The sequence below is a fragment of the Macaca mulatta genome, chromosome 7 (genome assembly GCF_049350105.2).
Source record: "Macaca mulatta isolate MMU2019108-1 chromosome 7, T2T-MMU8v2.0, whole genome shotgun sequence".
In the NCBI taxonomy this organism is placed as follows: Eukaryota; Metazoa; Chordata; class Mammalia; order Primates; family Cercopithecidae; genus Macaca; species Macaca mulatta.
The window spans coordinates 93,642,141-93,760,680 of NC_133412.1; the positions used below are offsets into that span (position 1 = coordinate 93,642,141).

At 43.3% G+C, this 118,540-nt stretch overlaps 3 protein-coding genes and 2 long non-coding RNA genes across 8 annotated transcripts; 3 read left to right on the forward strand and 2 right to left on the reverse strand.

The window, feature by feature from the left end:
- Positions 1 to 9,757: 9,757 nt before the first annotated feature.
- RNASE1 (ribonuclease A family member 1, pancreatic) lies at positions 9,758 to 11,240 on the reverse strand. Of its 4 annotated transcripts, none has more exons than XM_015143101.3 (3): positions 11,189 to 11,240; positions 10,641 to 10,711; positions 9,758 to 10,485 (listed from the first exon to the last, which is right to left on the reverse strand). In XM_015143101.3, exon 3 carries the CDS (start codon positions 10,458 to 10,460, stop codon positions 10,002 to 10,004), a length of 459 nt encoding a protein of 152 aa, XP_014998587.1. In that variant the 5' UTR covers positions 10,461 to 10,485; positions 10,641 to 10,711; positions 11,189 to 11,240; the 3' UTR covers positions 9,758 to 10,001. The 4 variants fall into 4 exon arrangements, with proteins under 4 accessions (XP_014998587.1, XP_014998588.1, XP_014998586.1 ...); XM_015143102.3 differs by having other exon boundaries at positions 10,641 to 10,723; XM_015143100.3 differs by lacking the exon at positions 10,641 to 10,711 and having other exon boundaries at positions 11,189 to 11,236.
- A 12,208-nt stretch (positions 11,241 to 23,448) lies between these two features.
- Positions 23,449 to 53,047, reverse strand: LOC106999317 (uncharacterized). Its single transcript, XR_001446126.3, has 8 exons — positions 52,724 to 53,047; positions 47,534 to 47,594; positions 45,864 to 45,921; positions 42,935 to 43,073; positions 40,074 to 40,935; positions 28,731 to 28,885; positions 26,997 to 27,093; positions 23,449 to 23,853 (listed from the first exon to the last, which is right to left on the reverse strand). It is a non-coding gene; the product is annotated as an uncharacterized LOC106999317 (long non-coding RNA).
- Positions 40,419 to 63,986, forward strand: LOC114679525 (uncharacterized). Its single transcript, XR_003731510.2, has 3 exons — positions 40,419 to 40,435; positions 52,484 to 52,554; positions 63,924 to 63,986. It is a non-coding gene; the product is annotated as an uncharacterized LOC114679525 (long non-coding RNA).
- Positions 63,987 to 91,966: 27,980 nt separating this feature from the next.
- LOC100425237 (eosinophil cationic protein) lies at positions 91,967 to 93,272 on the forward strand. Its single transcript, XM_002804975.4, has 2 exons — positions 91,967 to 92,358; positions 92,590 to 93,272. Exon 2 carries the CDS (start codon positions 92,595 to 92,597, stop codon positions 93,075 to 93,077), a length of 483 nt encoding a protein of 160 aa, XP_002805021.2. The 5' UTR covers positions 91,967 to 92,358; positions 92,590 to 92,594; the 3' UTR covers positions 93,078 to 93,272.
- Positions 93,273 to 105,565: 12,293 nt separating this feature from the next.
- RNASE3 (ribonuclease, RNase A family, 3) lies at positions 105,566 to 106,244 on the forward strand. The gene has a single exon (XM_002804976.4). The coding sequence runs from the start codon at positions 105,566 to 105,568 to the stop codon at positions 106,046 to 106,048; it is 483 nt and encodes a 160-aa protein (XP_002805022.3). The 3' UTR covers positions 106,049 to 106,244.
- The last annotated feature ends 12,296 nt before the right edge of the window (positions 106,245 to 118,540 follow it).

Here is a 118,540-nt window from a genome sequence, read left to right on the forward strand (position 1 = left end):
CTCTGAATGTCATCTTCACCACAGGACTTCTAATTAAGTGTTATGAATATTTCTATTTTGCAGAAGTCCAACAGACACTTGGAGTTGTTATCCTGTCTCAGGTTTTTTAAATCCAGGCTAGACCCATAAAAAATAAGCCAGTCTTTGTAACCACTGCACTCCCTCCAACCTCCATTCATTCACTCCTTCTGTCACGAATGCTAGAAAGATGTGCCTTTGACTTAAGAATGTGTATGTCCAGACATTCCCTGGATTTTAAAAGGGCAGATTTTTTTTTTTTTTTTTTTTTGTAGAATAGTATATCCGTCCCTCTATGTTCATTAATAGTGCATTGAGAATTTCTGAATTGAATCATATTCCAAGAGTATAACTGAGAACATGAACACTCATCAATTGAGAACATGAACTGAGAACGTGAAAGCTCAGCTGATGGCAGAGGAGAAGTTGCAGAGGAAGCACGAGGACTATTGCACACTAACTAGCTGGCGGTACACAACCGACCAAGCATGCACGAAGGCTGCCTCACTTCACATCTTGCCAAGGGCTTTCATGCCCCTACTTTATATTTCCCCTTACAGCAGCCTCAGAAGGGAGGCAGAGCCAGTTCCCTAAGACCTGTTAACAGTTTCTAAAGTCCCCCCACTCCATCCAGCTGTCCCAGGAAGGAGTAGATGTTCATTTGTCCCCACAGACACTTCTATTCACCCCACAGCCACCCCATCCCCACGACTGTGGCATCTAATTTAGACCAGTCCACCATAGGGATGTGTCAGGGTGGCTACAGATGCAATCCAAGAGAAGTGGAAGAATTGGTTAGAGGGTGTATTCATTTGCTAGGGCTTCCATAACAAAGTGGATGGCTCAAATGATAGACATTTATTTATTTATTTATTAAAATTTTGAGACAGGGTCTCATTGTTGCCCAGGCTGGAGTGCAGCCTTGACCCCCCAGGCTCAAGTGATCCTCCATCTCAGCCTCCCGAGTAGCTGGGACTACAGGTGTTTGCAACCTTGCCTGGCTAATTTTTAAATATTTTTTGTAGAGACGGGGGTCTAACTATGTTGCCCAGGCTGTTCTTGAACTCCCGAGCTCAAGCAATCCTCCTGCCTCAGCCTCCCAAAGTGCTGGGATTACAGGCGTGAGGCAGCATGCCCAGCCAGAAATTTATTTTCTCTGTGGAGGCCAGAAGTTCAAGAACAAGGTGTGGCAGGTTTGGTTTCTCTGTGTCCTCTTTCCTTGTCCTGCAGTCAGCAGGTCTAAGCGAACGTACCCCCAAGGGCTGAGGGAGATGAGAGGCCAAAGAGAGGGCTTGACTGAAGTGGGAAATTAAGAAAATAACAGAACAAGAGCATAAGTAATAATAGTAAGAGAAAGAACAGCAGCTCATAGAATGAATTGCTGTATTAACCAAGGCTGAAAAGAATTTAAGTAGCCCCCCTGAAGTTAAAGTTAGAAGAGAGTATTAACTGTCTGTGCCCAGAAACATTAACCATATCTATCCTCCCCAGATTTTGTAGGCTCTGTAAACTCCTGTTTCTTTCTTCCCTGCACAGCTTCAAGGTCACGACACAGATGAGCATAAGCTGCAAACCAAGTTCTCACAGAGATGTAAGACGTGTTGCATTTTGTGCAAGAAAAAAAAAACCCAGCAGCCTTTTGTTCTCGCTTCTGTAAGCCTGCTTCACGTAGTTCCCGTCTCTAAATGCCTAAAAGTGACTCATTTTCTTTGTTCTGGGCTCAGCCTTTAGGACACATGTCTGCTGGGCCTTAAAATAAACACCCTCCTGCACTCCGTCCGGTCTCTCTGGTTCCTTAAATCCCACTTCATGACAAGTTCAGTTTCTCAAAAAGAAACATTTAATTGGTACCTACAAATAGATGCCATGTCTCAGGCAGCCACAAGACAGCGGATCTCCGCACAGGCCCTGCAGAAAGTATTCTTTATATGGCAAGCTTCCCCGGCCCAGGCACCCCACCCCACCCCGTGAGGTGGAGTCTTGCTCTGTCACTCAGGCTGGAATGCAGTGGCACGATGTCAGCTCCCCGCAACCTCCGCCTCCCGGGTTCAAGCAATTCTCCTGTCTCAGCCTCCCGAGTAGCTGGGATTACAGGCACCTGCCACCTCACCGGCTAATTTTTGTATTTTTAGTAGAGATGGGGTTTCACCGTGTTGGCCAGGCTGGTCTCAAACTCCTGACCTCATGATCTGCCCGCCTCGGCCTTCCAAAGTGCTGGGATTATAGGCATGAGCCATAGCGCCTGGCTTATATGGCAAACTTTTAGGGAAAAATATGTGCTACTGGTAACACCTTAGACTTTCTTGTGAAGTGACTACTAGAGAGATTAGATAAACATCTTTATGAGTAATTATCTTGCTATGGGAACACTTTGATGTACAGAGGTCAAACAAGTTTTGCTGGGTCAAACAGTGATGATGTGGCATTAGTCACTCTTGCCAGGCCATAGGCTCCTTTCCTTCGCTCCTTGACTTGCAGATGGCTGCCTGCGCCGTGTGTCTTCACATGGTCTGTTCTCCATGCACACATCATGGAACCTCTCTGTGTGTCCACGTTTTCTCTTCTTATAAGAACACCAGTCAGATTGGTTAAGGATCCATCCCAACAGACTCATTTTAACTCAGTTAGCCTTTTAAGGCTGCATCTCCAAATACAGTCACATTCTGAGGTACTGGAGGTTCTTCAGCATATGAATTTGGAGGAAGTGCAACTATGCCCATAGAGAGGGTATAAAGAGAAGCTTCATAAGAGCCCCAACCATCCAAGTAATGTGATGAGACAGCCATATGCAGTATTTACATCTCTGTCACTGCAGTTTGGCTACTTTTCTGAGGTAAGAATACAGTGAGGGCCAGGCACAGAGGCTCACGCTTGTAATCCCAGCAATTTGGGAGGCTGAGGCGAGTAGATCACTTGAGGGCAGGGGTTCTAGATCAGCCTGGCCAACATGGTGAAACCCCGCCTGTACTAAAAATACAAAAATTAGCTGAGTGTAGTGGCAGGCACCTCTAATCCCAACTACCTGAGAGGCTGAGGAAGGTGAATCGCTTAAACCCAGGAGGCGGAGGTTACATGAGCCGAGCTCACGTCTCTGTACTTCAACCTGGGCAACAGAGCAAGACTCCATCTTAAAAAAAAAAAAAAAAAGATAAAATGGGTAACGTTAACCAGCACCCTGATCTAATGACAACTGTTTATTTGGTACCCACCAATGGAGTTGGGTATTTCACAGACAGCTACATAAGGAAACATTTTGAGGAAAGAATTGACAGTTTAACACCTCCCATTATCTTTGCTGACTGAAGGAATTGCAAAGTGCATGGAAGCTGCAAAAACTGTAAGTGCTAGACAACACACCATTGAGCTTAGGTAACGTATTAATGCTTGCCATAAAGCAGGCCCACCATCCCCGAAAGCCCAAGAAAAGAAAGTGGGATTCTGGAAAAGTTGAGATGCATTTTTTTTTTCTAATTTTTAAATTTTAATTAAAGACTGTTTTAGAGACAGGGTCTCACTCTGTTGTCCAGGCTGGAGTGCACTGGCATGGTCATAGCTCACTGCAGCCTCAAATTCCTGTGCTCAAAAGATCCAGCCTCCCAAAGTGCTGGGAGTACAGGCATAACCCACCATGCCTGGTCATGGAGTTACATTTTCCGCGAGAAAAAAAGTGGATTCTCCTTTTACTTCAGAGTGACCTAATTGATTATATCCTTCCAGGCCAAGCAGTTAACAGAACCAAGAGAATTAGGCACCCAGCTACACTGTCCTTTCTTATCTTGTTTTATCATCCCTTTGTACTTCAAGTCCATCCATACTTACTCCTTAAAGCCATATCCAAATTTCTCTCTACCTTCTTTCTTCTAATCTCCTCTGCCTTCTTCATTGTTTGCCCCACCCCAACCTTAAGGCTCCCCACTTACTCAAGCTGTGGCTTAGAACAGATCCAGCTGATGGATCTGGGACTCAGAAGCATTTCATAGACCTCTCCACCAGTATAGAGTTGCTGATATGGGACAGGAAGGTGAATATTTAAGGTCTGGAAGTTTTCGGGACAGGGGAGGGGCTTGGCATGTGGATATTCTTTTTCTTTCTTTAGACAGAGTCTTGCTCTGCTGCTCAGGCTGGAGTGCAGTGGCACAATCTCGGCTCACTGCAACCTCTGCCTCCCAGGTTCAAGCAATTCTCATGTCTCAGCCTCAGCCTCTTGAGTAGATGGGATTACAGGCACATACCACCATGCCTGGCTAATTTTTGTATTTTTAGTAGAGACGTGGTTTCGCCATGTTGTCCGGGCTGGTCTCAAAATCTTGGCCTCAAGTGATCTGCCCACCTCGGCCTCCCAAAGTGTTGGGATTACAGGCGTAAGACATTGTGCCCAGCTGGCATATGGATGTTCAATTGCTTCAATGTCATTTGTTGAAAAGACTATTCTTTCATTCTTGAATTGCTTGGCACCTTTGTTAAAAATCAATTGGCCATATTTGTGTGGGTCTCTTTCTGGACTCTCTATGCTGTTCCATTGATCTGTGTGTCTATTCTTCCACCAATTCACACAAAAACCTGTACACAGATATTTAAAGCAGCTCTCTTCATAGTCACCCAAACTGGAAACAGCTCAAATGGTTCTTTAATTGGTAAATGGATAAGTAAACTCTGGCTTCCTTAAGTGGTAAGTAAAAGAAAGAAAAATCTGTGGAACATTCATATGATGATGTACTACTACTCAACAATAAAAAGGAACGACCTGTTGCTACATGCAACAATTTGGATGACTCAAAGGCATTATGGTGAGTAAAACATGCCGGTCTTGGAAGGTTACTTATTAGGCAATTCTATCTGTAAGATAGTTTGCAAATACAAAACTATAGTGAAGGAGAACAAACTGGTGGTTGCCACATGTTAGGGTTGGAGAAGAGAATTACTGTAAAGGGATAGATAGCGAGGAGAGTTTTGGGGTGAGGAAATGTTCTGTGTTTGGGGGCGGTTTTTTTAGGAGCGGAGATTTAATAAGCAAAAGAAAGAGAGAAAAAGGAAAAGGAAAACAGCTCTCTCTCGTGAGAGACAGGGGACTTCCGAGAGGGAAAGACCCTTGTTCTGTGTTTTGATTGTGGTATTGGTTATGCAAATATATACCTGTGTTAAAATTCATATAATTGTGTACCAAAAGGTCAATTTTACTGTATGACAATTAAAAAATATATATATTTAAACAGAGAAAATTTGGAGATAGGGCATAAAAGCACACACTCTGGGAATCAACAGACCTGGGTTTCTTTATTCCATTCTTGATTTCATGCCTATGTTTGTTTATCTCTGAGATGAAGGTTTTGGAGTCAGATCACAAAAGGCCCTTCTTGTCCTTCCTACCCTGATGTTCCTTAATTCCACAGATCTCCAGACATGATCACATGTACATCTACTCATGAGCATACACACTCATGTCCCCGTGCAAACAGATTTTTCTCTATGCTACCATGGCCCCAGCTCCCCTTATCTCAGAATCCTTCCCTTAAATAATTATTTGATGGTGTTTGCTGGAGAGTAATGGGAAGTGAGGAAGAAAGGCCATCAGACATGCTGTCCTGAGGTGTTGCCTAGTCCTCCACCTTCATTAGGCGTGCTTCCAGTAAAGCCAGGGAAATGCCTGACCCCACTCCTCCATTCTCTGCTGCTGCCCTGGTTTCACATCCACATCAGCCTCTCCCATCCATGAGCTCTGAGCCAAGCCAAAAATCCTCATGAGCTCCCAGGGCCCATAAGTCCAATGAGCCCTGGAGGGGTCTACCGGCCAGCTTTGAGTCTCAGAGGCTGTCTAAAGAGCCTGAGTCCTAGAAGGGTGTCTGACGTCTTCCAGGGTGATCCATACCTCTAAATGTGGCTTTGTGTTGAGAGGGTAGCTCTGAAATAAATCAGATCTCAATGACAAAACTTTTCTAAAAATGCCTGCTCCTACCTAGCCAGAAACTGCATTCTGCTGCCCAGTACTGCAAGAAAGAGTGTGGACACTCATCAAGAAAGCCGTAAGTGTAAGGGGACTTTGTGATGATCAAGTCTTTCCCCCTGGTTTTATGGATTAGGAAACTGTGGTCCAGAGAGGGATACAGATTTGCCTCAGGGACACAGGGAGCTGACCGTAGAGTTAGGACTAAACAAGGCACCCTGGCCGACTGTCCACCCTGATGCATTCTTAGGTGGAAAGGGAAGGAAGGTGACCCTGAGTATAGGCCCTTCCCAAACTTGTTTCTAAGAAGAAACTAGAGAATGGCATATGGGAGTAATGAGCTTTGAAATGCCACCACCATGCTCTCTAGTAAAGCATGCCCTGTGACTAGCCATTCAGATCAACAACTCCTTCTTTATTGTTACTTAAGAACACAATTGTTACTGTAAGCCTAAAACTGCTGTAAAAAATAAAGTCAATTTCAAAAAAGAAGATGATGGCAGCAACAGTGGTAGCAGCAACAATAAGGGCATGGGAAGGAAGACGCTCATGGAGGGAGGATGCTGAGAAGACACCTTCCTACCTATGCTTACTGAAAACCACAAGAAAAAAAAGACATGCAAATTATTGAATGCTTTGCAGAGGTACTATGCAATTTGTTCCCCAGAAAGTGGCTACTGGGAAACTGTTCTGATATGCTTCCAGGTGTGCCAGTGGCTAGTCTCCGGGAGGCACACTCATTCTGTACCTTCTATTTAAGGCTCCATCATGCATCATGAATCATGCATGTGGAGGGCTGGGACACCTTCATGATGGATTCCAAAAGCAGTATTAAAGTCTGCTTCCCATGATGGGCGTTGAGATTCAGAGCTCACCTACAGTTCATTCCCACGTGCTCCATGAGGTCTGAATCAGTCTAAAGAGGCAAGAGTGGGAGCTGGGAGCCACCTTTCCTTTCCCAAGTCTAGAGAAAGTTCAGGGTGAGAATACTGATTGAGGAGTAAGAAAGAACCTTATGCAATGATCAGTTACTCTTTTAACTGAACTCATTTCAGGTGTAGACGACTGACCTGTTTTGATGTGTGGTAGCGCTGGGAGGAGGGGGGCTATCTGCTACTAGAATTGAAGGAGGAATTTACCATAGAGAGAGGCTGGAGTGGAGGGAGGACCAGCAGGTCAGAGAGGCAGAAGGTCCTCTAATTTTCTGAGTACACTTTCAGCTGCCAGGGTAAGAAGGAGCTGGTCTGGGCCAGGCGCAGTGGCTCACGCCTGTAATCCCAGCACTTTGGGAGGCCAAGATGGGTGGATCGCAAGGTCAGGAGTTCGAGACCAGCCTGACCAATATGGTGAAACCCCGTCTCTACTAAAAATACAAAAATTAGCCGGGTGTGGTGGCATCCACCTGCAATCCCAGCTACTCGGGAGGCTGAGGTAGAAGAATCATTTGAACCCGGGAGGCGGAGGTTACAGTGAGCCAAGATCACGCCATTGCACTCCAGCCTGGGGACAGAGCGAGACTCCGTCTCAAAAAAAAAAAAAAAAAGAAGAAGAAGAAGCTGATCTGCTGGAGTATATTTACCTCTCCACTGAGAATGCAGAATTTCTTAAGCTTATTTGAAGAATCTTTTGAAAATTAATAGTATCCTTTTCAGAAAAATGACTGGATGTGATCATTTCTGCCTTTATGCAGAGATCCATCTTCATATGTCAGCACCTCGATTTTAAGATTCACCTGCTGGAGTTCATCTCCTAGAAAGTGTTAGCACTACTTTATTTAGGGGGTAACAGTGGCGTCCCCCACAGGTCAGAGATGTCTTATTTGTCCCCAGGTGGCTGTGGTGCTTCTCTCCTTCATTGTGTCTGGTCCTCTCCGAGACCTGGCTTGGTTTCTTCCCCCTCTGCCCCCCTATTCAGGGCTCTGTGCCTCCCCAGAGCCTTCCTGGCTATGCAGGGGTGCACCTGGACACTTCATCTTCACTTACTGCTTTATACCCCAGATGGGGGGCCCCAGGAGTCCTGTGGCAGGGAAGGTGAGAGGAGCCGGAAGCCAGAGCTGGTGAATGTGCAGATATGGAGGAGGCAAAACTCCAAGTGAGTGTTTGTAAAAGCTTCACTAAAGTGTTCTCGTAAGATTAGCAGGAGGAAAAATGAGAAGCTTTGGGGCTAGGAACAAGGGTGAGATAACCTTAAGAAAAAAAATGGATTAAGGAAGACATATTTAGAAACTCGAAGTTTCCTCTTTTTTTGTCCCCCATTCTCACTGCTAATAAGGAATGAGATCCCCATTGCCACAGAAGTGTGGGAATGGACCTTCTCACCTGTAGGTTTCCTTCCTTATGCAGAGCCCCCAGGGCTGAGGATTTACTCTACGTTAGAAAATCACAGCCTCTACCAACATTTATAGATGTAGTATACAACGACAAGGACAGAACTAGTCATGTTGGTTGAAAATAGGGCCTTTCTCTAGTTCTGTGACCTTGTCTGGAGCCAGATGTCACTGTAAACAGGGGATCAAATGTAATGATTAAGTGTCGACAGATGCAAAGGTAGTCTTTCAGTGGCTGTCAGGAAGGGTTGCCAAGAATGGAGTGGACTCACAGGCTAAGTACACTGGGAGCCTGTGAGAGCCCAGCAGCAAGCTCTGGGAGAGAGCCACCGCTCCACAGCACTTAGTGAGGAGGGGAGCTTTCTTCCTGAGTTAGAACAATGGCTTGGAAGTCAGGAAACCTAGGGTCTACTTCCAGCTGAACCACTAACTAGCAACAAGCCATGTGCAAGTCACTGGAAAGGCAGGGGTTACATTTGGTCAGGGATGGCAAATGTGTGGCACACACACCCTTCCCCGTCTTGTGCCTTCATTAGAGGCTCTTGTTCAACCATATCACTGTCCAGAATTTTTTTTCTACAGCATTTTGGGTAGGCACTTCTTTTTTTTTTTTTTTTTTTTTTTTTGAGACAGAGTTTCACTTTTATTGCCCAGGCTGGAGTGAAGCAGCACCATCTCAACTCACTGCAACCTCCGCCTCCCAGGTTCAAGTGATTCTCCTGCCTCAGCCTCCCTAGTAGCTGGATTACAGGCACCCACCACCATGCCCCACTAATTTTTGTATTTTTAGTAGAGATGGGGTTTCACCATGCTGCCCAGGCTGGTCTCGAACTCCTGACCTCAGGTGATCCACCCGCCTCAGCCTCCCAAAATGCTGGGATTACAGGTGTAAGCCACCATGCCCGACCGGCACTTCCAATTAGAGTTGGTACACAAACTGAAATCTACTTGCTATCCCTCAATTCCATGCTCTCCAAAGTCACTTCTAGCTCTAAAATGTAAGATTCTGACTTTCCAACTAAGAGGTGCCCATTTTTCTGATTTAGTAATAGCTTACTCAAAAAAAAAAAAAAAAAAAAGGAGAATGGAAATTTAGGATCATCATTTCATTGACTCCTCTTCCTCATCCTGAGGCTAAGCAGGGTCTTCCTGAGGTTGCACTCACCTTCCTTCTGTGCCACAGAATGACTGTATTTGAGCTTCACCCCTCTGTCAGTTCACCCTGCATGGCAGTGTCCCAGGCTGTTGCTCCCTTTTGTCTAGAACAGCCCACACTTAATAGTTTTAGGTTTGGCATCAAGGAATCTACAAGGAAAGGAATTTTCTCAAGCCACTAAAATCCAAGTCAGAAGGGAAAGCATTTAATTACTTCATTCACCGTTCTCCAAAGCGAATCAGATTTACAGTTCTTGCCCCTTGCTGGAAGCCAATGCCAGAAACAGTACCTAGACAGAACCGCTTCAGAAATCAAGTGCTTGCAACTGTGTTTTATTGAAAGAAAGAGTGGAGGGGTTAACATGGGGCCCACCTCACAACCCACTCTTCACCCCCAAAATCACGCAGGGGTGGGACTCAGGAAAAGGAAGCATGAGTGTGTTGACTAGGAGCCCTAACTGGAGTTACTTCTTTCATAGCAGGGAAGGAAGAGGGAAGAGGGAAGAGGCAGCTGTAGAAAGGATGAGGCTGAGGGAGGTGGGGTATCTCGCTGCTCTGACCTTAGGTTGAGTCCTCCACAGAAGCATCGAAGTGGACTGGCACATGTGGGCTCCCTTCACAGGCCACAATGATGTGTCTCTCCTTCGGGCTGGTCCGGTATGCACAGTTGGGGTACCTGGAGCCGTTTGTCAGGCGGCAGTCTGTGATGTGCATGCTGGACTTGCTCTTGAAGCAGTTGGTCTGCCCGTTCTTGCAGGTGACCTTTTCCTGGAAGCAGACATTCTGGACATCTACCAGGGGCTCATGCACAAAGGTGTTCACTGGTTTGCACCGCCCGTGCGTCATACTCCGGCGCTTCATCATTTGGTTGCAGTAGGTGGAGTTGCTGCTGGGGGAACTGCCTGAGTCCATGTGCTGCCGCTGGAATTTCTTGGCCCGGGATTCCCTGCCCAGGCAGCCCAGCACCAGCAGCACCAGGACAAGCAGAGGGAGCAGGATGACAGACTTATCCAGAGCCATGGGGGCCTCACTTTCCCGGAAAAGCCTAATTGAGAAAAGGAGACAGAAGGAAAAGAGCCCTCTTAGAAAAAGAACTCCACCTCCCACCTATGGCTTCCCTGGCTTACAGTTTCTGTCTCAGGTCAACCAGAAAGATGTCCGTCCCACTTCCTGAGGTTTTTTGTGTAATGAGACACTCACGTGTATCCTTCTCCACAAGCGTTTTATTGCCACTCTCCAAAGCGAGGTCTTTTTCCCGTTTAGGTGGTGACCTACGAAGTGACCTAAAATCCTGTCAGTTTCTATCTTTGAATACTGGTGTTTCTTTGATCCAAAATACATTTGTATCCAGTGCTCAAATGGCTCATCGAAACATCAGTTTGAATAAATCATGAACCAAATTGTATCCCCAACATCTAGGACCATGGGTGACAGAGTCTTGTTGTCTTACAGCATAAGGGAACTCAGGCCAGTGCCTGACACTGGCCTCATAAAGGATTCCGTTGTATTCCAAAGAGAAATGCTGGCTTCCCCCAACTTGAGGGCTCCTTCTTTTCCAGTTCCATGGATGCTCTGCAGCCTGCACGTTCCACCCCGACCCCTCTGCCTCCAGCTGATGTTTGCCTGGACCACATTTTTTCAGCGCTAGCATCATCCAAGCTTTCTCAGTGCTGTGGACTGGCCCTAGCTTCTTCCTCTCCAACCCTGAAGCAGAAGCGGCACCTGAGAACACCTCTTGGACTGCTTACCTGGATCTGCAGCTTGGTGTCTGAGAGAGATGGAAGGCCAGTTTCTGCAGTCACTAAGCTCCTGGGGTATGGACCTTATACAGATTACAAAGGGGTTTGGCTTCCAAGAGGAAAAGGGTGGGAGGAGCATATCGAACTCAGTTGAAATAAAATCAAGGACGTGAGGAAGGAGTGGTGAATCTCCCAGGCCACCATCTTTCCAGGGCTGCTGAAGAAAGAGCAAATCTTTGCCTACATTAGTCTTTCCTCCTATGTAAACCACATCTGTCTGCTGATGCACAAGGAGCAGCAGAGAAAGCCACTACAGCACTGGTGCCCAAACCTGACACACTAGGGACAAAGTCCTTGTTACTTCTTCGTGGGCCGTTTTCACCAAGTAGACTTGGAGGTTAACAAAGGACGCAAAAGGTGATCACGGGAAAGGGAGGCCCTCTCCTCAGGAGAGGTACTGATGGGAGATGTGGAATTCTGGCCAAGGCTATTCCAGGGCTCCTAGGGAGCAAAACCCAAGTCTCTTTTTAGGAGGGTATTCTCCCAACAGTACCTCTCCCGGGGGTGGAAGGTGGGGTCGGGGGGAATGGAGGCGGTCCTGCTGCCCCCAGCTGGAAGGCTTCCCAGATCTGGAGAAGAAACGGGGAGTAACTGAATAGGGAGGAGGAGGAGGCTTCTAGGGTGAGCTCACCCAGTTCTGGTCACTTCCCGCCCACCCTCCTCCCCCTGCTCTGGGGGCATCAAGAGGATGGAGCTGTTCTTATCTACTGATCAGAACCACTGGTAGGTGGGAATTGAGTAGAGAAACTGAAGATAAACTTAAATCCCAAATCTCAAATTCTTTTTGGGTAAAAAATACAAAGCATATCATATTTGTTAGCAGCAGAATGCACTCCTAGAAAGAGACCTGTCCTTTTGCTGAGTAACAATTTGGATACCTGTGGAGTAAGAATTATCAAAATATCCCTTCGTGCTCTGTATTCAGACTGTTTCAGCCTTTCTGTGTAAAAAGTGGCCATGGTGAAATTATCTGACCTACGTTGTGTGGTTGTAGGTCATAAGATCCTCATTCCAAAGGAGGTCCTGCCCCCCATACCCAGAAAAAAGAACGAATGCTCAGGGAGGCCAAGAAGAATCTAGACAGGGAGGCCTTGCTGGGTTTCCCCACTCAGTCTATTTTCATTAGATCTCACCCCTGTTGTCCAATCACATTTCTACACAGCTGTTCATACTTTGTTGATACCTAAGTGTAAAAATGCCCACTTTCCCCTCTATCTTTGGGTCTTCTGAAGGCCCCCGTGTTGTGTTAAGGAAGGAGACCACTACTACTCCTGCTGCCCTCCTCCCCCCACCTTGCCTAGTTCACAAGACAGGAAGAAACAGACAAAGAAACAAAAGAAAGATAAACAGCCAGACAACCTTGGCACCACCACCCGACCCTAGGAGTTAAAAAAAGTAATAATAATAACATCAACCCCTGACCTAAACTGCTTGTGTTATCTGTAAATTCCAGACACTGTATGAAAAAAGCATTGTAAAACTTTTTGTTCTGTTAGCTGATGCATGTAGCCCCCAGTCACGTTTCCCACGCTTGCTCAGTTTATCACGACCCTTTCACGTGGACTCCTTAAGGTTGTAAGCCTTTAAAAAGGCCAAGTATTTCTTTTTCGGGGAGCTCAGCTCTTAAGATGCAAGTCTGCTGATGCTCCCGGCCGAATAAAAAACCTCTTCCTTCTTTAATCCCGTGTCTGAGGAGTTTTGTCTGCGGTTCGTCCTGCTACAGTGTAAAACTCTGATAAATAAAATTGTATGCAGTTTTCCCTATTAAACTGTCTTTTGTCAGTTGATTTTCAGCGAAACTTCGGAGGGTGAAAGGGGAATTTTTTCTTGGCTCCTATAGTTTGCTTACTCCCCCAGCCCCTACCTATATTTTATTTTTCTGAGTCTTAAATAATACTTTCATTATCTTGAATAGTCAAGTTAGAATGTGTTCATTCATTCATTCAACTGTGGGATACAGACATAGATAAGGCACAGGACTTACCCGAAAGGCGCCTGGTGGGATGATTTGGGTTAGTCAGGTGGACCCCACTAAGGCACTGGGCGTGGCTGCACAAAAGTGGCCTCCACCCAGCAAGATGATTGCAGAACCACGGTTCAGATGTGAACAGATCTTCTGTAACTATAATAAGGCTCTTCAACAGCCCCTGGCCCTAGGAATCCTGAAACTACAGGAAGCCATTTTGTCTATTTATGCATAGCAATCTAGACAAGCCCGTGGAGTTTTAACTGCACTTCATAGGGAACCATCAAAAGCCCTTACTGCAGCATTATCCTTGACCCAGTTGCAAAGGCATAGCCCCGCTTGTCTTAGGGCAGTAGATGCCACCCCACATTTGTTGTTGCTTCTGCTGAACTTGTTCTAGGCTCCCTGCTTGACCTCCTGGTTCTCATGCAGCACAGGCATTACACCTGACTGAGAACTCACTGCACATTTCAGGCAGCTGATTAACCTCTTATAAGATTCTATCGCTCTCTCCCTCTCACATTACTACTCATCTCTGCAGCAGACTGAATTCTGCCACTGTCTGTCCCTACTGGAAGGGGAGCCTCTTGATTGTCTTACCTCAGCAGGGAACATTCGGCATGTCAGTCAGATTTATTAACAACTCCTATTGAGAACCCGGACCTAATATGATTTACTGATGGATCATACCACAAAATTGACACTTGAGGTTAGTACACTGAGGGAAGAAAAATCAATTCTTCCTTTACCCTCCTAGAGTCTAGGGCTGGGGGCTCTGTAAATTAAAATGACAAAAGACAGATTTAACAGGAGAAAAGGCATAAAAATTTAATTTAATATTAATATTCGACATGAATATGGAAGTCTTCATAAAAAAAGAAGTGAAGACTCAAAGAAGCAATTAAACCTGAGAGTTTCTAGGCCATTTTGACAAAGAAAATTGTGCAGAAGTGATAAGACAGTGTTCCATGAAAGGGCCACATATGTGAAGTGGCCCCAAATGCTGAAGGAGCCTAGAAACTAAAGAATGAGGCAGACAAATTCAATTTGTCAGTAAAGAGTGTTTTATTCTACTGGGGAACTTATAGACGGAAGCGTCGTCTTGGGCAGCAGCAAGACAGGTAAATCTCAGCACTGCTATTCCCCAGACCCACAGCTTATATACCACAGGGAAAAGGGGTATATAAAGTGCTGTATAGAGACAATGAAAGGCAACCCTTCAGAACAGGCAAGAATGCTGTATTTGTCATAGCCCATAATTTGCATGATAACATCAAGGTTGTTTTGATCTCAAGGCAGGATTTATAGTGAATGCATTCAAGATGGAGTCACTTTTGTCTCTGCACATAGGAAAGGGGTTTTGAGCTTCAGGGGAGGTTGCGACAAGTGGACTAGGAAGTGTACAGTATATAAGGGTTGTTTAGTAAAGTTCGTTACGCAAATTCAAGTTGGTTGCCTTCTCCATTGATAAGTCCTCCGTGATTAAGTCCTCCTCTTCCTGGCACAGGAAAGGGAGACATCTGTACAAATGGGAATATACATGGAAATTTATCTTACAAAAGGGAATCTTGGCTAGGCGTGGTAGCTCACGCCTGTAATCCCAGTCCTTTGAGAGACCAAGGCAGGCAGACTGCTTGAGTTTAGGAGTTTGAGACCAGTCTGGGCAACATGCGAAACCATTTTTCTACAAAATATACAAAACTAGCCAGGCATGGTGGCACACTCCTATAGCCTCAGCTTCTCAGGGGGCTGAGGTGGGAGAACGTTGGAGGTGGAGGCTGCAGTGAGTCATGATTATACCACTGTACTCCAGCCTGGGTGATGGAGAGAGACTCTGTTTCAAAGAAAAAAAAAGGAAATTTATAGTTCTTTCACAGCAGGGAAGGAAGAGGGGAGAGGCAGCTGTGGAAATGATGAGCCCTGTTTTTTGAGTTTTTCCTGCATTTACTGTTTTTCAAAATAATCAGCTCAAAATTATTGAGCTGGCATATTCTGGTTCCCTATGTTATTAGTAGGCTATGCTATCCCTATTTTAAACTCTCCTTAAGAAAAAGTCTATTACCTGTAGTAAAATCAGCCCAGATAGCAAAATGTATTGCATTTACTAGAATTTGTCAACTAAACAAAGACCAGAGAGCAAACATATGTACAGACTGCAGGTATGCTTTTGGAATAGCATATGATTTTGAGATGCTTTGAAAAGAGGCATTAGAAGGCTGGGTGTGGTAGCTCATGCCTGTAATCTCAGCACTTTGGGAGGCCGAGGTGGGTAGATCACCTGAGGTTGGGAGTTCGAGACCAGCCTGACCAGCATAGAGAAACCCTGTCTGTACTAAACACACAAAATTAGCCGGGCGTGGTGGCGCATGCCTGTAATCCCAGCTACTCAGGAAGGCTGAGGCAGGAGAATCACTTGAACCCGGGAGGCAGAGGTTGTGGTGAGCTGAGATCGCACCATTGCACTCCAGCCTGGGCAACACGAGCAAAATCTCTGTCTCAAAAAAAAAAAAAAAAGAAAAAAGAAAGAAAATAGGCATTAGAAATGGACAGCAAGTTAAGTAACTTTCAGATGCACCCCCACTTTCTAGAGAGGTGGCTATTATATAGGTAGAGGTCCACATAAAAAGAGACAATATGAAAACTAAAGGAAATTCTCTAGCCGATCATTATGCCAAAGAAGCTACTTTAACCAAGCTTGTGACTCTATCTATGCCTTTAAAGGATAAATCTCTGGGGGATTCAAAGAGGCCATTATAAAGTGTTGACTGATTTTGAAAAAGAATGGAAAACATCTGGTTGTACTCTTCACTCAGATGATTCCTGATGCTGCTTGGTGACACCCAGATAATCTCAAGTAGATATTACTAAATGAGTTCAAAACATACCACCCCAAAATATGCCATTCTGGCATATGGATTATTTTGAATTAAAAGCCCTTGAAAAACAGCAGATGCAAGAACAGCAGGTGACGCATGGCCCAAAAGTAAGCTCAGTGAAGGAAGACATTCTTATCACCAGAAATGGGGCAGCTGAGGTTGACAGAAAACGGCAAATAAACCTTGTTAAACTAGCCCTTATCTCCCTAGCCACTTCTCCATAATTAACAACCCTAGCCCATATCCCTTTGACTTGTTTTCACAATTTACTGCTCTTTGTTTAACTTAGTATATAAGCATCTACCCAAACTGGTTCATTTCCAGATGGCTTCCATGCCATATAAAACGTAGATTAAATAAACGTGTATGCTTTTCACTTTTTAATCTGCCTTCTCTTACAGAGCCCTGCCTTAGAAGTTAAGACAGATAAGAAAGATATTTCCTCCCCTACATTATCGGGATTTCTCCATGAATGCCACCCATTGTGGCATAGACAAATTGGTTACTGTCTTAAGTAAACATTGGTAGGAAAACTGAAAAGATAACTGAGCTTACTTTTGGGCCATGTGTCACCTGTCAAAAATATAACTCTGGAAAAACTGTAAAGTTGGGACATGGCCAGAAAACAAAGTGTCTTTGGACACCTTCAGACTGTTACATGGAATAAAACCTTAGACGAGGGTACATTTTAGCTGAGTTTATTTGAGCAAAGAAAAGCAGAACAAAACAGAGCAAACAAAGCAAAAACGAAACAAAACAAAAACAGTTCAAAAATCAGGCACAATTTGGAACCAGAGGAAATTCAGAGAACTCCAACCGATGACGTAATCTGATAGCATTTATAGGAGACAAAAGAAGCATGGTGCAGAGGCAGCTTCATTAGTTACAGCTTAATTGGTTAATTGGTTACAGAGTCTCCTGCAATTAGTTAAAGCTCAGCTACAACATATTGTACGCCTGTAAACAACTAAGCCTAACAGATCAAACAACATACCATATTTGTTTGATCTGTTAGGCTTAGTGCAGGAGCCCAGTCCAAATCAATCGCCTTGCATAAATTTTATTTCACAAGACACTTAACAGGCTTTCACTCTTCATAGGATTTGAATATGTTTTAGATATTGTATTTCTGCTTTCAGGATGAGTTGAAGAATTTCTTTGCCAAAAAGCTACAGCCCTTACAGCTGTGAACAAGCCACTTGATTTTGTGTTTTCCACCTGGGGCATCCCACCTTTTATATCAAGTGACTGAGGCACACACTTTAAGGCGACCTTTATAAAAGAACTCTTACTCAAAAATGACACCATCCTTACCACCCACAATTTCCTGGAAAGGCTAAAAGGACCCATGGCATCCTTCAACTAAAATAAGCAAAAATTTCAGAAACTCTTGAGCTCCCTTGCCCAAAAGTATATCCACTATCCTTTATGGATATACAGGCCACTCTCTTGGAGACACATAGGTTATCCCCCTATGAATTGATACCTGTAAGGTCCATACATTTAGAGATTTCACCTCCAATACTAGAGTCTGTCCTACTCCATGCAGACATGACAAGACACTACAGGGGACTCATGTAATGTACCCGGTCCTATCACCAACAGATTAAGGCCCTCTTCCTACAAAATCTTCCCAAACAACCTCTCCGTGATCCTCAACTAGTGGATTTGTCTACTGGAAGAAAAATCAGAGAATAACTGCTTTTGAACTTCATTCAAAAGGAAGAGACCTTATCAGATACTGTTAACAATAGATACAGCAGTGAAACTCCAAGGAACCAACCTTTGGGTTCATGTTTCACAACTGAAGAAGAGATTCAAAATTTCACACAATTGGAAGGCCACTTCAATTTTGTCTGCACCATTGCCAACGCTTCTTGTGATACTTAGGTCGAGGACACAGGCAAGGTTAAGAAAAAAAAAAAAGACTATATATTGCTTCAAAAAAAAAAAACCTATTAATATATGGATCTCTAAGGTCCTCACGGCCTATGGGATTTGTTTTCTTGGCCTAGGTTAAGCAATTGGATTTCCTGGTTCCAAAGCATCTCAGAGAGACTATCAATTGTTCTTGTTTTTGTGACAGTGGTTATGATGCTAGTTTGTTCCATTTTATCCAGAGTTTTAAATGCTTCTATGCAGCCACTCTCTCATCAGATGATTGCCATAATGATACAATAGAAAGATCAGAAGATCTCACAATCCAGGTCACTATGAAGATACTGAACAATTTACGATTGGTGAAGATCTGAAATTCTAACTTTCCCTGAGTTGGTCAATTTCTGAGAAGTCAGAGAATGACCAAAAGCCAGGGCGGGGGGACTGAAGACTGATCATACAAATGAAAAATGGCCAGGCCATATATAAAGATGGAACTCTGACCTGTAGTCTCCAGCAATAAGGATGAGAAGCCAGTCCACAGCAAACAATCCAGGAAGCCAAAGAACTCCTATAGCAATTGGTCCCAAATAGCTGGGACTTGATTATTCCTATTTTATTTTTTAATTTTTTCCTTGCCTGAAAGTCTCTCTTTATGGACTTGATTAATAACTGAAAAGTTTCCTAATATTTATTTCCACTTCTCCAAATTACGACTAATCAGAGAAAGCCAATATGCATCCCTAATCCGTCACATAGGATGCCCTGCTTCCAGTAGCCCACTCACAGCTTCCCCGTGCTGCAGTCTGCAACCAGAACATCCCTGAAGCCTTCCCTGTTTTCCATTGTAAAGATTCCCACTCTCCTGCCTGCTGTGAGTGTCTGCCAAATGCAAGTGATGGTGGTTGCCTGCCATCTGTGGCCAACTCTGAATAAACAGCCTTTACTTACTCTCATTTGGGTGGCTGTGTTCATTTCCACAAGATCTTTAGAAGAAAAAGGAAGTGGATATGTACAGGGTAAGGACGTTTTTACAAGAAGAGCTCAGATAATCTGAAGGATGTCCTATCATTAGGCTGGCTCCAAAAGCTCAGCACAGCCCCCCAAATACACATGTACGAGCACACACACACCCTACATGCACATGCATACAATATGCACACACATACAATAGATGGTACTCTGGGATTCCTTTTGAACCCCAGAAAGTAAGAAGGCAAAGGAAAATTAGAACAGGAAAAGATGGGAAAGTGGGGGCAGACAAAGGGACGGGAATGGCATTTGAAAGGGGAAGGAAGTGAGGAGAAAGGATGGAAGAAGCAGCCAAAAGAGATCCGAAGCCCGTGCTGTCCCACACCTCTCACCCATTCCCTACAACCCAGATGCCCGTGAAGATAAAGTAGGGTAACAGCCAAGATGACATCCCTCAACTCATTCCCTTTATTTTTTATTTATTTTATTTTATTTATTTTATTTTATTTTGAGACAGCTGTTGCCCATCTCAGCTCACTGCAACCTCCGCCTCCTGGATTAAAACAATTCTCCTACCTCAGCCTCCTGAGTAGCTGAGATTACAGGCACCTGCCACCATGCTCGGCTTTTTTTTTTTTTTAAGTAGAGATGGGGTTTCGCCACGTTGGCCAGGCTCGTCTTGAACTCCTGTCCACAAGCGATCCGCCCGCCTCGGCCTCCCAAAGCACTGGGACTACAGGTGTGAGCCATCGCACCCGGCCAACTCTTCCTCTTTTGTAGGAAGTTCATTTCTGGCCTGCAGAGTCCTGTTCCCTGAATCGTGTGCACTTAGGCCACTTACGGTCTAATGCTGACCTATGACAGATCACGGAGCGGAACTGGGCAAGAGACTACAGTGGAAGTGGCAGAGTCAGAGACCTCCATCTTAAGTTCCCTCCGTCTGGGGACTCTTTCTCTCTTCTCTCTCTCAGTGGCCTCAGACATTAAAGAATTTGGGACAGATACATTTAAAAGTTCATTCTCAGTCATGTCTGAGGAAGTATATCTGAGTCCGAGGGCGTTTGAAGGCATGTGAGGGGCAGGAGGGCATGTGAGGGGCAGGAGGGCATGTGAGGGGCAGGAATGCAGCTTCAGAAAAGCTGTGCTTCGTCTTCAGGTCTCAGTCTCTCCTTCCTGAGCTCCTTCCCTGTCTCGCTTCTTCTACACATCTATACAGAAACTGTCTGTCCGTCTCCCTTTTCTTAAGAATCCAGAATCATTTAGAACCCTGTCAGGGCCGGGTGTGGTGGCTCACACCTGTAATCACAGCACTATGGGAGGCTGAGGTGGGCAGATCATGAGGTCAGGAGCTCAAGACCAGCCTGACCAACTTGGTGAAACCCCGTTTCTACCAAAAATACAAAAATTAGCCAGGCATAGTGGTGCACGCCTGTAATCGCAGCTACTCAGGAGGCTGAGGCAGGAGAATCACTTGAACCCAGGAGGCGGAGGTTGCAGTGAGCCGAGATCATACCACTGCACTCCAACCTGGGCAACAGAGAGACACTCTGTCTTTAAAAAAAAAAAAAAAAAAAAAAAAAAATATATATATATATATATATATATATGGCTACTATTTAAAAGGACTTCTCTCAATGAGGGTGGATATAGCTGAATCATTTTCTTGGGAGGAGCATCTCCTGGCTCCCCAAAATCTCTCCGCAGAAACTTGTGATAAGCCTGAGTGTGAAGGAATGGTGTGAGGGGGGGAATCATCCAATTGCAGGAAGGTGAGAAACAAGGAGATGGAGTCTGATGGGCTCCAGAAGGTATGAGTGCAACTGGCCTACTTCAAGTCCTTGGGAGCCCGAGTCTGTCCTCCTTAGACAGTGACTCTGCAGTGAAGACATCAGATTTCTTAGTGCTTTTCCCAAAATGCCATCTTCTCTGTGACTGAACATGGCTGGGCTATCCAGGTCCCAAGTTTGAATTTTTGAAGGGAGGACAAACTTGAGAGTTCAGGGCAGTCTCCCCAGACCACAGTCACATCAGGAAACCACACCAGTAACTGACCTGCTCCCAGGCTTTGATGGGGAGATGAAGGGAAGTACATTTTTGCCCTTTTCACAGAGTGCCTGGAAATTAATCCCTGAAATCCTCCTAAAGCCAAAGGTAGCCCTAGGAGGTTAGAACTATATCTTAGAAACAGATGTGGGAAGACCCACCTCTCCCATGTTCTCTCAAGTAACACATCTGCCCCCATCCCAATCTACACAATTTTGCTGACTGCAGCAAAGGTCAATTTGAATTGCAGGAACTTGGAAGATTTTATGATCCTATGGGCAAAAGAGTCTCTTAGGAGACAGTATAGCCCCTCAAGCCCAATCCAAAACTAAGCATTTATAGGCCTCAACTGAGACACCTCCTCCCCAGTGAAACATTATGCATTCTTTTCCTACTTTGTGTCTCCTGTCCACACTGCAACGTTTTGCTTCATGTGACAAACCAACTACTGAAGGGGAAAATGCAACCATGGCTGTGCTGGCTGTCATTCTTGTGTTTATTCCCCTTTTATAAGACTCTCCACCTCTCTGTCCATTAGGCTCCCACCCCCACCCCCACCCCCACCTCCACTCCACAGCATGAACTGGGGTAGAAAGAGGTTCTGATGCTTGAGCCCTTGACTGAGGCCCAGCAGGCACAGTTTCTACTTTCCCAGACAGTAGCCCTGACTGGCCTGTGAGCCCACTAGGTGTAGTCAACAGTCTGGTCTCCAGAACACACAGGGGGCCTCCACCTCCCCTGGCGCCACCATCCCAGCCTCCTGACACTATCAGTTTTCCTCACTCTCCTTATGTCCCTTCCCACCCCCACAGACCAGCCCTGGTCTTGTAAAATGGAAATCAGATGTTGCCAGGGTGTCTAAAGAAAGATAGAGACTTCGTTAACTGTGGTTCCTGATTACAGAAGACCTGATTCCCTTTCAGCCTGGGTTGTTCAGTGATCTCTTGACTTCATCCATTTTCCGAGAACTTTTCCTATCCCTGACTCAACCCACCAACACCACCATTCCCCTCTACAGCAGGCACCAGTGCCTCCCATCCCTTCCCTAAGGGACAGCCCACCTGCCCCAGTCCCTCTAAGAGCTTATTGCTGAGGTCGTTAAAGTATGAACTTTTGACCAGGACTCCCACATGAAAGAAAATACAGATATTTACCTTTGAACTCAAGGAACAAAAAGACCCAAGCAATGTAACTTCCTCCCATTGTACTTCCAACCAAGTAACTTCCTCCCATTGTACACAGGAGGAGACTGAGGGCCAGGGCAGACCAAGGTCAGACAGCACCTTGGCAGCAGAGGTGGAAAGCATCCTCGGCCCTGGCTTCCCCACTCTGTGTGGCAGCATTCTCACTATACCGTGCTGGCAGGTACGCTTCAAGTGGGGAGACTGCCTCCAGGATGTGCACCCAAAGGGCTGCACTTACGGTGAAACTGATCTCTTCTTCTAGGTCTGGATTTCCCCTAGAGTCCTCCCACATCTCTTCCTGCTGGGAATTGTGGTGGGAGAAAACAGACGGCTTTGCTGCTGACCCCTTCCGAGGAGTTGCAGCATTGGGGACTCCTACTGAGGTCTCATTAGGGACCCTTCACTGGGGCAGCTGGAGTGTGGGTGAGCAGGTCAGGCCTCCCGCTCTTCAGTCCGTGGGGGCATTTGTTGATTCCACAGCGACACTGGAGGAAGGGAAGCCTTCTTAGGGGGACGAGGCCTCTAGGAGGACAGCTCCTCCAAGCAGTAGCCTCCCTCTCTTTGAAGAGGTCTCACACGCTGGCTTCATCAAGGAAGCAAGGTCTGGAGGAAAATAATTGCTTAGAAATGTTTCTGGTTGGGTGCAGTGATGCATGCCTGTAATCCCAGCACTTTGGGAGGCCCAGGTGGGCAGATCACTTGAGGTCAGGAGTTCGAGACCAGCCTGGCCAACATGATGAAACCCCGTCTCTACTAAAAATACAAAAATTAGCCAGGTGTGGTAGCACGTGTCTGTAATCCAAGCTTCTAGGGAGGCCGAGGCAGGAGAATTGCTTGAACCCAGGGGGTGGAGGTTGCAGTGAGCCGAGATCATGACACTGCACTCCAGCCTGGGTGACAGAGTGATACTCTATCTCAAAAAAAAAAAAAAAAAAACAATGTTTCCTATCACATCTTCCATCTCCTGCCTCCTCCTTCTGTTAATCTTGAGGACTGTCACAATGGCATGACAGTGCCTCTTTTTCCATAGGAGGACATGTTGCCAAGGGACAAAGCACATGGATGGGGGAGCCTATCAGGCCTATCAAGGTGAAGAGAGGCCAGTGTTATCTCATTTAGAGAACAAGACTCACATTTGCTTAAATGGAGCCTGTTATCTGTCACTAAATTCAGTCTTCTGACCCATTGTCTGACCTGCTTCCCTCACTCCAATCCAATCTGGCTGAGTTCCTGCCCACTGAACATGGTTCTTGTCACACGTGTCCATGTGAAGAGAGTCCACCAACAGGCTTTGTGTGAGCAACAAAGCTGTTTATTTCACCTGGGTGCAGGCGGGCTGAGTCTGAAAAAGGAGTCAGCAAAGGCTGGTGGGATTATCATTAGTTCTTATAGGTTTTGGGATAGGCGGTAGAGTTAGGAGCTATGTTTTGTGGGCAGGGGGTGGATCTCACAAAGTGCATTCTCAAGGGTGGGGAGAATTACAAAGAACCTTCTGAAGGGTAGGGGAGATTACAAAGTACATTGATCAGTTAGGGTGGGTCAGAAACAAATCACAATGATGAAATGTCATCAGTTAAGGCTGCTTTCACTTCTTTTGTGGATCTTCAGTTGCTTCAGGCCATCTGGATGTATATGTGCAGGTCACAGGGGATATGATGGCTTAGCTTGGGCTCAGAGGCCTGACATTCCTGTCTTCTTATATTAATAAGAAAAACAAAACAAAATAGAGGTGAAGTGTTGGGGTGGTGAAAATGTTGGGGGGGGTGGTATGGAGAGATAATGTGCAACGTTTCTCAGGGCTGCTTCGAGTGGGATCAGGGGTGGTGTGGGAACCTACAGTGGGAGAGATTCAACTGAAGAAAGATTTTGGGGTAAGGGGTGATATTGTGGGGTTGTTAGAAGGAGCATTTGTCATATAGAATTATTGGTGATGGCCTGGATGTGGTTTTGTATGAATTGAGAAACCAAAGACACAAGGTCTGAATAAGAGAAGAAGAAAAGCAGGTATTAAAGAACTAAGAGGCCGGGCGCGGTGGCTCAAGCCTGTAATCCCAGCACTTTGGGAGGCCGAGACGGGCGAATCACGAGTTCAGGAGATCGAGACCATCCTGGCTAACACGGTGAAACCCCGTCTCTACTAAAATACAAAAAAAAATTAGCCGGGCGAGGTGGCGGGCGCCTGTACTCCCAGCTACTCGGGAGGCTGAGGCAGGAGAATGGCGTGAACCCGGGAGGCGGGGCTTGCAGTGAGCTGAGATCCGGCCACTGCACTCCAGCCTGGGCAACAGAGCCAGACTCTGTCTCAAAAAAAAAAAAAAGAACTAAGAATTGGGAAGACCCAGGACATCCAATTAGAGAGTGTCCAAGAGGGTTCAGTGTGATTACTTGCTTGGTTGTTGAGTTTTTGGGCTCTATTCTTGACAGAGTCCTTTTTGTTAAGTTGGAGGCTGAGCTTGGTGAGGTGTGTTTTTAAAAGACCATCAGTCTGTTCTACCTTTCCTGAAGACTGAGGACGGTAAGGGGTATGAAGTTTCCACTGAATATCAAGAGCCTGAGAAACTGCTTGGGTGATGTGACTAATAAAGGCCAGTCCATTATCGAACTGTATAGAGGTAGGAATGTCAAACCGAGGAATTATGTATGACAGAAGGGAAGAAATGACTGTGATGGCCTTCTCAGACCCTGTGGGAAAGGCCTCTACCCATCCAGTGAAAGTGGTTTTTTAGTTTCCTGACTCAGGGCATTTGAGTAAAGTCAATTTGCCAGTCCTGGGTGGGGGCAAATCCCCAAGCTTGATGTGTAGGGAAGGGAGGGGGCCTGAACAATCCCTGAGGAGTAGTAGAATAGCAGATGGAACACTGAGAAGTGATTTCCTTGAGGATAGATTTCCATAATGGAAAGGAAATGAGAGGTTCTAAGAGGTAGGCTAGCAGCTTGTAACCTACTTGGAAGAGATTATGAAATGACGATAGAATAGAATGGGCCTGTGAGGCTGGAAGGAGATATTTTCCTTGGTCCAAGAACCATTTGCCTTGTGTGAGAAGAGATTGATAGGTGGAACTTTCAGTAGGAAAGTAGGTGGGAGTAACCAATAAGGAGAAAAGCTGGCTGTGAGGGACGGAAGTTTGAATGCTAGCTGCTTCTTTAGCTACCTTGTCAGCATAAGCATTGCTTTGAGCGATGGGATCTGATGCCTTTGGTGGCCCTTGCAGTGTATGACTCCAGCTTCCTTTGGAAGTAAAGTGGCCTTGAGAAGAGTTGTTTTTTTTTTTTTTTAAGAGACATTAATGATGGAGGACCCTTGCATAGTGAGAAAATCTCTTTCAGCCCATATAACAGCAAGGTGGTGCAGGATATGGAAGGCATATTTACAGTCAGTATAAATATTGACACACAATTCCTTTGCAAGAGTGAGGGCTCGAGTTAAGGCAATGAGTTTGGCTTGCTGAGAAGTAGTGGAGGACGGCAGAGCAGTAGCCTCAATGATAGATATGGAAGATATTACAGCATAGCCTGCCTAATAGCCTGTGTGGCAATTAGGCCTGGTGGAACTGCCATCAATAAACCAGGTATGAACAGGGTGAGGAACAGGAAAGAAGGAAATATGCGGAAATGGAGTGAATGCCAGGTGTATCAGAGAGATACATTCATGGGGGTCAGGTGTGGTATCAGAAATAATGTGGGAGGCCAGATTGAAGTCCGGGCCAGGAACAATAGTAACTGTGGGAGACTCAACAGAGAGTGAGTACAGCTGAAGGAGCTGGGGAGCAGAAAGTATGTGTGTCAGGTGTGAGGAAGAAAATAGATTTTGGAAGTTATGAGAACTGTAGAGAGTGAGTTGAGCATAGTTTGTGAGTTTTGACAGCCTCTAAAAGTTTTAAAGAAGTGGCAGCCACCACATGCAGACATGAGGGCTATGCTAAAACAGTAAGGTCAAGTTGTTTGGACAGAAATGCTACAGGGCATAGTCCCAGTTCTTGTGTAAGAATTCTGACCGCACAGCCCTGTACTTCGGCTGTGTGTAATGAAAAGAGTTGGGATGAGTTAGGGAGAGATAGTGTGGGAGCAGATTTTAGGGCTGCTTTTTAAGGAACGGAAAGGGGAGTGGAGAAAGGATTTAGGATTTATGGGGTCAGCTAGGTTTACCTAGAACAGAATGTGTTGTGGAGGGAGGTACCGAGGATAGGAGAGTATGTGGGTTAGGCACCATGGGGTGGATAAGCAAGACAATTTGGTTGATAAGGCACAGATCCTGAACTAACCTGTAAGACTTGTCTGGTTTTTGAACAGGTAAAATGAGGGAATTGTAAGGAGAGTTTATAGGCTTTAAAAGGCCATGCTGTAACAGGAAAGTGACAACAGGCTTTAATCCTTATAAAGCGTGCTGTGGGATGGGATATTGGTGTTAAGTGGGGTAGGGTGATTAGGTTTTAATGGGATGGTAAGGAGTGCATGATTGGTTGCCAAGGAGGGAGTAGAGGTATCCCATACTTGTGGATTAAGGTGGGGAGATACAAGGGGAGGATGCAAAGGAGGCTTTGAACTGGGGAAAAGGGCAGCAATGAGGTGTGACTGTAGCCCAGGAATAGTCAGGGAAACACATAATTTAGTTAAAATGTCTTGACCTCATAAGGGAGCTGGGCAGGTGGGGATAGCTTAAAAGGAGTGCATAAAAGAATGTTGTCCAAGTTGGCACCAGAGTTGGGAAGTTTTAAGAGGTTTAGTAGCCTGGCTGTCAATATCCACAATGGTTATGGAGGCAAGGGAAACAGGCCCTTGAAAAGAAAATAATGTGGAGTGGGTGGCCTCCATATTGATTAAGAAGGGGACAGACTTACCCTCCACTGTAAGAGTTACCCAAAGCGTCCATGAAGGTCCAGGAGGCTTCTGAGGCGATCAGGCAGCGTCAGTCTTCAGCTGCTAAGCCAAGAACATCTGGGAAGGAGTCAGTCAGGTAGCCTTAAGCCAGAGTTCCAGGGGCTCTGGGAGTGGCTGCCAGGGGGGTTGTCCGGTTTCCAGTGGGGTCCCACACACATGGGACACAGCTTAGGAGGAATCCCAGGCTGCAGGCATTCCTTGGCCCAGTGGCCAGATTTCTAGCACCTGAAGCAAGATCCTTGGGGAGGTGGTCCTGGAGGAACGCCTGGCCACTGTGGTTCAGACGTATTAAAGTTCTTGTGTTCTGGAGATATGGCTGGGGTTTCTCTCACAATGGAGGCAAGTAATTGCAACTCAGAAATACGTTGCTACTTGGCTGCCTCTACTCCATTATTGTACACCTTGAAGGCGAGATTAATTAGGTCCCGTTGTGGGGTTTGAGGGCCGGAATCTAATTTTTGGAGCTTTTTCTAATGTCGGGAGTGGATTAGGTGATAAAATGCATATTGAGAATAATACAGCCTTCCTCTGGGGTCTAGGACAGTAAAATGCCTAAGGGTTGTTGCCAAACGGGCCATGAACTGGGCTGGGTTTTTATATTTGATGAAAAAGAGCCCAAATGCTAACTGATTTGGGAAAAATCAGATAAAGAAAAAGGAGCATTAACCTTGGCTATGCCTTCAGCTCCAGCAACCTTTTTAATAGGAAATTGTTGGGCAGGTGGGGGAGGGCTAGTCAGGGAACGAAACTGCAAGCCAGACCGGGTGTGAGGAGGGGAGGTGATAAAAGAATTATAGGGTGGGGGAGCCGAGGCTGAGGAAAAATTGGGACCTGGCTTGGCCTGGCTGGTGAGCAGCAGCCTGGGGAGGAGAGGTCAGATGGGTCCGTAGAAAAGGAGGATTCAAAGGACTCAGAGATTGGGGTGGAGACTGAAGGAACAGATAGGAGACAAAGAAGAAAGATTTGGGCTGAGTCACATTGGGAGCAGAGACTAGGGAGGGACCAATGTGTAAAAGAATGCCTGGACGTCAGGCACCTCACACCATTTGCCCATTTTTTGACAAAAAGTATCTAGATCTTTTAGGATAGACAAATCGAAAGTGCCATTCTCTGGCCACTTGGAACTACTGTTGAGTTTGTATTAGGGCCAAGCAGTGTTGCAGAAGAAAATAAGGGATTCAAGTTTTAGGTCAGGGGTGAGTTAAAGAGGTTTTAAGTTCTTGAGAACACAGGCTAAGGGAGAAGAACGGGGAATGGAGGGCGGAAGGTTGCCCATAGTGAACGAGGTAAGTTTAAAGAGAAAGGTAGAGACATGGAGAAGGGGGTGGTGCGATGAGCAGCCCTGGGCTGTAATGTGGATGAGCAGCCAAAGCAGGCATCCCCACAATTGATTTGCCACCAAGGGAATGTGGGTAAATGACCAAGGCAGGTGTCCCCATGGTGATCAGACACCAATGGAGTGTGGGTGAATAATCAGGCAGGCGTCCCCGCAGTGATTAAACACCAAGGGAAGACTTCCCGGGTCTGTAACCAGCGCTGGAGTTTTGGGTCCACGGATAAAATGTATCTCCTTTGTCTCTACTAGAGATGAAAAAGAACTGGAATTGGAAGGACAGGGAGATTGAAAGGTGGAGAGAGAGGGAGATTGAAGGGTAGCAAGAGAGGCTGTAGAAGAGAATGAAAAGACCGCTTACCTGATTTGAAGTTGGTGAGATGTTCCTTGGGCTGGTTGGTCTGAGGACCCGTGGTCGTAGGTGAATCTCTTCACAGAGTGAGGGTGAGGACAGGGGACTGCTCTCCTGAAGGAGTCCCTCTGACTCGGATCTTTGGTACCAAATGTCACATGCATCTGTGTGAAGAGACCACCAAACAGGCTTTGTGTGAGCAACAAGGCTGTTTATTTCACCTGGGTGCAGGTGGGCTGCATCCAAAAAGAGAGTCAGCAAAGGGTGGTGGGATTATCACTAGTTCTTAGAGGTTTTGGGATAGGCAGTAGAGTTAGGAGCAATGGTTTGTGGGGCAGGGGGTGGATCTCACAAAGTACATTCTCAAGGGTGGGGAGAATTACAAAGAACCTTCTTAAGGGTGGTGGAGATTACAAAGTACATTGATCCATTAGGGTGGGGCAGAAACAAATCATAATGGTGGAATGTCATCCGTTAAGGCTATTTTCACTTCTTTTGTGGCTCTTCAGTTGCTTCAGGCCATCTGGATGTATACATGCAGGTCACAGGGGATATGATGGCTTAGCTTGGGCTCAGAGGCCTGACAGTTCTCACTTCTCCAGAACAGCTAAGGGTTTTTTTTGTTTTTTTTTTTTTGAGAGCGAGACACAGAGGGATAGAGACAGACACACACACACACACACACAGAGAAAGAAGTCCAAACAGAAAAAAGGAGAGCAGCTTCTTGTGAGCGAGAGAGAGAGACAGAGAGAGAGAGACAGACAGAAACACACACACACACACACACACACACATGCACAGAGGTCCAAACAGAAGAAAAGAGAGAGGAGAGCAGCTCCTTGTGAGAGAGAGACAGAGAGAGAGACAGAGAGAGAGAAAGAGCCAGAAAGAGAGACAGGGAGAGACACAGAGAGACAGAGAGAGAAGGAGAGAGAGATGAGAGACATCCCAAAAAAGGGAGAAAGGCAGATCTTTAACCTCTCTCTGCCTTTCTGGTTCTGCCCCAAACTCCACTCTACTTCCTCTTCTTTCTTTTTCTTTTAGCTATTTGTATCTCTCATAGAGGAGCTGAAAAACAGACCTCAGCAGAGCTATGGTTGTTTTATGTGAGCAGAAGCGGGTATCCTACTTAGCACATACACATGTGAGGAAAAGTGTGGGTATCTGTGTTTCTGCACTAAGGTGTGGGGTTTGTTTTCTACAATCCAGCCCCCTCCACAAGTTGGGCCCAGGTGTTTGAGACCAGCCTGGTCAACACAGGGAGACCTCGTCCCTACTGAAAATTTAAAAAATTAGCCAAGCATGGTGGCTTGCATCTGTGGTCCCAACATTTTGGGAGACAGAAGCAAGTGGATTGCTGGAGCCCAGGAGTACGAGACCAGCCTGGCCAACACAGGGAGACCTCGTCCCTACTAAAAATTTAAAAAATTAGCCAGGCATGGTGGCTCGCACCTGTGGTCCCAGCTACTCAAGACCAGCCTGCACAGTCCAGTGAGACCTTGTCTCTACCAAAAAAAAAAATTAAATTAGCTGGGCGTGGTGGTACATGCCTCTAGTCCCAACTACTCAGAAGGCTGAGGTAGGAGGATGGCTTGAGCCCAAAAGAGTGAAGCTGCAGTGAGCCACGATCAAACCGCTGCATTCCAGCCTGGGTAACAGAATGAGACCTTGTCTCAAAAAAAAAAAAAAAAAATTAAAATAAATAAATAAATAAATAAATAATCCGTCCTATATATTCCAAGTCAACATATATCCATATTACTCTCAATGGCTCCATAGTATTTCATGTTATGGATATATCATAATTTTTTAAACAAATTCTGTATTTGGGGACATTTATAAGATTTACAACATTTTACATGTACAATGCCTTCCATAAAAACTCTTCTATGTTTGCTTTTTATACTCTTGTTCATAGGGCAGATTCTCTACGAAAATAAACACTGAGATTAAGATGTGCTTTGAAGATGTTTACTGCAGGACTGGCCCAGGGCTCATGCCTGTAATCCCAGCACTTTGGGAGGCTGAGGCTGGAGAATCACCAGGTCGGGAGATGGAGACCATCCTGGCTAACACGGTGAAACCCCGTCTCTACTAAAAATACAAAAAAATTAGCTGGGCGTGGTGGCGGATGCCTGTAGTCCCAGCTACTCAGCCTGAGACAGGAGGGAGAATGACTTGAACCCGGGAGGCGGAGCTTGCAGTGAGCCGACGTTGCGCCACTGCACTCCAGCCTGGGTGACAGAGCAAGACTCTGTCTTTAAAAAAAAAAAAAAAAAAAGAAAATGTTTACTGCAGAGCAATCTTGGGGCAATACCTGCAGAGGGAGTGAAGGAAGCATGATCGGGCAGAAGGAGAGGTAGAATTGAAAGGACACAAAGATACAAAAATGCGTACCCTCCCTTCCCCCCCCCCATGTTGCTAAACTCTTTGTTCTGCTTTCTAATCTTTGCACATACCAGAGATTTCATAAGTTCTGTGAGTACCTGTTTTTCTGCACGTACCAGAGATTTTGTAAGTTCTGAGGCAAGGTCACAAGACGTGTTTAAGTAAGATAAACTCTTGCTGCCATAAACCTGCTCTCCCGCCTCAAAGGTTGAACCGAAATATCAGAAATGGCGGGAACCAATCATAGTTAGCCAAATCGCCTTGTTCAAACACTAGCCAATCATATATCTGATTTGTATAATAACTCTATGCCCACTTTTCTTAGACTATATAACACTGCTCGGAGCTCAGTGGGGGAGCTCTCCTGCCCGTCTCGTTTCGCGAGCGAGTGAGAGTTCCAGGTTCGAACCTGTAATAAAGATCCTTGCTGCTTAGCTTTGACTCTGGACTCTGGTAGTCTTCTTCGAGGAATAAACGGTCTAGGCATAACAGAATTTTGATGCAGTCACAACAAAGGCCTTGGCCAATCCCATAGGTATTCTAGCTTTCTTTAGAGCTTGATTGACCAAGCCTCTATATCCCCTTACTATTTATTAGATGTTGACTGTCGCTGGGGAGGAGGCCTTACTTTCTGCAGACTGGTTCTCTGTCACTGTTACAGTCTTGCCAATGCACCACAATGTAGCAGTCTCTCGCTGCCCAAGGTATCATCCTAAGTTCTTTGTCTCACGACCAAGAAAGTTAAGGATGCTGGACACCAAGGGTGAGTTTGGAATGAAAGTTTAATAAGTGAAAGAAGAAAGGACCCAGAAGAGGATTGTTGTTTTTACAGTTGAATGCAAAGGCTTTTATAGGAAACCCATGAGGGCTACGAGCCTCCTTTGCATAAAAGGTGAATTTATCATAGCCCCACCCTGTCTTCCTAATGCGCATGTGGGCCCCTTATTGCACATGTGTCAGGGGACAGAATTTTCCATTGCAGGCATATATGAGCAAGTCACCTGTGTAGCCCTTCTTATGTCTGTGGTCATGTCTTAGGTAAGCCCCTGTGCAAATTCCCTTATCTGTGCCTGCAGGTTGTTGTTTTGTTTGAAAGGATTAAACCAAGGACCCACCCTAACTGCCTGCCTGATCAGGCTTTTTCTTTTCTCCTCTGTCACTACAAAGGCTATTTATTCCCAGAGAGAGACTCAGCTGAGAGCTAGCTGTTCATCACCATCACTAGTCAGTGGAGGGAATGAGTGCCGTGTTCCTGAAGTGGGGGAACCGGGACATGCACCACTGCATCTACTACACCTTGCCCAGTTACTTCCTTGGCATACATTCCTAGATGTGTTTAGAGAACATGGACTTTTGATAAGGCTTTAGATATTATCAGTTGCCTTCTATAAAAGTGGTATTTTGGTGGGGTTGCTCACGCCTGTAATCCCGGCATTCTGAGAGGCCGAGGTGGGCACATCACGAGGTCAGGAATTTGAGACCAGCCTGGCCAATACGGCAAAACCCCGTCTCTACTAAAAACACAAAAATTAGCCAGGTGTGGTGGCGGGAGCCTGTAATCCTGGCTACTGGGGAGGCTGAGGCAGGAGAATCGCTTGAAACAGGGAGTCAGAGGTTGCAGTGAGCCGAGATCATGCCATTGCACTCCAGCCTGGGCAACAAGAGCAAGACTCTGTCTCAAAAAAAAAAAAAAAGTGATATTTCACTTCTAATAGGAGAGCAAGAGACCATTTTTTCTTCTCTGTCAAACAATAACATGCCCTTGCCTGCTCTTTTATCTGTGATTCCACAGCATTTCACACATTCTCTATTATACCGTCTCACATTCAGCGGGAATTCTTTCTTCTTGGTCTCCTAAAATACACTGTTTTCGAGAACAGAAAGGGTGTTTTATTCACACTTATATCTCCTGATCATGTACCATGTATACAGTCAGTCTCTAATTAATACATGTTAAGTAAATTAATGTCTCATTGTAGAAGACTAGGGAGTCACAGAAGATTAACTAACTAGAAACAACGAAAATACTATACAAAAAAAATTAGACATGGTGCAGAATCAAAAGATGGTTGTGGAAGAAATGGAATGTGTTTTTCATGAAGGAGGAATGTAACTACCCAATGGGTTCACCTTGCCCACAGCCTACACAGAGCCAATTTATCAAGACAGGGGAATTGCAATGGAGGAAGAGTAATTCACACAGAGCCGGCTGTGTGGGAGACTAGAGTTTAATTATTACTCAAATCAGTCTCCCCAAGCATTAGGGAAAGCAGAGTTTTTACGGACAACATGGTGGGTGAGGGGAAGCCGGTGAGACATGAATGCTGACTGGTCAGTTAGGAAACAAAATCCTAGGGAACTGAAGCTGTCGTCTTGTACTGAGTCAGTTCCTGGGTGGGGGCCACAAGATCACATGAGCCAGTTTATCAATCTGGGTGGTGCCAGCTGATCCATCAAGTGCAGGGTCAGCAAAATATCTCAAGCACTGATCTTAGGAGGAGTTGAGGGAGGGTCAGAATCTTGTAGCCTCCAGCTGCATGACTCCTACACCATAATTTCTAATATTGTGGCTAATGTTAGTCCTACAAAGGGAATCTAGTTCCCAGGCAAGAAGGAGGTCTGCTTTGGGAAAGGGTTGTTATTGTCTTTGTTTTAAATGACTAACTATAAACCAAGTTTCTCCCAAAGTTAGTTCAACCTACCCCAGGAATGAATAAGGACAGTTTAAAGCTTAAAAGTGAGATAGAGTCAGTTAGGTTAGATCTCTTTCACTGTCTCAGTCATACTTTTGCAAAGATGGTTTCAGGAAAGTGTCATGATGTGTACAATATCATCTGAAAAAGAATAAATGAGAAGCCTAGCTCTTCAATAAAGAGGCAACAATTAATGAAGGGTGAATTATCAAAAACAGAGAAGTGGTGTAATAAATATAGCTCAGGTAATATAACAGGTCAGGGACAAAAGTGTGTTTTTTTCCCCAGCTCTGCTACTTATAACTTGATGAGACTTTTTGATAAATCTTTTTGGAAGCTCTTAAAAACTACCAATGCCAGCCAGGTACAGTGGCTCATACATGTTAATCCCAGCACTTTGGGAGGCCAAAGCAGGCAGAACACTTGAAGTCAGGAGTTCGAGACCAGCCTGGCCAACATGGCGAAACCTCTTGTTTAATAAATAAAGTTTTGGCGTCACAAAAGAAATAGTACCGAACATAAAATTTTCTTTTTAATTCTCAGCAAGGCAATGTACTTCTACAGAAGGATGTGCCCTTACAGATGGAGCAATGGTGAGTGCACACTTGGACAAGGGAGGGGAAGGGGTTCTTATCCCTGACGCACATGGCCCCTGCTGCTGTGTCTTTCCCCTATTGGCTAGGGTTAGACCACACAGACTAAACTAATTCAGATTGGCTAATTTAAAGAGAGTGATGGGGTGAGTGGTTTCGTGGGAAAAATGGTTATGGCAGAGCAGGTAATCGGAAGGAGCCAGGGTAGAGCAGGTAATCAGAATGAGTCAGAGTGGAGCAGGTAATCGAAAAAGGTTGCTTTACAAGGAAGTTAAGTTTAAAAGTAGAAGGCAAAGAATTGAACGTACTGACATACTGATTCTTTGAAGAGAAATTTAGAACTCATATCTAACAACTTCTCCTCTTGTATTTCCTTACATTTTTTTCTCTTCACATTTCTTTAACATGTCTTGGCTTTGTTGTTTTGCTTGATTTTCCAAAAGAAGAAGCTTCTCTGGATAAGGTGGAGGATAGTTAAGGGAGGTTTTAGTAAGTGCCATTTTTATGAGCCTCTGCACCAACCCACAGATGCATGGTGTGACACAGCACCCAACAAGAATAAGTACACCCATTACGGCAGTGAGGGAAGTAAGAATTGAGGCTATTATTCTTCTCCATTTACTGAACCACTTTTCTAGCCATCCTGTAAAGGAGTCATTTACCCCTGAGTTGTTGGCTAACTCATTGGACAGAGCAGTCAGATCTTGCAATGCCTTTGTTGTACTTCCATCAGAGGCAGTGTTGTTTGGGATGAAAGTACAACATTGAATTTTATTCATGACGCAAATTCCTCTTCTTTCTGCTAATATGTCTAAGGCTATCCTATTTTCCCAAGCCATCTGGCTAGTAGCCCCCAATTGCTCAGTTATTCCTTTAACAGCATCTCTAGTGTAGTCAATAAATCGCTGTTGGTTGTAGTAGATGTAGTTTATCCAGTCTACATTTGTATTAATTGTCACTCACCAAAATATTGACTCAAATCCTGCAGCTATTTGATTTCGGGCTTTAAATTGATCTGGCATTCCCCATGGGACTCCAGTTGTGTTTAAATAGATGTTAGAGTCGAAAGACCCGTATGTGGCTTCTCTTGCTTTACAATGCCTTATTTTTCCTTCCTCTGGTTGATGAAATGCCAGGGTGAAAGGGATAGCCCATTGTACTAAAGCACAAGTGCCACTCCAGTTATTTGGCAGAGTTTCCGGTAAAGGTCCACAATACCACCACACATCTGCTCAGGGATGAAAAAGGGCTGACTGATTGGTAAGCTCTTGGAAAGTATTAAGTTCACTGCATCCCTTCAGGTCTCCAAGGAACACTAAGTTTCCTCCTTGTCACGAGAGACAAGAAGTGAACTTAATGTTGGGAGATGGAAGCTGGATGGCCCTTGGGGGCTGACCCACAGGGTGCCGGACTTCGGGATATAGCAGAGAGAGAGCTTGGCGTGACTTGTTACTCCAGGCTGTAGAATTCTGGAAAAGAGCTACCATGCAACCCATGCCTGGTCGACTGGAGGACCACCCTAGTGGAAAGGGGACAATCTGGGCCTCTGGCCTGCCGTGCACACAGCATAACAATTGCTTTTGTTTAACGTGCACACAGAATATTTGATCCATTCCAACCAGGCATTTGCACTTTGGTATCCTGTCTTAATTGCCAAAGTTTGTTTTAAGTCTTTAACTTCTATGATAACTATCTTGGTCTTGTCATTAGATGGAGGAGGAGCAATTGTTCCGTTGTGAAAGGTTTTGGAAGAAGCCTTAGAAGAAGGTGCAGGCGGTAGGGGATCAAAGAAACACATTGCAAAGAATCCAATAGGGTCTGTCCCTGAAACCTCAGCCCCCATACCATAAAACCAACTTAAAGAAGGGAACTAGCTTAGAAAAGGGGAAGAACTTTGAGGGTTCGAGATCATAACCTGTATAGGATGGCACTGGTTTAGCTGACAGTTGGGTGGCGGGGCTGTTCCTCTAGTAAAACAAATGTATGGTTTTAGGAAATTACAAAAACGGGTTGGGGCAGTCCATCCTTGCTCTTTAGTGGTTCACAGAATGCTGGACCAACTACGGCATAAAAGCTCTAAATAGCGGGACAAGACTCCTGGTTGACACTGGGGTCTTTATCAAAATCTCCCCACATTAATTGGTCCCAATTCACTAATGCCCAGTCTGAAGAGAGTCAGGAGGGACAGAGGTACTTTTCTGAAGTAGAGAGCTGTCTTTGACTTGGCAAATCCCCACAGGGTATAACAAGGCAAGCATCAAATGCAATAGTTTGAGGTGAAATTGACTTGGTTATGTTAATAACTAGATGGTCAGCAATAGAGTGAGGAAAGAAGAAAGAGTAATAGAATAGATGAAGGAGAGTTAAATTTTTCTTAGCTTTAGTTAGTAGGGTTTTCCTCTGGGACAATGGCCCAAACACTGGAGGGGGTGGTGCTTTCTTGACTTGGGTTTGATGAGTCCATCCCCTTTCCACTGTACGAATGGCAGTCTCAGTGGTTAGCAGCACAAGGTGGGATCCTTCCCAGGCTGGCTCAAGTTTTCCTTCTTTCCACCCTTTGATGAGAACATGATCCTCAGGCTGGTGCTGGTTTACTGGAAATTCTAGGGGTGGTACCTGTGCTAAAAGACTTAGTTTTGAGGGAAAGGAAAGTGGAAGATAAACCAAGTATAAAATTTCTAAGAAATTGATCTTCTGTTTTAAATGTGGGGACATCAGCAGTGGACTTTATAGTCCTTGGTGCCTTCTTACTTAAAGGAGAAATTTCCTTTAGCACCTATTTTTATTGGTTTTTATACCAAAGAAAGCCAAATACCATTTTATATTTGACAATGCTTCCTGTATGATTTTATACCAGATAAGCTAAATTTCACCTTTATATTAGTGTCTTATTAATGTTAAACTTAATTTTAATAAAATCTTGTAGACATACTTATCTAATTTTTAATGTCTGACCGTAATGTAAGATTTTTATAGACTCTTTTTAACCTTTTATAATTTTGATTAAAGAGTAGGTTAGTGCTTTAAGAAAAACCTGTTGTGCTTTTATTTAAATGTCTAGTTCACAGAAAAACTAGATTATACCCCTTTAATTTTAGCCAATATGCTTACACACAGAATTTCCTTTACAATTAAGGTTTCAGAACTTGCTTAAACCTTTAAAACCAGATATATATATTTAACCTTTTAATGTAGGTAAAATCCACATTCTTATGCCTCCTTATAATCCTTTTACCAAAGGTATATTTTACTTTCCTTACACATCTTGTACATAAACTGTTTCTTCAATAGGGAGGCCTAATTACTTTTAAATTATACAACATTTCTTGCATAAATTCCCTTTTATAACTTTTTTTCATGACTTTCACAGACAATTCTTCAACATGTCCCAACTTTTTGACTTGTTGCAATCATCCCTTTCTTTAAACAACTGTTGGAACCGAACTGTCGATTCCTTCCTGGGCAGGGGTCGCCGCGAAGGATCACCGACACGAGATTCACAGCAGAGAGTTATTTATTACTAGCGCGCTAGGGTCCCAAGCTCTAAGTTGGTCCTGGGACCCCGACTGCTTGTTATAGGCTGTTTATATAGGCAAACACAAGTTCAAACACAGCTTAGGGCGCGAAATTCAAACAAAGCTTTAGGCGCGTGGTAATTGGGTCTGTCTATGGCCTGAGCAAGGTGTCTTGTTCTAATTGGTTAGAGCAGGACCTTATGAGGTTTTTTTCTTGGAGTTGTTGATTCCGGGAACTTTGAGGCAGGGTGGGACCCCCGGAATTGGCAGGGTGGGACCCCATGAGGTTGTTTCCCGGAATTAGCAGGGTGGGACCCTATCAGGGTGGGACCCTATCAGGGTGGGACCTTATCCAGAGCCACCTGGTGTTAATTTTTTTTTAAGTTCTTTTTTTATGAGGCCTAGTTTCTAAGTTTTATGCGGCCTAGTTTCACAACCAGTTAATTTATTTTAGGACAAGAATTTACCATATAACATTCCTTTTTACATAAATTCTCCCCCCTCCTCCTTTTTTTCCTCAAAGATAATATCCATTCTTTTCCAAAGTGAACTTCCTTCATGTCTGTGGACTAGACTGTCTAAGGCCACAAGATTAGAAGTTAGAATAATACTGTTACACTGTTAACTTTTAGCAAACTTTACTTTTGTTGAAAACCTTGTAAGTTTGGGATTTCAAGTATTCTTTGCTATTAATAAGACCTCGTTCAGTTCATATTAACTTAGAAATTGTATAGATGGCTCCTTCCTGATTTGTAAGTACTTTAAGGCTTGGCTGAGTGCAAACAGCTTGCATGTTTGAACAGACCAATTATTAGGTAATTTTCCTAACTCTGCTTCTACAAAGAGTTTCCTTGTCACTTAACTGAATACCCATTGTGTCTTTGTCCCTCAATCACCCAGGAGGAACCATCTGTTGTCCTGTCCTGAAGGGAGTTTCTCCTAGGTCTAATCAGACCTTTGTATGGTAATTAAGATTTAGATCCCCTGTTAGGAAACCTGCTGGGTTAAGGGAATTTTCAGTGGTTAATGTGAAATCATCTTTTTCTAACAGAATAGCCTCATACCTTAAGGTTCTTGAGTCAGTAAGCTACCTTTTTGCCTTTTTTTTTGGACTTAGGATAGTTCTGACCTGATGGGGTATGCTCACAATGAGGTTTCCTCTAAAAGTTATTTTTCTGCTTTCCTCTGTTAGCAAAGTAGTTGCCACTACAGATTGAATGCATTTAGGCCATCCACAGTTTACTGGGTTAAGGATTTTTGACTAGGAAGGCTACTGATTGTCAGTGGCTTTAGTGCTTTCCAGCTATGCCGTTGTTTACATTGACAACAAGGTGGTATTGGAGCGTTATAGGGTCACGGAGAAGACCTTTAATTATTAGTTACAGGTTTTAAATTTACCCTGGCTTTTAAAGGAAGAGAATATACTCTTTTCTCTTTGTTACTTCTATCTCTGTTTCTCTCTCTCTCTTTCTTTGACTCTGTCTCTCTCTTTCTTTGACTCTGTCTCTCTCTTTCTTTGACTCCCTCTTTTTCTTTCTCTGTCTCTCTCTCTCTCTCTTTGACTCTCTGTCTCTTTCTCTCTGACTTCCTCTCCCAGTTTCTCTTTCCTCTTTGCTAGTCTTTCCCTGCCTCTGCCAGCTGCTTATGCTGCTGTTCTCCCCTCTCCTTCCCCTTCCCCTCGGGGAGGGACTGGCAGGAGTGGAGCTACTCTTTCTTCCCCCAAGAAAAAAGGAAAGGGGAGTTCTGAATATTTTTTTACTACCGGAGGTTTGTGTGAGGTTCAACCCCCTGAAATTTGCAGAAGGCTCAACCCCTCAAACCAGGGATATCTGGCCTTGCTGCTCTGGAAGGTTGACCTGTTTCCTCCCTTTCCCCCTCTGAAGTTCCCTTGCACACTTCCCACGCATGTTGTCCTCTCTGGCTGCTCCCTCAAAGGAGAATTAGGCCCCTCTTAGTGTTGGCATACAAGTATAAATCCTACAGCAGGATCTGCCCTAACCATAGGAGGTAGCTACAGAACCGCAGAGAGGACCCACTCACTCCATCCAGCAGTAGGACTTGTCACCATCCACACAAACAACACCGCAACTAGGGCTGTTTGTGATCATTCACACACACACACATTTAGCCCTCCAGAATCTGACCACCAAGGAAGTACTTTACCGGCTCCTACGGCTTCTCCTTCCCTAGTCTCTGCACAGTCATCGCCACAGTATGTGAGAATCCTTTAGTCATGCTGCAGTCCTGTCTCTTTCTGCCTTGCTGAGAGCGCCAGTTATTCCTCACACTGGGTGGGTCCTGATTTCTCACCCCTGAGGCTGCCACAAAGGGGTGGGGCGCGCCTCCACACAAGAGAGAACCAGAGCCGCCCCCCAGAGGGGAATGTAATCACAGGCGAGCCCCCAAATTGTTTTAAGGTTTCAGTGCCGCAAAAGAAATAGCACTCCAATGTAAAATTTTCTTTTTAATTCTCAGCAAGGCAATGTACTTCTATAGGAGGGTGCACCCTTACAGATGGAGCAATGGTGAGTGCTCACCTGGACAAGGGAGGGGAAAGGGTTCTTGTCCCAGACGCAGGTGGCCCCTGCTGCTGTGTCCTTCCCCTATTGGCTAGAGTTAGACGGCACAGGCTAAACTAATTCTGATTGGCTAATTTAAAGAATGATGGGGTGAGGGGTTTGGCGGGAAAAATGATTAAGGCAGAGCAGGAAATTGGAATGAGTCCGGGTGGAGAATGAGCAGGTAATCTGAATGAGTGAGGGTGGAGCAGGTAATCGAAAAAGGTTGCTTTACGAGGAAGTTTAAAAGTAGAAGGCAAAGAATTGAACATACTGACATATTGATTCTTTGAAGATAAATTTAGAACTCATATCTAACACACTCTCTACTAAAAATACAAAACATTAGCCAGGCATGGTGGTGGGCACCTGTAATCCCAGCTACTCTGGAGGCTGAGGCAGGAGAATCGCTTGAATCCAGGAGGCAGAGGTTTCAGTGAGCTAAGATTGCACCATTGCACTCCAGCCTGGGTGACAAGAGTGAGGAAAAAATAAATAAATAAAAATAATAAATAAATAAATTTGTTTTTAAAAAGTCAAATAAACTAATGATGCCTGGATCCTACCACCAGAGATTCCTGAGATAGTGTGGGGTAGACCTGCTAATCATTATGTTCAGATCTCTCCTAGTAATTTAGATGTTCAGCCAGGGTTGAAATTTACTTTCACGGGCCAGGCACAGTGGCTTATGCCTATAATCCCAGCACTTTGGAAGGCCAAGGCAGGTGGATCACCTGAGGTTAGGAGTTCAAGACCAGCCTGGCCAACATGGTGAAACCCCGTCTCTACTAAAAATACAAAAATTAGCCAGACATGATGGTGGGTTCCTGTAATCCCAGCTACTCAGGAGGCTGAGACAGGAGAATCTCTTGAACCCGGGAGGCAGAGGTTGCATTGAACCAAGATCACACCACTGCACTTCAGCCTGGGCAACAGGGTGAGACTCTGTCTCAAAAAAACCCAGAAATTTACTTTCACCAATTTACTTTATCTCATGTGTAAAATAAAAGAGGGAATAAAAAGATTTTAAAATGAGGCTGTTAGTACAGATTATCTCTAAATTCTCTTAAAATTAATTTGTTCCATAATTCTCTGAACTCAAGTGAGAAAGACAAGCAAATCCCCCAAATCCATAGGGCTGCTTGGGTGCTGTGTTTGGGGAAAAAGATCTGACCAAGGTTCTAGCTACAAAGAGTTCTCTACTGAGGGAAAGGTGAGCTCATTTCTTTCGTGTGTCCTCTCACAGCAGAACAGGTTCTGAATGTCTTCCCAGAATCATGCAGTACTCTGTGATACTAGAAGTAGAAGCTGCAATGCTTAATGGGAGAAAGACTGAAAATAGGTTTCAGATACACAAACATTTTACATAATGAATGATTCCTGGCCGGTGAGAACAAGACAATATAAATGTATTCTAGTGCATCTTTCTTATCTTGGTGGGGGCTCTTACTGGGCATAATCTCTTGAATTGAAAATAAATTTTTACCTTACTTGACATATAACTAATTGCATTGCAGTGAACATAAGAATTGAGTCTTACACTTACCAATGAACACAAGCATTGAGTCTTACACTTACCTATGTACTTCTCACATAAATCAAATATAGTTCTAGGAACAGAGTGGGTAAACACATTTTTCTTAAATTAAATTGAAGTTTACCTGTTAGTGCAACAGTATAGATCTGAAGTCCAAGGTAAATGATGAATCAGACAGTTATGGCAATAGCCATAGTTAGATCAGCCTAGATTTTCATTGTCTTTCTGTTTGGGGATAATAGCTTAGTAATGGTGTCTGAAATTGTATTCTGGGTCAGACTAGAATGTAGTGATGATACTTTGTGTGAGTTACATTTTCTGGGGTACCTTCTTTGATAAAAATACTACAAGTAACACCAAATTAACAGATTTTATTTACCAATTGTTATCTTTTTTAAGAGACAGGGTCTCACTATGTAGCCCAGGTTGGTCTCAAACTCCTGGGCTCAAGCAATACTCCTGCCTCAGCCTCCCAAGTAGCTGCAATTCCAGGCACATGCCACCATGTGCAGTGTATTTTCTAGTTCTTTAAAGTGATTAGGGAGTCCCAGGAACATATTATCCTCAGAAAAAGGCTAACTCATCTTAAGGTTCTACATGTGGTCCTGATTTGTGTAAAAATCCCTCCTCTCAAAATGTGCAACAGGAGAAAGGTTTTTAATGTATCCTTTTCTGGGACTTTATCTTACTGTTTATCCTTTATTTCATAGCCATTGCTTATTGAAGTTTCTTGTATCGGTTCAAAACCTTAGAATGCGCCAACAGACAACATGAGGTGGTGTGGAGCAACATACTGTTTTAATGAGCGCCTGGGTGCAGGTGGACTGAGGCCTAAAATGGTGTCAGCACCAAAATGAGGATGGGGCAGGGGTTTTATGGTCTCCAGTAAACAGGAAGTGTCCCAGTTTGATGTGACTGCTACGTAGTACCTGGATGGCCTCTTTCTCGATCTTCAGGGGTAAATGTCTTCCCGCCAGGGTACATGTCTTCCAGCCGGCGCTCTTCCTGCTTCTGCTATCTTGCTGGCACACACTGCTGTTTCAGGTAGCCTTGTGCCTTGGGACAGGTCTGAGAAAGGAGGAGTTACTCACCCCTTCAAGCTTTCAGGCCTCAGGGACAATCTTACAGTTTATATCATGGACAGGTGGAACTCTAGATGTTTCTAATTCAGACCCAGAGTTCTGGAATGAGTTTGGCATCTCACTTTGAAGACCTGGGGATACTTAACTCCCAAATACCAGGAGGCTCCAAGTTTCCACTAGAGGGCCTCACATACTTTGAGACAAGAAAGAGGTTGGCAAATATCACAGGAATTCTAAAGCAATAAGCTGCAAAAAGTAGGGGGAGGAGAAATGTTTTTATGCAGAGCCTTGTGAGAATGAGCTGCTGCTGGGAAGTTGGTGGGAGGGTGCACATAGCAGCAGCTGTGACTAAAACCACCACCACCTCCATCTTAGTTTTTTTCCTTTGTTGGGGAAGAGTCAAACTTTGTAACGTATTTGAACAGGTTTGTTCTGAGCCAAATGTGAGTGACCAATGGCCCATGAAACAGCCCTCAAGAGATCCTGAGAACATGTGCCCAAGGTGGTCAGGCTTCAACATGGTTTTCTATATTTTAGGGAAACATAAGCCATCAGTCAATACATGTAAGATGTACACTGGTTCAGTTCAGAAAGGCAGGAAAACTGAAAGCGGTCAGCTTCCAGGTCATAGGCAGATTCAAACGTTTTCTGATTGACAATTGGTTGAAATAGCTATTATCGGCTGGGCATAGTGGCTCATGCCTGTAATCCCAGCACTTTGGGAGGCCGAGGCGGGTAGATCACTTGAGGTCAGGAGTTGGAGACCAGCCTGGGAAACATGATGAAACCCCGTCTGTACCAAAAAATACAAAAATTAGGCAGGCGTGATGAGGTGCACCTGTAGTCCCAGCTACTTGGGAGGCTGAGGTGGGAGAATCACTGGAACCCAGGAAGTAGAGGTTGCAGTGAGCCAAGATGGCATCATTGCACTCCAGCCTGGATAACAGAGACTGTGTCTCAAAGAAAAAAAAAAAACTGTTATCTAAAGACCTTGACCAGGCACGGTGGCTCATGCCTATAATCCCAGCACTTTGGGAGGCTGAGGTGGGTGGATCACCTGAGGTCAGGAGTTTGAGACCAGCCTGGACAACATAGTGAAACCCCCTTCTCTACTAAAAATACAAAAATTAGCTGGGTGTGGTGGCAAACACCTGTAGTCTTATCTACTCGGGAGGCTAAGGCAGGAGGATCGCTTGAACCTGGGAGGTGGAGGTTGCAGTGAGCCAAGATCGCACCACTGCACTCCAGCCTGGACAAGTGAGACTCCATCTGAAAATAAATAAGTAAAATAAAGACCTGGAATCAATACAAAGGAATGTCTGGGTTGTGATAAGGAGTTGTAGAGACCAAGATTTTATCATGCAGATGAAGTGTCCAGTAGCAGACTTCAGAGACAATAGATTGTAAATGTTTCTTATCAGACTTAAGGAGTCTGTCGTATTAGTCTTAAAGTCTGTGTTGATGTTAAGGCTGGTCAGCTGAGCCTGAATTCCAAAAGGGAGGAGGGTATAATGAGGCATGTCCAACTCCCTCTTCCCATGATGGCCTGAACTAATTTTTCAGGTTAACTTTAGAATGCTTTTGCCTGAGAGGAGGGGTCCATTCAGATGGTTGGGGGGTTTAGAATTTTATTTTTGGTTTATACCTTCTCGAGAAAAGAAAGAGCAAAACCCAGAAATACAGACAGTCTTGATAATCAGAAGTACTTGGAAATCGCAATCACTTCAAGAGACTTTATTTAAAACAAATGACTTGATAAGATTGAAGAAGTATGTTGCATGTTGATTGATTGATTGATTGATTTTTTGAGACAGAGTTTTGCTCTTGTTGCCCAGGCTGGAGTACAGTGGCACAATCTCGGCTCACTGCAACCTCCGGCTTCCGAGTTCAAGCTATTCTCCTGCCTCAGCCTCCCAAGTAGCTGGGATTACAGGCCTGCACCACCACGCCTGGCTAATTTTGTATTTTTTTAGTAGAGATGGGGTTTCTTCATGTTGGTCAGGCTGGTCGCGAACTGTCAGCCTCAGGTGATCCGCCCCACCTCGCTCTCCCAAAGTACTGGGATTACAGGCGTGAGCCACCACACCCGGCCATGTGTGTTGATCTTTTAAAGGAATAGAAAAAACGTTTCCTTACTATACTAAGGGTATTTAGATCCGCATGACTAGTGGGTTTCATTTAACGAGCCAAATCTAGTCAGTCAGGCAGTTACCCTTAGGGTTTTGTAATCAATTAGCCAAGCTGACCACAAAAAAGTCAGAAAGAGTATCTAGGACTTACCAGCATTTATCTACCTAGACGTATCCTCCTAAAATTAGAATCAGAAAATGATACCAGTAATATTTATTATTATTTGATATTGTTTTGGAAGTCCTGGCCAAATCAATAAGATATGAGAAAAAATGGTGGTTAGAGAATTTGAAAAGAAAGAAACTACTATAGCATTTTCTGTAAGTAATTAAGTAGGAGAAAAAAACCAAAGATCATTTTTAAGCTTCTAGAGTTATAGCAAGAGTATAGAAATGACCAGATACAAAGGCACATATATGATTATCTTTTTGAAAATAGTTCTATATTTGAAGTAGTTATATATCAATTAGACAATTGTGCTCTGAAGAAAAGGAGGATAAAGACACACACACGTAAACTAAATGTGACCTATGTTATAAAAATATTTTATTTGGAAATTGTTAATGTTTGAAAGCAGACAAAATAAGGATAGCAACACAAAATGTCTTCTGACTTAGTGTAATACTATTCGCAATATAGCATTTACCTGGTGAATTATTCATCACATATCATGGTGCCCAGGTTTGTTGGCTCAAGTTGTGATGCTGTTTTTAGAAAAAAAAAAAAAAAAAGTGAATTTAACCAAACTCATAGATTACTCAGATATAACCTAGAATGATACTTTTTACTATGTAAAGAATAACTGTCACACTTCCTGAAATACAGATGTTGGGATGACCAATGCAATCTAAGATTTTAATTAGAAGGTTGCTTGGTAAGCCTAGAATTAAAGAGAAGGGAGATGACTGAATAGTTGAAATGTTTTTTGGCCTCAGGCATTTCAGGTGAAGGTACAGCATTCAACAAACCCACAGCCAAGTCTACCTCTTTAGTTCCTTGTTTTCATGTTTTATTACTGGCTATCCTTGCCATACCTCATCTGATTCACACATGTTTTATTTATGGAACAAAGGTTTTTAAAAATGTATAGGTTAAAATTAGGCAGTGTGGTGAAGGGGAAGCCTTTTTTTTTTTTTCTGAAATCTTATGAGTTCTTAGTTGGAGAGGAGCCCTGAAACCAAAGACAGATTAAAAAGAGAAAAACAAACTTAAATTTATTTACTTGTGTATTTCATATATACATGGGAGACACCCAAGGAATGAGTAATTCTTAAGGAGGTGGTTTTGTTTTTGTTTTGTTTTGCTTTGTTTTTGTTGTTGTTGTTGCTGTTGAGACAGTCTTATTCAGTCACCCAAGCTGGAGTGCAGTGGCATGATCTTGGCTCACCACAACCTCTGCCTCCTAGGTTCAAGTGATTCTCCTGTCTCAGCCTCCCGAGTAGCTGAGGTTACAGGTATATGCCACCAGACCTGGCTAATTTTGTATTTTTAGTAGAGACGGGGTTTCTCCATGTTGGTCAGGCTGGTCTCAAACTCCCAATCTCAGGTGATCCGCCCGCCTCGGCCTCCCAAAGTGCTGGGATTACAGGCGTGAGCCACCGTGCCCGGCCCTAAACCCACTTCTTTTGTCTGAATTCTTGATTTCCTTGACGCAAGACAATGAACCTCGGGTATTTACCCCAGACAAATGACACCACTTCACAAGTATGTCGCAAAGTATTCAAAACCAGAGACATGAGGATGAGCACAAGAATGACTGGGACAAAAAGACATGAATGGGATATTCCTGAGAGATCCCCTAAGATACTTATAAAGACAAGACTGGATATGATACCTGGGTGCTCTGGCCTGTTAAAGGGCCAGAGGAAGTGGAAACAAATGGGAAGTAGGTGGAACCAGAAACAATCCACCAATTCCAGGAAACATTCCAGGCAAGTCTATTAAAAATCATGATTTACCATTTGGATTCGAAGTGAACATGATAATAAATAACAGCATAGATTCACATGGAAATCATGTTAGACTAATCTAACCTCTTGCCTTAGGTAGAATTAAGAAAGGTGGAGAATATTTTGCATCTTTACTTCTGCAAAGCACTCAATAAAGTCTCTCAATACAATGACTACCTTCCTAACTGGTTAAACCAGATCATGTGATGATGTGACACAGAGCTGTCTCCACAGGCCTGTCTTGTTCATCATATTTTCAGGTGACTTGGATGAAGATGTAAAATCTCATCACAATGATAGACGACATGATACTCAGTCAGGGAGAGCAAATCACATGGATGATGGAATCAAGATCCAAAGTTCTTACCAGTCTGAAGCAGCAGATTATATCCAGTAACATGAAATTTCACAAGTATAAATTTTGTCCCCTGAAACAGAAAATCAGTTGCATAATATGGGTCAGGACTTGGGTGCTAATAGTTTATCATCAGTACCTTTACTTATCCAACATTAATTGAGGGCTTCCCCAGTGTGAGGCTGTGTTAGGAACTAGGAATACAAGAGTGAGTGAGATACACTTCCTACCTTCAGTGATTTTGCAGTCTATTGAGGAATATAAACAAATAAACAGGAATATATAATGTTACATGAGAGACTCCTAGAGGTAGGGCAGGCTCAGTGGCTCCTGCCTGTAATCCCAGCACTTTGCAGGGCTGAGGCGGGGGAATAACCTGAGGTCAGGAGTTCGAGACCAGCCTGACCAACATGGAGAAACCCTGTCTCTACTAAAAATACAAAATTAGCCGGGCATGGTGGCACATGCCTGTAATCCCAGCTACTCAGGAGGCTGAGGCAGGAGAATCACTTGAACCCGGGAGGCGGAGATTGCAGTAAGCTGAGATTGCGCTATTGCACCCCAGCCTGGGCAGCAAGAGCAAAACTCTGAAAAAAAAAAAAAAAAGGAAAAGAAAAAGAAAGAAAGAGAGAGAGAGAGAAAGAGAGAAAGAAAAAGGGGAGGGAGGGAGGGAGAGAGGGAGGGAAGGGGACTAAAGACTCCTGGTGCTAAAGAGCCCAAAGGAGCACTTTACCCTACTCTGATGGGTTTAGGAAATTTTTCCTACAGCAACTCACAGCTGAGTGCGTTCCCAATGATGAGTAGGAGTTAAGTAATGTTGAGGGAACGAACTTTCCTAACAAATCCAGTAGCACATCAATGGCCTGTAAACAAGGAGGACCTGGCTCACTGGGCCCTGAAAGCCCTGGATTGCTTGTGTGGCTGAAGTAGAAGGCTATAGGGGCTGGAGAAGGGAGCAAGGAAGGACCAGACCAAGGAGAGGGGTGAACTGGAATTTAATCCTGAGGAATAAAGGCATTTAAATAGGGTGTCAGATTTATTATTTAAAAAGATCACTCCAGCAGTAGAGAATGGATTAAAGTGGAGACCACCCTGGGAGCAGAGAGATTATCAAAGAGGCAATTACAGTAAATGATCTAGGAGAAATGTAGATGGCCTGAAATAAGCCATGGGAGTGAAAAGCAGTGGAAGTTAAAGATATGAAAGAGAGAAAAATCTATAGAACTTGGTGATTGATTGGTTTAGGGCAATGAGAGAAAGGAGGAAGTCGAATAGAACACAGGATTACATTGTCTTGTGTAGCAATTTAATTTTTCTTTGAACACTCCCAATAACACTAAGAGAGAGATGCTAGTATTATGTCTGCTTTACACTTGAGCAAGCTTGGAGAAGTTCACTAACTCGTTTACATTCAGGCTAGAAAGTACTATATTCGATATTCAAACCCAGACAAACTAAAATATGATAGACTGAGCTTTTATTTTCATATATCAAGTATAAGATATAAGAAATAATAATTTTTAAAATATCAATTCCTGTTTAACCTCAAAAGTTTTATGACTGTATCCTATTTTCTGAGTTTCAAGACTTTGTCCATAAATGTTCATGGATACCCAAAAGTGTTGACATTTGAATCCCAGGTTATAGCAAAGAGGACAATAAACGACTTGCAGGATCTTCCTTTGTTACTAACGGAATGTCCAACAGCAGAAGAAGTGCTAAAGTCCTGGGAAGTGATGACCCTAGGGATTCTGCTTAGGCAACTCATTTATAAAAACAAGGGTTACAACAGGAATATTCAGTACAATAAGAAAGATAAACTCCAAGGTTTTTAAGATTACTTTCAATTAAATGACAGACTGATTTCTGACTTCTCAAGAGACTAGGTAAACCAGAAAACAGTAACTATTATATTTAAACTACTGGCTGGGTGCAGTGGCTCATGCCTGTAATCCCAGCACTTTGGGAAGCCAAGGCCGGTGCATCACTTGGAGTCAGGAGTTTGAGACCAGCCTGGCCAACGTGGTGAAACACTGTCTCTACTAAAAATACAAAAATTAGCCAGGTGTGGTGGCGGGCGCCTGTGGTCCCAGCTACTCGGGAGGCTGAGGCAGGAGAATGGCTTGAACCCAGGAGGCAGAGGTTGCAGTGAGCCAAGATCATACCACTGCATTCCCACTTGGGAGACAGAGTGAGACTATGTCTCAAAAAATAAAATAAATAAACTACTGAAAGAAAAGCACAGCCAACTTAAAATTATCTAACCTGCAAAAATGTCACTTTAAAATGAGACAAACAAAAAACAAAACCTAATAGAGTTTATAACTAGTAGACTTTCACTAAAGGAAATTTCAAAGGATATATTTCAGGCTGAAGAGAAAAGCTACCTGATGGAAATCTGAAGTTCAGGAAAGAATGAAACACAGAAAGCATGATAGAGCTGGGCGTGGTGGTATGTGTCTGTAATCCCAGCTTCTCAAGAGGCCAAAGTGGGAGGATTGCTTGAGCTCAGGAGTTCAAATCCAACCGGGGAAATTAGCAAGACCCTGTCTGTCTCCTAAGGAAACAAAAACTAAACAACAACAACAACAAACAAAAACAAAAACAAAACCAAAGCGTGAGAAATAAATATGTGAGCAGCTGGGCACAGTGGCTCATGCCTGTAATCCCAGCACTTTGGGAGGCTGAGGTGGGTGAATCACTTGAGATCAGGAGTTTGAGATCAGCCTGGCCAACATGGTGAAACCCCATCTTTACTAAAAAATACAAAAAATTAGCCTGGCGTGGTGGTGCACACCTGTAATCCCAGCTACTTGGGGGGCTGAGGCAGGAGAATCACTTGAACCCAGGAGTCAGAGGTGGCAGTGAGCTGAGATTGCACCACTGCACTCCAGCCTGGATGACAGAGTGAAACTACATCTAAAAAAATTAAAAAATAAAAATAAAAACAAATAAATATGTGAGCAAATATAAATTGTTTGACTCCATAAAGCAGTAATGTCTTGTAGAATTAAAAACATAAAACATACAGCAGTGGTAACAATTTGAGAATGTTATAAATTGAGTCAAGTGGGCCAGGTGCAATGGCTTATACTACAGTCCCAGCACTTTGGGAGGCCAAGGCAGGAGTATCACTTGAGCCCTGGAATTAGAGGCTGCAGTGAGCCATGATCTTCTTCATGCACTTCATTGCATTCCAGCCTAGGTGACAGAGTAAGATCCTGTCTCTAAAAAAAAAAAAAAGAAAGAAAGAAAAAAAATTGAGTCAAGTAGAAGAGATGACTTAAAATATTAATTAACTTTAGATTTTTATATGTTTAGTATGCATGTTGAAATTTCTAGGATAAACAATGAAAGGAATAGAGACACCGTGTATACATTCCGAACTAGCAGAGAGAATAAGTGAAATGTGAATTAGTTAGAATAGGCTTAGTTGTGCTGCAGTAACAAACAACCTCAAAATGTCAGTGGCATAAGATTTATTACTCATTTCTCCTACATGTCCATCATGGTCCAGCAAGGGGTTCTCCCTACCATAGTCACTTGGGAACACAGGCTGACACAGGCTTCATCCTGACACACAATTCCACAATAACAGAGGCAAAAGGAAGAAAGCATGGCAACCTGCAGGCCAGCTCTTGATCCTGCTGCAAGAAGGGACCTACATGACTTCTACTCACACATCATTGACCAGAGAAAGTCATGTAGTCACATCTAAGTACAAGGGACAAAGAAGTGGGATCCTTCTAAGTGCCTGGAACAAGAGAACTAAACATCTGTGATTAGCCTTAATGGCTTTTATAAAGTGATATACAAATACACAACTAATCCAAAAGAAAGGAAAACAGGAGAGGAAAAAGAAATACCAGACAAATAAGACAAACAGAAAAGACTAAATAGATGATAGATATACACTGAGGAAGATGAAGATGAATAATTGCAATAAATATAAATGGACCAGTTAAAACACAACACTGATGGAGGAAAATCTAACTCTATGTTGTTTACAAGAGATACTTCAAAAACATAAGAATTCAGAAAACTGGAGAATGAAAACATAGAAATGATAAAAATTGCAGCATATCTATGCTTTAGAATCCTTTAGAGCAATAAAATTGAACAAAATATATCCACTTGTAGCACCATAAATGGATTGAATAAACATAAGGTAGTTCAGTCACAAAAAATACATACAATGAGATTCTATTTATCTAACATTCAAGAACAGGTGAAATTAAACTGTAATGTTTAGAGATGGATACATAAGTGATATAATTATAAAAAGAAGAAAGGAAATTGTTATCTCAAGCATAATTTTTTTTTTTTTTTTTTTTCTGGAAGAAAGAAAGTGCTGTGGTCAGGAAAGAGTGCACGGTTGAGAGCTTCAGAAACACTGCCATTGTTCTGTTTCTGACCTTAGCAGAAGTCAAAAGGGTGTCTCATTGATATTCTTTTTTTTTTTTTTTTTTTTTTTTTGAGACGGAGTCTCGCTCTGTCGCCCAGGCTGGAGTGCAGTGGCCGGATCTCAGCTCACTGCAAGCTCCGCCTCCCGGGTTCGGGCCATTCTCCTGTCTCAGCCTCCTGAGTAGCTGGGACTACAGGCGCCCGCCACCTCGCCCGGCTAGTTTTTTGTATTTTTTAGTAGAGACGGGGTTTCACCGTGTTAGCCAGGATGGTCTCGATCTCCTGACCTAGTGATCCGCCCGTCTCGGCCTCCCAAAGTGCTGGGATTACAGGCTTGAGCCACCGCGCCCGGCCTCTCATTGATATTCTTTAAACTTTGTCTACATGTATGGTTTTGGTACTCTGATATGTGTGTGTGTGACTGTGTGTGTTATATAAGGTACCTTACAATTTTTAAAAAATGCTTAAGAAGTAAAGGTTTTATTAGATGATTAGATGTGAAAATCAGGAGGTCACTGGATTCTTTGCTAGAGTAGTTTCACAGTGTCCTTTTTCCAGTTGAAGAGAATATTGGAGCTAAAGAAACAGAGTCAACAAGGAGCTTGGCAATGAAGAGAAGGAGCCAACTGGTAAGTAGCTTGGGAAGGCTGAGTAGAAGGTAACATGAAATTGTCCGTATCCTAAGGAGTCAATACAGAAAAAGACACTGGAAATGCAGGACAGAGATACAGCACAGTCTCAGGAGCTGGGCAAAGATGGGATCCAGCTCACAAGCAAAAGTATAGGAGAATGTCTTACCTGTAAGAATGGTGGAGGCCGGGCACAGTGGCTCACGCCTGTAATCCCAGCAGTTTGGGAGAGCCAGGTGGGCAGATCGCCTGAGGTCAGGAGTTTAAGATCAGCCTGGCCAACACGGTGAAACCCCGTTTCTACTAAAAATACAAAAATTAGCCCGGTGTGGTGGCAGGCACCTGTAATTCCAGCTACTCGGGAGGTGAGGCAGGAGAATTGCTTGAACCCGGGAGGTGAAGTTTGCAGTGAACTGAGATCGTGCCGCTGCATTCCAGCCTGGGCGACAGAGTGAGACTCTGTCTCTTTAAAAAGAAAAAAGAAAAAAAAGAATGGTGGAAAGGAAGGGAAGTAGGTACCAAAATGGAAAGGGATGCAGCCAAGAAACAAGGAAGTTGACCAAGAATATGAACAGAAAAGGAAGGTCCTTTCCACAATGGAACCTACCTCTACAACCGGGACTTCTGAAACAGCGTTCTGAGAATGTGCGCATCACCTCTGTTGTCTGGATTATTGGGGAAAAATAACTGGTATGGAATGACCTGTGACCTGTTACTGAGAGGGCTCACTTCCTGTGCATTAAATTACAGCTACTATATTTAGATTCATTACACATATTAAAATGTGACATTCATCTCTCAGAATATTTCTTAAGTAATTCAACATGTATCACAACTGTAATTTCTCTTTTTTTCTTTTCTTTTCTTTTTTTTTTTTGAGACGGAGCTTCACTCTATCACCCAGGCTTGAGTGCAGTGGCGTGATCTTGGCTCTCTGCAACCTCTGCCTCCCGGGTTCAAGTAATTCTCCTGCCTCAGCCTCCTGAGTAGCTGGGGCTACAGGCGTACGTTGCCACGCCGGACTGATTTTTTGTATTTTAGTAGAGACAGGGTTTCACCGTGTTGCCCAGGCTGGTCTCAAACTCCTGAGCTCAAGCAATCCACCCACCTTGGCCTCCCAAAGTGCTGGGATTAAAGGCATGAGCCACCACACCTGGCCCCAGCTCCATGATCTGTAAAACAGACAGGCTGGATAACTCACAAAACAATAATAAAGAATAACTAAAATGTATATGTATATTGGGGGTGGATTTAAAGAGGGATGTGGAGTTGGTTCACCTTTTTAATCACTCCTGTAATATTGACTGATATTTTTCTGAATGAGTACAGATTTACACACAAAATTCCTGATTTAGTATTTTAAAGATAAATGATTTTTGATCTTCTGTAATTTGTTTCCTTATCTGTAAATTAAAGCACCTTGCTCAAAGGGTTACTGCGGGAACTAAATAAAATTATCCAGGTAAAGCATCTAGAACAATTCAACCAGCTCAGTGACCAGAGTTGCAGCCTTATTTGCCTGAATAATGAAATCATTATTGATTTAAGTTCCCAGCTATGAAACCATATGTCCCAGTTTGCCTAGGACCTTCCCTATGTATGCTGCTGTCCTGGATTAATTACTAGTAGTATTCCTTCTCACTCTCAAAAGTATCACAATTCAGACAGTAGATTAGATGGGTACCCTATTCAGAGCACATAGTAAACCCTCCATGGATATCAGTATATTGTTATTATTACCAGTTTAATATGTCTTCCGAAAAAGTCACAATTAACAGTTAAGTTTGGCTGGCATGGTGGCTTATGCCTGTAATCCCAGCACTTTGGGAGGCCAACGCGGGTGGATCACCTAAGGTCAGGAGTTCAAGACCAGCCTAGCCAACATAGTGAAACCTTATCTCCACTAAAAATACAAAAATTAACTGGGTGTGGGATGTGCACCTGTAATCCCAGCTACTCAGGAGGCTGAGACAGGAGAATTGCTTGAACCTGGGAGGCAGAGTTTGCGATAAGCCAAGATCGAGTCACTGCACTCCAGCCTGAGTGACAGAGCAAGACTCTGTCTCAACAAAACAAAACAAAACAAAAAACCCAGTTAAGTTTACATTCTGAATTAGTAGGAGTGACAATGATTGAAGATTTTGGTTGGGCAGGAAGGATAGACTGACAGTTCTCTCATTTTATCTTTATATGCAACTGGAGAGCTGCACGGAAGGAGGGAAACATGTCAAGGAATACCAGGCGGGCAGAGCCTGCTTTGAGGCATCTGCCAAAGGTTATGAGTCACTGCAGACACACTGAGAGTCACACTGGGGGAAGGCGCAGCAGACAGGGAGAAGTTCAAAGTGGTGCTTCTGAGAGACTTGGGACACTGTACACAATTAATCATCTCTCCACAGGGTGACTGTGGGAGCCACAGCAGTGCCTGAGTCTTCCAGGGGAAAAATTGAACACGGAAATTTGTGGAAAGGAAACAAAGGAGGTGGATGAAAGCTGGAGGAACAAGTGTTTAAACAATGCAGCTTTTCTTGCCCTGGAAGGTTGCCTTTGGGTACTAACCTTCTGTTAGTACAGAGGGCAGCCAGGGAGAGGAAGGAAACTATCAAGAGAGAGCAGTAGCAGTCTTGTCTGTGCTCCCCTGTGGTGCTCCTTCTTTTGAGCTCTTTCTCGAACCCTTAATCCCTGTCAGGCTCCTGGAGGAGCCTCACTGGGCAGCCTCAGATCTCCCCAGTTTGCCCTGTCCGCAGAAAAACAGACCATTGAAATTGCTATTTCAGAGCTGGAAGCTGGTCAGCCAGCTCAGATGACCGGAGTTGCAGCTCTTATTTGCCTGAATAATAAAATCATTATTGACTTAAGTTCTCAGCAAACAGTGGGGTATTTGTTTAACATTTCTGAGCTGCTGCTCAAGTTCCAAAAAATGTCCCCTTCCAAAGAAAAGTATTTAAAATTGGATTGAGAGCGAAGAGTAGGTGGAATAGTGCTATTGTGGGGGAAGTCTTGGGTTTGCAGTGAACTTTCACTGACCTTTCAGCTCCTTAGGACATGCTCCTTGTCATCTGTCCATCATGCCCAATGGCCAGCCTAAGGGGAGAAAATGAAGTGCCCTCTCCATGATGGCCAAAACTACCTGCCTGGCTGGCTGCCTGTCCGTTATCATCTCAGTCTCTAAACCACCCACTGCTGCTCCTGATTTCTATGCCCACTTAACTTGTCAACTGTGACTTTGTGGAACATGATACAATGAAAAAAGGCATGGGCTTTAGGGAAATTGGCCCCAATTTAGGCATGAATTTGATCCCCAGTGCCACTGCATAACCTAAAGCTAATAACATCATTTTGGTTATCTGTTATTGCATAACACACACTTACTAAACGGTCCCTTTTTTTTTTTTTTTTTTTTTTTTTAGATGGAGTCTCCGTTTGTCACCCAGGCTAGAGTGCAGTGGCATGATCTCAGCTCACTGCAATCTCTGCCTCCTAGGTTCAAGCTATTCTCCTGCCTCAGCCTCCCAAGTAGCTGGGAGTACAGGGGCACACTTATCATGCCCAGCTAATTTTGGTATTTTTAGTACCAAATATGTCTTCCAAAAAAGTCATACAGGGTTTTGCTATGTTAGCTAGGCTGGTCTCGAGCTCCTGATCTCAAGTGATCCACCTGCCTCAGCTTCCCAAAGTGCTGGGATTACAGGCGTGAGCCACCTCACCCGGCCTTACTAAACAATACTTTTATTAGTTCTCCTGATTTTATTATTTAGGTATAAACCTTCAGTCTTAACCAGGGTGAGTGGGGTGGGGGTGGAAAAAACGTTCATATCTTGAACCTTTTTTTTAGCAATCTTGTTTATTATAGTGGTATGAGCAAAGCATTCTCAAACTGCTTTTGATTTATTATAAGAGTGAGCAAATAAGTACAAGGGTTAATGTTGTTAATCACACTGTGGAAGAAAGGAAATACAATTATGGAAGGGAGGAAGGCAAGGAAGAACCCTGTGGGGATGGACTGAATTAAAAGTATCTCTGTAAACTAATAATTTTTAAAATATGTATATGTACATATGCATACATATTCATGTATGTGTACATTCATTTGTGGACATATGCATATATGCAGGCATATATTTCTTAACTCTGTTCACTAAAAATCTTCGAAACAAAGACACTTCAGCAGCAAAGAACACACCTGCCGAGATCTTGGTCTCTAACACCATCCCCCACTAAAAAATCAGGGCACCTTAGGAAAATGACGGGTGGAGCAGGTGCAAGATGAGGCTGGAACATATTGTTACGCCAAAAGAATAATGAAGTCCTGAGAAAGCAGGAAGGAGAGCACATCACAGAAACACAGAAGGCAGCTTGAAAGGGATCTCAGTGGCCAATACTGGGACTATTTGGGCACCAAAATACTAACTACAATAATGAATTATAAGCCATTGAAAAAATAAAAATCTGTGAGTCCTGCTGGTAATAAATATAAACACAGATAAACCAGTGTGAAGAAGATAGGGTTTTGCTTACAGTAGAATGCTGAAAGCCAGCTGTTAAATGTGGCATGCAGAAACTTAAAAATTATTTTTGTCATTACCATAACAAAAAGTGAAATAAGCAAGAATTATCAATGGACGCTAAATCTAGGGGAATTTTTTTTTTTTTTTTTTTTTTTTTTTTTGAGACGGAGTCTCGCTCTGTCGCCCAGGCTGGAGTGCAGTGGCTGGATCTCAGCTCACTGGAAGCTCCACCTCCTGGGTTCATGCCATTCTCCTACCTCAGCCTCCTGAGTAGCTGGGACTACAGGCACCCGCCACCACGCCCGGCTAGTTTTTTGTATTTTTTAGTAGAGACGGGGTTTCACCGTGTTAGCCAGGATGGTCTTGATCTCCTTACCTCGTGATCCGCCCGTCTCGGCCTCCCAAAGTGCTGGGATTACCGGCTTGAGCCACCGCGCCCAGCCTTTTTTTTTTTTTTTTTAAGATGCAGTCTTCTCTGTCACCCAGGCTGGAACACAGTGGCGCAATCTCGGCTCAGTGCAACCTCCACCTTCCAGGTTCAAGAGTTTCTCCTGCCTCAAGCCTCCCAAGTAGCTGAGACTACAGACATGTGCCACCACACCCAAAAACGTAATTTTTGCATTTTTTAGTAGAGACGGGGTTTCACTGTGTTGGCCAGGCTGGTCTCAAACTCCTGACCTCAAGGTATCTGCAAACCTCGGCCTCCCACAGTGTGGGGATAACAGGCATGAACCACTGCGCCCAGCCAATCTAGGGGAAATTTTGAAAAGAAACAGGATGTTTGCAAGACCTTAATGTATCCCCCCAACAAACTGTTTATTAGTAGAAATGGAGAAAAAAATAGCAATTATATAATGAAGATAACTGACAGCATCTTCCCTGGGTCATCACAATTGACATCATCATTGCAGGACAGATGGATGTTTCACGCCTCCAGGCGTATTGCCCTGAGGACAAAACATCACCTATGCAATATTCTGAAATAGAATGCATAACCTGAATTTAATCCTAAGGAAACATCGGACAAACCCAAAATGAAGAATATCAAAAAGGGAGGTGTCTCATAAAACTAAACACACTCAGGCCAGGCGCGGCGGCTCACGCCTGTAATCCCAGTACTTTGGAAGGCTGAGGCAGGTGGATCACCTGAGGTCAGGAGTTCAAGACCAGCCCGACCAACATGGTGAAACCCTGTCTCTATTAAATACAAAAAATTAGCTGGGCATGGTGGCACATGCCTGTAATCCCAGCTACTTGGGAGACTGAGGCAGGAGAATCTCTTGAACTCAGGAGGCAGAGGTTGCAGTGAGCCGAGAATGTGCCATTACACCCCAGCCTGGGCAACGAGAGCAAAACTCCATCTCAAAAAAAACTTAAAAAAAAAATAACTAAACACACTCTTAACACATAATCCAGCTGTCACTTTCTTTGGTGTTTACACAAATGAGTTGAAAACTTATGTCCACACAAAAACCTGCACATGGCTGTTCATAATAGCTTTATGCATAATTGTCAAAATTTAGAAGCAAGCAAGGTGTCCCTCAGGAGCGGAATAGATACATTACTGTGGTACATCCAAATAATGGAATATTATTCAGCACTAAAATGAAATGAGCTCTCAAGTCATGACAAGACATAGAGGAACATTAAATGAATATTATTAAGTGAAAGAAGCTATTCTAAAAAGGCTACTACTGTATGTAGCTACTACTACATACTGTATGTACTGTATGATTCCAACTATATGACATTCTGGAAAAGGCAAAACTATGCAAACCATAAATAGATCAGTAGTTGCCAGAGGTTAAGGGGGAAGAGAGAGACAAATAGGCAAAGCACAGAAAATTTTTGAGCGGTGAAACTATTCTGCATATCATAATGGTGGATGCATGTTATTATACATTTGCCAAAACCCACAGATGTATATGACCAAGAGTGAACCCTAATGTAGACTACAGACTTTGGGTGATAATACTGTGTCAATGTAGGCTTCTCAGTTGTAACAACTGTATCACTCTGGTGGGGGGATACTGATAATGGCAGACGCTGTGCTTGTTGGGGGGCTGTGAACCTAAAACTACTCTAAAAGATAAAATCTATCAAAAAGGTGGGGTAAAAAGGTCTTCTCTTTTGTAATTTCTTTAAAAATGTTGAAGACCAAAAAGACACCGAAAGGCTGTGGAAACGATTCAGGTTAAAGGTGGACGGCAGTTAACTGCATCCTGACGCTAGCCTGGAGCCTGCACTGGAGGGAGAAAGTATACTATAAAAAAGATTGGGGGTCAACTGACAAATTTGAACACAAACAGTACATTTGATAAAATTATTGCATCAATGTTCAATGTAATGCTCTAGCCAAATTTGTCTATTTACCATCGTCTGAATTTTTCTTTTGAATCACATTTGCCATTCCCACCACCTGGGGTGACTTTTCCCACCTATGCAAGTCCTATCCACCTCCAAATTTCACCTAACCACTCATGACTACCCAGAAGACTTGCCCAAACATTTCAGCCCTGGGTGATCTAGTCCTTCTCTGAACTCACAGAACCTGTTTCTACACTGTTGACTTTGTGCTTTTACAGCCTTGCACTCTCCGTTGTCTCTCTATAAACATATCATATCTCTCCACCTAAACCGAAAGCAAACTGGTAAAGGGAATGTTGCTTTATGCTTCCTTTTACCTTGTAGACCTTCCTACGATAGATGTTCACTATAATTCATTTATCTGACAGTTATTTATTAAGCACCTACAACGTACTGTCAATATACAAAGATAAATAAGATGTGGTCCCTGTCCTCAAGGGACTTACAGTTCTATGTGGGGAACCAAACTATAAATAACAAGTTTTAAATGTGCAAGGAACATAAAAGAAAGAATAGGAATTATTCCAAGGTAGACTCCATGGAGTAGTTGATACTTAAATTCGGACTTGAAATATGAGTAGGCATTCACCAGGTGACAGAGATCTGTTGGCAAGGTCCTAATATGGTACACGACTGAGAGAAAGTAGGTGTCAGAAGAAAGACTTCTGCAGGTCTGTCCTTGTCTGTACCTGTGGGCTTTTTGCATGAGAGCCACACGCCTTGCCCTATCCCATGTTTGTGACCGGAATGTACATTAAAGGGAGGTAGTCTGCGTGACCTCAGGAGATTAAAGCCATTGCTGTAGACAAGAAGCGTTAGAGTGAGGTAGGGGCAGTTCCAGGGTTCTCCAAGGGTGGAGAACTGAGAAGAAAGCTTTGCTACTAATTAGGGACATGTGCACAGTCTGTGAGATTGAGAGGGTTCAGTCAGCCCATCTGGAGAACAAGCTTTCACATGGTTAGGCAGCCTTCACACGGTGCCCATGCACCCCAAGAGGACAGACTGTGTGCTCTCGATGTGAACAGACTGCTCAGGTCATGATCGAGGACAGAAAGACTCAATTCAGACTCTTCCCATTGTTCCGAAATCTCTCTCTCGGAAGAAGCGTAAAGGCCTTTATCGGAAGAAGTAATCAACTTTCACGCTTATCTGAGTGAAAGAGAACTAGAAGAATTTTTCATGCTGCTTTTGGCCGGGCACAGTGGCTCACACTTATAATCCCAGCACTCAGGGAGGCTGAGGTGGGAGAATCACTTGAGTCCAGGAGTTCAAGAGCAGCCTGGGCAACATAGGGAAACCCCATCTCCACTAAAAATACAAAAATTAGCAGGTGTGGTGGTGCACACCTGTAGTCCCAGCTACTTGAGATGCTGAAGTGAGAGGATCCCTAGGGCCCAAGAGGTGGAGGTTGCAGTGAGCCAAGATCGGACCACTGCATCAGTCTGGATGACAGAGTGAGGCCCTGTCTCAAAAAAAAAAAAAAAAAAAAAAGAAAAGAAAAGAAAAAAAAATTTTCCTGTTATCTTTGTGGGTGTTTGTGCTGTGAAAGGAAAGTAAACAGTACCAGCTTTCCATTGGCATTTGAAAGCTTTCAGCTGTCATGGTTCTCATGACATACTGGCATCATAAATTCTATTCAGAACCGTGTGTAATGTTCAGGTTCACTACCTAGTGTGACACCAAGATTACACTGGACGGAAGAGCAAACATGAGGAGGTAAAGAATTGCAGCCTCCAAAGGGGATCACGAAATATTTCAAGAGCATCTCCCAAAGTTTATCAGGAGTTATAGGGAAAGGTCTTCCGGGGCCTAAACGTTTGTAAAAAAAGAAAAAAGTTAACATAAATAGAATTTATTACAGAGCTTTTCATGTTCTAAGATGCATTGTAAATATCTAAGAACCAACTACGGGCAGCAGATTTTCTAAATTTATTTGAAGGGGTCCTATGGAAGAATCACTCTTTCTCCTCAACAGAGCATCCGGTAGGATCAGTGTTCCTGTAGTACCTGCCCTCTAGGATACAAGAGGATTAGAGACCCTTGAAAATCACTATCAGGAGAACAAAATGGAAATGAAATGAAGGCCACGGGGAGATGGCTTTATTTACTTTCACCTCCTTGGAATGGTTTTAGTGACTATTTTGGTTATTCTTTTTAAAGCTTCATAAGGTGGTAACTATTGACTAACGTTAATCAGTAAACTTACTTGACCCCTTTCTCCCCCTTTACAACACCTTGCAGGATTAGGGATCCTGCAACTTTGGTCTTCTAAAGTAAAGAGGAATGAAAAAACTTTGAAATTCACTATTCAGGAGAGGAAAAGCAGCACACACCAAGTGAGAGAAATGGCTCCATTTTAACTCTCTTAGATGGTCCTAGTGACTTTTCATATTGCCCTTTGTAAAGGCATGGTAACTATCGTAGCTGTACATTAGTGTGAATTGGAATCAAACATTCCATCACACCACCAATTTCCAGAGGATTCATTAGGATACTGAAGATACAAATGCATCTTCCAACCCTCCCTCCGTGATGCCCCTGCGTGACTCTTGGTCACATGGAAACCCCTGAGATAGGTCACTGAGTAAAGGAAGAAGCCAGTTCTTGGCAGGATTGAATGAACTGGCTAAAGAGCTCATTCCCAAGGTGGATGGTCAGCAGTCCAAAGTAAAAAGCCCAGTTGATTCAGGCTAATATCAGAATTCTAGAAGAACCAACCCAGTGGGGGAGTAGGTTTCAAACACGGGCTAACGCTATAAGTCATGTGGGAGCCAGGGTAATGTTTCAGTGAGCAGTCCATTGACAGAAGTTCTGAAGGGTATGGGAAACAGGACCCAGCCCTCAGCAGGAGAGCACTGGTGAGAGATTTGAATCTCTAGGGTCTGGTCATGGTGTCAGTCCCAGAGGACATCTAGTGTTCAAAGTGGGAAATTCAGACAGATCATCACTGAGACATAGAACAGAGGGTAGTATAACATACAATTGGTAGAACATTCTAATTTACACATTTAATGACTTTTTGCAAACTCAGCATGCTAATGTATTACCTGTCTCTCCATTCATCAGTGAAACACTTTCTGAGCATAGACTCTGTGCCAGGCAGACCACTAGGCACTGGAGATGCAAAACACATAACCTAGTCCCAGGGAGCTTCTAGTCCAGTGGACTCACTAGACAGGCCTTTCATCTTCCTCCACGCAGAGCCAGATCCCAGGCATTAGGGAAGGACGAGAGTATCTGCCACACCGGAAACTTCATCTTCTCATGGAGTTATTGTTTGTATCCCCTTATATTCTTCTTTCCTCCTTTACTTTTCTTGGCTCCTTTTCTTCCTTTCAGATATTTCATATCCCCTAATCTATTTTGGTTTTTTTTGAAACAGAGTCTCGCTCTGTCGCCCAGGCTAGAGTTCAGGGGCGTGATCTCGGCTCACTGCAACCTTCGCCTCCCATGTTTAAGCGATTCTCCTGCCTCAGCCTCCCGAGTAGCTGGGATTACAGGCATGCACCACCACACCTGGCTAATTTTTTGTATTTTTAGTAGAGATGGGGTTTTGCCATATTGGCCAGGCTGGCCCCTAATCTATTGTATTACATGGTTCACATTTTATTGTAGCACAAGTGTGTTTCTGTCTTCAACAATGTGTACTGATTTGGACATCCCAGGGTCAATAATCTGGAGATACTCTGGCTTGGGTATTATTAGTAGTAGGCCTCACATATTTTTGTGCTTTTACCTAACAAACTTTCAGCTTATTAGAGAATGCTAATCCAGGAGATCCTGGTTTATGTTAGAGTTTGTAGCCCTCTACTTCAGAAAAATCAGGAGTGTTTGCGAATTCATGATCATACATAGTAGTGAAAGCAAAAAGACACAGTCTAAGGGCATTTGTTTTTTAAATGATTCTAATAGAAATATTCCACATTTTTATAGAATTATCTTGTTTCCCAACTAACAAAAATCTGTACAACAATAACTCCTAACTTTTGGCAATGAGTAGAAAGGGTGGTTCTCAGGAACGCTACCACACAGTGGAAACTTCCCCCTCCCCACCGACACTGAGGAGGACATAATCATCAAGCAAACCAGCCCCTTTCCCAGTTAAGGTTCTCTCTCTCTCTCTCTCTCTCTCTCTCTCACACACACACACACACACACACACACACACACACACGCCACACACAGACTTCAAAGCCCTTCTTTAAGTTAGGCCAGGAAAGAGCAACGGAGGCATCCAACATACAGACCCCTTTACCTTTTCAGAGACTGTCTTTGCAAGTCAAGATCTATACTGGGGTTCAAGGTAAATTTGATATTACACCCACATGGATATAATTTCGTATTCTCCCTATTCTGGACCCTGAGATGGAAAGAGCATAGAGACAGGGCCCAGAGGTTTTCCAGCAAGAAAATTAAAGAATATATGTGAGGCAGGATAGTTTGCTGAGATACTACTTTTTCTTTCTTCTCTTTGTATTTTCCTCATGCCTCTAGTTCCAAGCAAGGAGCCAGACCTTTTTGTAATTCCTTGGGATATCTGCAGAATGTAAAGGAGGAAGTGTATGAAGCCAAACTTAATCTTACTGTGTTTTGAGAACCCTGAAATTTGGTGAAAATAAATTGCTTCTTGAAAAGTGTGGCAAAGTTAAGATTGGAGAGAGACTGAGGGCGAAGTTGGAGGGGAGGCAAAATGCAGAGGAGAAGCAGCATGGTGAACCTAGGCTGACTCCAGGCACAGATGATCCGGACCGCCATGAAAACCCCCACGCCCTCAAGAATGAAACAGAAGCAGCTCAGTTAAGGTTTCTGGGAACCTTCTAAATCGAGGAAGGGGAGCCAGGTCAATCAGGCTCAGAGGTAGAAATGCCTAGCTCACTGAATGCCAGCAGGGGGCACTCTCCTATGATTGTATTTTCTTTTTTGAGGACATTAAGACTCAGTGTGCAAAAATTCTCATCATAGATACAAATTCAAACGTGGTTGCTTTTGTAAAAATACCCATCTTCACCACCACAGACTACTCCTCAACTCCTGCTTGCTGGAGGCTCCACCCTCTGCATTCTCTTCATTACTTCAGGTTTCTTTGACTTGTCTCTTGTAAGGATGAAGGCTTCACCAGCATCGGCACACATCTGCTGCCTGACCTGGCCATACGAACCACTGTCCATCCCTCAGAGGCAAATTCCTCCCACAACACCTGACTTACACCAGCCTTTTCTATCCAGAGACCTTGGTACCAGGATTAAAAAAGCAAGTACCTCCTTTATTTGCCTCTATTTGGTGGCCGGATGCTAACAGAATATGATTTTTCACCTTTTCTCCCTTCTCTTAACTCTCCCATTTAGCTACACAGGTTTGAGATTAAGTCTAGGATATAGTTATATACATTAATTATTATTTTACTTGACATCAAGTAGACTTCTCAGGATATCATTTTAGACTACTTTATTGGGATGTTTACTGTGACTCAGAGATGAAAGGTCTTCAATGACACAGTCCACCTTCCACCTCCAAGGGATACAAAGAATCAGAAGAGTAAAGAGAGAGGTGTTTTTTGCCCCTTTTGTCAAGTCTAGAGACAGCAGATTCCCTGGAAACTTCCTAGGTTTATCTAAGCCTCCCTAGTTTACATTCATCTCTTCTCCTTTAGTCTATAATGAAGATGGAGATCTCTTGATCTAAATAACATGTTCAAAAACTATCTGTCCCTGTCTTAAAGATTTATTCTTGTTCATTATATCATATTCTACAATCACCATTATAAGCATGGTAAGTATGATTTGAAGTCTTCACTTACTTTCTGAGCTTCAGACTAAATAATTCAGTTTCTTTCCTCATTTTTCCATAAGCATGGACTTACAAATAAATCAATTCATTTTCTCCATTTTCTCCATCATCATGAACTTACTTAAATCCAGATGTCCACTGTCCTGGGTAAGGATGACTGACCAATAAGTATCTTTCCTGTGGGCACTCAGTTCATTGTGTTTGTGTGTGTATGTGTGTGTGTGTGTACATGTGGTTTGTGAGTGATAGATCTTGTTTTACACACAGAGGTAAAACCTGCTTTCTAGTTGGATAGGAAGATGGGGAATAATAAACACAGAAGCCCACCTCATGTCAAATGCAGATCCAGGTGCTAGGGAAACATGGATGAACATGTGTATATCTTTCTCCTGGTGATCTCTTAATTAAAGCTAAGACTCTGGACACAGCAAACCTAAAGAGGAAATATTCTCCATAGAATAATGGGCATACTCTGTAGTTACCTCTCTCTATCCTCTAATACTGTAGAAAAGAAAGTTCATTTTTTTATATGCATCAAAGGGTGAAAATGCATCAGGTCTGGCAATAAGTTTAGCCTTGTTACCTAAAAAGCTAATGTCATGCTAGCTTTTTCACAGCTATAGTGTTATCTCCATCACACAATGTGATTTTGTATATGTGGCTTTATTTCCCATATAGTCATGGAACTAGTTGGTCAGAGCATCCTGGGTTGGGTTTTTGTTCTGTCATTTGCTTGCAGTGGCAGCTTAACAAATTCCTTTGCCTTTTCTAGTACTGACTACCTTATTTTTTTTTTTTTTTTTTTTTTTTTTGAGACGGAGTCTGGCTCTGTCACCCAGGCTGGAGTGCAGTGGCCGGATCTCAGCTCACTGCAAGCTCTGCCTCCCAGGTTCACGCCATTCTCCTGCCTCAGCCTCGCAAGTAGCTGGGACTACAGGCGCCCGCCACCTCGCCCGGCTAGTTTTTTGTATTTTTTAGTAGAGACAGGGTTTCACCCTGCTAGCCAGGATGGTCTCGATCTCCTGACCTCGTGATCCACCCGTCTCGGCCTCCCAAAGTGCTGGGATTACAGGCTTGAGCCACCGCGCCCGGCCTGACTACCTTATTTTTAAGGGCCTTTCTGAGGCTAATACAGGCCATGGTATTGCTTCCTAGTGGCTCAGATGGGACAGGCACCTTGCTTAGGTCCCACAGGACTTTTAATGATATCTGTATCTGTTTTCAGACAACACCCAAGCTTTCCTACTGAAACCTAGCTTTGTCTTCTTAAGAAAGAATGACAGAAGACAAAGGGAAGAGTCAATGACTATAATTCTTGGAGAAAAATATTGTTTCAAAAGTAGTGGTTTCCTGACTAGTGTGTGTTACCAAGCAGCCTTCTGAAAGACAACAAAGAGGAAATTCTAGTTATCCCGCGGGTGAAGCATTTTTCTTGAGGCGGATGCTCTGGGAGAAAGAAGTAGATTCGCCCCAGAAAAATTAGCCAAGAGTTCTCTGAGCAAATCCTGGAATTCCAAATATTCCTCTATTAGTATCACCTACTACTCAGAAGAGGAGCCCAAAATTCTAAGGGAACGTGCCACCTCCACTGTAGTAAGAAGAGGGGATTTGCAGGGCTGGGGAGGACCTCAGAATGTCTGATTTAAGGAGTCAATATTTTAAATAACACTTTAAATTTTTTTCTGATTAGAGAAGTAACACATTTCAAATACAGAAATGTTAGGAAATTTAGAGGGGAGGTTCCAAGATGGCCGAATAGGAATCGCTCCAGTCTACAGTTCCCAGTGTGAGCGATGCAGAAGACGGGAGATTTCTGCATTTCCAACTGAGGTACGGGGTCTATCTCACTGGGGCTTGTCAGACAGTGGGTGCAGGACCTGGGTGCAGCCCACGGATGGTGAGCCGAAGCAGGGAGAGGCATCGCCTCACCCAGGAAGCACAAGGGGTCGGGGAATTCCCTTTCCTAGCCAAGGGAAGTGGTGACAGAGGGCACCTGTGTGTCTGGAATTGGTGGGTTCTTGGTTTCACTGACTTCAAGAATGAAGCCACACACCCTCGGGTGAGTATTACAGTTCTTAAAGATGGTGTGTCGGGAGTTTGTTCCTTCAGATGTGTCCGCAGTTTCCTCCTTCTGGTGGGTTCGTGGTGTCGCTGACTTCAGGAGTGAAGCTGCAGACCTTCACTGTGAGTGTTATAGCTTTTAAAGGCGGTGTTGATCCAAAGAGTGAGCAACAGCAAGATTTATCGTAAAGAACAAAAGAACAAAGCCTCCACATTGTGGAAGGGGACCCAAACAGGTTACCACTGCTGGCTCAGGCAGCCTGCTTTTATTCCCTTATCTGACCCCACCCACATCCTGCCGATTGGTCCATTTTACAGAGAGCTGACTGATCTATTTTACAGAGAGCTGTTTGGTCCATTTTACCGAGAGCTGATTGGCCCATTTTGACGGAGTGCTGATTGGTGCATTTACAATCCTTGAGCTAGACACAGAGTGCTGATTGGTGCCTTTACAATCCTTTAGCTAGACACAGAGTGCTGGACAGAAAAGTTCTCCAAGTCCCCACCGGGTCAGCTGGATACAGAGTACTGACTGGTGTATCCACAAACCTTGGGCTAGACACAGAGTACTGATGGGTGCATCCACAATCCCTTAGCCAGACATAAAGGTTCTCCAAGTCCCCACTAGACCCAGGAGCCCAGCTGGCTTCACCCAGTGGATCCCGCACCAGGGCTGCAGGTGGAGCTGCCCACAAGTCCCGCTCCGCGCACCCACACTCCTCAACCCTTGGGCGGTCGATGGTGCCATGGCGCAGGAGTTGGCACTCGTTGGGGAGGCTCGGGTGTGCAGGAGCCCACAGCAGGGGGGAGGCTTGGACATGGCAGGCTACAGGTCCCGAGCCCTGCCCCGCGGGGATGCAGCTGAGGTCCTGCGAGAATGTGAGCACAACACCCGCAGGCTGGCACTGCTGGGGGACCCAGCACACCCTCTGCAGCTGCTGGTCTGGGTGCTAAGCCCCTCATTGCCCTGGGCCAGTGGCACCAGCCAGATGCTCTGAGTGCAGGGCCCGCTGAGCCCATGCCCACCCAGAACTCGTGCTGGCCCACGAGCGCCACATGCACCCCCAGTTCCTGCCCACGCCTCTCCCTCCACACCTCCCTGCAAGCAGAGGGAGCCAGGTCTGGCCTCGGCCAGCCCAGAGAGGGGCTCCCACAGTGCAGTGGCAGGCTGAAGGGCTCCTCAAGCGCGACCAGAGTGGGTGCTGAGGCCAAGGAGGTGCCGAGAATGATCAAGGGCTGCGAGGACTGCCAGCACGCAGTCACCTCTCACCTGGAAAATCGGGTCACTCCCACCCTAATACTGCACTTTTCCAATGGTCTTAGCAAATGGCAAATCAGGAGATTATATCCCACACCTGGCTCAGAAGGTCCCATGCCCATGGAGCCTTGCTCCCTGCTAGCACAGCAGTCTGAGACTGAACTGCAAGGCGTCAGCGAGGCTGGGGGAGGGGCGCCCACCATTGCTGAGGCTTGAGTAGGTAAACAAAGCAGCCAGGAAGCTCAAACTGAGTAGAGCCCACTGCAGCTCAAGGAGGCCTGCCTGCGTCTATAGACTTCACCTCTGGGGGAAGGACATAGCAGAATAAAAGGCAGCAGAAACTTCTGCAGACTTAAACGTCCCTGTCTGACAGCTTTGAAGAGAGTAGTGGATCTCACAGCATGGAGTTTGAGATCTGAGAGTGGACAGACTGCCTCCTCAAGTGGGTTCCTGACCCCCTGAGTAGCCTAACTGGGAGACACCTCCCAGTAGGGGCCGACTGACACCTCATATGGCTGGGTGCTCCTCTGAGACGGAGCTTCCAGAGGAACGATCAGGCAGCTACATTTGCCGTTCTGCAATGTTTGCAGTTCTGGAGCCTCCGCTGGTGATACCCAGGCAAACAGGGTCTGGAGTGGACCTCCAGCAAACTCCAACAGATCTGCAGCTGAGGGTCCTGAATGTTAGAAGGAAAACTAGCAAACAGAAAGGACATCCACACCTAAACCCCATCTGTACATCACCATCATCAAAGACCAAAGGTAGTTAAAACCAGAAAAACCAGAGTTGAAAAGGTGAAAATTCTAAAAATCAGAGCGCCTCTTCTCCTCCAAAGGAACGCAGCTCCTCACGAGCAACGGAACAAAGCTGGATGGAGAATGACTTTGACGAGTTGAGAGAAGAAGGCGTCAGATGATCGGTAATAACAAACTTCTCTGAGTTAAAGAAGGATGTTTGAACCCATCACAAAGAAGCTAAAAAACTTGAAAAAAGATTAGACAAATGGCTAACTAGAATAACCAGTGTAGAGAAGACCTTAAATGACCTGATGGAGCTGAAAACCATGGCACAAGAACTACATGATGCATGCACAAGCTTCAGTAGCTGATTCAATCAAGTGGAAGAAAGGGTATCAGTGATTGAAGATGAAATAAATGAAATGAAGCAAGAAGAGAAGTTTAGAGAAAAAAGGGTAAAAAGAAATGAACAAAGCTTCTAAGAAATGTGGGACTACATGAAAGGACCAAATCTACGTCTGATTGGTGTATCTGAAAGTGATGGGGAGAATGGAACCAAGTTGGAAAACACTCTGCAGGGTATTATCCAGGAGAACTTCCCCAACATAGCAAGGCAGGCCAACATTCAAATGCAGGAAATACAGAGAATGTCACAAAGATACTCCTTGAGAAGAGCAACTCCAAGACACATAATTGTCAGATTCACTAAAGTTGAAATGAAGGAAAAAATGTTAAGGGTAGCCAGAGAGAAAGGTCGGGTTACCCACAAAGGGAAGCCCATCAGACTAACGGTGGATCTCTTGGCAGAAACTCTACAAGCCAGAATAGAGTGGGGGCCAATATTCAACATTCTTAAAGAAAAGAATTTTCAACCCGGAATTTCATATCCAGCCAAACTAAGCTTCCCAAGTGAAGGAGAAAGAAAATCCTTTACAGACAAGCAAATGCTGAGAGATTTTGTCACCACCAGGCCTGCCTTACAAGAGCTCCTGAAAGAAGCACTAAACATGGAAAGGAACAACCAGTACCAGCCATTGCAAAAACATGCCAAAATGTAAAGACCATCAATGCTAGGAAGAAACTGCGTCAACTAATGAGCAAAATAACCAGCTAACATCATAATGACAGGATCATATTCACACGTAACAATATTAACCTTAAATGTAAACGGGCTAAATACTCCAATTAAAAGACACAGACTGGCAAATTGGATAAAGAGTCAAGAACCATCAGTGTGCTATATTCAGGAGACCCATCTCACGTGCAGAGACACACATAGGCTCAAAATAAAGGGATGGAGGAAGATCTGCCAAGCAAATGGAAAACAAAAAAAAGTAGGGGTTGCAATCCTTGTGGGGAGGGAGGAGGGATAGCATTAGGAGATATACCTAATGTAAATGACAAGTTAATGGGTGCAGCACACCAACATGGCACATGTATATGTATGTAATAAACCTGCACATTGTGCACATGTACCCTAGAACTTAAAGTATAATAATAATAAATTTTAAAAAAGAAAAAGAAAAAAATGTTAGGAAATTTGGAAAAGTCACAAATCTAAAAGCAAAATTAAAAAAATAGGAGTCAGCTATAATCTCACCAACCAAAGATAAACACTCTTCATATTTACAAGTTTCCAGCCAGGTTTTTTGCTGATTATATTAAAAAATAAAACGTGGGTACTATTTTACGGTTGCTCTCTCTCTCTTTTTTTTCTCTCTTTGTTTTCTTTTTTTTTTTTTTTTTTTTTGCTTAACAATATAAAGGGAATGTTTTCCCATTTCCATACGTATTCTCCTAGAGTGCGTTTATAATGGCAGCATAGTTTTGCATCCTAGAGATGTGCCATCACCTGTTTGGCTTTTCTCTTATGGCTAAGTATTTCAGTTATTTTTCCTACTCAAGAAAGCAGCCTGGGAGCTGATTTAACTGTTTGCAATTTTGCCCTCTGTGGTAGTGGCCTCTTCCAAAGAGCTGTTTTGAGTGCATGTGATTACCAGGGTGGGAACTTGTTCTTGTTGAAGTTCTTGTTCTCTTTTTCAGTTTAGAGTGTTAAAAACATAGGTCACTGCTGGCAAAAGGAAAATACGTGCAATTTGAACCAAAGAACCTCATTTATTAACCCACTGAAACCCATCTACATCAGCCTACATGGCTATTGACATTCTATAGATGAAGAAGTCAAAGTGTAGGACGAAGCAAGAACAATCTCAGACCTATGGTGTGCTTGCTTGACTTCAGATACTTATAATTTTGTTCTCCTACAAATCTTCTCCAGGTGAGCATAAAAAAAAAATGGATGTATTGTTCCAGAATTTTCCTTTACCTACTTTATGAAAATAGTCGTTTCACCTTCCTCCAGATTTCAAAAATGCCAGTGAAGCTTAACTTGGGAAGTGGTGCCCTCTGGTGTAGAGATGTTGCAGGCCCTCTTGGAAGAGAATATTCTTTGTGCTCTTCTCCTGTCAGTGAGGCACTGCTCTAAGTCATTCACACTCCTTCACCTCGGTTTAGGCTGATGGCAGGGAGTGAGAAATGGAAACTCAGTTCCCTCGAAGGAATCTGGCCAGCTCAGGCTGTGGGCCTCAGTTATGGGGAAGATTGAATTATGACGGGAGATTCCTTATAGTTCTAAGACATGTGGAGATAAATTAGAGGGAAGCTAACCAACTAATATTGCACAGATATTGTGCTGTATATGATTCATTTACGTATTTATAAAGGATGCCTCATTCCCCACTAAAGTGCATTTGTTTTCACACAGCATTTTCACTTCACTTGGTGAAATTACAAATATGTTGTTATTAAGAAATTTCATAACTATGTTTCCGTAAAATGTGGTTTTAAGTGTTGTTTTTGAGAGAATTTATTTAAAAGTCAAAAACACGCTTATATAGGAAAAATGAGTAATATAAACATGTTTCTTGTTTTTGAGAGAAAGTCTGGAAGAACTAATGAGAATCTAGGCTAAGGCTCCTATAAACTTCAATCCTTAGTGAGAGTTTTAGCATAAAGTTCAGCCAGCTGTGCTGTCACTGAACATTGAGCATCAGTATCCCTGTATCTCTAAAGGGAATGCTAAGCTGAGTTTTCTGCAGACCGTGACCACCAGCTTTTGAGGTAACTTTAGCCTCCTTATGCAGAAATAAGGAAGAAAAGCTTGCAGGTGGGGGTCACTGAGGGACTAGCTGGGCATCAGTGGCAACTTGACAGTAAGACACTGGTTGTTCCTCTTAAGTTGGTGTATGTCTGTCCCTATTACCCTACACATTAGCTTGCTCCCGCTAGCTTATTGACAGAAACAAATGTAAATGTTGCATTAATCAAGTGTATATGTGTCATAAATATTTTCTTAAGAGGTATGGCCCATACTTTAAAATCTTGAACCTAAGGGTTTTTGGTTTAACCTTGGGTTATCATTCAAAATGAAACACATATGTTTTCTTGTAGATCTTCCTAAGCTTCCTAAGTGAAGGAGAAAGACAATCCTTTACAGCCAAGCAAATGCTGAGAGATTTTGTCACCACCAGGCCTGACTTACGAGAGCTCCTGAAGGAAGCACTAAACATGGAAAGGAACAACCAGTACCAGCCACTGCAAAAACATGCCAAATTGTAAATGTTTTCATGCAGATGCATATGTTTTCATGCAGAATGGCCTGCTGAATCCTTGAAAGCCATAAGAGAAATGTATAGCAATCTATTCTAAATCAACTTGTTCAATCTAGCAATTCTCTGTCACTCTAAGAGAATTTTCTCAGCCTCATACTCCTTTCTTGGACAACCACTACTTTAAGACCAGGATCATGTTCAATGGCATTCTGGCAATACATGTCCATTAAGTAGAAATGCACAATGTCTACTTGTTGAATACCTAGTTGTTCTCCAAATTTACTAATAGGATCTACTATCTTGAAAGGTAAAACAATTCCTATTTTGAAATATATATATATTTTTTTCTTTTTGAGAATATATATATGTATATATATATTCTTTTTGAGATGAAGGTTTGCTCTGTTGCCCAGGCTGGAGTGCAGTGGCACAATCTCAGGTCACTGCAACCCCCACCTCCTGGGTTGAAGCGATTCTCCTGCCTCAGCCTCCCAAGTAGCTGGGATTACAGGCACCTGCCACCATGCCTGGCTTATTTTTGTATTTTTAGTACAGATGGGGTTTCACCATGTAAGCCAGGCTGGTCTCAAACTCCTGACCTCAAATGATCCACCCACCTCAGCCTCCTAAAGTGCTGGGATTAGAGGCATGAGCCACTGTGCCTGGCCATATATGTACTTTTATAACTCCTTCTTTCCACATTGTAGAAAGTACACATTACAAAGCTCAGTCAAATGCCAGGAACTTAAACATCCACATATTAGAATAAGTTCTTAAAAAATTTCTCAAAAAAAGGGAAAAAATACATCTCACTTGAATTCCAAAGAATCAACCTAAAATATACCGAGATTCCCAAACTGAACATTAAAACACAAGACATAGAATCAAAAGTCAAAGAACAAAGGGAACATTCTTCGGCACGAGATAGGAAGCTGGTTTTAGAAACAGGTGGAGATCACAGAGTCCCAGCATAAGCAAAAGCAACACAAAAACCTAGGCTTTTGAAAAATGTCTAAAATACAACAAAAGAGAAGGCATTCTGAATGTTTTTATGTAGTAATAGCAGGCCACTAATACAGGAATATAGACGACTATATTAATCCACAACATTTCAATGAAATAATAAAAACAACTCTTTGGACACCCGGAAACAAAGGATGTTTTATCTAGTTACCTTTTTTTTTTTTTTTTTTTTTTTTTTGAGACAGAGTCTGGCTCTGTCTCCCAAGCTGGAGTGCAGCGGCCCAACCTCGGCTCACTGCAACCTCCACCTCCTAGGCTCAAGCAATCCTCCCACCTTAGCCTCCTGAGTAGTCGGGACTACAGGCATGTGCCCACCACGCCCGGCTAATTTTTGTATTTTTCTGTAGAGATGGGGTTTCACCATGTTGCTCAGACTGGTCCCAAATTCCTGGACTTAAGTGATCCACTCGCCTTATCCTCCCAAAATGCTGGGATTACAGGCGTGAGCCACCGCACCTGGCCAACTTTTTATTCATATGTGAAGACAATAGAAAGACATTCTTCTATCACTAATATTTATTTAATTAATATTTCTGAGTGCCTTTGATATGACAAGCACTATGCTAACTGCCATATAGGGAGAGGTGAACAAACAGATGGGTGCTTGCATCCTAGAAAATTTTGCCTCTGCACACCTTGCTTGTGATAATAATTATAGGGCATATGCCAAACACTGAGCTATAAATCTATGAAGGAAGGATGTTGCTTACTTATCACAAGTGATAACCAGTGATACCAATATCTATGAGCCATAGAAATAAAGATTGGCTATTTCCCTGACTAGATCAGAGGGATACAGCTTAATTCAGAAGATAAAGTCTTTTCTTTTTTTTTCCTTTGAGATGGAGTCTCGCTCTGTCACCAGGTTGGAGTGCAGTGGCACGGTCTCGGCTCACTGCAACCTCCACTTCCCAGGTTCAAGCGATTCTCCTGCCTCAGCCTCCTGAGTAGCTGGGACAACAGGTGCACACCACCACACCCAGCTAATTTTTGTATTTTTAGTAGAGACAAAGTTTCACCATGTTGGCCAGGATGGTCTTGATCTCTTGACCTCATGATCTGCCTGTCTGGGCCTCCCAAAGTGTTGGGATTACAGGCGTAAGCCACCGCGCCCGGCCGAGAAAACCCTTTCTTTATTGCAGCATTAGGCACCCCCAATAAGAGCCCATTCACATCACCATGATAAACAGAAACACTGCAGGGGAAGAAATGATCTTGCCTTTGGGCACCAGGACATTGGGACCTCCATGTAGTCTGCATCAGTAGATCATGAGGACAAACCATCTATCAAATCTGGGAAACACAAAAGGCAAACATAAGATTGAAAAGTAATGCAGTTCTTCACCAGATGGCTCTGCTGCTTAATAAGTAAAATCACGATCACAGAAGGTGATAACCAAGGATAATTAGGTAAATGATCACACTCCATTTAATCACAGTTCAGAAGATCTTCCCTAATTTCTGCTGAAGTCTTCAATAATTTCACCTACCTCTGGAAGAAACTAGAGGACTAATGGGAAGAGTCCATTGGTGTTTATGTGGGAAAAGGAAGGTGCAAGCCATTCCAGCTTAAGGAAAGAAAGGAAGGGAGGGAGGGAGAGAGGAAGAAAGAGAAAGAAAAAGAGAAATGAGGAAAGGAAGGAAGGAAGGGAAAAGAGAGAGAAGAAAGGAGCGTAGAAGAAAAGAAGGAGGGAGGGAAGAAAGAAGAGAAACTGACTTTCCAAGACACAGCTGAAGCAGCAGCTAAGACGCAACATTATGAAAGTATGGGGTATCATTCTTCTGGATGCAGTGTATTTATTAAATCAGAGGCCTGTAAAGGGTACTGTGTTCCCAATAGGAAGAATACATGGATCCAGGAACCAAGGAGTAGAAGCAGTAGTAGCTCCACTTACCACCTCTCTGATTGACCCACTCAGATATGTCATGCTTTCATTTCTGTAACTCTGGGGTCTGCAAGGTCAAAGGTCCAGGCCCCCAAAGAAGATGCACCCTTGCCAAGTTACACAGAAAGGTCTCACTGAACTACAAGCTACAGCTTTTCCCAGGACACTTTGGATTTCTTGTGTCTAGGGACCAGCAGACATGACGAGGAGTTGCCATACTGTCGAGGCTAAGTAACCCTGATTAGCAGGAGTGAGGTACGGCTGCTTTTACCCAATAGAGGCAGAAAAGAATTTATGTAGAATCCAAGTAATCTACTTGGGCGCTTTCTGGTACTTCCATGCTCCATTTTAACTGTGAATGTACGTGCGTAACCACCTCAGCCTGAGAAAAATATGATTACCGAGGGCTTAACCTCTCAGAATTGGTGAGAGGGTAAATAAGAATAAGCAACTAAGACCTGAGGGTGAAGGGAGATTAGAATACATGGTAAAGGAAGGAGTGGATGGGTGCTAGTTGCAGCCCTAAGATCTGCAGCATTGACAGTGACTACAGTTTGTTTGTCCACAGTTAACTTCTTCTAAGTTTCCGTTCAGGAACAGAGACTGGTAGGAAGCTTGGAGGAGTTGTCTCTTGAACCTGTCTGGGGAAGTAGATCTGTGTGACTCAAGAGGTGGACCTGGCCAGGCGTGGTGGTTCACGCCTATAATCCCAGCACTTTGGGAGGCCGAGGAGGGCGGATCACCTGAGGTAAGGAATTCAAGACCAGCTGGGCCAACATGGTGAAACCCCATCTCTACTAAAATACAAAAATTAGCTGGGTGTGGTGGCACATGCCTGTAATCCCATCTACTCAGGAGGCTGAGGAAGGAGAATTGCTTGAACCCGGGAAGTGAAGGTTGCAGTGAGCCGTGATTGTGCCACTGCACTCCAGCCTGGGTGACAGAGCGACACTCCATCTCAAAAAAAAAAAAAAAAAGAAAAAAGAAAAAAGAAAGAGGTGGACCCATTCTAAAAAAGTTTCTACATGAGTTTATAAGTACTTGCTTCTGCATGTCTGAAAAAATCTCTGTCTAATAAGAGAGACACACCTCAAAAGTTTTATCAATAAAAAAGGTACAAAAAAAAGTCAGAATAAAAATAGGGCATAAAATCAATGCTTTAAATATTAAACAGATTATGAATAACTTTGTACCAATATATTTGGAAACTTTAGACAAAATGGATAAATTCCTACATGGGAAAAAAACAATCTGCCAAAGCTTTCTCAAGAAGAAATGGAAAAGTTAGCATCTCTTTAACCGTTAAGGAAATTGAAACAGAAGTTTAAAATAGTTTGAGACTAAGCCTGGTGGTGTGCACCTGTAGACCCAGCTACTCTGGAGGCTGAGGCAGCAGGATTATTCGAGATCAGGAGTTCAAGCCCAGGAGTTTGAGGCACCTGAGACCAAGTGTTCAAGGATCAGTTGAGACCAGTAGTTCGAGGTATGCTCTGTGATCACACCTGTGAATAACCACTGCACCCCAGCCTGGGCAACATAGGAAGACCCATATCCAAAAAAAAAAAGGAAAAGAAAAAAAAAAGCCATCTCAAAGAAAATAAGAAAATATCAGGACCAAACAGCCTTACATATGAGTTCTACCAAGTATTAAAATAACATATAATTCCAGTTACAAAATAAAGAAAGAAGGACTACTCCCCAATTCATTTCTGGAGGCTAACATGTAACCTAGATATCAAAATTAAACAAGACAGTACAAAAAAATTACAGACCAATCTCATTTGTGAACATAAATACAAAAAAAACTTAACAAAATATTAGCAAATTAAATTTAGTCATATATAAAAAAGATTATATCACATAACCAAAAAGGGTTTATCCCAGGAATACAAGGTTGGTTTAGTATTCTAAAGTCAACTAATCTAATTCACCCCATTAACTGATTAAAGAAATATGCTGTATAACCCCATCATTCAGTGAAATTCCCAATCCATTCAAGAGAGATAACCAGGAGCAGAAGGGAAGAAACTTCTCTAATCTAAAAATAGGCATCTACAAAAATCCACAGCAACAACCAGACCTACCAAAATGGCCCATTAAAGATTTCTTGAAGGCACTTTTATAGCGAGCATTAGGCTAAGTGCTAAATGCCAAAAACAAAGGCAAAACAGCTATAGCTCCTGGCATCGGGGGAAGGAAAGAAAGTAATAGTATCCAGTTTTGTCACTGGATTATTCCAAAAGGATAAAATCCCCACGCGAGTCTGCTCCACGGGCACCTGGCTAGTCAGTTCAAGGATGGCTGCCCTAGAGTCAAGTGCCCTCCTTCGCTTCAAAACCTTGTCACCATTTTGGTGGAGTCACATGTTAGAGAATATGAACAACTTTGGATGCTTCCTCTTGTGGATAAAATAACCTCCTTCAGAAGGGGATTGGTAATGCAATGGATTCCAAGAAAGAAATAAACTCTTCGCCAGTGCAGCTAAACTGTAAAGCTCGTAACACAAGTAGGTCCTCTGTGCATATTCACTTCCTTTCCTTCTTACCTGAGGTGCTGCAGTGTGAATCTGAGGGTGACAGGTTGAATATTGAAGTGCTGCAGTGCTTGAAAGTTATAGTAGACTCAGAAGTCTGTTCTTCAACAGTTAGACTGTATTTATGCTGGCTGAATTTTCTGTTTATTCACCTATTATCCTCTACCGGTGTCAGCAACCAAGAAACTTGCTGCCCATCTCACTCTGTCTTAAAGGAAACCAAGAAAGAAGTTTTGGACTCTTGGCCTGCGGGAAGCATGTGGCTCGGCGCCCCCTGCCGGCCAATACGGAGGCCACCGGAACGGGGAGACCACGAAGGCTCTGGGCCGGCTGAGTTGCCCAGGCTCCTCCGACTTCTCCAGAAAGGGTTTTTTCCAGTGACACCCCAGGAACCACAGCGATTGGTTTCCCTAAAGGAAGCGGCTTTCCACCTGGGTATCATCCCTAATACCCTCCGAAGGAGCCCATTGCGGAGAATGGCATAGAATGTCCCACAGAAGGCAGAAGGACCCTATGATCCAGGAAACCTAGGGCCAGCATCAGGAAGTTTTATGAGAGCAGCTGGTAGGAAGATCAGCCCCAGGAGAAGGGGATTGTCTAGCAGCTTGGTTGGAGCAAGGCTTTTCCAGAGTATTATTTCCGTAATTCAGGCTGCCTCCCACCAACCCTCCACTGCCACCTTATCCTCCACCAAAAGCCCTGACACTGTGGCAGGGATAGGGGACGTGGGGTTGGTGGGGAACAGGCTGTAAGAAAGACGCAGGAGGCTGCATGAGTCTGGGAACAATGAGGAGTCTGCGTGCAAGGGACGAAGCTTTTACAAAGAAGACATAGACAGTGCTGCAAAGATTTGAAGGCATAGGGTGCAAGTCACTCAAGTGCCAGTGTCAGGAGGAACCTAGCCATCCAGGTGAACAGGTGCCCCCTTCTTACAGCCCACTCGCATGGGCCTGGTGGACTCCTTCTTATTTTTGGTAGTGGCAGTGAAGAGGTCGGGTCCCTGTGCTGGCAAAACAGTCAGTGTCATTGACATCATGAGTCCTGTTGTGGTAGCTGCACATGGAGGGGCTGTTGGTACAGGGCACTGGTGGAGTTCTGCAGAAATCTGCTATGGCTGTCAGATTCTCATGAATGAATGTGTGGATCTGCTTGCATTTACCTCTATGGATCAGCCAACGGCACCTCATCGTCACATCACAGTGTCAGTGGTGTCCTCTAGGGACCCAAGACCTGGAGTTGTCTATATGTCGTGTTAAGAAGGGGAAGGCTGGAGTGAAGACGGTTAGGTCCAAAAGGAGGAAAATGAGGAGGGTCCACATCAGATTCACGTTTCCTGTGAAAGCATTTCAAAGAAGAGCAGAGTCAAAAGAGCAACCTATGGTCCCTTGTCCTGTTCCTAAGAAGTCTTGGCCCAACACTTAATGTTTGCAGTTCTCCCTTCCTGCCTTTATCTACACTTATTCTTCGTGTACTCATGGCAACAAGTGTTCTCACATCCTTCTTCCACCTCCTTGTCAACAATGGAGAAGGCTACCGCCCTCTCAACCCTTTATAGGATTGTCATACTTACAAGGTTATTTCCAAACCCCAAAGTGATTCTTGCTCCTTACCTAAGCAGACCAGTTAAACTAAAAACTTTCATCTCTGAAGTGTTTGCATCTATCAGTTCACCTGCTGCTCACCCATAGCCTGTGAGGTGAGGCAGGTACCACTGACAACGCCTTTTTAGAATGACTTAACTCAGAAGGGAATTGACAGATCCATATGACCTGCATCTTAGAAAATATTTTCACTTCCTTGAATACAAATGGATGTTTTAACATTGTTTTTAAATATCTGAGCATTTCAATTCAAAGGGAGTAGATTTTATGTTTCCCCCCACATATTTCTCTGCCTCAAAATAAAGATTCCCAACTCTTCCATGTATACAGCCCATCATCCAGAAATGTTCTAATTCTTGGTGATCAGAGATTCTGTGTGACTGGGTGTGAGCCTTCTGTCTATAGGTCTGATATCTGACTGTTTTTTTAAATACCTGGGAGTTCCAGGAAAGGGTTTTCTGAAGAGTAGGTGACATCCACAGAGATGGATATATCCCTCTCAGAGGTGGATACTCCTAGTAAAAATGGAGCCCCGTTGCCTCTCTCCTTCTAATCTTGTAGAAATTTCATTGTGGATGTTTTCTTCCCAGAGGTTAGGGTGCAGGCCGTATGGAAAACTCTCAGGCCTGTCAATGATCTTAGACAGATTGCCAGGTAGTACTACTTTTATGCTTACTATTTCACACCTAAAATATTCACCAGCATCACACAGAGTGCCTACTACGTCACTGCAAATAAGCAGAAACTTGGGGTTTAGTGTCTATCATAAGCTTGCTATTGGAGCTTGGCAAATCACCTTATCCTTCTACTCCTCATCTCTAAAGTGAATATTATGGACAAAAGATCTCTTTCAGCTCTGACATTCTGCATTTTTGTATACATTACTGTGTGTTTGCGTTCATGTGTGATTTTGTATATGTGCATACTGGTATATACATGTTCAAGTAAGGAGAATATTTATTTTGCAAACTCAATTGCAAATTGAGTTTCCATTTGAGAATTGTTAATCTAATTAAGTGCAATTTTTCTTCAAAGCAGTTGTTAGCAAGCTCAAAAAAATTTAATCATTGTTATGTAAAGATTGCAGCATAATCTGTTTTTGTCTCCACCATTGAAATTATATGTGTGTGTATGTATACATAGTTTTGTTTTGTTTTGTTTTGTTTTTTTGAGATAGACTCTCACTCTTTCTCTCAAGCTGGAATGCAGTGGTGTGATCTTGGCTCACTGCAACCTCCACCTCTGGATTCAAGCAATTCTCTGCTCAACTTCCAGAGTATCTGGGATTATAGGCATGCGCCACCATGCCTGGCTAATTTTTGTATTTTTAGTAAAGACAGGGTTTCACTATCTTGGCCAGGCTGGTCTTGAACTCCTGACCTCGTGATCCACCCACCTTGGCCTCCCAAAATGCTGAGATTACCGGCATAAGCCACCACCCCTTGCAAATTTATTTATTTTAAAAAATTATTTATTTATTTATTTATTTGAGTCAGAGTTTCACTCTTGTTGCCCAGCCTGGAGTCCAGTGGTAAGATCTTGGATCACCGCAACCTCTGTCTCCCGGCTTCAAGCGATTCTCCTGCCTCAGCCTCCCAAGTAGCTGGGATTACAGGCATGTACCACCATACCCAGCTAATTTTGTATTTTCAGTAGAGATGGGGTTTCTCTATGTTGGTAAAGCTGGTCTCGAACTCTCGACCTCAGGTCATCCGCCTGCCTCAGTCTCCCAAAGTGCTGGGATTACAGACATGACCCACTGCTCCTGGCTGAAATTATATATGTTTTTATTACAGGAGAAGCTGCTTGGAACTCCAGTCTGTATTTCAGTAAGGCAAGGAAAGAAATTAGTACATATATTTTTCAGAACTCCAAAATCAGCTAAATTAGGGACCTGCTAATGAAGGCAGTGGGAGGAGTGGCATATACAGTCTATCAACAAGGTGTGATGTAGTAGATTTCATAGTTCTTTGTCTTAATAGGCCTCCTGGGCAGATAAGCCTCAAAAGCCTTTTATATAATTAAGCAAAACTGACTAATCTGTGGCAAGAAGCTGAGTTGAGATCCAAAACCTAGATTTTAACATCCTTGAATTTCTATCGGCTTTATAATTGACCAAGACGCCAAGAAAAGGGAAGTGAACTTTTTTTTTGAGATGGAGTCTCCTCTGTTGCCCAGGCTGGAACGTAGTGGTGCAATTTCAGCTCACTGCAACCTCTGCATCCTGGGTTCCAGAGCTTCTCGTGCCTCAGTCTCCCGAATAGCTGGAACTATAGGCGTGAGCCACCACGCCCCAGCTAATTTTTCTATTTTAAGTAGAGACGGGGTTTCACCATGTTGGTCAGGCTGGTCTTGAACTCCTGACCTCAGGTGATCCATCCCTCTCAGCCTCCCAAAGTGCTGGGATTATAGGCGTGAGCCACCATGCCTGGCCATCATAGAGTTTTAAAATTGGAAAAGAAGGAACAAAACTGTCACTCCTTACAGATATAATATTGTAGGCTGAAAAACCTAAAAGCACATGTGTCGGGACTCAGAAACAATACCCCAAAGTATCGTGCTCTGGCATGCTAAGCACTCTACCCTTTTTCTGTTGCTGGTTTGTTTTTAAATTTTTTTTTTGAAAAAGTTTGCCTGTAATCCCAGCACTTTGGGAGGCCGAGGCGAGTAGATTGCCTGAAGTCAGGAGTTCAATACCAGCCTGGTCAACATGGTGAAATCCCATCTCTACCAAAAATACAAAAATTAACTGGGCATGATGGTAGGTGCCAGTAATCCCACTACTCAGGAGGCTCAGACAGGAGAATCACTTGAACCCGGGACGCAGAGGTTGCAGTGATCCGAGATTGCATCATTGCACTCCAGCCTGGGTGACAAGAGTGAGACTTCATCTCAAAAAAAAAAAAATGTGGGTATGTAGTAGGTGTATATGTTTATGAGGTACATGAGATATTTTGATACAGGCATCCAATGTCTAATAATCACATCAGGGTAAATGGGGTATCCATCCCTTCAAACATTTATTCTTTATGTTACAAACAAGCCAATTTTAGTCTTTTAATTATTTTAAAATGTACAATAAAATTATTATTGACTATAGTCACCCTATATTTGTGCTATCAAAACTAGATTTTATTCATTCTTTTTTTGAAGCCGAGTCTTGCTCTGTCATCCAAACTGGAGTATAGTGGCATGATCTCGGCTCAATACAACTTCTGCCTCCTGGGTTCAAGTGATTCTCCTACCTCAGTCTCCCAAGTAGCTGGGATTACAGGCATGCGCCACCACACCCAGCTAATTTTTGTATTTTTAGTAGGAACGAGGTTTCACCATGTTGGCCAGGCTGGTCTCCATCCCCCGACCTCAGGTGATCTGCTGCCACAACCTTCCAAAGTGCTAGGATTACAGGTGTGAACCACTGCGCCAGCCTATTCATTCTATTTTTTTTAACCCATTAACCATTAACTTCCCCCTCACCCACCCTCCAATGCCAGGCACTTTGAACGAAAGAAAATTAAAGGGTGTTAGAATCAGCATCAGAACCAAGGACTTTCTTAACTTGTCCTGTTTTGCCCCCAAGTGCAGGATGACACTCTTCCTCTCTGAAGTTACCGTATCTGAAGCTCCTCCAGAAAGAACCCAGTGGTCTTTGATCACCTCCCTGAGATTTTCTTAACCGGAGAAGATTAAACTCATGGCAGAAAGTAAGACTGAGGGATGTCACCACACCTAGGCAGACTTTGTCAGATGCTGTTGTCTATTCTTTGATCATATTCCAAAGAGTTTCCAAAGAGTATAATTTACAAACTATGGTCTGTTCTTTGGGCTCATTCAACTCTCCTAAAAATAATTTCCTACTTCTCAAAATTGTCTACATTCCCCCATCTCTCTCTCTCCTGTGAAGAAGGGTATATAAGATTCTGAACCTCACTGGGTTACTGGGTAGTCACTCTCTCGTCATTCCCCCATGAATACAATAAACTTGCCTTTTCCTCCAGTTAATCTACCGTTGGTTTATTTCAGCAAACTCAAACCTTAAAGGGAAAGGGAAATTCCCCTTTGCCCCTACACATGCAAATTAGTTATTTCAATTAAAAACTGCTAGATATAAAATTGGTATATAGTTTATTTATTTTTATATTTCAGAGCAGGGGAGGGAAAAATGACTTCCTTCCACCCTTTTAGGTTTTTTGTGGCTGGGCTACAAGTTAAATTGACATACGACAGATTAACATGAGAAAAACTGTATTAAATTGTGTGTATGTGTGTATACATAGGAGTCCCACAAAAATATAAGACTCAAAGAAGGGCCAGATGAATAAAGCTTACAAAGCATCTTAAGCTACAGAAAGAAACAGAGGCTTGGGGCTTCTGGAGGGTGGTGGTGCAAGTTATGGGAGTGTGAGAGGAGGAAATATATAGTAAATACATGGTAAATAAAGGTTGCTTTGTTATGCAGGTAAGAGTCTCTCAGGTGATAGAAATTGTCTTGGAGCAGCTCTCTTCCCAATCAAAAACATCTTTACCAATGAAAATTTCTTTTATAGATCTAAATTTCTTTTACAAAGGGCAGCATTTCAGAGCTAACTCCTGTGCGGGCAGTTTCTCTAAATAAATAGTTAATAATCAATATGCTAGAGAGGAATATTTTAGAGTGGTGTGTTCTGAGCCCTAACCCCAGCAACAGACAGAAACTGAAATGTTAAAGTGATACAATTTGCAATACTACTTTTTTTTTTTCCTTTTTTGAGACCGAGTCTTGCTCTGTCACCCAGGCTGGGGTGTGCAGTGGCCGGATCTCAGCTCATTGCAAGCTCCGCCTCCCGGGTTCATGCCATTCTCATGCCTCAGCCTCCCGATTAGCCGGGATTACAGGTGCCCACCACCACGCCCGGCTAATTTTTGTATTATTAGTAGAGACAGGGTTTCAGTATGTTGGCCAGGCTGGTCTCAAACTTTTGACCTCAAGTGAACACCTACCTCGGCCTCTCAAAGTGCTGAGATTACAGTCGTGAGCCACCGCGCCCAGCCACAAAAAGATGTTTTTTAATACACAGTTCTATCATTAATTTTTTTACTGTGCTTGACAGATGACTCTATCATTACTCTTCCTCAGCTGGAAAGTGAGGGGTTGGTATAAATGTCTTTAGGAGTTCCTTCCAGCTCAGACCATTTAGAAATCCAATACTCTGGAGCAAAGGTATGGGTGTATACGTGTGTGTGTGTGTGTGTGTGTGTAGGAAAAAATGTAAAGGAAATTTGGTTGACATTTGTGCATTGTTTGTCTACGTAAATCTGATTTTCCTAAATCACTATGAATTTAGGCAGAAAAAAGGCATAACTATCTGAAATAAAATTATTATATACAGATTACATCATTATTTTTAAACTATGCAAAAAAAACATGCTTGTAATCTATTTTATTGTAGAGAAGATGTGAGGTCCTGTCATTTAGAACTGTCATTTAATGGAGCGAGAAAACATTAGCGCAGATACTATAGGATGATCTCAAGCCCCTGAGATCTAGATTAGAGGACTGGTTAATAGCCTGGGAGATAACTCTCAGTCAACAAACAATAATGTAGTCGTTCCTCTTCTTGGCTATCTCCCTTCCCTTCACCTACCTCTAGACTAATAGGTGATCAAGGGGCTCAAAACTCACTACAGCCAAGAGGAAGCTTTGTTTGGCAGGTGCTATCTAGCCCAGAAAATTTCAGCATCACTGAACATTTACCTACAATGTAATTTTTCACTAAGCATTGGAAAAAAGAAGGAACCCAACACCACATGGGGGTAGCCATTTCATTCAAGCCATTTTTATTAAGGCTCACAATAGGACTGTCTTGTAGGTAACCCTTGTTTCTACTATTTTAGAGACACCATGGACTTCCACCTGTGCTCAGGATGCAGGGTGTCTCACCATCAGACTTACTAGGTTTGTGTATCTGTGATATAAGAAACAAAGAATATTAACATTTCTCTGGTAGAAAAGAGGAGAAAAGTGCCTTGTTTGAGGTCCCATGTTGGTGAATAGCAGAGTTTGGAGTGAAACTCTAATCTATTTTTTTAAGTCCATTACTTTAGATGGACAACCAAGCTTGTTCCTTTTAAGGGAAGGATGTGAGCCAAATAGGAGATGCAAAGAGATAGAGTAAGAAATGATGCTCCATGAAGGAAAATATACTGGTTTCAAAGGAAGAGCATGTCTTGACAGGGTAAGAGGCCAAGAATCCCTTTGAAGAAAAGGTACCATTTACTAAAAAATATCAGTGGTCGTGACTAGTGTTGAGAAATAAAGGAATTATCACAAATTGAGAAATTTAGGCAAGTAGGCTGTTGAATTAGGCAAGCCCAACTCTTGATTTCAGGGTTTCCCAGACATCAGGCATCCCTGGACCATGCCCCCATTCCACTTGTACTATTAACTAATATTATTGGTTTCATTCACTCTTGCATTTTTACAAAATGGTCCTAAGCAATAATATACATAACATTATGGACTAATGTGTTAATTATTCACTGCCATTAAAAGAAATGCATAACAATGAACAATTTTTACTATCTATGTGTACCTTCTAACATCACTCACTTCACTTTCTACCTGTTGTACATGTTTCATAATTTTGTGTGCTGTTTCATCTAGAGCTGTAAATTAAACAATTCTACCTTGGAAAATATTTTCACAGAAGAATAAAGGATCCAAGGACAGTAGAAAAAAAATGAAGCACTAGGTCAATGATTTGGTCAAATTCGTCAAATTCTGTACAAAACAGAGACTAAATCACGCAGGTAGTATACTTTTATCATGAAAAGGTGCTCTAATTATCTGCTAAGACAGTTCCTCAAATTTACCACCAAACTGATGGAAAATATAATTTTTATGATGATCCTTTTTCCTTTGTTCTGACTTCACAAGTAAATGCAAGATGTTAAAAGGTGATTTCCTCTATCTCAGTTTGGGTAAGGGTCCCTGAGAAGCAGAGGTCCTATCAAAATGACTTGCTGTCCACCTAAGAAGCACTTGGTCAAAAACAGACAAAACCCTGATTTCTAGTTCTAATGCCTTCACTTTGGGGAGTAAGGAAAAGAAACAAGCATACTGTCTTATTGCAAACACCACAGAGGGGATAATGCAGTAACAGACACTACATTAACACCTTGAGGCTTAAGACTGATCGTCCTTATGAAGATTTCTTTTTCCTTTTGCAATGTTTTATGCTACGTTTCGTTATTTCGTGCACACACACACAAATTACATTAAATTTCCCCTACAAACCAATGTATGTGTTGTTGCATATTACAGATTATGAAACAGAGGCATAGAGATGATGAGTAACTGTCCAACCGTCCAATTCCTTTTTTTTTTTTCTCTCTCTTTATGAGAAGGAAGTCTCGCTCTGTATCCCAGGCTGGAGGGCAGTGACGTGATATCGGCTCACTGCAGCCTCTGACTCACGGGTTCAAGCAATCCTCCTACCTCAGCCTCCTGAATAGCTGGGGTTACAGGTGCACATCACCATGCCTGGCTAATTTTTGTGTTTTTGGTAGAGATGGGTTTTCACCGTGTCGGCAGGCTGGTCTCAAACTCCTCACCTCAAGTGATCCCTTCGCCTCTGCCTTCCAAAGTACTGGGATTACAGGTGTGAGTCACCGCGCCTGGCCGTGGACAACTCTTACAGTAAGAGTCTCAAATGGAAAAAGTCAGAGCTGGCCGGGCGCGGGGGCTCACGCCTGTAATCCCAGCACTTTGGGAGGCCGAGGCGGGCAGATTACGAGGTCAGGAGATAGAGACCATCCTGGCTAACACGGTGAAACTCCATTCCTACTAAAAATACAAAAAATTAGCCGGGCGTGATGGCGGGCGCCTGTAGTCTCAGCTACTCCGGAGGCTGAGGCAGGAGAATGGCGTGAACCCGGGAGGCGGAGCTTGCAGTGAGCCGAGATCGCGCCACTGCACTCCAGCCTGGGTGACAAAGCGAGACTCCGTCTCAAAAAAAAAAAAAAGAAAAGAAAAGACAAGAAAAAGAAAAAGTCAGAGCTGGTATCTGGACAAGACTATACACAATCTACACCTGACATCACTGTGACACAAAATTTATATAACAACATCATTTACAGAGACACTAACCTATATAATAATCAATTTCCTGTGAGCGCTGAAATTTCAGCAAATGCATCTATGCGCTCAAAATGCAATGGGGATAAAGAGAGGTTGCTTAATGGGTACAAATATAAGAAATGATATAAAAAATAAGACCTGGTGTTTGATAGGTCAGGAGGATGACTATAGTTAGTGATAATCCACTGTACACTTCAAAATAGCTAGAAGAGAATCATTTGAATGTTTCTAACGTAAAGAAGCAGCAAATATTTAAGGTAATGGTTATCCCAATTTCCCTGATGTGATCTTTACATATTATATGAATGTATTAAATTATCACATGTACCCTGAAAATACGTACCCCTAATCTGTATCAATAAACAGAAATAAGGCCAGGCGCAGTGGCTTATGCCTGTAATCCTAATACTTTGGGAGGTCGAGGCATGCAAATCACCTGAGGACAGGAGTTCAAGACCAGCCTGGCCAACATGGTGAAACCCTGTCTCTACAAAAATACAAAAATTAGCTGGGTGTGGTGGTGCACACCTGTAACCCCAGATACTCAAGAGGCTGAGGAAGGAGAACCCTTTGAACCCAAGAGGCAGAGTTAGAAGTGAGCCAAGGGCGCCACTGCATTCCAGACTGGGCAATAGAGTGACACTTCATCTCAAAAAAAAAAAAAAGGAAAAAAAGAAATATTTTTAAAATATGCAATGCGATATGAATGCAGTTTTTCTGGTTCTTAGGAAACACACTTTCTTTCATCCCTCCTAAGACACACCTCTCCATAATTCCATCAGAGCTCTATTTCCATTGCTTCCCTTTCCAGATAGGGAAAGAACTTGTTATAGTTGAGGAAAAAGAAGAAAGACTTAGTTCTTCCCTCTTTCATGCCAGAAACTGCATCAAAGGTGTCAGATCTACTTATTCAATGGCTTTCAGAGGAGATATGCAGGAGGCCCCACGCAAGAAGGCAGGTCTAGGGGCACCTCTCTGCGGTTCCAGAGACCAGGAAGAGCTCAGTACACCAAGTATCTTTAGAACTTAGGTAAGTAAAACATTATTCCATTTGGTGCAATTTAATTAACCTGCACCATATTATTATGACAATCTGGTATTACTTTTAATGGCAAAAATCGCAATTACTTTTGCACCAACGTAGCAAATAGTGTGCATTGTCTTTCCCATAGATAGTCACTGCTGCATTAGGAAAATCTGTGTGCAGGAAGGTATTGATGGTTTGGTACCTCCTGTCAGCAAGTTAAGAGCAAATATTGCAAGGGTACCCTGGGGCTGAAGAAATTGCAAGCATTGAACATTACATTTTTGCACATAAATGCTATGTAAAAAAAGACATTGATCAATCCAGTGTACTCAACAGTGGTTTTTACCACAAATGCAGAAGTCTTTGCCTGGGACGATATTTTACAATGTTCATTGGTTTCCAAAAAATGAGTTAATACTGGGGCATAATTCTGACTATTCCTCTCAGGGGAAGTGTGGATCAGGTCTGAAAATGTGTCATTAAATTAGGCTGCAAGACAAGTTATGCCAATAAAATAAAGAGCCCGGGTGAAGTGCCTTGTGTCTGTTAAAGACAAAATCATGCTGAAGTTACAGAGAATTTTGTTTCGATTACAGAGAACATAACAGAGAATTTTCTTTAATGTTGGCTTATACTTTATTCCTGCTTCATGTAAAACAGTCTTCTCTCAAAGGTCATAAATATCAAAGTAGATCATGTGTACTAGTTTTGCAGGCAAATGAAGGTAGTTGGAAATGTACACAGGAAATCTACACAAGGGACAATCAGAAAAACCTCATGAGCATGTTCTGAATACAATTTTAGTGTCTGGGAGTGGTGGCTCACACCTGTAATCCCAGCACTTTGGAAAGCCGAGGTGGGCAGATTACCTGAGGTCAAGAGTTTGAGACCAGCCTGGCCAACATGGCGAAACCCTGTGTCTACCAAAAATACAAAAATTAGGCGGGCACTGTGTCGAGTGCCTGTAATCCCAGCTACTCAGGAGGCTGAGTCAGAAGAATCACTTGAACTCGGAAGGCGGAGGCGGAGGTTGCAGTGAGATCGTGCCACTGCAATCCAGCCTGGGTGACCAGAGCAAAACTCCATCTCAAAGAAAAACAAACAAACAAACAAACAAAAACTCCACAATTGTAAAAGATGAATATGGTTGCAAATTAGGCAGGTTATGGTCTGAGTTATTTCTTAAGACACTTCAATAAGTCTGATGCATAAGCACAGATGTCTCCAGGAGCCAGGCAGCTGTCATCACTGAACAGATAGGATAAAAGTCTGGAGGGAAAGATGGAGTCAGAGAACAGCCCTGAGCTCGGGCGCTTTCCACAGACGTAGCTGTTAATCAGCTCTAATTGATACAACACCAACGGTGCACCAACCAACATCATGTGATTTTTAAAGGTAAGACAGTAACGAAAACCTTTAGTGAACTATTCCAATGTCAAACGTTATCTTCCAAACCAAACATTATAAATAGCACTGTGTATGCTGAAAAGAAACACTGTTTAGCCAAGTACATGCCCTGGGGCTGCGGTCTCTGTCTTTTGCCTCATACTATAGACACTTGAGTGCAAATCTCTCTACCCAGTGTGACTGTCAGCATCACAGAGGGGATACTCTACGTATCATTCACCTTTACATTCTCATCACCTACAAAAATGATCTCCATACAATATACATGAAAAAACAAACTCGCCTCATGATAAAGCTGCTAATGAATGTCGGCCAGAGCAGGACTTCAAGGCAGAGCACTATTAGCTGCACATTGAGTCCTCGCCAGGTCCCCTTTGTGTCCACATTTACCTAGGGACTCCAGTGATAAAATTACTGCATTTCTAAATGACAGGAAAATTGGATGGTAGCAAAAATTATGCAGATTAACTCTTGGAAGGTATATGGTATTATTTAACGGTCTACTTTCCATTTTCTAATCTCAAAGCTAGACCAGAGATTTAACATCTGTTAGTACCCAGGTCTTACCCCTGCAATTCACTTCCCACCTCTGTACAATCTCCACACATCATCCCCTGTGCCCAGAATGCTCATCTCTTCCCTAAAGCCCCTGAAAACCCCCTGCTTAGCCTTTAGGACCCTGCTGAAATGAAACTTTTTTTGGAAGTCTTCCTTGTTTCTCAAGCCAAGTGATTCCCTTCACCATCAGCGTCCCCATGAAACCATGTTCACACAAGTGCAATTACCTCTATCACCTTGTAGTTCAATTATATGTCTACAATTACTTTCCTGTGTTTCTCTGAGGACTAAAAATAAGTGGATGCTTTGTGTATCAAATCGTGCACTTGACTTCTATACTTTCAGGAATACAGTGCTCTGTCTTTAATGTTCATTTTGTAAATACAGAAACATTTTCTTGTTCATATCACAAAATGAAACTTATCAGGAAGACAAATGACAACCCCAGAACACACTGTTTTTTAGAAAGTACCATAGGCTGAAAAGAACACAGGAAAACCCAGTGCTAGGTTGGAATCTTTCATGACACCAAACGTTCATGCCCGAATGCACGTTGTCTGCCAGATTTTACAACTTTCCTCAGTGTGTTTTTAGGTCGTGTAACTTTACACAAAGTGGTAGCAATAATGAGGGCAAGACTTAAGAGAAGTGGATCCAATGCAAGAGGAGAAAAGAAAAAACTCCCTCAAATATGTGGAGCAGATTGTTTTAATTATCTACAGAATCTTGTACCCCAAGAAATTAATAGCTCATGTTTCCAGCAAAGCGTGGTGGATGAGATGGAGAGCATTTGTGTGAGACAGAACCAAGGATATTACTAAAAATGAAAGGGAAGCTAAGTTCCTCCTGGGCAAACAGCCCTTTGTGGCTCTATTTCTTCTAACTACAATGCCTGCCTTCATGTCATTTAGTCATTTAGGGGCCTGCCAGAGGACAGTTACAAAATCTGTGGTCATTCTGCAGGCAGCGTATAGTTTTCATCCAGAGTCCAGATCCAACCAGCAAAACTCTGTCTTACACAGGATGACTTGGAATTAGAGTCCTTAGAGCAGAAAGAGCAACAAGGCTGTCCTTGGATATCTGTTGCTCAGTCAACTCATCAAATAAAAAGGCTGATTGCACAAGTGGACCATGTGTCAATCTGTGGGTTTCTGCATGACCAAGAGTGAGACCCTCCCTCCTGGCTCTGCTGGCCCAACCCACCAGGAGATGCTTTATTTAAACAGTTCCAAGTAAGGGAGACCAGCTGCCAAGGGAGACCCCTGAACCCCAGAACAACCAGCTGGATCAGTTCTCACAGGAGCTGCAGCTCAGAGACTGGGTAAGTCAACAATCCCCAGAGCTGGGAAAGGAGGGACAGTGACGGGGCAGCACCTCAGGGAGAGGTGAGCTGAAGTTAGTGCTTAAGAGATGTGGCACACTCTGGGGACCGGAAGAAAAAGGAAATGGGACCCCAGAGTGGCAGCAGAAGGGCCTGTGGGTTGACACACTACAGAGTGTGTCATAGCCGAGACCAGATCAGGGAGTAGTTACTTCTCTTCTTTTCTTACAGGAAACATGGTTCCAAAATTGTTCACTTCCCAAATTTGTCTGCTTCTTCTGTTGGGGCTTATGGGTGTGGAGGGCTCACTCCATGCCAGACCCCCAGAGTTTACAAGGGCTCAGTGGTTTGCCATCCAGCACATCAATATGAACCCCCCTTCATGCAACATTGCAATGCGGGTAATTAACCAGTATCAACGGTGTTGCGAAAAGCAAAATACTTTTCTTCGTACAACTTTTGCAAATGTAGTTAATGTTTGTCATAACCCAAGTATACCCTGCGTTCATAACAGAACTCTCCAAAATTGTCATCGTAGTAGCGTCCGGGTGCCTTTACTCCAGTGTGAACACATAAATAGAGGTGCACAGAATGTTTCAACCTGCGAGTATGCAGACAGACAAGGACAGAGTTTCTATGTAGTTGCATGTGAAAACAGAGATCCACGGGATCCTCCACAGTATCCAGTGGTTCCAGTACTCCTGGATAGAATCATCTAAGCTCCTGTATCAGCACTCCTCATCATCACTCATCTGCCAAGCTCCTCAATCATAGCCAAGATCCCATCCCTCTATGTACCCTGGGTATCAGCATCTGTCCTCTTCAGTCTCCATACCCCTTCAGGTTTCCTGAACTGAAGTGCCTTGTGAACCTCCAACAAGCTGCTGTGCAAATTCATCCAAAAATATCTGTGTGTCTTCGTCGGCCGCTCTGCTGTCATTTAGCGAAACTCTGCTCTAGTGATATGGGTTTTTCACGAATCTCTCACACTTAATATCTGACCAAATTCCTTAATTCCCCCATCGTCCTCCATGTGATACCTGATTCCAGGCCTGCCTTAAAAAAAACCCAGTTGAGTCAACTTAGCATTGGTCTCCCTAGCCTTGGTATCTCCTCTAAGCAATTGTCCATCCACTGGCCCCTCCCCTAACACCAACCTGTAACTTGTGTACAGATCTCCATTTGTTTTAGCTGTATTCCAGAATTGAGACCAATTTGATACTGAGGTCCCATTTGATGCTTTATGGTCCAACTATGGTTTTTTTGACATGATTTCTATACCAAGAAAAAAAGAGCTGCAGTGAATAAGCTGAAAATGCACATGTTTCATTATGATTTATGAATGATAAATTTTGATAGAATTGAATGTTATGATAGAAAACAAAAAAAAGTAGAAAGAGTCAAGAATGCTATAAATATAGTGAAACCAAGATAAAAACAAGTTTAGTCTCAGAGATACTTCTTTTAAATGAGCACATCAAATCTCCAGCTATCAGCAATTGTACTGCAGGTGGAACCAGGGTTTAAGTCAAATGTGCAATGAGATAAATTGTTCAGACAGCAATAGGGACAGATTGTAATACTGCCTGGAGGAGAGGTGGCCATCATTCCCAAAACTTCCATGTCCTGGAGATGGGGAGCCGCCGGTCACGTGAGAAGGGGAAGGGGAATGAGGAGGACGGGGAAGTGGGAGCACTCATGAAACTGAGTTGCCTCCTGCCCATTCTGCCCTCCATAGTGGTCCCCAGTGGTGAGTCAAAGGGTTCATTCAACACCTGTCAGGTAGGGCACAGCCTCGAGAATTAGGGATTTGTAGACCCAGAGAGAGAAGAAATGGATAATGAGAGCCCTTGCCCTGGCCTCCATTACAAGGCTTCATTCACTCAGGAATCCATGAGAAACAGGAAGGGGAAGCCCTTTCTTGCAAGCTGTGGACAGGTGCAGCACTCAAGTGATTGTGCCGGGGACAGAGTGGGTCCTTTTGAAAGGCCTGACTCACAATACAACAGAGATACAATGCCATCAGATCTGCACCTTGGTCCTTCAGTCTGAGATTTCTGACTTCTATATTTCTGCTCCTCTTCCAGACTCTCAGAAATAGCAATTTCCATTCCTCAGATGACTCCATGTCAGTAACAGTGACTCTCGTTGGCACCAGACAGCAGCTGTATTGAAGTCTCTCCTCGGGAGAAGCCATTGAGATCTTGCTTCTCCAAGGTGGGGCTGTGAACTTAAAAGTTTGCACAGGGACACTGGGTTTGGGAAATCTCAGTGCTCAACAGAATCCACTGCCTCTAGGTAAAATAGAGCATGTCAGGAAGTGAGTGCAGTCTTCCCAACCCTCAAAGTAGCCGAAGGAGAAGGTGGCACACCAAAAGCTGGAGCCACGCCTCCTGTGAAGAAAGATGGAGTGGACCTTCTTTGTTTCAGGTACCAGATCACAAGTGTCTTCTCAGTCAGGGATGCCTCATATCTAAAACCACAGGACACAGGGATCAGTCCCCACATGCCCCCACGCCCTCTCCACCTTGTGACTTCATCCCCTCTCCTGTCATCCATTCCTTCGCTCATTCATTCATCCAGCAGACATCTACTCCAGGCACAGTTTGAGGGAGTGTTGATGCAACACAGACCAAGACAGGTCACTGCTCTTTTGGGGCCACATTATACAAGGATAAAAATAAACATACAAAATTGTTCTAAGCATGCAAAATTTTGCTAAGTGTCAGGAGGAAAAATACACAGCATCGTACACAGAAAATTACACAGCACAGCACGATATAGAGGTTCTGTATGTGCCACAGACATCACAGGGCAGAGTGTCACCAGGAAAGACCCATCTCAGAGAATGAAATCGGAACAGGAGGAAAAGCAGCCAGTCATACAGACACCACGTAGAGAATCATCCCAGCAAGGGGAAAGACAGTTCAAAAGTCCTGACAAATATCAAAGCTGTAAGTAGACTTTTGGTTCTGTGTTTACAAGAAGTTGATTAAAACATCTGAAAGAGAATGGCTACAATTACTTGCATCTTTTTATACATTTATTACTTAATGTAATAAAACATTTTTAGTTTTAAAAAATAGTCCTGAATGGATAGAGTTTCGGCGTGTTAGAAGCACAAAAGGTGTTTGGTCGGGACAAGATCGTCATAGCCATGAGTATTAATGATAGGAGTTAATGAGGTTCAGACCCTTCATGCCTGTGAAGATGGAAGAATAAAGTACGTTCCTCATGGGGAACAAATCAAGCATGTCATATACAAGAAAAATATTGCCTAAAGATCAGTCCAGCTGCTGTGCAGAACTCAACTATTTGGGAGACAAGAGTGGAAGCAAGGCCCCAGTGAAGGACCACAGGTTGAGGGAGAGGGAAACAAGAGTCTTCCAATCTCAGTGAATCGCACCATTATCCTCTCATGGTACAGCCCCATGCTATTCCCCTCCTGTTGCCATGGCCTCTCTCCAGCCCCTCCGTGCCTTTTACATCATCTTCCTGCCGTCCCCATGCTGAGGACTGGGCTGAGGTCAGAGGCAGCTCCCCTCTCCCAAGGAGTGAGACAGTTCAAACAAGAGCAAGGAGCATTCTGTGCTTGACCGTCAGGAAACCCTGGCTGGACTCACTACCCCTTCTGCAGTAGACATCCAAGATTTTCTCATTGCCCTGAGTCCAAGACCAGCACCACAGAGACTACCATTAGAGAAGTTAAGTGGTCACATCAGCCTGTTCCAAAGACGTGACCCTAAGAATCCACTTCTCTTCCTTGAACCTCCCATGTCTGATTTTATAAAATTCTCTTAATATCAAATCTCCAGAAAGTCTTGCAGGAGTAAATGCAGTTAATTGTTCTATAAGCAGGCAGGGAGGGTCTCCGGGGATTGTAAGAATTTAACCAACTTGAGCAATCAGCCTGTTATACAAGCTTGCTGGTGGGAACCAGCTCCTGGCATAACCCAGCAACTTACAGACAAACCGGCATGAACTTTCCTCATTACCGTGCTAAAGTCTCCACTCAGTCAGGAGCCTCATTACCATAACATGTGAACTATGTGCTGGCAGAATCACTCACTGTGTCTGGGCAACTGGGACTCCTCCTCTATATGTGATGATACACCCTCTCTCTGCCCTCTCCATCACCCCATAGAATGTTCTTGTCACTTTCCCTCAGGAAGACGCTGCTTTGGAGAATCCTCCCAGTGACCTTCTTACTTGAACCAAGTCACAAAACTTTTATTTATCAAAACGTACGTTCTCATAGAGAGTCTTTGTTACTCGCCAGGGAAACAAACCCTAGTTTTTTCAACTACCAGCTCTAACACATTCTGTAAAGTCCAGGACAGAAGGAAGGTTAATTCACAATGCTACTGTTTTCACTGTGTTTTACTTTTTAACAATGGGACCATATCAGGGCAGATGTCTTTAGGTGGGGATTGAATGGAAGGTCAAGGAAACAAATCATCAACCTTGGAAAGACACTCCTGCAGAGATTATGACTACACTTGGGATTCATGAATATGAGACTCCACCAGCAGAGTAGCCTGCAATGTTCAAGGATATCAGAGTAGATCAAGCAATTGTAATGAAAAAACAACAGGCTTTGTCTTTCAAGATATCCGTGAATTGACTTTCCAAAAGGGAAAGAGGGCCCCATTTTCAGGGCAGAAGACAGAAGAGGAGAGAGGTTTAGGCTAAACATTGTAATCAGTTTTGCCTGATAATGACTTTTTGTTTCTGTCTTGGTTCATATTTATTTATTTGTTTATTTATCTATTTATTTATTTATTTTCCCAGGCTGGAGTGCAGTGGTGTAATTTCAGCTCACTGCAGACTCCATCTTCCAGGTTAAAGTGATTCTCCTGCCTCCGCCTCCCAAGTAGCTGGGACTACAAGCATGCATTGCCAAGCCCAGCTAATTTTTGTATTATTAGTAGAGACGGGGTTTCACCATGTTGGCCAGGCTGGTCTCAAACTCCTGACCTCAGGTGATCCGCCCTACTCAGCCTCCGAAATTGACAGGATTACAGACTTGAGCCATCGCACCCAGCCTCTTAGTTCATTTTTAGAGATGAGGTCTCCCTATGCGGCCCAGGGGACTTGAGGTTGTGGGCTCAAGCAATGTTTTTGCCTTAAACATCCCGGTAGTTGGGTCTATAAATACACACCACTGAGCCCAGCTGATACTCACATTTTATGAGCTGTGTTTCCACTCTGATTACTTAAGGAAGTGAGGCAATTAGTAGGGATAGGAGCATAGAAATTCTGTCCACATTCCTATTTCCTATTACCTATGAAAAATAGCCTTGTTTCTGAACTAGAACTTGATTTTGGTTAATAAATGTTTTTCTATATTAATATGCATGTAGAATTATGACAGACTTGTCACTTTTGTCTCACGTCTGATCTACAATGATTTCAAAAGAAGATCAATTGACTACTTCAACATTTTCATTGTTTGAAAGATAACATGGATGTAAAACTGGGTGATGTGAGAGAATTTAGCATATAGGGCCAGCCAGGTTACCCAAATGAGTATCTGGGAAACTGAGTACGTTACATGCTTATCACACATCCCCACTGATTTAGAAAATATGACTCTATTAGTCAGGGTCATCAAGAGAAACATAGCAGATGTATGTAGAAAGAGACAGACAGAAATATAGATACTGAAGGATTTATCATGAGAAATTGGCTCAGCCAGTTATGCAGTCGGTGAAGTCCCACAGTCTGCTTTCTGCAAGCTGGCAGACCCAGAAAAGCCCGTGGTATAATTCAGTTCAAGTCCTAATGCCTGAAAAACATGGGAGCTGATGATATAGATGTCAACCCAAGTGTGGGAACGATGACACAAGATGTCCTAACTTTGGAAGTGAGGCAAGAAAAATGGTGAATTCCTCCTTTCTCCACTTTTCATTCTAATCTGGCCCTCAACAGATTGGATGAGCCCCATCCACACTGGCAATGCAACCTACTTTACTTAATCAACCAATTCAACTGCTAGTCTTATGGAAACACCCTCACAGACACACCCAAAAATAATGTTAATCTGGGCACCCACAGGTACAGGCAACTTGAAATATAAAATTCACCATCATGATGACCTATGGTTTCCCAGGTGCACCAGGAGATGTTACCAAAATGGCACCATCAACCAGAACCCACATACATTCACCAGGTCAGCGCACTTCTCAATTCACCAGAGATGGATTTTCTTCTGTGACATCACATTCACCTGGAGTGGGGCCAAGAAACAGGCCACAGTTAATCATCAGAAAGAAAGGATTCTTTATATGCTGTTTTACAAATGAGAGAAAAATTTGCCAAAATCCTTTGGTAATAAGCAGTTATCTCAAAGGCAAAGAGACTCAAAATGAAAATGAAAAAAAGTCAGTTACCCGTCTCACTGTCTATGTTTTTCCTCCATATATACAAATAGGTATTAAGTTCACCCTTTCTGGTATTAAGGACTAGAGTCTAACCCAATAACTCTGAATCTGAGTGCACAGATGTTACCAGATTTTTCATTACAGAAAATGACAGAGACGTTCTTCCACTACAGTTGATATTTTATTTTGACAACTTTTACTTCCCCAGGATTCCTTGGTTAAGTGACACACACATGCAACTGGAAGGATTTACTCTTTTCACCCACAGCTCCCACACTTCACAGATGTGCAGGAGCCTCAGTACAGCAGTTCCTAGGAACACGGATAGTACATGCGTGACTTGTTAACCACAATGCAATAACAAATGTATGGGGTTCGGTGTTGGTCTTTCATTCGGAATATACCATTCAGAATTGTTTAAAATAGTAAAATTAGAAACAAATAATATATCCTGCTGAACAGGTTAAATTGGATTATGTATCTTTACAATGAATTTTATGCAGCATTTTTTAAATCCAAAAAAGTACCGTTAATCTCTTGCTACTGGCATGGAATATTACCAAAATATATCGTTAATGAGAAAGAAGAATGGTGTAGGCCACTGGAATAATCTACCCAGGCTCCTATAACAAAATACCACAAATGAGTCGCTGAAACAACAGAAATTTCTTTCTCCCAGTCGAGGAAACATCAGCTCTTCTCCTCCATACTCACACTCACACTTCTGACCACCAAAGGTGGGAGGGTGCTTTCTTCCAGCAACCGATTCCAGCTGGGTATCCTACAATTCAATTTGATTGTGACACTAACTGGAATGAATGCAGACCCCACAGGTTAAGGGCTCCATCCCACAAGACTAGCAGTCTCAAGTAGCAGATCATTATCTGTGCTTTTGACCGATACGCTACAGTTTGGAGGATCCCATGACTTCCTCCTCAGTTTGATCATTTGCTAGAATGGCTCACAGAGCCCAGGGAAACACTTTACTTAGGTTTACACATCTATCATAAAGGCTATACTAAAGGTACAGAGAGGGAGATAATGGGGCAAGGCTTGGAAGGGTCCTAAGTGCAGGATCTTCTGTCCCTGTGGAGTTGGGGTGTGCCACCCTCTCAGCACACGGATGTGTTCTTGTGTACTGTGTCGATCTGTTCTCACGCTGCTATAAAGAACTAGCTGGGGCTGGGCATGGTGGCTCATGCTTGTAATCCCAGTACCATGGGACAAAACCCTGATTTCTAGTTCTAATGCCTTCACTTTGGGGAGTAAGGAAAAGAAACAAGCATACTGTCTTATTGCAAACACCACAGAGGGCATAGTGCAGTAACAGATACTACACTAACACCCTGAGGCTTAAGACTGATCGTCCTTACGAAGATTTCTTTTTCCTTTGCAATGTTTTATGCTACATGTTTCATTATTTTGTGCACACACACACAACTTGCCACATTAAATTTCCCCTACAAACCAATGTATGTGTTGTTGTATTTTACAGATTATGAAACAGAAGCATAGAGATGATGAGTAACCGTCCAATTCCTTTTTTTTTCTTTTCCTTTCTTTTCTTTTTGAGAAGGAAGTCTCGCTCTGTATCCCAGGCTGGAGGGCAGTGGCGTGATATCGGCTCACTGCAGCCTCTGACTCACGGGTTCAAGCAATCCTCCTACCTCAGCCTCCTGAATAGCTGGGGTTACAGGTGCACATCACCATGCCTGGCTAATTTTTGTGTTTTTGGTAGAGATGGGTTTTCGCCATGTCGGCAGGCTGGTCTCAAACTCCTCACCTCAAGTGATCCCTTCGCCTCTGCCTTCCAAAGTACTGGGATTACAGGTGTGAGTCACCCCGCCTGGCCGTGGACAACTCTTACAGTAAGAGTCTCAAATGGAAAAAGTCAGAGCTGGCCGGGCGCGGGGGCTCACGCCTGTAATCCCAGCACTTTGGGAGGCCGAGGCGGGCAGATTACCAGGTCAGGAGATAAAAACCATCCTGGCTAACACAGTGAAACCCCGTCCCTACTAAAAATATAGAAAATTAGCCGGGCACGGTGGCGGGCGCCTGTAGTCCCAGCTACTCCGGAGGCTGAGGCAGGAGAACGGCGTGAACCCGGGAGGCGGAGCTTGAAGTGAGCCAAGATGGCGCCACTGCACTCCAGCCTGGGCCACAGAGCGAGACTCTGTCTCAAAAAAAAAAAACAAAAGAAAAGAAAAAGAAAAAGTCAGAGCTGGTATCTGGACAAGACTATACACAATCTACACCTGACATCACTGTGACACAAGACTTATATAACAACTTCATTTACGGAGACACTAACCTATATAATAATTAATTTCCTCTGAGCTCTGAAATCTCAGCAAATGCATCTATGCGCTCAAAATGCAATGGGGATAAAGAGAGGTTGCTTAATGGGTACAAATATAAGAAATGATATAAAAAATAAGACCTGGTGTTTGATAGGTCAGGAGGATGACTATAGTTAGTGATAATCCACTGTACACTTCAAAATAGCTAGAAGAGAATCATTTGAATGTTTCTAATGTAAAGAAGCAGCAAATATTTAAGGTAATGGTTATCCCAATTTCCCTGATGTGATCTTTACATATTATATGAATGTATTAAATTATCACATGTACCCTGAAAATATGTACCCCTATTCTGTATCAATAAACAGAAATAAGGCCAGGCGCAGTGGCTTATGCCTGTAATCCTAGTACTTTGGGAGGCCGAGGCGTGCAAATCACCTGAGGACATGAGTTCAAGACCAGCCTGGCCAACATGGTGAAACCCTGTCTCTACAAAAATACAAAAATTAGCTGGGTGTGGTGGTGCACACCTGTAACCGCAGATACTCGGGAGGCTGAGGAAGGAGAACCCTTTGAACCCAAGAGGTGGAGTTAGAAGTGAGCCAAGGTCGCCCCACTGAATTCCAGCCTGGGCAATAGAGTGACATTTCATCTCAAAAAAAAAAAGAAAAAAAAGAAATATTTTTAAAATATGCAATGCGACATGAATGCAGTTTTTCTGGTTCTTAGGAAACACACTTTCTTTCATCCCTCCTAAGACACACCTCTCCATAATTCCATCAGAGCTCTATTTCCATTGCTTCCCTTTCCAGGTAGGGAAAGAACTTGTTATAGTTGAGGAAAAAGAAGAAAGACTTAGTTCTTCCCTCTTTCATGCCAGAAACTGCATCAAAGGTGTCAGATCTACTTATTCAATGGCTTTCAGAGGAGATATGCAGGAGGCCCCACGCAAGAAGGCAGGTCTAGGAGCACCTCTCTGCGGTTCCAGAGACCAGGAAGAGCTCAGTACACCAAATATCTTTAGAACTTAGGTAAGTAAAACATTATTCCATTTGGTGCAATTTAATTAACCTGCACCATATTATTATGACAATCTTGTATTACCTTTAATGGCAAAAATCGCAATTACTTTTGCACCAACGTAGCAAATAGTGTGCATTGTCTTTCCCATAGATAGCCACTGCTGCATTAGGAAAATCTGTGTGCAGGAAGGTATTGATGGTTTGGTACCTCCTGTCAGCAAGTTAAGAGCAAATATTGCAAGGGTACCCTGGGGCTGAAGAAATTGCAAGCATTGAACATTACATTTTTGCACATAAATGCTATGTAAAAAAAGACATTGATCAATCCAGTGTACTCAACAGTGGTTTTTACCACAAATGCAGAAGTCTTTGCCTGGGACGATATTTTACAATGTTCATTGGTTTCCAAAAAATGAGTTAATACTGGGGCATAATTCTGACTATTCCTCTCAGGGGAAGTGTGGATCAGGTCTGAAAATGTGTCATTAAATTAGGCTGCAAGACAAGTTATGCCAATAAAATAAAGAGCCCGGGTGAAGTGCCTTGTGTCTGTTAAAGACAAAATCATGCTGAAGTTACAGAGAATTTTGTTTCAATTACAGAGAACATAACAGAGAATTTTCTTTAATGTTGGCTTATACTTTACTCCTGCTTTATATAAAACAGTGTTCTCTCAAAGTCATAAATATCAAAGTAGATCATGTGTACTAGTTCTGCAGGCAAATGAAGGTAGTTGGAAATGTACACAGGAAATCTACACAAGGGACAATCAGAAAAACCTCATGAGCATGTTCTAAATACAATTTTAGTGTCTGGGAGTGGTGGCTCACACCTGTAATCCCAGCATTTTGGAAGGCTAAGGTGAACGGATTTCCTGAGGTCAAGAGTTTGAGACCAACCTAGCCAACATGGTGAAACCACATCTCTACTAAAAATACAAAAATTAGGCAGGCGTTGTATTGAGAGCCTGTAATCCCAGCTACTCAGGAGGATGAGGCAAGAGAATAACTTGAACTCAGGAGGTGGAGGTTGCAGGCAGATCACGCCACTGCAATCCAGCCTGGGTGACCAGAGCAAGACTCCGTCTCAAAAAAAAAAAAAAAAAAAAAAAACCCTCCACAATTGTAAATGATGAATATGGTTGCAAATTGGGCTGGTTATGGTCTGAGCTATTTCTTAAGACACTTCAATAAGTCTGATGCATCATAAGCACAGATGTCTCCAGGAGCCAAGCAGGTGTCATCACTGAACAGATAGGATAAAAGTCTGGAAGGAGAGATGGAGTCAGAGAACGGCCCTGAGGTAAGGCGCTTTCCACAGACGCAGCTCTTACTCAGCTCTAATTGATACAGCACTAACGGAGCACCAACCAACATCATGTGAGTTTTAAATATAAGACAGTGATGAAAACCTTTAGTGAACTATTCCAATGTCCAGCTTTATCTTCCAAACCAAACATTATAAAAGCACTGTGTATGCTGAAAAGAAACACTGTTTAGCCAAGTACATGCCCTGGGGCTGCGATCTCTGTCTTTTCCCTCATACTATAGACACTTGAGTGCAAGTCTCTCTACCCAGTGTGACTGTCAGCATCACAGAGGGGATACTCTACGTATCATTCACCTTTATATTCTCATCACCTACAAAAATGATCACCACGCAATATACGTGAAAAAAAAAAAATCCTCACTTCATGATAAAGCTGCTAATGAATGTCGGCCAGAGCAGGACTTCAAGGCAGAGCACTATTAGCTGCACATTGAGTCCTCACCAGGTCCCCTTTGTGTCCACATTTACCTAGGGACTCCAGTGATAAAATTACTGCATTTCTAAATGACAGGAAAATTGGAGGGTAGAAAAATTATGCAGATTAACTCCTGGAAGGTATATGGTATCATTTAAGGGTCTACTTTCCATTTTCTAGTCTCAAAGCTAGACCAGAGATTTAATATCTGTTAGTACCCAGGTCTTACCCCTGCAATTCACTTCCCACCTCTGTACAATTTCCCCACATCACCCCCTGTGCCCAAAATGCTCATCTCTTCCCTAAAGCCCCTGAAAACCCCTGCTTATCCTTTAGGACTCTGCTGAAATGAAACTTTTTTGGAAGTCTTCCTTGTTTCTCAAGCCAAGTGATTTCCTTCACCATCAGTGTCCCCATGAAACCATGTTCACACAAGTGCAATTACCTCTATCACATTGTAGTTCAATTTATATCTACAATTACTTTCCTGTGTTTCTCTGAGGGCCAAGAATAAGTGGATGCTTTGTGCATCAAATTGTACAGTTGACTTCTATACTTTCAGGAATACAGTGCTCTGTCTTTAATGTTCATTTTGTAAATACAGAAACATTTTCTTGTTCATATCACAAAATGAAACTTATCAGGAAGATGAATGACAACCCAAAACACACTGTTTTTTAGAAAATACCATAGGCTGAAAAGAACACAGGAATACCCAGTGCTAGGTTGGAATCTTTCATGACACCAAACGTTCGTGCCCGAATGCACATTGTCTGCCAGATTTTACAACTTTCCTCAATGTGTTTTTAGGTTGTGTAACTTTACACAAAGTGGAAGCAATAATGAGGGCAAGACTTAAGAGAAAGTGGATTCAATGCAAGAGGAGAAAAGAAAAAACTCCCTCAAATATGTGGAGCAGATTGTTTTAATTATCTACAGAATCTTGTACCCCAAGAAAGTAGTAGCTCAAGTTTCCAGCAAAGCGTGGTGGATGAGATGGAGAGCATTTGTGTGAGAGAGAACCAAGGATATTACTAACAATGAAAGGGAAGCTAAGTTCCTCCTGGGCAAACAGCCCTCTGTGGCTCTATTTGTTCTAACTATGATGCCTGCCTTCATGTCATTTAGTCATTTAGGGGCCTGCCAGAGGACAGTTACAAAATCTGTGGTCATTCTGCAGGCAGCATATAGTTTTCATCCAGAGTCCAGATCCAACCAGCAAAACTCTGTCTTACACAGGATGACTTAGAATTAAAGTCCTTAGAGCAGAAAGAGCAGCAGGGCTGTCCTTGGGTATCCGTTGCTCAGCCAAGTCATCAGATAAAAAGGCTGATTGCACAAGTGGACCATGTGTCAATCTGTGGGTTTCTGCATGACCAAGAGTGAGACCCTCCCTCCTGGCTCTGCTGGCCCAACTCACCAGGAGATGCTTTATTTAAACAGTTCCAAGTAAGGGAGACCAGCTGACCCTGAACCCCAGAACAACCAACTGGATCAGTTCTCACAGGAGCCACAGTGCAGAGACTGGGTAAGTCAACAATCCCCAGAGCTGGGAAAGGAGGGACAGTGACCGGGCAGCACCTCAGGGAGAGGTAAGCTGAAGTTAGTGCTTAGGAGATGTGGCACACTCTGGGGACAGGAAGAAAAGGAAATGGGACCCCAGAATGGCAGCAGAGGGGCCTGTGGGTTGAGACACTACAGAGTGTGTCATAGACCGGATCAGAGAGTAGTTACTTCTCTTCTTTTCTTACAGGAAACATGGTTCCAAAATTGTTCACTTCCCAAATTTGTCTGCTTCTTCTGTTGGGGCTTATGGGTGTGGAGGGCTCACTCCATGCCAGACCCCCACAGTTTACGAAGGCTCAGTGGTTTGCCATCCAGCACATCAATGTGAACCCCCCTCGATGCACCATTGCAATGCGGGTAATAAATAATTATCAACGGCGTTGCAAAAACCAAAATACTTTTCTTCGTACAACTTTTGCAAATACAGTTAATGTTTGTCGTAACCGAAGTATACGCTGCCCTCATAACAGAACTCTCCACAATTGTCATCGTAGTAGCTACCGGGTGCCTTTACTCCACTGTGACCTCATAAATCCAGGTGCACAGAATATTTCAACCTGCAGGTATGCAGACAGACCAGGACGGAGGTTCTATGTAGTTGCATGTGAAAGCAGAGATCCACGGGATTCTCCACGGTATCCAGTGGTTCCAGTTCACCTGGATACCATCATCTAAGCTCCTGTATCAGCACTCCTCATCATCACTCATCTGCCAGGCTCCTCAATCATAGCCAAGATCCCATCCCTCCATGTACCCTGGGTATCAGCATCTGTCCTCTTCAGTCTCCATACCCCTTCAGGTTTCCTGAACTGAAGTGCCTTGTGAACCCCACAATAAACTGCTTTGCAAATTCATCTGGAAAGGTCTGTGTGTCTTCGTCGGCCGCTCTACTGTCATTTAGTGACAGTCTGCTCTAGCGATATGGGTTCATCATGAATCTCTCACCCTCAATATCTGACCAAATTCCTTAATTCCCCCATCATCCTCCATGTGATACCTAATTCCAGGCCTGCCTTAAAAAAAATCCAATTGAGCCAACTAAGCATTGGTCTCCCTCGCCTTGATATCTCCTCTCCTCTAAGCAATTTTCCATCCACTGACCTCTCCCCCAACACCAGCCTATAACTTGTGTACAGATCTCCACTTGTTTTAGCTGTATTCCAGAATTGAGCCCAGTTAGATACTGAGGTCCCATTTGATGCTTTATGGTCCAACTATGGTTTTTATTGTCATGATTTCTATACCAAGAAAAAAAGGGCTGCAGTGAATAAGTTGAAAATGCACGTGTTTCATTACGATTTATGAACAACAAATTTTGATAGAATTGAACTTTATGATAGAAAACACCAAAACAGAAATAGAAAAAGTCAAGAATGCTATATATATGGTGAAAACAAGACTAAAAAAGGTTAATCTCAGTGATATATTCCTTTTAAATGAGCACAACAAATCTCCAGCTATTAGCAATTGTACTGCAGGTGGAACCTGGGTTTGAGTCAAATGTGCAATGAGATAAATTGTTCAGACAGCAATAGGGACAGATTGTAATACTGCCTGGAGGAGAGGTAGCCATCATTCCCAAAACTTCAATGTCCTGGAGATGAGGAGCTGCTGGTCATGTGGGAAGGGGAAGGGGAAGGGGAAGCAGGAGGATGGCGAGGTGGGAGCACTCATGAAGGTGAGTTGCCCCCTGCCCATTCTGCCCTCCATAGTTGCCCCCAGTGGTGAGTCAAAGGGTTCATTCAACACCCATCAGGGAGGGCACAGCCTCGAGAATTAGGGATTTGTAGACCCAGAGAGAGAAGAAATGGATAATAAGAGCCCTTGCCCTGGCCTCCATCACAGGGCTTCACTCAGGAATCCATGAGAAACAGGAAGGGGAAGCCCTTTCTTGCAAGCTGTGGACAGGTGCAGCACTCAGGTGATTGTGCCGGGGACAGAGTGGGTCTTTTTGAACGGCCTAAGTCAGAATACAACAGAGATACCATGTCATCAGATCTGCACCTTGGTTCTTCAGTCTGAGATTTCGGACTTCTATATTTCTGCTCTTCTTGCAGACCCTCAGAAATAGCAATTTATATTCCTCGGATGACTCCATGTCAGTAATAGTTGCTCTCATTGGCACCAGACAGCAGCTGTATTGAAGTCTCTCCTCGGGAGAAGCCATTGAGATCTTGCTTCTCCAAGGTGGGGCTGTGAACTTAAAAGTTTGCACTGGGACACTGAGTTTGGGAAATCTCAGTGCTCAACAGAATCCACTGACTCTAGGTAAAATAGGCATGTCAGGAAGTGAGTGCAGTCTTCCCAACACCTCAAAGCAGCAGGAGAAGGTGGGACACTGAAAACTGGAGCCATGCTTGCTGTGAAGAAAGGTAGAGTTGACCTTCCTCGCTTCAGGTACCAGATCACAGGTGTCTTCTCAGTCAGGGATGCCTTGTCTCTAAAACCATAGGACAGAGGGATCAGTACGCACCTGCCCCCACATCCTCTCCACATTGTGACTTCAGCCCCTCTCCTGTCATCCATTCTTTCGCTCATTCATTCATCCAGCAGACATCTACTGAGTAGATACCTTGCTCCAGGCACAGTTTGAGGGAGTGTTGATGCAACACAGACCAAGACAGGTCACTGCTCTTTTGGGGCCACATTATGCTAGGATAAAAATAAACAAAAAAAATTGTTCTAAGCATGCAAAATTTTGCTAAGTGTCAGGAGGAAAAATACACAGCATAGTACACAGAAAATTACACAGAGCTGCACGATATAGAGGTTCTGTGTGTGCCACAGACATCATAGGGCAGAGTGTCACCAGGAAAAGCCTATCTCAGAGAATGAAATCTGAACAGAAGAAAAAGCAGCCAGTCATGCAGACACCAAGTGGAGAATCATCCCAGCAAAGAGAAAGACAGTTCAAAAGTCCTGACAAACAGCAAGGCTGTAAGTAGACTTTCTGTTCTGTGTTTACGAGAAGTTGATTAAAACATCTGAAAGAGAATGACTACAATTATTTGCATCTTTGTATGTATTTATTACTTAATGTAATAAAACATTTTCAGTTTTAAAAAATGATCCTGAATGGATAGAGTTTCGGCGTGTTAGAAGCACAAAAGGTGTTTGGTCGGGACAAGATCATCATAGCCAGGAGTATTAATGACAGGAGTTAATGAGGTTCAGACCCTTCATGCCTGTGAAGATGGAAGAATAAAGTACGTTCCTCATGGGGAACAAATCAAGCATGTTACATACAAGAATAATGTTACCTAAAGATCAGTCCAGCTGCTGTGCAGAACTCAACTATTTGGGAGACAAGAGTGGAAGCAAGGCCCCAGTGAAGGACCACAGGTTGAGGGAGAGGGAAACAAGAGTCTTCCAATCTCAGTGAATCGCACCATCATCCTCTCATGGTGCAGCCCCATGTTATTCCCCTTCCTGTTGCCATGACCTTTCTCCAGCTCCTCCGTGTCTTCCATATCATCTTCCTGCCGTCCCCATGCTGAGGATTGGGCTGAGGTCAGAGGCAGCTCCCCTCTCCCAGGGAGTGAGACAATTCAAACAAGAGCGAGGAGGATTCTGTGCTTGACCGTCAGAAAACCCTGGCTGAACTCAGTACCCTTTCTGCAGTAGACATCCAAGATTTTCTCATTGCCCTGGACCCAAGACCAGCATCACAGAGACTACCATTAGAGAAGTTAAGTGGTCACATCAGCATGTTCCAAAGACATGACCTTTAGAATCCACTTCTCTTCCTTGAACCTCCCATGTCTGATTTTATAAAATTCTCTTAATATCAAATCTCCAGAAAGTCTTGCAGGAGTAAATGCAGTTAATTGTTCTGTAAGCTGACAGGGAGGGTCTCCGGGGATTGTAAGAATTTAGCCAACTTGAGCAATCAGCCTGTTATACAAGTTTGCTGGTGGGAACCAGCTCCTGGCATGACCCAGCAACCTAACAGACAAATCAGCATGAACTTTCCTCATTACCATGCTAAAGTCTCCACTCAGTCAGGAGCCTCATTACCATAACATGTGAACTATGTGCTGGCAGAATCACTCACTGTGTCTGGGCAACTGGGACTCCTCCTCTATATGTGATGATACACCCTCTGCCCTCTCCATCACCCCATAGAATGTTCTTGTCACTTTCCCTCAGGAAGACGCTGCTTTGGAGAATCCTCCCAGTGGCCTTCTTACTTGAACCAAGTCACAAAACTTTTATTTATCAAAACGTATGTTTTCATAGAGAGTCTTTGTTACTCGCCAGGGAAACAAATCCTAGTTTTCTCAGCTACCAGCTCTAACACATTCTGTATAATCTAGCACAGAAGGAAGGTTAATTCACAATGCTACTGTTTTCACTTTGTTTTACTTTTTAATAATTGGGACCATATCAGGGCAGATGTCTTTAGGTGGGGGTTGAATGGAAGGTCAAGGAGACAAATCATCATCTTGGAAGGACACTCTTGCAGAGATTATGACTACACTTGGGATTCATGCATATGAGACCCCACCAGCAGAGTAGCCTGCAGTGTTCAAGGATATCCAAGTAGACTAAACATTTTAATGAGAAAACAACAGGCTTTGTCTTTCAAGAAGTCCGCGAATTGACTTTCCGAAAGGGAAAGAAGGCCCCATTTTCAGGGCAGAAGACAGAAGAGGAAAGGGGTTTAGGTTAAACATTGTAATCAATTTTTCCTGATAATGACTTTTTGTTTCTTTCTTGGTTCATTTTTATTTATTTATTTATTTTCCCAGACTGGAGTGCAGTGGTGCAATTTCGGCTCACTGCAGCCTCCATCTCCCAGGTTCAAGCAATTCTCCTGCCTCTGCCTCCCGAGTAGCTGGGACTATAGGCTTGCACCGCTAAGCCCAGCTAATTTTTGTATTATTAGTAGAGATGGGGTTTCACCATGTTGGCCAGGCTGGTCTCAAACTCCTGACCTCAGGTGATCTGCCCTACACGGCCTCCGAAATTGACAGGATTACAGACTTAAGCCATCATACCCAGTCTCTTAGTTCATTTTTAGAGATGAGGTCTCCCTATGGACTTGAAATTGTGGGCTCAAGCAATGTTTTTGCCTTAAACATCGCAGTAGTTGGGTCTATAAATACACACCACTGAGCCCAGCTGATACTCATATTTTATGAGCTATGTTTCCACTCTGATTACTTAAGGAAGTGAGGCAATTAGTAGGGATAGGAGCATAGAAATTCTGTCCACATTCCTATTTCCTATTACCTATGAAAAATAGCCTTGTTTCTGAACTAGAACTTGATTTTGGTTAATAAATGTTTTTCTATATTAATATGCATGTAGAATTATGACAGACTTGTCACTTTTGTCTCACGTCTGATCTACAATGATTTCAAAAGAAGATCAATTGACTACTTCAACATTTTCATTGTTTGAAAGATAACATGGATGTAAAACTGGGTGATGTGAGAGAATTTAGCATATAGGGCCAGCCAGGTTGGCCAAATGAATATCTGGGAAACCGAATACGTTACATGCTTATCACACATTCCCACTGATTTAGAAAATATGACTCTATTAGTCAGGGTCATCAAGAGAAACATAGCAGATGTATGTAGAAAGAGACAGATAGAAATATAGATACAGAAGGATTTATCATGAGAAATTGGCTCAGCCAATTATGCAGTCGGTGAAGTCCCACAGTCTGCTTTCTGCAAGCTGGCAGACCCAGAAAAGCCCGTGGTATAATTCGGTTCAAGTCCTAATGCCTGAAAAATATGGGAGTCGAGGACATAGATGTCAACCCAAGTGTGGGAACGATGACACAAGATGTCCTAACTTTGGAAGTGAGGCAAGAAAAATGGTGAATTCCTCCTTTCTCCACTTTTCATTCTAATCTGGCCCTCAACAGATTGGATGAGCCCCATCCACACTGGCAATGCAACCTACTTTACTTAATCAACCAATTCAACTGCTAGTCTTATGGAAACACCCTCACAGACACACCCAGGAATAATGTTAATCTGGGCACCCACAGGTCCAGGCAACCTGAAATATAAAATTCACCATCATGATGACCTATGGTTTCCCAGGTGCACCAGGAGATGTTACCAAAATGGCATCATCAACAAGAACCCACATACATTCACCAGGTCAGCACACTTCTCAGTTCACCAGAGATGGATTTTCTTCTGTGACATCACGTTCACCTGGAGTGGGGCCAAGAAACAGGCCACAGCTAATCATCAGAAAGAAAGGATTCTTTATTTGCTTTTTTACAAATGAGAGAAAAATTTGCCAAAATCCTTTGGTAATAAGTAGTTATCTCAAAGGCAAAGAGACTCAAAATGAAAATGAAAAAAGTCAGTTACCCGTCCCACTGTCTGTGTTTTACCTCCACATATACAAATAGGTATTAAGTTCACCCTTTCTGGTATTAAGGACTAGAGTCTAACCCAATAACTCTGAATCTGAGTGTGCAGATGTTACCAGATTTTTCATTACAGAAAATGACAGTTGATATTTTACGATGACAACTTTTACTTTCCCAGAATTCCTTAGTTAAGTGACACACACATGCAACTGGAAGGATTTACTGTTTTCACCCACAGCTCCCACACTTCACAGATGTGCAGGAGCTTCAGTACAGAAGTTCCTAGGAACATGGATAGTACATGTGTGACTTGTTAACCACAATGCAATACCAAATATATGGGGTTCGGTGTCGGTCTTTTATTCGGAACATACAGTTCAGAATTGTTTAAAATAGTACATTTATCTCCAGTACAGCGCCAAGGATTTGGTGCTAAACCATTCATGAGAAGTGTGCCCCTGTATTAGTTCATTCTCACATTACTACAAAGAAACACCTAAAACTGGGTAATTTATAAAGAAAAGAGGTTAAATTAGCTCTCAGTTCTGCAGGCTTTACAGAAAGCATAGCAATTTCTCTGTCTGGGAAAGCTGCAGGAAGCTTCCAATCACGGTGGAAGGCACAGGGGAAACAGGGGTCTGTCATGCCAGGAGCAGGAGCAGGAGTAAGAGAGCAAGGCGGGTTGTACCACAATTTTAACAACCAGGTTTCATGAGAACTCAAGCACTATGAGGAGAATAGCACCAAGCGAATGGCGCTGCAACATTCACGAGAAATCCAGCCCCATTATCCACTCACTTCCCACCAAGCCTGCCTCCAGCACTGGGGATTAGATTCCAATATCACACATAGATGGGGCAAATATCCAGACTGTCTCAGTTGCCCACAATGATCTTGAACTCCTGGCCTCAAGCGATCTTCCTGCCTCAGCTGCCCAAAGTGCTGGGATACCAAGCGAGAGTTACCATTCCCAGCTGGTGGTGACTCTTTTTATAAGGATACTGATCCTCTTGAATCAAGGCTCCACTCTTACGATGTCATTTAACATTAACTTTATCCTTATAGGCCCTCCCTCCAAATACAGTGACACTGGGGGTTCAATATATGAATTTCAATATATGAATATGAGGACTTCAATATATGAATTTTTAAGGGACATAATTCAGTCCACAGTAAACACTATATATAGCATATTACTGTCGGGGTGGGGGGAAGGAATTACACACAGAAATCTATGAAAATGAGAAAAAGCCTTATAGGTACTACTGCATATATGCTTAGATTCAGCATATATATTATAGAAAAGGTACTAAAAAACTGAATAACTATTCCTCCTGGAATACAAATCTAGGTTCAATAAAGAAAGGTAAATGAAGACATCCTTTTCACTAGATACTCTTTTTTAATGATTGAATTTATATTTTCATCATATGAATGTATATGCATTCTATATATGCATATGTACTTACATGCATATATCTATATATGTAGAGATGTATGTATTTGTTAACCAACCTACTACTACAACATTCAAACAAAGGAGAATTAATCAAGCAAAACTCAAAGAACCATAACAAGGCAGCACTGGATGACCTGGAAGGCTAAGGGTCCGTGAGCCCGCCACCCCTCACCCCCGAGCTCGGAATCAGAGAGTGGTGGAGATATCCCTCACTCCACCTCCTGCTCTCTTCCTTCTCCAGTCCAGCCACCTGGTCACCGAGTGAGGCTCTAAACTGGCCCTTATTACGTGTGTCTGTACCTCCCCTTCTCAGAAGAGTGTGACAGAAGAGTGTGACTATCGAAAGTCAGCACAAAGAGTGAGACAGAGTGTGAGACCTGTTAGTTGTGGAACTGTAAGAACCTTGTGCTTTGAAAGCCGATCTGCTTTGTGATATTGAAATCCTCTGAGTCCATTCCCTCATTATTACAGGAAAGGTGTGTGAAAGATCCAGGTCACGTCACTACAGGACAAAAGCTCTGTTTGATGTTCAGCCACAATCAAAGCTCTTGAGATCCAGCAATTTCCTTGAACAATTTTTCTACCAGACACACACCTCAAAATTTAGTGCATAGCCATATTTAGGATTGTGGTAGGGGGCCATTACATGATCTTGACTGTGTCAATAAAAGTCTCAGAGTAAAACTCTGGGGCATTCAGTGCAGATGGCCTACCAGTTGGATGTGGAATCTGAGCAAATCATCCTAACATTCTGCTACTCATCTCCAAATCACAGGCTTACATAAAATGGCTATCTATCTCAGACACTTTGCAATCTATGAGTCTGCAATGAAGAACGAATATGTGTGTGTGTGTGTGTGTGTGTGTGTGTGTGTGTGTGTGTGTGTGTGTGTTTTAAAGGGGCATATATGTGCTTTACTTGGTTTATGTATATGAGTTACTTGATTACTTAGATGGCGGTATTCTGAATAATGGATTAATTGAATAAATGAAATATAATTACATCATGTACAAAACTTTACATAGTTTTGTCTGTTTGATCATTATTCCTGTAAGTCTCCATAGTAATAAGAATTGTATTTTTAGTGAAGAAGCTATTTTGGTCTGACCTTCAAAACTGTCTTTGCATTTGGGGAGGACAAAAGACTAGCAAAAAAAAGCCTGAGGGGTTATTTTAAGTATTCTTAGGATTTAGTGTTCTTCAGACTGTCTGGATTAGCTGACTTGTGAAAAAACTAATAGTTCACTCCTCAGTATTTCTGGAACAGGAAAGATTTTTCCTCATGCCCCCAACTGCCTCTTGCCAAATAAAAAAGCAAGAGCCCGCTGCCCTGAAGGGTGAGCCCCAGGCTAGGCAGCATTCATCACAGGCTGACTGAAAAGCTCTGGGGCCTTAAGGGAACATTGAGAATAGCCTGCCAGTATTCCGCTTGAGCCTGTGGTGAAGGTAACTGCAGGGAGAGGCTCCTCTGCCCGTGGAAGAGCAAGGGAAGAGTGGAAGGACTCCATCTCATGGCTTGAGTGCAAGCTCAGCCGCAGTACAACAGAACACCACGTAAACTTCCCAGGTTGTTTACTTTGGTCCCTCAGACAGAACCTGTGGACATGCCTGGGCCTGGAGGAACTCATCACCCTGAAGGGAAGGACACAAGCCTAGCTGGCATTGCCACCTGCTCTAGGGTCTTGTAGAGCTCTAGGGCCTTGAGTGAGGCCCTCACTTTCAAGAAAGAAATAAACTCTTCTCCACTGCAGCTAAACTGTAAAGCTCATAACACAAGTGGATCCTCTGTGCATATTCACTTCCTTTCCTTCTTACCCGAGGTGCTGCAGTGTGAATCTGAAGGTGGCAAGTTCAACACTAAAGTGCTGGAGTGCATGAAAGTTATGGTAGACTCAGAAATCTGTTGTTCAACAGTTAGACTGTATTTATGATGCATGGATTTTCTGTCTAGTCACCAATTATCCTCTACATGGGTGACAGAGTGAGACTCTGTCTCAAAAAAAAAAAAAAGAGTTCAGCATGCCAAAGTGCCATAGTTTGGAGTATAGTGTGCTGAGCCCCAACAAAAGCCATGAGATTAGATATGATCATGAAGGGAGCGCCTGTGTCCATAGAAAAGAAAGAATAGCTAACCCCTAGGAATCTCTACCATCAAGAGCCTGGAGAGAAAGGGGAAGAAGTAATGAAGAAGACTAAGAACATGAGTCCAGGGACATAGGAGAAATAATCAGGAAAGGGTGGGGTGCTGTAACTCAGCACACATCTTTGACGAGACTGTCTGCCTTGAGGGCACCAGGCCTGAGCTCACCAGACTTTTCATCTTGTTTTTGTCCCAAGAAGCTCATTCTCAGGTCAGCTTCATCAAGAAGCAGGGAGCAATCAACTCTGTCAAATGCTGCTGAGCATGGAAGGTTAACGCTGTCAGGAGAGAAATGTCTTACTCCAAGTGCAAAGCTTCGCTCATGACCACTGTTGATGGGGTGGAAGAGTCTGGGCAATTCATTGAAGAGGTATCCAAATGTCTGGGTCTAAGGAAAGGCAATCTTACCAGGAGGTGAACAGGAGGAGGGTCCACATCTGAGTCACATTTTCATCTCAGTGGAGGGAATAACGAGAAGGAGAGTAGGGCATCTGCGTCTCAATGCCTGGAGATATTGTTCTCCTCTCTTCGCTCCTGTAAGGACCCATCTGAGCAACTCACTTCGCCACATCATCCTTCATTCCTTTTTTTTTTTTTTTTTTGAGACTGAGTCTCGTCCTCTCTCCCAGGCTAGAGTGCACTGTCATGATCTCGGCTCACTGCAACCTCCACCTCCCAGATTCAAGCCCAGATTATGCCTCAGCCTTCCGAGTAGCTGGGATTACAGTTGCCCACCACCATGCTCATCTAATTTTTGTTTTTGTAAGACAGGGTTTCCATATGTTGGCCAGGCTGGTCTCGAACTCTTGACCTCAAGTGATCCACCTATCTCGCCTCCCAAAGTGCTGAGATTACAGGCGTGAGCCACCATGCCTGGCTGCAAAAAGATATTTTCTAATATTCAGTTCTATCAGTTTTTTTAGTGTGCTTAACAGATGACTCTACCATTATTCTTCCTTGGCTGGAAAGTGAGGGGTTGGTATAAATGTCTTTAGGAGTTCCTTTCAGTTCAGACTATTTAGAAATCTGATACTCCAGAGCATAGGTATGGGTGTATGCCTGTGTGTGTGTGTGTGTGTTTGTGTGTGTGTGTGTGTTTGTGTGTGTGTGTGTGTGTGTGTGTAGGAAAAGATGTAAAGGAAATTTGGTTGACATCTGTGCATCATTTGTCTATGTAAATCTGATTTTCCTCAATCATTATTAATTTAGGCAGAAAAAAGCATAATTATCTGAAATAAAATTATTATATACAGATTACATCATTATTTTTAAACTATGCAAAAAATGCTTATAATTGATTTTATTGTAGAGAAGATATGAGGTCCTGTTATTTAGAACTGTTATTTAATGGAGCAAGATAAAACACTAGTACAAAGACTATGCAATAATTTCAAGGCCCTGAGAGCTAGATTAGAGGACTAATTTTGTGTTCAGTTTCATCTAGAGCTGTAAATTAAACAATTCTACCTTGAAGAATACTTTCACAGAAGAATAAAGGATCCAAGGGCAGTAGAAAAAAAATGAAGCTCAAGGTGAGTGATTTGGCCAAATTCATCAAATTCTGTACAAAAAAGAGACTAAATCACACAGGTAGTATATTTTTATCATGAAAATGTGCTCTGATTATTTGCTAAGACAGTTCCTCAAATTTACCACCAAATTGATGGAAAACAAAATTTTTATGATAATCTATTTCCCTCTGTTCTGACTTCACAAGTAAATGCAAGATGTTAAAAGGTGATTTCTTCTATCTCAGTTTGGGTAAGGGTCCCTGAGAAGCAGAGGCCCTTATCAAAATGACTTGCTGTCCACCTAAGCAGCACTTGGTCAAAAAGAGATAAAACCCTGAGTTCTGTTTCTCATGCCTTCACTTTGAGGAGTAAGGAAAAGAAACAAAGATACTGCCTTATTGTAAATACCACAGAGAGGATAATGTAGTAACGGATACTACAGTAACACTTTGATGTGTAAGACTGATCATCGTTATCAAGATTTCTTTATTTTTGGAACGTTTTCTGCTACATATTTCGTTATTTCATACACACACGCACACACACACACACAAATTACCACATTAAATTTCCCCTACAAACCAGCGTATGTGTTGTTTTTTACAGATTATAAAACAGAGGCATAGAGAGGATGAATAAACTGTCGAACTTTTTTGGGTTTTTTTTGTTTGTTTGTTTGTTTGTTTGTTTGTTTGAGACAGAGTGTTGCTCTGTCTGCCAGGCTGGAGGGCAGTGGCACAATATCAGCTCACTGCAGCCTCTGACTCCTGGATTCAAGAGATCCTCCTACCTCAGCCTCCTGAGTAGCGGGATTACAGGTGCAAGCCACCATGCTCGACTAATTTTTGTGTTTTTGGTAGAGATGGGGTTTCATCATGTTGGCCAGGCTGGTTTCGAACTACTTGCCTGAAGTGATCCCTCTGTCTCGGCCTCCCAAAGTGCTGGGATTACAGGCTTGAGCCACCACGCTTGGCCCTGGACTACTCTTATAGTAAGAGTCTCAAAACTCTCAAATAGAAAAAGTCAGAGCTGGTATCTGGACAAGATTATACAAAATCTACACCCAACATCACTGTGACACAAAACTTATATAATAACTGCATTTATAGAGACACTAACTTATATAATAATTCATTTCCTATAAGCCCTGAAGTCTCAGCAAATGCATCTGTGTGCTCAAAATGCAATGGGGATGAAGAGAGGTTGATTAATGGGTATAAATATAAGAAATGATATAAGAAATAAGACCTGGTGTTTGATAGATCAGGAGGATGACTATAGTTAATGATAATCTATTGTACACTTCAAAATAGCTTGAAGACCAAAATTTGAATGTTTCTAACAAAGTCAAATATTTAAGGTAATGGATATCCCAATTTCCCTGATACAATCTTTACACATTATATGAATGTATTTAATTATCACAGGTACCCTGAAAATATGTACCTCTCTTATGTATCAATAAAAAGAAATAACGCCGGGTGCGGTGGCTCATGCCTGGCTGAGGTGTGCGGATCATCAGAAGTCAGGAGTTTGAGACCAACCTGGTCAACATGGTGAAACCCTGTCTCTACTAAAACTACAAAAATTAGGTGGGCGTGGTCATGTGCACCTGTAATCCCAGCTACTCGGGAGGCTGAGGAAGGAGAATCACTTGAACCCAGGAGGTGGAGGTTGCAGTGAGCCGAGATTTCACCACTGCACTCAAGCCTG

Bases quoted from the DNA above. Each gene is read 5' to 3' on its own strand.
- RNASE1 (XM_015143101.3), bottom strand. From the start codon at position 10,460: ATGGCTCTGGATAAGTCTGTCATCCTGCTCCCTCTGCTTGTCCTGGTG.
- LOC100425237 (XM_002804975.4), top strand. From the start codon at position 92,595: ATGGTTCCAAAATTGTTCACTTCCCAAATTTGTCTGCTTCTTCTGTTG.
- RNASE3 (XM_002804976.4), top strand. From the start codon at position 105,566: ATGGTTCCAAAATTGTTCACTTCCCAAATTTGTCTGCTTCTTCTGTTG.